The 144,179-nt window shown below is 34.5% G+C and overlaps 7 protein-coding genes and 2 long non-coding RNA genes across 13 annotated transcripts; 7 read left to right on the forward strand and 2 right to left on the reverse strand.

Moving 5' to 3' along the window:
* Positions 1-24,891: 24,891 nt before the first annotated feature.
* Positions 24,892-29,027, forward strand: LOC145006158 (uncharacterized). 3 transcript variants are annotated; one of them, XR_013662820.1, is made up of 6 exons: positions 24,892-25,389; positions 25,504-25,641; positions 25,728-25,807; positions 26,102-26,229; positions 26,324-26,397; positions 28,758-29,027. It is a non-coding gene; the product is annotated as an uncharacterized LOC145006158 (long non-coding RNA). The 3 variants fall into 3 exon arrangements; XR_013662819.1 differs by having other exon boundaries at positions 24,892-25,641; XR_013662821.1 differs by having other exon boundaries at positions 24,892-25,641; positions 25,732-25,807.
* Positions 29,028-32,468: 3,441 nt separating this feature from the next.
* Positions 32,469-34,260, forward strand: LOC145006493 (uncharacterized). Its single transcript, XR_013662915.1, has 3 exons — positions 32,469-32,522; positions 33,581-33,677; positions 34,044-34,260. It is a non-coding gene; the product is annotated as an uncharacterized LOC145006493 (long non-coding RNA).
* Positions 34,261-34,981: 721 nt separating this feature from the next.
* Positions 34,982-40,849, forward strand: LOC145007280 (uncharacterized). The gene is made up of 11 exons (XM_078966246.1): positions 34,982-35,000; positions 35,114-35,194; positions 35,448-35,588; positions 36,632-36,712; positions 36,800-37,012; positions 37,115-37,553; positions 37,657-38,597; positions 38,708-39,326; positions 39,414-39,874; positions 40,202-40,432; positions 40,476-40,849. The coding sequence occupies exons 1-11, from the start codon at positions 34,982-34,984 to the stop codon at positions 40,847-40,849; spliced, it is 3,600 nt and encodes a 1,199-aa protein (XP_078822372.1).
* Positions 40,850-40,981: 132 nt separating this feature from the next.
* Positions 40,982-41,916, forward strand: LOC145007281 (uncharacterized). Its single transcript, XM_078966248.1, has 2 exons — positions 40,982-41,736; positions 41,904-41,916. Exons 1-2 carry the CDS (start codon positions 40,982-40,984, stop codon positions 41,914-41,916), a joined length of 768 nt encoding a protein of 255 aa, XP_078822374.1.
* A 484-nt stretch (positions 41,917-42,400) lies between these two features.
* LOC145004025 (replication protein A 70 kDa DNA-binding subunit A-like) lies at positions 42,401-45,602 on the forward strand. Of its 3 annotated transcripts, none has more exons than XM_078962929.1 (8): positions 42,401-42,781; positions 43,620-43,798; positions 43,908-44,175; positions 44,285-44,384; positions 44,464-44,591; positions 45,027-45,111; positions 45,199-45,337; positions 45,403-45,602. In XM_078962929.1, the coding sequence occupies exons 1-8, from the start codon at positions 42,697-42,699 to the stop codon at positions 45,466-45,468; spliced, it is 1,050 nt and encodes a 349-aa protein (XP_078819055.1). In that variant the 5' UTR covers positions 42,401-42,696; the 3' UTR covers positions 45,469-45,602. The 3 variants fall into 3 exon arrangements, with proteins under 3 accessions (XP_078819055.1, XP_078819057.1, XP_078819056.1); XM_078962931.1 differs by having other exon boundaries at positions 45,244-45,337; XM_078962930.1 differs by having other exon boundaries at positions 43,629-43,798.
* Positions 45,603-60,355: 14,753 nt separating this feature from the next.
* Positions 60,356-63,181, forward strand: LOC145004967 (pyruvate kinase isozyme A, chloroplastic-like). Its single transcript, XM_078964002.1, has 7 exons — positions 60,356-61,176; positions 61,256-61,343; positions 61,434-61,624; positions 61,715-61,830; positions 61,895-62,138; positions 62,225-62,459; positions 62,665-63,181. Exons 1-7 carry the CDS (start codon positions 60,661-60,663, stop codon positions 62,973-62,975), a joined length of 1,701 nt encoding a protein of 566 aa, XP_078820128.1. The 5' UTR covers positions 60,356-60,660; the 3' UTR covers positions 62,976-63,181.
* Positions 63,182-70,031: 6,850 nt separating this feature from the next.
* Positions 70,032-71,474, forward strand: LOC145003865 (uncharacterized). The gene is made up of 4 exons (XM_078962769.1): positions 70,032-70,395; positions 70,641-70,864; positions 70,962-71,069; positions 71,191-71,474. Exons 1-4 carry the CDS (start codon positions 70,203-70,205, stop codon positions 71,311-71,313), a joined length of 648 nt encoding a protein of 215 aa, XP_078818895.1. The 5' UTR covers positions 70,032-70,202; the 3' UTR covers positions 71,314-71,474.
* A 28,619-nt stretch (positions 71,475-100,093) lies between these two features.
* On the reverse strand, positions 100,094-103,347 carry LOC145004905 (amino acid permease 6-like). Its single transcript, XM_078963930.1, has 7 exons — positions 103,240-103,347; positions 102,743-102,976; positions 101,674-101,767; positions 101,369-101,583; positions 101,069-101,211; positions 100,724-100,951; positions 100,094-100,630 (listed from the first exon to the last, which is right to left on the reverse strand). The coding sequence occupies exons 1-7, from the start codon at positions 103,319-103,321 to the stop codon at positions 100,220-100,222; spliced, it is 1,407 nt and encodes a 468-aa protein (XP_078820056.1). The 5' UTR covers positions 103,322-103,347; the 3' UTR covers positions 100,094-100,219.
* Positions 103,348-136,623: 33,276 nt separating this feature from the next.
* On the reverse strand, positions 136,624-140,862 carry LOC145006316 (amino acid permease 6-like). Its single transcript, XM_078965411.1, has 6 exons — positions 140,730-140,862; positions 140,420-140,653; positions 140,091-140,184; positions 139,646-140,003; positions 138,810-139,037; positions 136,624-137,204 (listed from the first exon to the last, which is right to left on the reverse strand). The coding sequence occupies exons 1-6, from the start codon at positions 140,815-140,817 to the stop codon at positions 136,794-136,796; spliced, it is 1,413 nt and encodes a 470-aa protein (XP_078821537.1). The 5' UTR covers positions 140,818-140,862; the 3' UTR covers positions 136,624-136,793.
* Between the last annotated feature and the right edge of the window lie 3,317 nt (positions 140,863-144,179).

Here is a 144,179-nt window from a genome sequence, read left to right on the forward strand (position 1 = left end):
CCAACTTTTTAAGTGCTTAATACTTAATCCCTTACGTCCAAATTACAAATCCAAGCCCCAAATTTTGTCCTTGAACATAAAGTTTCCAACTTTATAGTCTTGCATGGCCATTAATTGCTAAATACTAAAAACCCTAACCTTTTAACCCATTAGTACAACCAAAATCATGCATGGGGAAGAACTAAGAGCAATTATCATATTTTATGCTTCTAGGCCTCTCAAAATGTCTGAAAGGAAAACTTAAGTGGGCTAGAGTATTCCATACACATAAAGGTCAAGACTTGGGAACAAAATGCTCCATGAATCAATAACTAACAAGATCTAAAGAAATGCAAGCCAAGTTCAAAACTTTATACCTCCAAATGATGCCAAAAGATGGTGCTATTCTGGATCTTATGAGTCCTACTCCTCCAAGATGATCTTCTCTTCTTACTCTCTCCTTCAAGATTACAAAAACACACACAATGCTCAAGAAAGCTCCAAATGGATTAGGGTTTGCTTGGGAGACGAAAGTGGGTTAGAGGCTGATGAAGGAATGAGCCTTTGGGAGTTAATGATGCTTATAAAAGGTCCAAACCCTTAAAATTAGGTTTTATTGTTCAGGCGCGTACGCCCAATGTATGTTATATACGCCCAACGTACGTGAACTCGACCCCCAAATTACAAAAATGCCACTATGGGCCATTTTGAACATTTTTCATACACAATGACTTAAATGCAATTAATCTTCATACATAAGGTTAAAATTAAATACATCATCATTAGTATGTTACAAACTGGTTGGTTGTTAACCTTTTAAAATGAGAATTTTACCCTAATGAGCTATTTTTGTAGTTTTTTCTTTTTACGAGACTACAAGGACAATTTCTACATAGCTTTTTATTTTATTTTATTGAAGTATTATATATTAATAAGTAATATTTTTAATATATAATATAATAAATGTTTTTTTATTGGATTATTAATTATTTTTTGTTAAATTTTTAATTTTTTTTATCAATTGTTTATTGGGTTATTATATATTAAACAATATTATTTTATATTATTAATTATTTTAGTTAATTCTTTTTTAATTTCATTTTTGTTAGAATTTTCCTATTAGATTATTATATATCAACATATATTATTTTTAATATATATAATATTTATATCCTAATAAATATTATATTATTGATTATTAATTTCATTTAGTTAATTTTTTAATTCATTTTTCGGATTATTAATTTTTTATTAGATTACTTCTTTTAATTTATTTTTTCTTCATATAATTATATTATTTTATTTGATTATTAATTTGTTTTTATTGTATAATATTAATTCTTTTTAATTTTATTAGTTTCACAACAAAGTCGTTAAAATACACAAAAAGTGCTGCCTCTCGTTATAAAAAATCATCGAGATCACCACTAAATACCTTTATCGGAGGTTTGACCGATACCCTACTAACCAGTTCCTCCCTACATCGATGGTAGCCACCTGCAATAACCTCTTTACAATCCACTGAAATCTTCCATATCTCATATAACGCGCAATAAATCCCTGTAAACATTATAAGCGGTGGTTGTGACCGGGTGATGTTGGTGGTAATGGTGGTGATGTTATCCCTGTGGTTTCTCATTATAAGCTACTTGCAATGAAGGTGTCTGTAGAAGATCCCAATGATTTTGATGATGAGAGGCGATGTTTTTGCGTATTCCGATGACTTGTGGTGCAACTAATAAAATTAAAAAGAAATAATATTATACATTAAAAATAAATTAATAATCCAATAAAATAATATTTATTATATGAAGAAATTAATAAATTAAAATTAATAATCTAATAAACAAATTAATACAAAAAATAACAAAATTAACTCAAAGAAATTAATAATCAAATAATAAAATATTTGTTAGGATATAAATACTATATATTAAAAATAATAACTTTTTATATATAATAATCTAATAAAAAAGAATTACACCAACAAAAAATATAGTAAAAAAAGAAATAACTAAAAATTTTAATAATCCAATAAAAAATATTTATTAATATATAGCAATTTAATAAAAAATCTAATAAAAAGAAATTAAATAATTTAACTAAATGTAATTAGGAATTCAATAAAATATTTGTAATATTTATTAATATATAAATCTTATATATTAGAAATAATATTTATTAATCTAAAATACTTCAATAAATTTAAAAAGATGATGTGCATAATGATTCGTGTAGTTTGGTGAAAATACAAAACTGCAAAAATAGTGGTTGAGGATAAAATTATTATTTTAAAATAATTAACAACCAACCAGTTAAATTTAACGGAAAATGGATCAAAATCATAATATAGCGTCTGAAAAAGGATTAAATCTACAGTTTTTCAAATGTTTGGAACTTTACCAAATAAAATAAAAAAATAAGGAACATTTTTACTATTTTATCTTTAAATAAGTTAAATTGTCATCAATTGAATTGCCGACATTTATTTTTCTTTCTTTCTAGATTCATTCAAAAATGATGTAATTGATGGTACAAATTCAAATTTCTATTTTACACCTTTATGTTTTCATATACTATTAATTGGTGTTTTCACATTAACAAACATTTATTTTAAATGATTGATGCTTTTAGATATATGAGAACTCGACCAGTGTAAAAAGGAATTTGTGATAGACTATTGAAGCTCGAGGATCTGTTCGTCTGTTAAGCTAAGACCATAAGAGTTTATTATTATTTGGGATAAGTTATAAGATGATTTATTATTGTTGGAAAACATCGTTTTTTTTTCTGTTAGTTTAACATATATTGAGTCATATATTGAATAATCAATATAGTTTAATAAGATGAAAACTTATCACCCTCATCTTTAATAATGTTTTAATTTATCTCATTGATTTAGTGTTAATATTCATTAAAGCAATGCATTGTTTTATAATCAAATATTTAAAATTAATATTAAAAGCTATTTATTAAAATATTGAACGTCTAGCAATATATTATTAAAATGTTTTGTATTAAAATTTGACATTTTAAAAAATAATAGTTAAATGAGGGATTTTTATAGAACTTTCATAGAGGAAGATAAATTAGTTAAATTAATAAAAAAAATATTATAAAAGATTTTAAACATTGAAGAACTTATTTAATAAGTTGTCAATATTAATGGGTTGATGATGTAACAATGTTTTTACCCTTTAATATACGCGTATCATTAAAGATGCTCTAAAGGACTAGATATGAAGAAAATTACTTGGAAGAGTAGGGATGATCTATTAACATTCAAGAGTTTACATAAGAATTGAGGTAAATTTTAAATTTCAAATTTACTTTTAAGTTGTTATTGTAGAATTATTTAGGAAAAAAGCAAATTAAAAAGAAAAAAAAAAGCGCAAGTCTATCCAGCGATATTTTATAAAGGCATTTACACCTTATTTCCGAGTTCAATTTAAAAGGGGAAATGACAAAAAAATGGATAGTAGTGAGAAGAAAACTAACAGAAATTGGTGTTTAAAAGAAGGAAGTTGAAGGAAATATAAATATTATTTTCGTTACTATTTTTCTTTTTCCAATTTGTAAAGATTTCGAGAGATATAATTAAAATGTTTAATTTTATTTTAATTTTTTCTTTAACTCGAGAACAAAAAATACAAACTTATTTTACATTCATTTCTTTTCTTTTCTATCATTAGTTTCTTTTCCGTTCTTTTATATTTTAGCTAAAACTCACAAACTAGATGTAAGTAATTTTTTGAGGTGTTGTTAATTTTCCAAATTACAAATAAACACAAAAGAATAATCAACATGGATTATATACCAAAACATGCCTATTCACCGATGTACAAATATGTATATAAAAGGACCACTCAACAAGTCTTTCATCGCATAACCGTCACTTATGACTAAGCTCTCGTCTCTTTTCTTAGATCCTAAAACCACGACAAATAACACGTAATTAAGCTCTTGTTTAAGATTTGAGGGTGTATTCAAATTTCACCTATCATTTTTTTTAGTGTTACATTAGCTTTCATTTTACTCATGTTTCACCCGTCTAAAGGTAGGAAATTGTCATTTTTCATTATTTTTTTTTTTAAATAAAAATAATTCAGAAAATAAATATAATTCCTTAAAATGATTAATAAACACAGCGATTAATTAAACTATAAATATTTTATCACTTAAAATAAAAATTACACAAAAATACCAAGATTAAAAAATCCTAGAAAATAACCAACGTTAAAAAAACCTAAAAAAAAACCATATGCATTTAAAAAACCAAAACGGTCTAGGGGAAATATTTTTTCATGATTTTGTCATTCTTCTTCATAATTAGCTCGAAGGCTAGTCTCGAAAATTTATTGATTTTCCCATCAAGAAATTCATATCATCTATTTCTTGCCTTTCTGCATGCTCCTCCTTTTTTCGGCTTATTTTTTGTTGTCGAATGCCAAGCGTTCAATAAAATTTAGATTGTATCGATCAAATGTTGTTATTTTCCACACTTCTTCTGCGTCCATGTTGAAATCCGATACATTGGAAGACAACCCCTTCCCCATCATTTTTGCTTTGTCCCTACCCATCGGTCGAACAATTTCTTCTAATTCGAGTTTGTCGTCCTCATTTAAATCGAGGCCGACTCGAGCATCAGAAGAAGTTGTGTATCTATTAGAACCTGTTTTTTGTTCTTTTTAATTATGCTCCTAGTACGAAGTCGACTTCATATTTCTTCCACCTTGGACTAAGAATTAACAATTTCCAATGCTCGTTAAACTTGAATGTCTTTCCCGTTTCCTCGCAAAAACAAAATGTAAAGCGTCTTGGAGAATTTTTTCATCTCCTTGACCGCTTTTCCTTTGGGTTTTTAGATTGTTGTTAACCCATTCATTTTTTAAACGACTTTCACTATTTCTCGAAAATTTGACTTTATTTGGTGCTTGGTATGATACTCGTATTCTCTACCCTACTCCATGCGAAATCTTTCAAGAATGCATAGCGAAAAATGTCCATGCGCTTATTTATTTCCTTGTGCTGAATCCTCCAAAATGTCAACCCAAGCTTGTATAACACTAACTCCTCTTGGGAGTCCATGTTTGAGGCTTCTGGTTTTGTCGTCTTTTGCACTTGTTGTTTTCCTTTGCAGTGTGGTGAGGCATGGGGGTAGGGGTTGAGTTCCCCTTATAGTTTCATCGTGCGACTCATCGAAACTTTCGTTTTATGGTTGAGAGTGAAAGCGTGGGGGTTTGGCTTTGGGTTTGAGATTGATAGAGTGTGGTTTGGATTTGTGGTTGATTTGGTGAAAATTTATCAGGAAAAATGTCAAAGTTGTTAGACTAACATTCGATACTTTTATGGGTAGTATTTCCTAACATTTTGGTATTGAAATTGTGGAGGAGATTGAATGGGGGCACTAAGTTGGCGATGATACACCGGTTGGGATGAATCGAAGGTGAAAACTTTTCGAGTTTTACATAAACTCGTAACATTGATTTTTCTTCTATCAGATGTTGGGTTTGGATTTTTGGGATTGTTGGGGTTCATTTTTTAAGAAATAAATATGAATTGATAGAAAAATGTATGATTTTGAAGGTGAAAGTAATGGCCTATTTATATGTGTGTAAAATGGTAACATATACATACATACATACATACATACATACATACATACATACATACATACATACATATATATATATATATATATATAAAATAAAGAAACCCTAAAAATGCATAAAAAAATACCTAGAGATCACAAAACTTTTTTTTGACATTTTTTAAGAAAAAATCGCTGAAAAAAAATTTGAAAAAAAAAAACTTTTTTTTTTAGAAATATATATATATATATATATATATATATATATATATATATATATATATATATATATATATTTATTTATTTATTTATTTTTTTTTCAGCGAATTTTTATAAAAAGCTACGATCTTTTATAAAAAAAAAATTCAAAAAAAAGTCTTGTGACCTCTAAGTATTTTTTTATGCATTTTTATGATTTTTAGGGTTTTTTGTTTTCCATAGAACCTAAACCTATATATATATATATATATATATATATATATATATATATATATATATATATATATATATATATATATATATATATATTCGAATTCTAGTCGTTAAAGTTAAAAAAATTAAATATATCCGTTAAGAGGGGGGATTTTTCAAAAAAAAAAAAGGAAAAAAATTTGCCCAGTGGGATGAAGAGAGAGGAGGCATGGTAGCCTCTCCTCACTCCTAAACCGCACCACCGAAATCGTACCAACGGTGCAGTGTTCCGGCCGCGGATCCGGTTTCCGTGCCCTCCTTCCTGCCCTGCTTGGCCTAACAAGTTCATGTATGTGAGGAAGATTAAATTTAAACAAATTAGACAAAATGACTCTAATTAAGCTTATGTGTTACAATTTCATATAAACTGCAAGTGTGTCACCATAAAACCATATATTTTTCGGAGTTTAATAAAATGATCACAATAATTGCAAAAATATGTGATCAAGCTAGTGGGGAAATGTTTTCTGATACAAAGGACGACTGTTAAACTTTCACATGTTCTATTTATTCCTCACGAAGAATATGTATCATCGATTCAGCGATCCCTACAAATAAGCTCGATAATGATTTGCAAATCGTCATTTCCCGTCGCAAGTAGTTATGTTTTGCTCATTCCCGACATACCATTCAACCACGCAAACATGAATTCATAATGTGTAATTGCTAAAGAGTCGTATGGCTACATATATCGGTCTATTTAAGGGTTTCAAAATTATATCTTTAGATAGTTGTAACATATTTGCAATGTGATTTTTGATGTCATCCAAATTATTAGTCATTTATGTATGCTCTATATTTTATTGTGTTTTCATACCTCAACACGTGAATGTGTCATTCCCAAGTCAATAACGACGGGGTACTCCCCCCTCTAGCTATTACTTTACGTGTTTAAGTTTAAACATAACGTAGAAGAATTAAAACAGATAGCTTATAATTATTTCCGAATGAGAAGGATGAAAATGGAAGAAAGTACAAGGAACAAATGGAGAGAGAGATCCAGGAGGGATGGAACCAAGTTCACCAGAGAAAGAAATTCGGGAGAGAGTTTGACATAAATGGGAAAACTGTAACTTTCTATGTTCAGAACTTCCCTCCAGATTGGAATGAAGTGGCATTATGGCGGATGTTCAGCAGATTTGGGATTGTTGTAGATGTTTGTATTGCCAAGAAACTGATCCGTCTCAAGAAGATCTTTGGGTTTGTTAGATTCATACGGATCCAAGAAATTCTTTCCTTTTGAAAAAAGACTCAATTAAATCTACATTGGAGCCCAAAAGCTTGAAGTCAATGTGGCTCGGTTTGATAGGAAAGAGATAGTGACTCGAAGGAAAAATCCTCAAGACGTGGAAAGCATACTTACACCCTCAGCAAGGAACCCATGCACCCATGCCAGGTCGTTTGTTGATGTTGTCAAGGGGACAAATAAAGATAGAAAAGAGAAAATAGAGGCTAAAGAGACGAAAACTACTGGGAAAAGTATTAAGTTGCTATCCTTTGGTGGGTCAAAAGAAGCCATGCAGAATACTTTGGTGGGGGAGTTAGAAAATTTTCAAGCTCCTATGAATGTGAAAGCTTTCCATGAAGTAAAGGGATGCCCATTGATCCAATTAAGATACTTGGGGGGTTAAACATGCTCCTTGAATTCGAAAGCACAAGTGAGAAGGAAGAGTTTCTAAATAATGGAAAAGAGATTTGGCAACCATGGTTCAAAAATGTCACATCCTGGGAAATTAAACATAATTTCAATGAACGAATCGCGTCTCTAATTATCCAAGGTGTGCCCCAGCATGCATGGTGTGAAGAGGTTTTCAACATCATTGCGAGTAAGTGGGGGTTAGTGGTTATTCCAGAAGAGTGTGATATTGATTCTCCTAATTTGGCATTCGGGAGGGTTGGAATCCTCGCATCTCACCTCGGTAGCATCAGTTCTTTTATTACAATTATGGTGGACGGAACTCCATATATGATAAATGTTATGGAGGACATCTTTGAATCCCTGAAGCTCAGTCCGGTGCTTGGTGCAAATGATTTCTACCAGAAGATGACATGGTGGGATGAAGATAGTATTGGTGAAAATGACAGTCTCAATAGTGAAGTCCCGATTCAACCTGAGCATATGTTAGCGTCACCGGAATCATCCCCGACGAAGTTTCAGCAACCAAGTCACCGGGAAAGGGAAGAGGAACAGTCGTATGGTAATGTCTTAGGCTACGGAACCAAGGAGTCTCCTCGAAACTCCAAATCTGGGGAACCTCAAATGGCAAGCGTTCCGCCTCTGTCGTCGGACTTAGGTACTGCTATGTCTGGAAATACACCCTCCTTGTGCCTTAATAGAAAATGGGCCCATTCCTCCCTTAATACGAATGGACATCATCCCAGTAATTCTTTGGACTTAAACAGAGCCCCGTCTCAATCTATCCCATCCAAATCTTCAGATCCCCACTCTGGTCGTATTAACAGGCCATCCACTCCAGTGCATCCGTGTTTGCATAATGTCCCCTCTCCCATTCAAATAACCCCCTTCACTCTCCCCATCGGTGTTCGCCAAAACTCGCAGGGGGATCTGTCCAGGTCATAAGAAATTCTGATGCCATCAACCTCTCAGACCTATCATGTTGAATCAAACGCCACATCTTTGGAGGTTGCCAAGACAATTGAAGTTGGAGAATCTGTCGGATTCCAGGTTGGGAATCGATTTGACCAACTAAAGTCAATGATTAAGACCCATGGAGTGACTATTATTGACCAATGAATATTTTCTCCAATAATATTTGTGGAGTTGGGTGTGAGGTAAAAAGGAGCTGGCTTAGAGACTGATGTATTAAAAATCACTCTTTCGTTGTAGGTCTGTAGGAGACTAAATATTTGGAGGTTAAACATAAATTGGATAGACAAATATGGGGCTGAGTTAATTGACCCAACGGGGTTTTCTGGAGGAATCGCTTCTCTATGGGATCCCTCCCTCTTCAAGGTCTATGACTCTATAAAAGGTGACAACTTTCTCGTCATTAAAGGTATGTGGCTGAAGTTGAGAAATTTTTTTTGTTTTGTAAATGTGTATGCCCCACAAGAACCATCAAGGAAAAGGGCTCTGTGAAATAAGTTATCTGATCTCATAAACTCTAACCTCGACTCATGTTGGTTCGTATTTGGAGACTTTAATGTCACCCGTCTACCTGAAGAAAGACTTGGCTCCGCTTTCTATAAAAATAGTGCATATCACTTCAATAAATTCATTCATTCTCTCGGATTAGTGGAAATTAAAATGGGGGGGTCGTAGATTTACGTACATGAACTCATCAGGGCATAATCACAGTAAGCTTGATAGATTTCTAGTCTCTCTTAATGCTATTGAGTCTTGGCCAAACCTAAACGTCACAACTTTGCCGAAGGTTCATTTTGATCACTGTGCTATCATCTTATCCGCTTCTCACCTTGATTTTGGTCCAACCCCATTCAAGTTTTATAATTCTTGGCTAAAAGACCCTGGTTTTGAGGATATTTTAAGAAGCGGTTGGCCACCCAATATTAACTCAAAACATCGCCAACTATTATCCCCTCTTTTTCTTGTTGCAGGTAAATTGAGGAATTTAAAAGAGCACATTAAAGCATGGAGGAAGGAAATTTTAGAAAAACCTAGTAAGGAGATGATTGAGCTTACAAAAAAACTAAATGACATTGACTTGTTGGCTGAGATGGATCTGGCTAATGAATGGATAGTCGATAGAATGCGTATCAAAAAATCATGGAAATCGAGTCCAGGCGTATTGAAGATTTAAAAAAAAAAAATCTAGATCTAATTGGGCTCTAGAGGGTGATGAGAATAGTCCGTTCTTCCATGGCTTGATTAATAAACACCGAAGATCTCAAAGGATTAATGGAATCAAGGAGAATGGTTTCTGGATAGTTGATCCTGTTGCAATCAAAGAGATGGTCTCTAAACACTTTGTTGTGGGATTCGTTGAGCCCATTAAATCACGCCCTAAATTTCTAAATCCAAACTTGAAAAAATTACTCCCCCACACGATTATGCATTTAGAATAGCCTTTCTCTGTGACAACTCGAAATTTCCATTATATACAAACAGTATCACTTCAATAGAAGTTATAACAGTCATAGTCGATTTTCAGACTTTTCGTATAAGTTGGAGTAATTTAGGGTTTACACTTCAGTAAACATCAGGAGAGTGGATGCACTACGGTTTTGTGCGACACTGTTATTCCAACACTCGGTAATATTAGAAATCAATTCCGGAATAAAAATATTTTCTGCCAAAATATTTCAGGACTATAAATAGATTTCTGAACTAAATTCATTCATTATTCACATTTCCAACTAGAGAAAAGCCATTTTCTCTCTCACTGATCTTCGGGTTTTCGTCCCAAATCGTGAGTACACTTCTCTAGTTGTTATTTAATGCTTGTTATATGCTTAATAACATTGTTTACATGTCAAATATGTAAGATCCGGGAGTTTACCGCCCAAGAACGTTCTTGGGGACTAAACTCCAAAACAAAGCCTAAAGGCTACCTAGTCCCATTTCCTTGTTAGGTAACTAGTTAAGGACATTATGTATGATCATTTGAGGCTAGAACACAATTAAGAACACCTAGTTTTAGGAGTTTACGGCCCAAGAGTTTCTTGGACCGTAAACACCAATTTCAAGGGCTTAAATGTGCCCTAATCACTCCTAAGGCTTTAAGACATTAACTCTCTATTACTTCTCGCTATTTTGGAGACTTAAACACATCAAAAACACCCCTTAAAGGGAGTTTACGACCAAGGAATAACTCTTGGGCCGTAAACTCCAAGTAAAGGCACCAAAGTGTGCCTAAGGTCCCTTTTAGCCTTAAACAAAAGTCTAGAAATTATCCTTTGTGTGCAAGAGGCTTGAATGAATTAAAACACCCACCCCATAGGAGTTTACGGCCGTAAACTCTAGGGGATATGGTTTTTTGGCCGTAAACTCCTCAAAGGAGCATTCTAAGGCCCTAAACTACCTTAAGGATTAAACCACCCATGCTAGGCTTATTCTAGAAATCATTTAACACTTTAAAACACCCAAAAACCACCAAGACAAGAGTTCATGGCCGTAAACTCAAGGGTTTACGACCGTAAACTCCTTGTGTGGAGTTTATTGGGTAGTAAACTCTTATTCAAGGTCTTTTGGTACATTAAACCCTTTAACCTTGTCCCATAACAACCTAGAAGCAACCCTTAGGACCTATAACACTTATACAAAGTGTTTACATGTTCCTGAGTGTCCCAACTTATTTTATTTAGTTATTATTGGGCTAATTAGTTATATATATGCTCATTATACGATAACTAGGCTTGTGCGTGTGAACAAGTCTCCGTTTGCCACCTAGCACGGTACCCGATACTTCAATCAAATCCACTCACCACAAGTGAGTTCATACCCCTTTAATTAACCTTTGAAATGATTTTAAATGTTTTAAATACTTTATGGGGGGGATACTGATGGGTTTTGGTCATAAGACATCCTATGTGCTCATACAAACCCTAATGCTTGGATCTAGGTTTCTCTATTGTACATGCTTTGAATCCAAGACTATAAACCCTAATTCTAGCATACAAGTAATCATATTAATATGTAATTAGGTTTAAGATCATACCTTGATAATTCCACCTTGGATTGACTTTGGAATGCTTAGAGTCACAAGTGTCACTCCTCTAATGGCTCACAAACACCATAAGCAAATGGAGAAGGTATAAAGAAAGAGGTAAGAGGTTAGAATTCGTATCTAGGACCTCTTGGGAAGGGATACACGAATTCATGACCCTAGGGGTGTTTATATAGGTGTAGAGATAGGGTTTCAGTCATTATCCTTATCTAGTTGATTATCCATTAAGCAACCAATAAGATAATCCTTGAATCCTTATCATACTCGAATTCTAAGGTTTTCCAACCTTAAATTCGTCCACCATATAAATAAGATAATCCTTACCTTATTTTGTAACTATCACATAATTACAAATCAACCCCTCTAGTTTAATTAATTACATTTGATCACAAAATTAATTCCTAATTAATTATTGACCAATATTAATTAAACAAATATGATTTCTCCTTTAATATATTATTCTTATAACATATTAATAAATCATATTATCCTCTCTCTCTTTATTCATTTCTCCAATCAAGTTGCTTTGGTGAAGGCAACCCAAAAGGACCATGCACCATCGGGTCAAGTACATACCAAAATAGTTATGGACTTAGACACTAATCCAACAGTCTCCCACTTGGATAAGTCTAACAACTATTCTACGTATGACTTCAGATCCTGATCTGCAATCGTAGCTTTCCAAAGCCGCTGTCAACTCTGATCATATCAGATACGCGTGTCCTTAGATAAGGGATCATATATTCCTCCATTCTAGATATCGTATGAGATATGATTTCAAATCATTCTCTTTGTACTATATCTCGATTTCCGATTTATGATGACAGACTAACTGAACAAATCAAATTAGCCCTAGCCCGGCCGAGCATTTACGTATGTCATCACTAAACCATCGAGGGGCCCAAAGATATCGCTTTTATCCTACCTTGGATAAAAGGAACGGATAAACTTTTATACAATGATTGCTTGCACTCACTAACCAAATCACACACAACAATATGTTTTATAACACCAAGTTACTAGTGCGTTTACATATTATCAATGTGCAACCGATTAGCAAGATACAACTCACACATCTCGGTTTCAAGAATATAAGATGTTATCGTCTCACTAATCACTCGAGATAGTGATCCAAGTGAGCGTGGGTTTAATCCAATGCTCAAATCATATTCATAAGCACTCATGAACGTTGCAGCAAACATTTGCTTATGTCTAATACTTTTCTAGACAATCCACACACCAATTCATGACAGTCTTCATTCATACCTACTTCCAACATATGAACGACTGTGGCCCGTTCGAATAATTCGATTATTCTTAATAAACTCAATTATTCTGGAAGTCAAAACATGCAAGGTGAAACACAAGAATAATACTAATCCCATATGGCCTCAAACCTTTGAGTATAAACAAAACGCGTTTTATTTATCACCATATCGATTACTCATTATTTGTCGTTTCGGGTAATCAACTTCTTACTTGAATTCCAACACTTGTCCCATGCTCCTAGCATGCACACAATGTTTACCTATGGTTCTTACTTTTGTGAAATAGATAAATTGAACACATTTCCAATCATTCTCATTTTACAACTCCAAATCCATTTTCTTAAGTGTAAGAATATCAAATTCTTGTTACTTATAGAATATACTAGATTCTAACACTTTATGCAACGATCCTTTTGTAATGTCACTGCACCAAAGTCTCAAAGACTATTGCCAATGATATTACAAAGTCCTCTATCGGAGATTGTTACAAGACAATTCCTTAGATACGATGTCTCTCACTCAAAGTACATTCCTTTGAACATCCTTTTGCATAAAAGTTTCTAATCTAGACATAGATTTTCAATATTCAATTCAATATAGATACATTTCCATATTTTCCATATGACAACTAATTTCTTAATAGAATCTTATTTATTCGTAATGATGTCGATATTGTCCATCCAATATGGAAACATTTCCATAATTTCTAATACTATACTTCCAACTACTCACAAGCGACAATCCTCGTCGAACTTTGGATTGTCCTTTGATAGTTGTTTAATTATTTTAGTCAAAACCGATTCTAGTCCCTTTTCCCTCTAAATGTGCTAGACATTTGGAAAATTTTAGAATGGTCAAACATTAAAGCATTTGCAATCGATCCTACACCCGAAGCGTATGGGACACGACGCATAATGTTTTATTTGCTATGTTCTCAAAGTTCGAATTGTGAAGAGGAATGTCGTAATCATAATCGAAACTTTAAGAACACACTATGTACCCTTGACTAAGTTTATTAACATTTCTCAACCTAATCCTTTAGATTTTGAAATGAAGCATAATATTCTCTCCCTTAATTATAGCAAAACAACCTTTCAACCTAATCCTTTAGATTTGCAAAGTATGACTCTTGTTTTCTATAATTAATATTGCCAACTATGCAATACGTGCCTTAATAATCATACAATCATAACATTTATGCTCCCACTATCATGATGATTATTATAAAATATAACACTTATGCTCCCACTGGCTTCGACATGTATTCATAAACATCTTAACTTTCAGAAAAACAATACTTATTGAATTTCTTAAGTTCATGTTTCTAATACTTAGTGCTTTGATAATCTTTTATCAAGACTTCTTGAACTTATACACTTTTGCCTTAGATAGTTCATATGTGTGTCTTAACAATTAAGACTAATTGCCAAACCTCACAATTCAAATTATGGAAAGGGATGCCGTAACCATGATCGAATTCGAGAATGCAATTTTACAATCACTATCTTTTAAAATCTTTCTTAGTGAAAGCATTTTCTCACAATCATTTTCATGAAGGAGGAAATCTTATGACACTTATATTTAAACGGTGTATGTGTTCCTATCCATGTGAATTTGTTAAAACCAAAGTTTACGACAAATTCAAACTCATATGGATCGAACTTCCTTTAATCTTGATTTCTTGCCTTATGGTAGCACAGCTGCCCACCACGTCTTCCAAGTAGTTAAGCATCTTACCTTTTTCCTATCAATGCACCTTTCATTGATCAAGGTCCTTGCCTTTTATGCATTCAAATGAGAACTCATAGGACTCACATGCATAATTAACTCGGTTGGATTGGCACAGAAACAAAATAATGTCTTCACGATAGGTTGTAAACCTCAACTCGTGTGCTAGTGATGATCGATAAGGTTTATTTGATTTGTTCTTGAAACTTTTCGAGACCATTAAGACTCCCACTGACTCCTTGACATATAAGATTCTTTTGTCAATAAACATTTCTTGACAAACAAATTTTCAAGAGTTAGTGTAGCTTGTATCAAAACACTTCATAAATTGGTCATAGTTGGTCTTTGTCTTATCCAAGACATCACAACTTTCCACATTTGATGAATGTTATAAACCTTTAATACTTTTCACTAATTGTCACAATCTTAACTTTAAGACTTGTTATTGGAACGAAGTATGATTGTCTTCTTGATTTGACCATTTCATCAATCTTTGATTCCTCTTCTTGGACATACAATTGTACCAAGACTTACTTAGAGGATCAATTGAGATATGGTTCTTAATCATTAAGGCCTATCATAAAGCATAAAAGCTACTCTCCCTTCTTCTTAGAATGGAGAAACTCTTATCTTTCTGCCTACTTGATTCTTCTTATTCGTTCTGCTATTGATCTAAACCCTTTAATCAATTCAAAATTACACTTAATCTTGTAAGTGTAATCATATTTACTAAGCCTTTAGTAAATCATGACGAATATCTTTGTTACTCTTATGGTGAACTCGATCAACACACAACTTTGTGTACTCGGTCTCCTAGTCCTTCACTTGACACTTTGTCAATGAATTAGTCTAATTTCCAAATATGAAATTTCTCAGTCATCATGCAACCAAGTTGCGTGACTCCAAGTTTCTGTCCAATTGAAAGTTGGGCGATGAGAAACTCTCCCTATTTGGTAAATTCTTGACATTTCCATAAATAACATAACTAATAATCATATCCATTCGTTGTAGAAATATGCAAACATCAATTTTCATAACGATTTCATTTCAAGGAAGTAAACAAATAATTAAGTCAAACAAAATTTATTTTATTTATAAAAGCAGCGGAAAAACATTTGTCCTTACAATGCAAAATCTATTGAAAACTATGTAAAAAGAAAATTTCTAACAACTCTATCATAACTATCTAAGCTCAAAATCCAATCTTCAAGTCCATGCGATCAAGATCCATCTCTTGTGATTAGATTCATCTTGCTCTCTTATCAAGCTTCCTTTCTTTTCACCGATCCTTCAAAATATTCAAATGCAATCTTATCACATCATGTATTAAGAATCAATGAATAGGAACTTAATGGAGTTAGATAGTGGATTCTTACCTAAAGCGTAGTCATACTTTTGACTCTCCCATCTTTTAGATCTCTTAGGTAGATAGGGCAACTTCGTCTCCAATGCCCCTTCTCTTGGCAATAAAAGCAAATTGACTCCTTTGGAACAACACATGGAACTACTTCAGACATCGCCTTTCTATTATGATCAAACTTTTCGATCATTGCATGTCTTTCATTGCCATTGTCTATATCCATAGAGGTCTTGAAGGCAGATTCACCAATCAACTTTGCTTTTCTATTGCGCTAAACCATTGTTGATTCAGCAGCAGTAAGCATGTAGGTGAGATCTATAAGTGTCACGTCGTGGTTCATCATATAGTACTCTCTTACGAACTCACTATACGAGTTAGGAAGTGACTGAAGAACCCAATCAACAGTCATCGCTTCACCGACAACGGATCCCATCATTCTTAGTCTATCAATGTGTGACTTCATCCCTAAGACGTGTGCACACACCGACTTGCCCTCTTTAAGTTCACTTGCCTAAAGGGCTTGAGTGATATTGAACCTTTCAATTTTACAATCTTGTGGGTTAGGGAGAATAATTGGAGGAGGAGGAGGAAGTGAAGCATGATTTCTTGTTCCTCGATCGAATCGTGGAATATCATCTTCATGTGGAATGCTTGTTCCACGGGACTTGAGAAGACCATAGTTGTCGAAATTTAACATCGGGAGAAAAAACGAATTCAAGTTAGTTGATTGATTGAGTCCTTGGTAAATCACCCAAATGAAATTCCAAGGCTAGGACCCAACACAATATCCTACAACTCGGGAGAGTGATGCTGTAACCCAAATTGCAGAACATTTGAAGGTAAGTGAATGACGATTCACTAGTTTCCACCATGAAAAACAAAAAAGAAATTTAAGTTTTAAATCTTATGAAAACTCCTAGATCCTTTGAGATTCATTAAACTTTCAATGGCATGTTTAAATCTCGATATGCCCCTCTTGTTTGTGACTGGGATGCCGAGGATCACAAAGCGGGTGTGAATAACCATGCAAACTACATGGTGCCCTCACATGTTACAATCACCTATTCAATGTGCCGGTAAACCACACACGCTCCACCGAACTATGACAAACATTGAGTCACCCTTTGCTACCTTTGCTTAGAACCATTTAGTGTGCCGGTAAACCACACACGCTCCACTAACGTTTTCGCAAGGGCACAAAGTGTAATTTCATGGAATTGCATCAATTCACTTTTGCCTAAGTAACTAAGATTGGGAATTTGAAAAACATTTAGTTACTTTGTATTTCATTATACTTATAATGGAAGGTTTCGTCCTATCCTACCCGTTCGGCTAACGACCCTCCACTAGTCAAGAGTGCGGTGGGTAAGAGTGGATACCCATTCAATCGCCATTTTATAGGCAATTTCCTTAAACACCCCTTATAGACCAGCTTCGTGAATGAGGCCTACTAACGGTAAGACTGACTTTTACTCATACACATATATAATGTTAGACTTTTAATGTTATATATAGTATAGGGTGTATTTTATACTTTTAAAATACTATATGGTTAACTTTAACAATTACACTTTTAATTCAATTAAAAGGTTAACCTAAACCTTTATGGATTTATTAAATCTCTTTTAATTATACTCCTTAATTAATTAATAAAACCATAAGGGTGTGATTTGAACTTTTCAAAAACATTACTAGGGTTTTAGAATTCAACATTTCTAATTAAACCTTTAATCAACTTTTAAATTCCAAAACTTGAGGGCAAGTTTTGAAACCTTTTTCAAAACATTAGGGTTTTAACTATTTAAATTTTAAAACTCCAAAACTTTTGGGTTCAAATTTAAACTATAAAACCTAAAGGGGAAAATATGAAACCTTTCATAACAACAAGGATCAAATAACAAATAATTTTAAATTAACATTTAATCACATAATTATCCATATTTGATTTATTTAATGATTTCTTGCAAAACAATTTATCAATTTACTCAAAATAATTAATCAATTATCTTATAAGGAAACAATTATCTTGTTAATTGATAATTATCTTTAATTAGATCAAGAATATAGTCATATATATCATAAAATCGGATTTATATTGATCTAACATGATAAGGTAACTATCCATATGCAAAAACAGCAAGAAATCCCGAGATAAGCATTATCTAACGAGTTGACTCGTCGAGTCAGGCATGGACTCGTCGGGTCTGCATGGACTCGGCGAGTTCAGCCTCCACAATCCAAAAAATCGAATTTTTCAGTTATACAATGCATCAATACAATTGAAACCAAGCTAGGATCTGATACCACTGATGGGTTTTGGTCATAAGACATCCTATGTGCTCATACAAACCCTAATGCTTGGATCTAGGTTTCTCTATTGTACATGCTTTGAATCCAAGACTATAAACCCTAATTCTAGCATACAAGTAATCATATTAATATGTAATTAGGTTTAAGATCATACCTTGATAATTCCACCTTGGATTGACTTTGGAATGCTTAGATTCACAAGTGTCACTCCTCTAATGGCTCACAAACACCATAAGCAAATGGAGAAGGTATAAAGAAAGAGGTAAGAGGTTAGAATTCGTATCTAGGACCTCTTGGGAAGGGATACACGAATTCATGACCCTAGGGGTGTTTATATAGGTGTAGAGATAGGGTTTCAGTCATTATCCTTATCTAGTTGATTATCCATTAAGCAACCAATAAGATAATCCTTGAATCCTTATCATACTCGAATTCTAAGGTTTTCCAACCTTAAATTCGTCCACCATATAAATAAGATAATCCTTACCTTATTTTGTGACTATCACATAATTACAAATCAACCCCTCTAGTTTAATTAATTACATTTGATCACAAAATTAATTCCTAATTAATTATTGACCAATATTAATTAAACAAATATGATTTCTCCTTTAATATATTATTCTTATAACATATTAATAAATCATATTATCCTCTCTCTCTTTATTCATTTATCCAATCAAGTTGCTTTGGTGAAGGCAACCCAAAAGGACCATGCACCATCGGGTCAAGTACATACCAAAATAGTTATGGACTTAGACACTAATCCAACAGATACAAGTTAATTACTTATAGTTATTACATCAATCACATGTGATTACATTAATCACATGCGATTAATAACTAGAAAACCAATGATTTTATCACTGTTCAAACTGTTTATCAAACTGTTTTACTTCAAAATGTTTTACAAACTCTTTTACTTATCAAATGCTTTTATTAAACTTTGTTTTACTTCTTATAAATTGCATGTCCATATATGTATGGATATATAAGAAATGTTTAAAGGGCTTAGGAAAACCATCTGCCGTATTTCCTTTTTCTCGATTTGGATGTAGTCTGGTGGGATTTCGGGTAACCGTCCGAAGGTCGTTTCAATATTAATTATATATCAAATATACATGTATAGACATAAAAGTACTTCCATATTCGTAGTTATCAGTACATCATCAGTAAGTTACCATCGGGGTAACATAGGATCATACTACTACAATTTCTAGATAAATGGGTCAGTTCATTCACGAGTTAATACTTATTACTACGAGTACTTATACAACTATACTAGAAAGAGAACATATACAACTATATTAGAAAGAGAACATATACAACTATACTAGACAGAGAACATATACAACTATACTAGAGGAAGAACATATACAACTATACTAGAACAGTTCATTACATTACATATACAAGAATACGTTAACAATTGTGATCCACTGTATCAGAGCATGCCTTAATTGTCATGGCCCGAGTTGTAGCCAGAATTCTCTTGGAGGGAGAGCGTGAGTTTGCGTATAGATCTATACTGGATTGACTATCCTACACCTTGCTACTAGCTACAGCCGGACCTGCAGGTCTGCGGGTGCCAAACGTCATTCCGTTATTACGACCATTCGTATGTCGTTGTTACCAGTCGATAGTATGGTGCAATTTATCACATGATACCTTAATATAAATCCGGTTTAAGGTAGTTAGTACAATAGTAGTTCCTATAATACAACACTACAGTACTACATTAATTTACTCTTTACACAATTAGTGATTTTTTCACTTAAACAATTATGTACAAACTATATTTTGAAAATGATAGTTACACTTGAGTAAATTACACACTTTTACAGTAAACGAACATACAAAGCAGTTAAGCCTTGGTAGAAGGCTACTTTAATAGAAAATATAGGTTTTTCTGAGAGATTCAAACTTTTACAAACACTTACAAACATTTACATACATTCTACAAACTTACACTTAATACATGTTCAAACGTTTTTGGATGACAAATACCGACACTAAAATACTTATGAACTCACCAGCTTAATGCTGATAAACTCTTTCAAAATAACTTGTATTCTCAGGTCATCAGTAGACAGGTACCGAGGCCAGCTTTTGAGAAGATGGAGCGCATCCAAGACTCATCTTATCATTTTGATTTACATTATTTTTGGTGTCTATAACTGTACAGAACACGCTTGTATTAAAATTATATATTTAATGCAATGGAAGATGTTGTTTGCTTATTTACATTTACTGTGTTGTGATACTTTACATGACGTCCTCCGCCCCAGAACGTTTCCGCCGTTCTTGGTTTTGGGGTGTGACATTCTCTCTCGATGAAATCAAATCAGCCATATGGGCATGTGGCTCGGACAGGGATCCTGGCCCTAATGGATTCTCTTTTACTTTCCTAAAACAACACTGGGATGTGATCGGAGGTGATTTTTATCTTGCAGTGAAACACCTTGAAGCTACTGGGCACACTAATAAAGGCTGAAATTCATCTTTTATCTCCCTAATCCTAAAGGTTCAAGATCTGACTGATCTTCGCCCAATTAATCTACTTGGTTGTTTGTTTAAACAATTTCAAAGGTCCTAGCAGAACGATTGAAAAAGGTGGTGCATGTGGTGGTTAGCACAACTCAAACGACATTCATTAAAAACAGACATATTCTTGATGGGCTTCTTATCCTAAATGAAGTGATCAGTGGATAAAGAAGAATAAAAAGAAATCTTTCACTTTTAAGGTAGATTCTGAAAAGGAATTTGATTGCCTTATTTGGGAATGCTTGGACTCTATCATGTAGCAAATGGACTTTGGGGTCAAATGGCGTTCATGGATTCAAGGTTGTTTATCATCAACTAGGGTCTCGGTGATTATCAATGGGTCAGCAATGTCAGAATTTGGTATGGAGCGTGGGGTAAGGCAGGGTGACCCATTGTCCCCGTTCTTATTCATCATTGCAGCTGAGGGACTCCACATTGCAATGGAAACAACAAAAGAAAAGGGCTTATTCGAAGTTATCCAACTGCCACGACATGGCCCATTAATTTCTCATCTTCAATACGCTGACGATGTAATATTTGTGGGTATGTGGTCGAAGGAAGATATAAAAATCCTGATAAGAATTTTAAGGTGTTTCGAGTTGTCATCAAGTCTCAAGATTAATATGTCAAAGTGTAAAATATATGGGTTTGGCATTCAGAACTGTGAGTTGGAATTGGTGGCTCGGAGCTTCAATTGTGCCACCGGGTCTCTTCCGTTTACTTATTTAGGTCTTCTTATTGGTGCTTCTATGTCAAGAGCAAACCATTGGAATCCTATCACAGAAAAATTTCTGGCGAAACTGTCTAGATGGAAAACTTCCACTTTGTCGTTTGGGGCTCGATCGATCCTATGCAAGGCTGTTCTGGATAGTCTTGGGTCTTTCTACTTTTCTTTATATAAGGCATCAGTAAAGGTTATTAAAAAGCCTTGAAAGGATTCGTATGAGGTTTTTTTTTGGGGCGGTAGCTTTGAATCAAAGAAAATGGCTTGGGTTGCTTGGGAAAAGATCCTTGCAGCTAAAGAAAGAGGTGGGCTCGGAATTGGTAGTCTAAAGGCACATAATCTTGCTTTGTTGGGGAAATGGTGGTGGAGATTCAAGAAAAACCCTGATAGTATATGGGCTATGGTAATTAAATCTATTGATGGACCTGATGGTGGCTTTTTCGTCCTTTGGCAGCAAAAAGGAGAAGTGGATGTTGGGGTTCAGTTGTTTGTCTCCCATTATCGTTAGAAAAGGATCAGGTGCCTTTCTTGAATTATTTCCAGCAAGTATCAGATGTGGATGGCTCTCTAAAATGGATATGGTCTCTCGACTCATCTGGGGTACGCATTGTTTCATCTCTTAGAAGTCATATTGACGAGTTGGTTCTCCCAAATAGTGCAGATGCATGGATGTGGAATCCATTGGTCCCGGGTAAGTTAAATATTTTAGCATGGCGAGCCGGTCTTGGAAAATCCCATGTATGGAGAATCTCTCCAATCTAGGCGTTAGCTCTACAAATTTATGTAAGATGTGTAATGAAGCCCCAGAGACGGAAGATCACATCCGATCACATCTTTGTCGGTTGCCCGGTCTCAAGAGAAGTCTGGCTGCAAGTGTGTAATTGGTGGCGGCTCTTGGATCTCTCACCCAGCTCTTGTCGAGAACTGTTAGATAGTAAAAATCGGCTCGGCGGACATCAAAGGTTGAGGGTGTTTCATGAAGCTATAATGCTATGCTTCATGTGGGTAATTTGAAGTTATAGAAACGAAAATGTTCATGCTTTTAACTCAAGACCAAAATCGGTGTTGGCATACGAGGTACAAGTCCTTTCTCATTTATGGATCAACGCTCGAAAACGGAGAGGACAAAATTTGAGGTGGATTGATTGGTGTTGTGACCCAATTCTAGAATGCTATTGTAGGTAGTAATTTTATTTGATTTTCAGTCGTATTGTTTTTGTTCTTCTGTGTTTTTCGACAACATTGTACATTCTAGCCTCTGGCTAGTCTTTTCTTAATATATGTCTGCCGTTCAAAAAAAAAGGACGAAAATAAAAAAATCCTTAATGTTGTGAAAGAACAAAAATGTGAATCGAAGAAACCTCCATGATTGTCATTATCGATGAAAGTTTTGAGAATTTATTTATATCGATATATTAAATGAGAAACAAAATAAATAAAATGATTGTATCCGATGATGGGTCTAGGATTTTAATAGGTTTAAGGCAAAAATTATGAAAATATATATTTTTTTCCGAGTCGCATACAAACATTTTTAATACTAGTAACAAAAATAAATGTTAGCTTAAAAAAATAAAAAAACAACGTTCAATGTTCGTAAAATTAGAAGTTACGTAACTACACAAATTCTCCTTAATAAACGAATATTTTTTTGCCACATGTCAATCTCTCATTAGTTTTGACACTTGTCATTTTGTGGTATTTTTGAAATAAATATTATCCAGTTGTCAATTTTTGATTTGTTTCAATTTTTAAAATTAAAGTCATATATAAGTATATGTAAAATATTAAATATCATATATATGATATTAAATTGCAATAAATAGATTTCTTTATTTAAATCTTATATAAAATTGTACATTAAAAATATTTTATATTTACATTTTAATTTAATATTTAAATTTTTTTTAAATCAACCCGTGTATTAGACGGGTTCCACATCTAGTTACTAATAAAATTAAAGCATCATAAATTATAAACTTATGTTTTATAATATTAAAATACAAAAATTTAAATTCATGTGAAAAACTTTAGTTACAAAAATAAAATAAAATAAAATAAAAATAATAATAAAAATAAATAAATAAAAATTAATTTTTCACTTGTTTTCACTTGCCCAAATCAGAAAATTACCTTGTAAAATAAGAAAACTATGGGGAAGAGACTTGCCCAAATGAGAAAATTACCTTAAGAAAACTCTCGGGAATTGACGCCAACGCCCAAAATTTAATTTGGTTGAAGGCCTCTTTAATTCTCATTAATTTCATTAAAGGCATTTCTTTATGGAAAACAAAATTCCATGAGTTTTTTTTGCCCATTATACGCATAAATAAAATAGTAAATTGATAGATCGTTGGGGTCACAACCCCATTCTCATTGCTTTAGATCGGTCCCTACAGTATTTGATATTGGTTTCATGAAAAGTTTAGATTGAGATCATTTACTTTGATAATCTCTGTATAATTTAGATATAAAGTTGAATAAAAAATTAAATGAATATTGTCAGTGACCAGAGATCATTTACTTGGGAAACGTATCACCGCGGATTTGGAGTCATGCAATCACGGGGTTCGTCATTGTGTAAAAGATTAAAAAAAAAAAAAAAAAAAAAAAGGGTTACGTGTGTTTATGATCTAAAAAAATGAGTAGCTCTAAAAAAACTGAGTTTTTAAATAATACTTATAGTAAATTACATATATAGTCCTTGTGATTTGCATATTGTCAAAGTTTTAGTCGATTTTTTAAAATCATATTTCGTGTTTTTGTCTGTCAATTTTGGCCTCCAACTTACATTCCTCTTTCTATCATTGTAGGTTCCTATATTTTGCTGTCTTTAACTGTTTGGTAATTTTATTTTCCTACCATTGTTGGTTATTGTTAACTTTCTTGGTTATTGTTAAATGAGAAATTAAATTGCCTCCTACCTTTTACTCCTACAATTATTCCTACCCACTAAAATTATAACAAATCACCATTCAATTTAATTGTATTTGATATATTAATAATATAGTCTTAATCATTTAGTTTAAAAAATATGGAAAGATGACACTTGTCATAATTTTATTGGGTAGACATATTTGTAGGCATAAAAAGTAGGAATCAATTTAATTTCTCTTATTAAATTCCCTACTTCGTATTAAATGTTACTGATTTCCACGTGTAGTCTTCTGGTTGTTTTACTTTCCATGTGTTGTCTTCTGGCCGTTTTCCTATTCAATCACATTTCGATTGGTGTAACTGATTTGCAGTCTTTGTTTGACTATCTCATTAACCCACCGCTTCATCTTTTCTCGCTCTGTTTTTTTCTTTTTAATCGTCACCGGTTGAGATCGACTATTCTCCTTCGTCGCCGCTCTCTTGAAGTTGCACTTTCGTCCGTTTTTATGTTATTTGATTTGGGTCGATGTTTGATCCCTCCATGGTTTGAGCCCTAATTTTTTCTTTCTTTTTCATTTTTAGATTTGGAATGGAGATGGTGGAGATGGAGTGTAATACTAGTTGGAACCGAAGAAGATGGAGATGGAGTCGGACACCGTATATGTTGGCGAGTCCACCTCTGCCGTAATAGACATTGACAACTCTACCTCCACCACTGCAAACTTCACATTCTCTCTTCTATTATCTCTCTACACCGGTGGTCCGTCTGCGGTCGTGGCATATCGACATACTGGCGTTCGACGTACCGTTCAAGGTACCCATCGACAACCTTCCTTAACTTCCTACAGAGACCAACCATTGGCGCTCACCATCGGCACCATCATCCATCTGTAAGCCTTAAAAATCATGTCTCTTGGATCATTTATATTTAATCAGTTTGTCGCCTGGCAGCAATGAAGGCCGTGTTTGATAAATATGAGAGAATTTATGTTGGGTTTCTCTAGATATGCTCCATTTACAAAATCGATGATGGGTTTGGGGCAAAACTTGTGAAACAGCCATCTAAATGTGATTGGGTTCGGTTGTGATGGAGACAAGGTGACTTTTTATCGGTTCTCACTTCTAATCTACTTAACCATTTGGTTAGTAAAATAACTGAAATTTTCAATTTGTTTACTTACATTATTAATATGTTAAATTCTTAAATTTATTGCTACTGCAAAACTAGACAGGTACTCTAAAAGAACTATCTAGAAGAAACTTTCCAATTAAGTGGCACATTCAACATCAACCATGGCAGATGCAGACGTAAGCCTATTAACTTATACATTATGATCAATACTTTTGTGTAAAGAGGAAGAAAATATACGAACCCTTAAAGAACAAATAGCAAAAGTATTTGAAATCTCACTAAAAGTCACCATCCCTGAGGAGACAGAAGTGGTGGCTTTAATCGCTACCTGTGCCAAAAAGGAATTTGGTAATTACCAATGATATATAAATATAATTACAATATTTTTGGGAGCATCGTCATCATAAAATCATTATCTTTTTTGCATATTTTTCTTGTATTAATTTACAAATTTCATTTGGTAATAATAGCAACAATTCGATGAGCTTATCGGCTAAAATAAAAGCCAAATCTTCCAGCATCTGACATGATAGAATCATGCTCCATAGCTCGACCTGGTTTTGTAAATGTTAAACTATCAAAGCAATGGATAGCTAAGGTAAATTCATCCTTGAATAGTTTCATTCCAGTTTTCAACCTATTATTAATATTGCTACTTCTTTTTTCTCACTTTTACGGTTTTACCCCTGTAGAGCATTCAAAAGATGTTATTGATACATGGGCACCAAAGCTTGTACTTAAAAGGGCAATTATTGGAGAGCTTTAGGTGAACAAATTTATTTACATATTGCTTTGTATATATATCATATTGATGAGTGTTTTATCATTTAACTCTTTCTTCTTTCGCCTTGCCATCGTCAATTGAAGTTAAACCCACCATCGAAATCATATCACTTTTCTATTTGGAAATTCAAATTTATAAAGCCCCAAATATCCAAGACCATAAACCATAGTTAATTATGAGCCCTCCCCTTCTTAATGAAAACTAGTAAATAGTTTTATTTATTTATTTATTTTGTGTGTGTTAGTGTTATAGGCAGGGTTGTATGTTTACTTATTTTACAAAAACAAGGTAAATTAATGATGATTTTTTTTTGAAATAAAGTCACGAAAACAGAAATTAGGTTATTTTGACATATGCCTATCTAAATAAGTTAATTGCCACTTCTTAATATCTGTTCCGACTTGAATCGAGATTACCTAACTTGAAGAACCCAAAGATCATTGTCATCAAGCACAATGCAACAAAATTTCATCTACAAATCTGCAACATTACCCCAAAATAAAAATTTTGAACACCAATAATTAGGGGTGCAAACGAGCCAAGCTACTCGAGATCGGATCGTTAAAAACTCAACTCGAAATCGAATTTAAACGAGCCCGAGCCGAGCTCGAGCTTAATATTAAGCTCGTTTATTAAACGAGCTCGAGCTCAAGCCTATGTCATTAAGCTTGATTAGGCTCGCGAGCCTAAACGAGCCTTTATATAATATAATTTAATATTATTTATATATATTAAAATAAAAACATATTAGGGGAATTATGGATTTAGGGTATTAGTAAACGAGTTTCTTAACGAGCTCGAGCCAAGCTTAAGCTTATTTAGATACGTCAGATAAAAAACAAGTCGAGCCCGAGCCCGAACCGAACTTGTATAATTGTTTACGAGCTCGAGCCGAGTTCAGCACAAGGAAACTCGAATCGAATCGAGCTCGAGCTCGAGCCTTATATAACTTAAACGAGCTCGAGTCGAGCCTCGCCAGGCTCGAGCTCGGCTCGGCTCGTTTGCACCCCTACCAATAATTAAGAACTATTCAAAGTTTCACAAACTCAGAAGCTTAAAATAGCAAATCTACTTCTTTGGTGTTGTCGTTGATGACATATGGCATAAAGTTAAGCAAAACTATTTCACTTGAGTAAAAACAAAAAATCAATATAAGGAACCCGAAATTCAAAATTCATCTACGCATTATTACTTCAAGGAAACTAAAAAACTTTATAAAATCCTAAGTAGATAACAGTTACAATAAACCAAAGTAATAAGTTTAAGTTTTTTAAAGTATGTATTTTTCCCATCAATCATGTTAAAAATAAAATCTTCCATGAAACCATCAACGCAAGAAAAAACATAAAAAAAAAAAAAAGTAATATAGAAGAGGGTTGTACATGGTTTACTTTTTAGGTTAAAGGATAATGATAATAACTAGAGAAAATGATAAAATAGTCATTTACACTAATGACATTACAAAAATAATCAAAAAAATCAAAATTACAAAATTAGCCAACGATTTCACAGATGAAGATGCCCCATCTGCGAAATGAGCATCTCATCTGCGAATGTACAAGTACCTAAAGCACAATTGTGCTTTAGTTGTGCTTTAGTTGTTTGTACATTCGCAGGTGCTTTTAATTTTTTTTTTTTTTAATTTTTTTCTGTATATATAGGGGTAAAATCGCAGATGGAATAGGTCCATCTGCGATTTACTCTTACTCTATCTGCGAAATTGTGGTTTTTTTTTTGGTTTTTTTTGGTTTTTTTTTTAGTTTGACTACGAAATGAATTGGTTTGACTGAGAAAGTAAAACAATCTACAAAACTTTTTATATAGCAACATGATTTCGTAGTCAAACCAATTCATTTCATAGTCAAACTAAAAAAAATACAAAAAAAAAAAAACAATAATTTCGCAGATAGAGTGAGAGTAAATCGCAGATGGACGTATTCCATCTGCGATTTTACCCCTATATATACAGAAAAAAAAATTAAAAAAAAAAAAATTAAAAGCACCTGCGAATGTACAAGCACCTAAAGCACAGCTATGCTTTAGGTGCTTGTACATTCGCAGATGAGATGCTCATTTCGCAGATGGGACATTTCCATCTGTGAAATCGTTGATTAATTTTGTAATTTCGATTTTTTTTGGCTATTTTTGTAATACCATTAGTGTAAATGGCTATTTTTATCATTTTCTCTAATAACTATCATCATTTGACTAACTTTTATTATAACCTAATCATTTTTAATTTTATTATATAAAAAATTATTTTACTAACTTTATTAATATTATTATAACCTTGCAATTATCGATCTTACACGTTCTCGGTTTAATTTTTGGCGTTATTACAGGTACGATTCTACTATCCTTGCACACCAACTGTTTGATTATATGCTCATGACAGTTTTTGTTCTGGATTTCTTGATAATTGGTCAAATGAAGATTATGTGTTCGACGATATAATTGCTTGCTATGTAATCCCCCAGATGGTTTATGGTTTAGTTTAGTTGAAATAACCCGTTTGGTGTAATTTCCAAGTTTATGAGAATCTTAATAAAGGAGCAGATGATGATTAAAAAATGTCACTTGCATCAAGTTATCCCTGCACACTAACTGTTTGATTATATGCTCATAACAGTTTTTGGTATGTATTTCTCGATAATTGGTCAAAACGAGTATTATGTGTTTGATGATATAACTACTTGCTATGTTACCCCCCCCCCCCCCCCCCCCCCGATGGTTAATGGATTATGTTTGTTGAAATAACCCACTTGGTGTATGTGCCGAGTTCAGCACAAGGAAACTCGAATCGAATCGACCTCGAGCTCGAGCCTTATATAACTTAAACGAGCTCGAGTCGAGCCTCGCCAGGCTCGAGCTCGGCTCGGCTCGTTTGCACCCATACCAATAATTAAGAACTATTCAAAGTTTCACAAACTCAGAAGCTTAAAATAGCAAATCTACTTCTTTGGTGTTGTCGTTGATGACATATGGCATAAAGTTAAGCAAAACTATTTCACTTGAGTAAAAACAAAAAATCAATATAAGGAACCCGAAATTCAAAATTCATCTACGCATTATTACTTCAAGGAAACTAAAAAACTTTATAAAATCCTAAGTAGATAACAGTTACAATAAACCAAAGTAATAAGTTTAAGTTTTTTAAAGTATGTATTTTTCCCATCAATCATGTTAAAAATAAAATCTTCCATGAAACCATCAACGCAAGAAAAAACATAAAAAAAAAAAAAAGTAATATAGAAGAGGGTTGTACATGGTTTACTTTTTAGGTTAAAGGATAATGATAATAACTAGAGAAAATGATAAAAATAGTCATTTACACTACTGACATTACAAAAATAATCAAAAAAATCAAAATTACAAAATTAGCCAACGATTTCACAGATGAAGATGCCCCATCTGCGAAATGAGCATCTCATCTGCGAATGTACAAGTACCTAAAGCACAATTGTGCTTTAGTTGTGCTTTAGTTGTTTGTACATTCGCAGGTGCTTTTAATTTTTTTTTTTTAATTTTTTTCTGTATATATAGGGGTAAAATCGCAGATGGAATAGGTCCATCTGCGATTTACTCTTACTCTATCTGCGAAATTGTGGTTTTTTTTTTGGTTTTTTTTGGTTTTTTTTTTTAGTTTGACTACGAAATGAATTGGTTTGACTGAGAAAGTAAAACAATCTACAAAACTTTTTATATAGCAACATGATTTCGTAGTCAAACCAATTCATTTCATAGTCAAACTAAAAAAAATACAAAAAAAAAAAAACAATAATTTCGCAGATAGAGTGAGAGTAAATCGCAGATGGACGTATTCCATCTGCGATTTTACCCCTATATATACAGAAAAAAAAATTAAAAAAAAAAAAATTAAAAGCACCTGCGAATGTACAAGCACCTAAAGCACAGCTATGCTTTAGGTGCTTGTACATTCGCAGATGAGATGCTCATTTCGCAGATGGGACATTTCCATCTGTGAAATCGTTGATTAATTTTGTAATTTCGATTTTTTTTGGCTATTTTTGTAATACCATTAGTGTAAATGGCTATTTTTATCATTTTCTCTAATAACTATCATCATTTGACTAACTTTTATTATAACCTAATCATTTTTAATTTTATTATATAAAAAATTATTTTACTAACTTTATTAATATTATTATAACCTTGCAATTATCGATCTTACACGTTCTCGGTTTAATTTTTGGCGTTATTACAGGTACGATTCTACTATCCTTGCACACCAACTGTTTGATTATATGCTCATGACAGTTTTTGTTCTGGATTTCTTGATAATTGGTCAAATGAAGATTATGTGTTCGACGATATAATTGCTTGCTATGTAATCCCCCAGATGGTTTATGGTTTAGTTTAGTTGAAATAACCCGTTTGGTGTAATTTCCAAGTTTATGAGAATCTTAATAAAGGAGCAGATGATGATTAAAAAATGTCACTTGCATCAAGTTATCCCTGCACACTAACTGTTTGATTATATGCTCATAACAGTTTTTGGTATGTATTTCTCGATAATTGGTCAAAACGAGTATTATGTGTTTGATGATATAACTACTTGCTATGTTACCCCCCCCCCCCCCCCCCCCCCGATGGTTAATGGATTATGTTTGTTGAAATAACCCACTTGGTGTATGTGCCGAGTTCAGCACAAGGAAACTCGAATCGAATCGACCTCGAGCTCGAGCCTTATATAACTTAAACGAGCTCGAGTCGAGCCTCGCCAGGCTCGAGCTCGGCTCGGCTCGTTTGCACCCATACCAATAATTAAGAACTATTCAAAGTTTCACAAACTCAGAAGCTTAAAATAGCAAATCTACTTCTTTGGTGTTGTCGTTGATGACATATGGCATAAAGTTAAGCAAAACTATTTCACTTGAGTAAAAACAAAAAATCAATATAAGGAACCCGAAATTCAAAATTCATCTACGCATTATTACTTCAAGGAAACTAAAAAACTTTATAAAATCCTAAGTAGATAACAGTTACAATAAACCAAAGTAATAAGTTTAAGTTTTTTAAAGTATGTATTTTTCCCATCAATCATGTTAAAAATAAAATCTTCCATGAAACCATCAACGCAAGAAAAAACATAAAAAAAAAAAAAAGTAATATAGAAGAGGGTTGTACATGGTTTACTTTTTAGGTTAAAGGATAATGATAATAACTAGAGAAAATGATAAAAATAGTCATTTACACTAATGACATTACAAAAATAATCAAAAAAATCAAAATTACAAAATTAGCCAACGATTTCACAGATGAAGATGCCCCATCTGCGAAATGAGCATCTCATCTGCGAATGTACAAGTACCTAAAGCACAATTGTGCTTTAGTTGTGCTTTAGTTGTTTGTACATTCGCAGGTGCTTTTAATTTTTTTTTTTTAATTTTTTTCTGTATATATAGGGGTAAAATCGCAGATGGAATAGGTCCATCTGCGATTTACTCTTACTCTATCTGCGAAATTGTGGTTTTTTTTTTGGTTTTTTTTGGTTTTTTTTTTAGTTTGACTACGAAATGAATTGGTTTGACTGAGAAAGTAAAACAATCTACAAAACTTTTTATATAGCAACATGATTTCGTAGTCAAACCAATTCATTTCATAGTCAAACTAAAAAAAATACAAAAAAAAAAAAAACAATAATTTCGCAGATAGAGTGAGAATAAATCGCAGATGGACGTATTCCATCTGCGATTTTACCCCTATATATACAGAAAAAAAAATTAAAAAAAAAAAATTAAAAGCACCTGCGAATGTACAAGCACCTAAAGCACAGCTATGCTTTAGGTGCTTGTACATTCGCAGATGAGATGCTCATTTCGCAGATGGGACATTTCCATCTGTGAAATCGTTGATTAATTTTGTAATTTCGATTTTTTTTGGCTATTTTTGTAATACCATTAGTGTAAATGGCTATTTTTATCATTTTCTCTAATAACTATCATCATTTGACTAACTTTTATTATAACCTAATCATTTTTAATTTTATTATATAAAAAATTATTTTACTAACTTTATTAATATTATTATAACCTTGCAATTATCGATCTTACACGTTCTCGGTTTAATTTTTGGCGTTATTACAGGTACGATTCTACTATCCTTGCACACCAACTGTTTGATTATATGCTCATGACAGTTTTTGTTCTGGATTTCTTGATAATTGGTCAAATGAAGATTATGTGTTCGACGATATAATTGCTTGCTATGTAATCCCCCAGATGGTTTATGGTTTAGTTTAGTTGAAATAACCCGTTTGGTGTAATTTCCAAGTTTATGAGAATCTTAATAAAGGAGCAGATGATGATTAAAAAATGTCACTTGCATCAAGTTATCCCTGCACACTAACTGTTTGATTATATGCTCATAACAGTTTTTGGTATGTATTTCTCGATAATTGGTCAAAACGAGTATTATGTGTTTGATGATATAACTACTTGCTATGTTACCCCCCCCCCCCCCCCCCCCCCCCCCGATGGTTAATGGATTATGTTTGTTGAAATAACCCACTTGGTGTAATTTGCAAGTTTGTGGGAATCTTAATATACGACTTCAATTAAGATTATAAAATGTCACTTGCATCAAATTATCCCTTCACACATGATCGATTGATTAAAAACAACTCTGCAAAAAAAAAAAAAAAAAAAAAAAAAAAAAAAAAAAAAAAAAAACAACTTTTCTGTTAAAAAAATCATAGATGTGACTGTTTTTTTTTTTTTTTTTTTTTTTTTTTTTTTTTTTTTTTTCATTTTGGTGTACATTCTGTTTTGGCAAATATTAGAAAATGTTAAATTTTGATTATGTATCTTTTTTGTTCATTATAACATAGTATTTTTATTTTGTTGGAATGAGTAAAAAATGTTTCAAAATGTTTATTGTTGGCGTTATTACAGATACGAATAAGTATTGATAACCCCCAAAGTTACACTTGGGTATAAGGGTAGTATTGTCTTTTTAATTAAGAATTTGTTTGTTATCTTTTTTTTTCGTGATAACATAATACTTATATTTTGTTTGAATGAGTAATAATGTTTCATATTGTTAATTGGTGTTTGTTTCTCATAATTGATAACCCCCAAACTTACTTGTGAATATAAGGGTAGTAACGTCTTTTTAATCAAGTATTTGTTTGTTATCTCCACAGGTGGTACAATTGTTATGGGGGACGACTTTATCTATCAAATCGTTGTCTATCTGAATGGTACATCCTTGAGAGTATAAGTGGGTAGGTGGTACTTGAGGTATTATTAACTTTTTAGATGTTCTATATGTGCTGCACAAAACTTCTTTTGTATATCTTTTTCGGTCTTATTTTGCATCCACACTCCATCCACATCTGTATCATGATTTCCTTATTTTGTGTATTTGTTGTAAATTAACATTTTTACCTTCTCAACTAACTACTTTGTGACATGTCGTTTTAATTTATAAAATGTGAGTATACTACAACATTTCTACCACTTTAAACACCAAATTGAAACTACTGTGTTTTATTGTTTGTGTATGTGGACATTTATTTTTCAAAAATGCAACATCCTGCATACATTTTACTGTCATTATTTTATACTAATTTGCTTAGATAAAGTGTACATTTTGTTACCTTGCAGCTTCTACGCAAGGTTGGAATATGCTTCTACACAGCGCTGAAATCAATTATTTTTTTTTAACCGTGTTATGACCGTGTGTTTGTGTGTAATTATGTATGTCGTTTGTATTTGTGTCTTTAATACTGTTTTATGTGTATGAATGGGTTGCAGCCGGAACAACACCCATCGTTGATGTGGGTTTTTTAGTTTCTTGTGGAATTGAGTCTGTTTATGGTTATGTTTGTGGTTATATTCAATGATCATAACGGCATAAACACTGTCATTACAAACAAAACTATATTCAATTGTCTTAAAAATAACAACTTAATTAAAAAAAATTAACACTTTTCGTTACACTATTTATTACAGGAATATAAAAAAACGGTTTCGAACAAGATATGGATTCTACAGACCCTAAAGAAAGACAAAAACATAGAAAATTACATATGGATAATTCTACACACGTTACCCGTTTTGATGAAAATGTTAACCCAACTATAGCATATGGATATCAGCGCACAAGTTTTCAATCTTCTCTCATTGTTAATAGCAAATGTCCATTATATAATGATCCCAAGCTCAATAGAAAACAAAGAAAAATGTATTTGGATAAGAGAAAATGTAATGATATGACCACGACGCCAATAGGTATTCCATATAGTATATCAAATGTATTCCTTTATCCAAATATGTTTGTTTCTTTTGAATTAATTGATATGTATTTGTATTTACTAATGTTTTTATTTTATAGCTAATCGTGGTCGTGCTCAACAAAATTTAGAATCTACTTCCAATTGTAATTTAAGAACTCTGTTATCTAACATATCCAAGGGTACAAATACATTCCATCTAATATTTCTTATTTTATATGTTACTTCTGTCCATCTGCATGCATTATACATGTTTCAATTCATGTTTGTATCTGATTCATTTCTAAATTTAATACTAATGATCGAACAATGCCCACCACGCCGGCACGTATTCCATATATATAATATAATTTTAGATAAATATTTGTTTATCGAGATCAATTTGTTTCTTTTTGAACTAATTAATACATATTTGTAGTTACTAATGTTTTTATCTTACAGCTAATCTTGGTCGTGTTCAACAAACTTCCGAATCTACTTCCGATTTTAATCTAAGAACTCCGTCATCTAACTTTTCAGACGGTACAAATATATTTCTATTAACATTTTTTTATATGTTACTTATGTCGATCTACATGCATCGATAAAAGAAAATCCAATGTTACGTCTACCATGCCAATTGGTAATCGTTTGTATACAGTTGAAATTTTTATATTGTAATTTCAGAGGTTGATATCAATTAACTTATACAAAGTATTGTATTATATCCAATCCACGCTTTATGTTATATAATTAATGTATTTTCTTAATTATTTTTGTTACTTTTTTTTATCAGATGTGGGTTATCGGCAACAACATATAATTTCTTCAGATAATTCTACATATGTTACCCATTTTGATGAAAATGTTAACCCAAATATAGCGTATGGATATCAGAACACAAGTTTCCAATCTTCTCCCATTGTTAATAACAAAGGTTCATTATATAACGATCCCAAAGTCAAAAGACAACAAAGAAAAATGTATTTGGATAAGAGAAAATGTAATGATATGACCTCGCCAATAGGTATTCCATAAAGTATATAAAATATATTCCTTTATCCAAATATGTTTGTTTCTTTTGAAACAATTGATATGTGTTTGTATTTACTAATGTTTTTATTTTATAGCTAATCGTGTTCGTGTTCAACAAAATTTCGAATCTACTTCCAATTGTAATTTAAGAACTCCGTTATCTAACATATCCATTCCCTCTAATAATTCTTATTTTATATGTTACTTATGTCCATCTGCATGCATTATACATGTTTCAATTCATGTTTGTATCCGATTCATTTCTAAATTCAATACTAACAATCAAACAATGCCCACCACGCCGACATGTATTCCATATATATCATCTTTGAAAAATATATGTTTATCCAAATCAATTTGTTTATTTTTCAACAAATTAATACATATCTGTAGTTACTATTGTTTTGATTTTATAGCGAATCTTGGTCGTGTTCAACAAACTTCCAAATCTACTTCCAATTTTAATCTAAGAACTCTGTTATTTGACATTTCAAACGGTACAAACACATTTCTTTTAACATTTTTTATTTTTATATCTAATTAATTTCTAAATTCAATACTAACAATTAAAACATTGTCCTCAGGAAATGGACAGTATTCTGTATTATAGCTAATCGTGGTCGTGTTCAACAAAATTTCGAATCTACTTCCAATTGTAATTTAAGAACTCCGTTATCTAACATATCCAACGGTACAAATACATTCCCTCTAATAATTCTTATTTTATATGTTACTTATGTCCATCTGCATGCATTATACATGTTTCAATTCATGTTTGTATCCGATTCATTTCTAAATTCAATACTAACAATCAAACAATGCCCACCACGCCGACATGTATTCCATATATATAATCTTTGAAAAATATATGTTTATCCAAATCAATTTGTTTATTTTTCAACAAATTAATACATATCTGTAGTTACTATTGTTTTGATTTTATAGCGAATCTTGGTCGTGTTCAACAAACTTCCAAATCTACTTCCAATTTTAATCTAAGAACTCTGTTATTTGACATTTCAAACGGTACAAACACATTTCTTTTAACATTTTTTATTTTTATATCTAATTAATTTCTAAATTCAATACTAACAATTAAAACATTGTCCTCAGGAAATGGACAGTATTCTGTATTATTCAATGATATGAGGTCATCGACTTCATCAGGAATCACTCGAGATTCTTCCATAAATTTATCGTTCAGGAAACAAGCTTTAAAAAGGAAGAATGCAAATATATCTGCTATACCCTTTCTTGACTTGACATCAAATGAAGACTTAAATGATCATCACATTCTTAAAGATGTAATTTCAGGTCTCTCAAATGGTAATGTTCGTTACCTATAACTCCATTTATTTTTAATGAAACTAATTTTTTATTAAACTTTAATTTTTTTCTATCTTTTAACAACTTTTTTATATATATCAGACTACTTGGACCATGGTGATGAGACTCTTGTGTGTGCTATCTGTCATGCAAAATTATGGAAAGATGAAGCCCATCGAGGTAATAAATCTGGGAAGAACACATATTTTTCGATGTGTTGTGGTAAAGGCAAAGTTGAGCTTCCTGAATTAAAAGAAGCGCCTCCAGAATACCTAAATTTGTATCGTCAGCTTGATCCCAAATCCAAATATTTCATGAAAAATATTCGTCGCTTCAATTCGATGTTTTCATTTACTTCGATGGGTGGAAAAATTGACTCTTCCATTAACAAAGGCAATGCTCCGTACACTTTCAGACTTAGCGGTCAAAATTATCATAATATGGGAAGTCTTATACCTTCATATGGATCCAAACCAAAGTTCTCTCAACTTTACATATATGATACTGAAAACGAAATTTCAAATAGACAAAACACTTTCAGGTTTGTCTTCATATTTATTTCCGTGTGCTTTTTTTTTAATTTATTATCTTTATATAATTAATTATTTAATTACTGAATATTTCATACAACCTATGTTTAACAGTAAAGAAAAAGATGGGTGCATATCACCTTCTCATTCACTTGATATCAAGACCATACAGTTCTTGAAGGTTATGTTGGATTCAACAAATGAACTGGTTAAGTGGTATAGAAGGGCAAGAGATTGTTTCTCTGAAAATCCTCATGTGGATTTAAAGTTACGTCTTATAGGAAGAAGGCAAACAGATGGACGAACGTATAACCTACCTACTGCTTCTGAGGTTGCTGCCTTGATTGTTGGTGACATTGGTGATTCAATTGATAATAGAGATATCATTGTAACAACTCAATCAGGACGTCTACAACGTATAAATGAATTACATCCTGCTTACCTTGCTCTTCAATACCCACTACTCTTTCTTTATGGAGATGATGGATATAGAGTTGACATCCCTCATAGAGGTGTTACGCCTTCAACGGATACCAAACGACGCAACTGTACAATGAGAGAGTTCTTTGCTTATAGAATTCAAGACAGGGTGAATATTTTTTCATTAGTTTTGAATTCAAAAAGACTTTTTCAACAATTCCTGGTTGATGCCTACACGATGATGGAAAGTGAGCGGCTATATTACGTACGCAACCAGCAAAAAGTTCTTAGATGTGAATCTTATGAAACTTTGCGTAGCCTACAAAGTCATGGAAATACTGATATTTCCAATATCGGAAAACGTGTGATCTTGCCTTCTTCTTTTACGGGTGGTGCACGGTACATGATGCAGAACTATTTAGATGCCATGTCTCTTTGTAAGTGGTATGGGTACCCAGATTATTTCATAACTATAACATGTAATCCAAAGTGGCCAGAAATTAAAAGGTTTCTTAAGGATACAACGCTTAATCCCGAAGACAGGCCAGATATCCTATCTAGGCTATTTAAAATGAAGCTCGATTCGTTGATTACAGACTTAAAGACAAATGCATTATTGGGTTCGGTCCAAGCAGGTATGTTATATAACCACAAATATAATTTTATATGTTTATATTTATAGCTGTTATTTTTTGTTATATTATCAAAATTTTATAATATGATATTTATTAATATACATATGTAGTTGTTTACACGGTGGAGTTTCAAAAACGCGGCTTGCCTCACGCCCACATATGTCTATTCATGCACTCTGATGACAAGTTGCCTACCGTTGAACATATTGATCGAGTTATTTCTGTTGAAATTCCAAACAAAGATGAGGATCCGGAATTATATGCACTTGTCAGCGAGTTCATGATGCATGGCCCTTGTGGTGGTGATAATCCTAAATGCCCATGCATGATCGAGAACAAGTGTTCAAAAAACTTCCCAAAACCATTCTTCGATCATACTTCTATTGATTCTAATGGTTATCCTATATACAGGAGACGTAATGATGGTTCATTTGTTGAAAAGTCAGGTGTGAAATTAGACAACAGAAGTGTCGTTCCATATCACAAAGTCCTTTTGAAAAGATATCAAGCTCACATTAATGTTGAATGGTGCAATCAGGGTGCTTCCATCAAGTATTTGTTTAAATATATTAACAAGGGTCCTGATAGGGCTACCTTGACAGTTGTCCAAAGCAACAATGCAGATGATACTGAAGATGCAGTTGATGAAATAAAGAAATACTACGATTGTAGATATTTGTCGGCATGTGAAGCCTCGTGGCGGATATTTGGATTTGACGTTCATTACCGGTATTAGCACTAAACAAAATTTGTTTTAGAAAAAGATAAATTTTAAATACTAATTATTTTTCTTAATTAAATAATAATTATTTACAGGTATCCTTCTGTTGTTAGACTTCCTTTCCATCTTCCTGGACAGCAAAATGTTGTGTATGGTGCAGACGACGATATCGACGATGTCCTTGACAAACAATCTGTTTCTTCTTCGATGTTCTTAGCTTGGATGACATGTAACGAACATAATAAAGACGCACAAAAACTTTCATACGTTGAATTTCCTACAAAATTTGTATGGAAATTGAAAGATTGTTGCTGGAAGCCAAGAAAAATAGGAAAATCGATCGGTAGAATTCATGCAGTTTCACCTAATCTCGGTGAAGCGTATTTTTTAAGAATTCTTTTAAATAAAGTCAAAGGTCCGAAATCGTTTGAAGATATCTGCACGGTAAAGGGACACGAATATGCTACTTTTAGAGAGGCATGTTATGCTCTTGGACTTTTAGAAGATGATAGAGAATACATTGATGCCATCGAGGAAGCCAGTCATTCAGGGTCTGGTTATTATTTGCGATCTCTATTTGCAATTATGCTAAAGTCGAATAGTTTGTCTAACCCGTCCTGTGTTTAGGAAAATACATGGAAATATTTATCTGATGGAATTCTATACAATCAACAAAAGCGATTAAATTCTCCAGGTATTATGATATTTTTTAACAATTGTATATATATGCATTAATAATGTACTTATGTTTAATAAGTATTTTTTATTCACAATTACATTTTTTTTTCGTAATATGTTAACATATTATTTTTGGAAACATTATTTCTATATACTTATGATTGTGTATATTTCTTTATAAATAATTAACTTTCAATTTATATAGGTTTATCGCTTACTGAGGATCAACTTAAGAACTTGACCCTTTATGATATTGAAAAAGTTTTACTTCAAAACAACTCAAGCCTCAAAGATTATTATGGGATGCCTTACCCAGATCATGAATCTATATCTTCTTCAAACAATCGTTTGATAACCGAGGAGCTAGATTTTGATAGGACCGTTCTACACAACGAGTTGATTAATTTGTTGGATTCATTAACAGTTGAACAAAGAGGTGTTTTTGACGAAATCATGAACCATGTTCAACAAAAAAAAAGGAGGCGTGTTTTTTGTATATGGCTATGGTGGTACTGGGAAAACTTTTCTTTGGAAGACATTATCTGCAGCCTTAAGATCTGAAGGTGAAATCGTTTTAAATGTTGCTTCAAGTGGTATTGCTTCGTTATTACTTACCGGAGGTAGAACGGCACACTCTCGCTTTATAATTCCTATAAATCTTACTGAGGATTCTTTTTGTTCGTTCGCGCCGGATAGTGATGTTGCCGATTTATTAAGACGAGCATCATTGATTATATGGGACGAGGCACCGATGATTCATAAACATGCATTTGAAGCGTTGGATCGATCTTTGAAGGATATATTGAGTCGTGATCTTCGCAGCAACTCAAAATTGCCATTTGGAGGAAAATAAATTGTTTTTGGAGGCGATTTTAGGCAGATTCTACCTTTTGTTCCAAACGGAAGCAGACAAGACATTGTGAATGCTTCATTAAGTTCCTCCTACATTTGGCCAGATTGCAAAGTCTTAAGATTAACAAAAAACATGAGGTTGAGTGATCGAACAAATGACATTGAGGAAACAAAGGCCTTTGCAAACTGGCTTTTGGATATAGGAGAAGGAAATGTTAGTGGTTTCAATGATGGTGAGGCAATTATTGATATACCAGATGACCTTCTCATTACTGATTCATCTGATCCAATCGGTTCATTAATTGCATTTGTCTATCCTTCTATTATTGAAAATGCCAAGCATCCCAGGTTTTTTCAAGAAAGAGCAATCCTTGCATCGAAAAACGAAGTTGTTCAGGAAATAAATGATCGACTGTTATCACTATTTCCAGGTGATGAAAAAGAATACTTGAGTTCAGACAGTCTTTGTCATTCAGATTTTGTTCATAATGACATTGATGAAAGTTTGTATTCGCCGGATGTTCTAAATGGTCTTAAACCGTCAGGTTTGCCGATCCATAAGTTGGTATTAAAAGTCGGTGTTCCAGTTATGTTATTGAGGAATATTGATCCGAAAAGTGGATTGTGTAATGGAACGAGACTACGAGTTATAACATTGGGTAACCGTGTGATTGAAGCAGAGATAATTTCCGGAAGTAATATAGGAAACCGAACTTTTATTCCAAGAATGACCTTAACTCCTTCAGAAAAAAGAATTCCTTTCACGTTTCAAAGAAGACAATTTCCATTGGCTGTATGTTTTGCAATGACAATAAACAAGATTCAAGGACAATCACTATCGAAAGTCGGTTTATTTTTTAGACAACCAGTGTTCACTCATGGACAATTGTATGTTGCATTGTCGAGAGTTAAAAGCAAAGATGGATTAAAAATATTAGTTTTAGATAGTGATGGCAACCTTAGCAATAAAACGTCAAATGTTGTATTCAAAGAAGTATTTGGAAATTTGTGAGTAATTTTTTAAAATATTTCAATACTTTTTTTTATTAATATAGATTCGGTTATTGAATTATTCATCATTTCGTTTATATTTATTTCTAAAATTCAACTTTATATTACTATACCATGAAAAAATAAATATGAATGTGTAATCATTAATCATTTAATTATAAATTTTTTAGTAATTGTACATTTAAAAAAATGAAAATAATATTCAAGTAGAATTCAATATGGTTGTATCATTGTCAAAATGATTATTTGCCATTAAAATGGTCAAAATAACAACATTTAACAAATAAAATTGATTTATGTTTTAAGAGTTTCATATTAGTGTATTATCATTTTTTGAAGTATGCCAATTTTAAAATAATGAAAATAAATTATTAATATACATTTAAAATATAAGTAAATTGGATATAAACGTCATAATGGTCATTTAGATAAAAAATCTAAGTAAATTGGATATAAAGGCTTTAGGCTTATACCCAACAACTGCCGATATCACATGATTGAAATGACATTTTTAATACAAAAAAAAAAAAAAAAAAAAAAACGGACGAACACTACATTTTCTTAAAAAACACTATTTTCCATTTTCCCTACCAAAACAAGTTTCTCACGCTCACATTCCTGTATCGTATATCTCGTCACCATCATTCGATACAAAATTTTCTGCGTATAATTGGATGTCAATTTTAAATCCCCTAAAAATCAGCAAAAACTGACAGGGAATTGACGTTTTCCTGAAATTATAGGCTACGATAAAGGATTTGATTTTGAGATTCACAGCGTAACATCTCAATATTTTAGGAAACAGAATGGATTCTATAATCAAAACTGTGTATAAATATGTTTGCTATCATCTATCATTCTCGCAATTTCCCATCTGTAGAAGCTGTCATTGTTATTCTTCTTCAACGCAGTCTGCATACAGGTATGTATTTTATTTCCTTCATCTTATACATACCATCATCTGGTAATGTTCAAAGAAGAATCTTATATGATTTGTTGATTGAATGCTTCATTCAGATGGTTAATTTTTTATGTTTGCTAAAATGTTCATATATCGCACTCTATGTGTTTGCTAAAATGCCTCAACCAAATTAAACTATTGGACTATGACTTATATGCTCATAACAGTTTTTGGTATGTATTTCTCGATAATTGTTCAAAATGAGTATTATGTGTTAAATAACCCACTTGGTGTAATTTGCAAGTTTGTAGGAATCTTAATATACGACTTCAATTAAGATTGTAAAATGTCACTTGCATCAAATTATCCCTTCACACGTGATCGATTAACTCTGCAAAAAAAACAAAAAAAACAACAACTTTTCTGTTAAAAAAATCATAAATGTGACTGTTTTTTTTTTCAATTTGGTGTACATTCTGTTTTGGAAAAAATTAGAAAATGTTAAATTTGCCACAATATATTAGATTATGTATCTTTTTTGTTCATTATAACATAATATTTTTATTTTGTTCGAATGAGTAAAAAATGTTTCAAAATGTTTATTGTTGGCGTTATTACAGTTACGAATAAGTATTGATAACCCCCAAAGTTCCACTTGGGTATAAGGGTAGTATCGTCCTTTTAATTAAGAATTTGTTTGTTATCTTTTTTTGTTCGTGATAACATAATACTTATATTTTGTTTGAATGAGTAATAATGTTTCATATTGTTAATTGGTGTTTGTTTCTTATAATTGATAACCCCCAAATTAAACTATTGGACTATGACTTAAGTTTTATTAGCTTTGTCTATAATGTAGCTTCTGTAGGTTGTGCGTCTTACAGATTCATGGCTCCAAAAAACATCACACTACTTGGACAACTTGATTTGTCGCATGAGAAGTTCACTTTGAAAGTTCGAGTCATTCGATTGACTAAACAACTAACTTATGATAAGAAGAAGACTTTTCGTATTGATATAATATTAGTTGATGAAGAGGTATTTATTCAATTTTCAGTTTTTTAGCTCATTTTTTGTTAAGCATACTACTTCTCAATTGTATTCTAATAATTATGTTATTATTCTAAATTATGATTTTTGCATATAGGGTACTAAAATTGAAGCTCAAGTTCCAAGTAGGTGGGTTTTCAGATTTGAAAAGATGCTTGCTGAAAATGAATCTTATTATATCGAGAATCCTCAAGTTGGTGAAAACACTGCGGATAACAAATTTGTGAATAATTCAAACAAATTACATTTCTGTCCAATCACAATGGTTACCAAATCCAATGATTTTGTGGGTCCTCTGTACGGTTTTTCTTTTGAGAACTACCAAACAATCATTGGAAATAATATTCTAGAAAAAACACCAGTCGGTTAGTGCTTAATCTAAATTTAATTATTTAATTTATTATACTTTTATTTCTTACATTACCATTCCTAATACCTATGTTCTACTTTGTGTTATACTTTGATTTTCTCTAGATGTAATTGGTCACGTGCTTTTATATTTTCCAAAGGAGACTTTTATGTCAAAGCATGGCAAGGAAACACGTAGACAGAATGTGCAAATCCAAGATTTAGAGTGAGAACCGGTTATTGTACACAAACAATTTTATTTTACCTGTATAACAATCTCATTTCCCCTTACTTCATTTTTTCAGGGGCCGAAAAGTGAGTGTTACTTTATGGGATGAGTATGCTCAACAATTTGTTGATTATGTGTCAAATAATCCGGAAGAAAGGACTGTTATAATAATTATTCAGTTTGGAAAAGTGTCTGATTATCGAGGTATGTTTCTTACTATAATATTTTTTGTTTGGTTACCATTATTGTCCCTTCACAAATCCAATTTTTTAAATAAAGCTTAAATTAAACAACTAACCTATAGACAATATGCATCATATGCACATTTGTACTCTATAAAATTATTTTTTATAGTTTTTTCATTATAACGTATACTATTATTCTTTTTCATGACTAATTTGCCCCTGAATCTTTATATTATTTTTCCAAAAGTAAAATTTAGTGCAGAACATCAAAAGCAAAAAACAACATTATACTTTAACAAGTAAAAAATTCCTCCCACTTTAAACAACAAAATGATAGTATATTTTATTGGGAACCAATTGTAATGTTTTCACCCTACTCAAATAACTACAACATAAAAATTAATATTTGTTCCATATTTTATACAGAAACCTAAAATATAACTCTTTTTTGCAGGTTGTTTGTCTGTTTCAAATTGGTACTTTGTTACCAAGCTTTACATCAATGCTAACATAGAAGAAATCCTACTATTCAAGAACACGTTAGATAGCTTCCATCTTTTTTTCTTAATATTGTATTGTTTTTATGCATTTTTACATAACAAAGATTAAACTTTATTCATGAACAGTTTGGTTTCCAAAAATTCTTTTGAAAATCTATCTGCTAATTGTAGCAAAGATTCATCATCCCTGTTGTATTATGAGACCGATGAGTTTCTTTTGAAACATGACTTCAAACCCATTACCGAAATCCAAGAAATCACAAAGGTATTTTTTCAAGTTTTACCTAATTTCAATTGATTGTATACTAAAACAACTTCTGTTTTTTATAGGTAAGCCGAGTAATTGTGCTTGGTACAGTTAAGCGTGTGTGCACAGATTTTTCATGGTATTATTAGGGATGTAAATTGTGTCATAAGAAGGTTGATGAAGATATTATGATGAACATTGAGCTAAATGATGGATCAAACGGCAAAAAAATGTTTGTGTGTTCATCCTCAATCTGCAACAATAAAGTTGTAGTATCTGTTCTTCCTAGGTATTGGACACATACTTTAAGCTTTCTTATTGTTATTATTTTTTTACACATTAATGAAATATTTCATTATTGTTTTTTAATATGTTTAGGTTTAAAATCCCAATTAGAGTCCAAGATCCTACAGGAGTAATTTCATTGACTCTTTTTGATGGTGATGCTAATAGGCTTTTAAGAAAAAATGCACAAGAATTGCTGGAAATTTTTAATGAGGTTGGGTCTGTTTTACTATACAACTTAATTGTTCTTCTCATGTTTTATCTTACATGTTATTCAATTCCATTTGTCTTGTAGGATGGTAATACTGCTATTTTCCCAGTTGAAATCACTGATTTGCTTGAGAGGAAATTTGCGTTTCTGATTGAAGTTTCTGAATATAATTTGAAAAATAAAGTACAAGGGTATTCAATACGAAAGTTGACTGCTGACCGTAAAATACATTCTGAACTTGAAAAGAAGTTTACAGTTGACGAGGTATTAATTTTGCACAAATTATTTAATCCCTATACTATTATATTGTTTAATACATTCTTAGTATGTTCTTATTTGTAGCATGTTGATTCCGACTCATTCAACACTGCAACCTTTGAAGTCACATCTCAAGAAACTACCAATTTCAAGGTGCTATTTATTTTAGATTTAAAGTTTAATTTTAATTTAACTTTATTTGCATTACTACTTAACTAACATTTTTTATGTACTTAAAAAAAAGGATGCAATATCATTCACGGGAGATAACATCACTCCAGCCTCTAATGTTGAGAAAAGCACAGCGACGAGTCCGTTGGCCAAATACCGTTTTTCTAAAGTTGTATCTCCCAATGCAGAGCTAAAGCGCAATCTTTCTTAGTATCTTTACAAAAGTTGAAATAGTTTTAAAAGGGAGAATCCACTTAAAATATCCAAAAGTTGATTTTACTGCATTAAAAATGTTTGTTTCAATAATTTAATAGCATTCTACTTTATAGATTGTTTATTTTTAACATTATAGAGTTATATTTGGGTTTAGTTTTATGATTTTGCAGTTCTTAAATAATATTTCCCCTGCTCCTGTTGTTTTTGTTTGTTAATTTGTGTAATAGCATCATAATTTATATTTTGTTTTTACATCATAATAGCATCATACTTGCTTATTATCCATTAGTAGCATCATAATGTATTATCGGATACAAATGAAAGTATGATGCTATCAACGGATAAAAATGCAAAAATTCATTTCTTGAACAAAGAAAAATGTTAAAGACGCCACCTGTAGTTTGAAACCTTTCTCAGAACACGGAGGTGGAAATTGAAGTCGATACACGTGTTGGTTCATGATCATCAATAATTGTGTAACCAACATACAAATTGAAGAAAAGGAATTCAATTATGCATCCAATCTCAACGTACCTACCCAAAAATCAAAAGCTTCAAAATACGAATTATCTGATAGGTTCTGAAGTGCGAATTAAGGCTTCAAAGGTCATGTTTTTCAAACACAATAGCCAAACTTAACATACAATGAAACAAAAATCAAACATGGACCATGTGAAGTAGACAAATTGTGAACAAACGTGCGGCGTACAGACGGAGGGTACGCATTAGGCTACAACATGGGTGGAGCAGACAGGGAACCGACTGTGGAATTAATTGAGGGCAAACAACTTTAACCGAGAACGAAAGGGAAGACAGATGAACAAAGCTAGTGTTAGAAATCGATTGGAAGAAGATGGCGGGTCCATAGGAGAAGACGAATAGTGTTATTATACCAAAAAATCAATCTCCTTACAAAAAAAAAAAAAAAACTCATTTTTTTTGTTTAAATTTTTTTAGGCCACATATTTTATTGAAAAAAAAAACCGAATATACCGTTGTTCACGATTTTTCGTCATCTTTCTATAAAGGTCAATGTTGATATATAAAAAACGAACTTTTTTTTCGAAAAAAAAAAAACTTCATTTTGTTATTTTTTTCAATATTTAAGTTTATTTTTATCTAAAAAAACTAATTATACCAAAAATATTAATTTTTTTGTACTCAATTAATAAACATGAACACTGATTAAAAAAAATAAAAATAAAATAAAAACTCGATCAGTTCAGATTTACATTGTGAATTCATACTGTAAATATTTCAACTTATAACATTCACAATGTGAATTTGACTTAATATTTCAACTCTTTGACATTTGAATTGAAATATATTCCATGTAGTTTTATAATTTTTGAACGTTTTCATTACTTATAAATTAGTTTTGTAAAATCAACAATTGTATTTCTTCACATTGTGAATTCGACTTATTATTATTCATAAGGTGAATATGAGCAGACACACAATGTGAATATGAACACGTTCACAATCTGAATTTTAACTGAAATTTTGAATTTTTTTTTAAATATCAATATGAATCTATGTTTAAGGAGTATTAAAAATATGAATTTTGATATTTATTAATTTTTTTTTATAAAAAAATAGACCTTAAATTTTCAACAAACAAAAAAAATAATAAAGTGAGTTTTTTGAAAAAAAAAATCATTTTTATATATCAATATGAATCTCTATGGAACGAGGACGAAAAATCACGAACAACAATATATTTGATTTTTTTTCGACAAAAAACATGTCCTAAAAAAATTAAAATAAAGAAAAAGAAGTAAGTTTTGTTATAATATGATGCATGTGCGTCCATTGTAAAAATCTGCAACCATTCATTTTGCCGTTGATGGTTTTAAATTTCGACGTTTTGGATTGATTTCTTAGTTCACTGATTAATAATGGTTCTCTATTTGCATATATATATATATATATATATATATATATATATATATATAGAGAGAGAGAGAGAGAGAGAGAGAAAGAGAAAGAGAGAACCTAAAGCCTCATCTTTGTATGTATGGTACCTTCTTGTACTCTCATCATTTCACAAAATGATAAGAAAACACTTGATTTATAGATGTAGAGCAAACTGTAAAATTGATCCTCGTGTATGTAAAAAAATATGGATAGAATCTAAAATCTTTTTGATTTGAATCAATGCTCCGAAACAAATAATTTTGTATGGTTTTGGTCCCTCAAAAAATTGATTTTTATGGATTTAGTCCATATCAAACTTGAAATGACTATTACAAGCATAAATTTAATTTTTATATGTTTTCTCTATTTCTTTTTGTTATATATTTATTAAAAAATAAAAATCATTATCCCAACCATCATCTCTCTCCCCAACTCACTTCCTATCTCTATTTTCTCTCTATAAGATACATCTATAACACAAGCATTACATAGCATATTCATCTTTATCAAATGGGTTTTCCTATCAACAATACATTCCCTCTGAAAATGAAATTGAAGAACACCCATGAACCTATAAACAGAATTGATGTTCATCTGTGAACCCATAAATGAAATTATTGAATACCGATAAGACCATAAATGAAATTGCTTTGTGTGTTTGTGTTCATCTCTATCCTTAACAAAATCCAAAAGACTGTTTTTTATGCTTCTCCAAAAGGGTTTTTTAATTCGGAGGAGGTGATTAAATAAAATTTGTTGCTAAGAACCCATCTATGCCATCTAGTTCTTTTTTCGATTCCTGACTACCGAGATGTAGGTTTGCAGCAAGGTATACTAACGTGACGTTCGACACTGGAATGTGTGTTTATAGACCTGTTTGTGAAATCAAGATTAAAATATGGAAGATCTAAGAAAAACAAACCCATTTGTGTGTGTCATTATGTGTGAAATCCATATTAGTAATATGACGATCTGGTGCAAAAATCATCACAAAACCCTCCTAGATTATGGAGTCGCTGCCTTTCATGTCGGGCATAAGGGTTTCAAAGACCTTTCTTTCTCTCCATCTCTCTTAATGTGGGCTTTCAATGACAAGTCGGGTAACCACATCTCAATATTCATGGTTATTCTTCTGAGTTTACATGTGAAAGAATGATGAAGGTGGTTACGACCCAAAATTTTCACATAAAAATTTTCGTTTATATATTAAAACCCATGTTCATTAATTGTAAATTCCAATCACAAATTATCTACCAAAATCCATTACATCGAATAATTATTCAAAAGACCAGAGTGTCCGTAACAAAATGTTGGAGAGTGCATGTTGCGTCATCACGTCGGTCCCTTGCCCTTTGATCAAGAAGTACCTGAAACAATCAACAAATTGTAAGTTAATGCGTAGTGAGTTCCCCATAACATACCCCACATAAAACCACATTAGTCCAAATAAGACATGCATACAAAAATATAAGGATGCCATGGAACCCTCCAGGGTCTTACTCCGGGTGTCATGAGAACTCCCATGGTCTTAACTAATTGCCATGGGAACCCCCACATGGTCTTGACTAATTGTCATGGGAACCCCCACATGGTCTTCACACACACACACATATATATATATATATATATATATATATATATATATATATATATATATATATATATATATAACACATTGAAATCACATTCGCAAATAACCACTACGACTAAATAACATGGGTTGGCCTTGGTGTCTTCAACCCATTGATAAGGTGAGGAAACTCACTTCAATACGGAACGATAGCTGGCTAGATCTAGACTCCGAATATCGGCTCTACACTAACCCTAAAGTAGGAACAATTCCTTAGATTCAAACCAAAAATGCCCCAAAACCCCTTGCAGGACTAACTTATACAAAGACTAAAGTTCAAAAGTCAAAGTCAACGACTTGAGTTGACCTAACTCGCCGAGTTTTCCTTAAACCCGTCGAGTATCTCCACTGACTTCTCTAATCGGGAAAAATCTTATCAACTCATTGAGTCACTAACAAACTTGCTGAGTTGGCCTGAGATCCAACCTCTTTATGCATTAAGCTGCGTCCATCGACTTCGGGGACTCCCGACCGTAGATCTCTTCCAAAATGATGTCTAGAAGGGTAAAGTTTCCAAATATACCCTTACGAACCATCCATAAAAAGTAAAAAATCTATACCTAGGCTTATTAGAGTGAGTCTTAACCCATTAAGCACTTAAACCCTCACATCACAACCCCAAAACACAAATCCAATGTCCAATGGCTGGAAAATCACGTAAAGTTTCCAACTTTACGTCCATGAAAAATTAGAAATACATTCTAGTTTAATGAGGGACTTATTGCATGAATGGGACCTAGAACCTAATAAATTTGCAACTTTAAGCCAAGAGAATTCATGAAGGGGTTAGATTTCAACATCTTGGACACCCCAACCAAAATCCCAAAATCATGCTAAAACTTCAAACAAAGAGATCTAGATTATAACAAGGCAAGGTGTGGGATTTATACCTCAAAAGACTGCTATTGGTGAAGAGTTTCTGAATCCAATGTCCTCCTTCCAAGCTAGGCACTTCCAACTTCAAAACTCCTTCTAAATAATCACCAAAATCAACTCTCCAAGCTCACCACAAGCTCACACACTCAATCTTGCAAGGTGATACACGAATCTAGGGTTTCTAGATAGGAGAGGCTGGTAAGGAGGCCAGCCAAGGGGTTTAATGTCCTTTAAATAGGGTGCAACACCCTAAAATTAGGGTTTCTTCTCAGTCACCGACTCATCGAGTTGGGATACCCCGACTCACCAAGTTGGGTCATTAAAACCTGCGGCCATAATCCTTCTCAACATGACGAGTTGGAGCTCCCTAACTCGTCGAGTTCCAACAAAGATTTTAAATGTTTAATGAATAATTTATACCTGAACCAAGCGTTACAAATCTCCCCCACTTGAACTATACTTCATCCTCGAAGTCTACTGGGGCAAAAAGATCAGGATAGTGCTTTCTCATCTCGTCCTCCAGCTCCCAGGTCCATTTGGAGCATCTTTGGTGCTGCCAATGCACCTTTACTAACTTCACTTCTTTGTTCCGAAGGGCTTTTGTTTTTCTGTCCAGAACCGCAATGGGCTTCACCATATAATTCAGACTCTCATTAATCTGAATATCATCTAAGGAAATGGCTGCAGCCTCATAAGCAAGAGACTTCCGAAGTTAAGACACATGGAAGGCGTTATGAATCTGACAGAGCTCATCCGGTAGGTCGAAATGATAAGCAACCTTGCTAACTCGGATAGAAATCCTGAACGGACTCATAAATCGGGGCCCCAGCTTGCCCCTATGTAACATCTCAGTAATTATAAGGTTCATATTGCAGGCATCGTCTTAATTTAATTAGGTATGGAGGTTTTTCAAGCCTAGAATTTTTAGTTGCTATCCTGGTGTTGGAGGAAAGGCTCGAATGAGGGGTGTTCATATCTTGAATGCTCAGCGTTCGGTGCATGAAGTTGGATGCGGAGGCCAAGACGTACGCGGGGCGTTCCAGGGAGGAACACAGGGCATTAACTGTCTGCACTCAAAAACCCTAAGTGTGCACTATTTAAACACCTTAAGACCCAAGGCTCTTCATTCTTTCAGCCTGCATTGTACCTTAAGCCTCATTTCCAAACCCTAACCCTAATTGTGAGTGTGTGAGCTTGGAAGACCATATTTGAGTGTGTTTTGGTGATCTTGAAGGAGAGTGATCACATTGGAGTCTCATTGATCAAGGAAGAGCTTTAGATCTAGGTTTTCCAGCTCATTTTCAAGTCTCAGAAGGTATAAAGTTTCTATCATGCTATCTTATAGCATAAGATCTAGATTAGGGCTTGTTTTGTGCTTCTTATGAGCATGTGGATGCTCTTTGGGAGTTTGAGCCACTCCAAAAGCCTCGGATTGCATATCCTCACATTTCTGAGTTGTCTGAGTCATAAAAATGGTAACTTGATGGTTGAGGACCAACCATTCAAAGGTTTTGGGTCTTGATTTATGGATTGGAAGCTTTAATGGATGTTTGGGTCCTTTTGGGTTATGAAAAGGTGCCAAGTTGATGACTTTATGGCTTAAGACACTGATAGGAAGCTATTTTGAAGATTTAAACTTTGGACTTAAAGTATTAAGACATAAATGTAATTTTTGGTCCCTGGTCGGGAATACAGTGCGTTCATCTGGGGAACGTCGTGCGTTCCGATGTCAAGTCACGATCAACGGTCAGGCAACGAACGCCCAATGTTCCACAGGGGGAATGCCCAACGTTCAGTCCAACAGTGGGCTTATTGGGCTTGTTCATGTTGGGCTTCGGACTTGGATTGGAGTTTTTGCATGTTGGGTTATTTGGTCAGAAGGTTCTTAGAGTTATGGACTTTTGTTTGGACATGTCTAGTTGGGCTAAGATTTTGTATTGGGCCTTGGTGGGCCTAATGGTTTTGGACTTTAATGGGCCCAATGGGCTTGGACCTTTGGGCTATCAAAGAATTATTATTAGACCTTGAATTGTTGGGCTTTGGGTAAGGCCCATATGGGTTGGGCCCAATTTGGAAAATTGGGCCATTAGTGGGCTATTATGGATCTTATAGTTTTGGGCCTTTTGATTTTGGGCTTGGGCCTCAGTTTTTGGTTCATTTTGGGTTGGGGGTAAAATGGTGATTTTACCCCAAGTTTGGATTATGGATCATGGTTTGGAATTCAGTTGCTAATTGGATGTTGCTTTGGTAATTGTTAGCTTAGGAAGTCGTCAAGGCAACAGCTAGGGATTTCGTGCAGTGAGCTTTTGCATTCGAGGTGAATCTCTTCACACTATATGCTAATTAGTTTATGTATTGTAGGAAGACCCAAGGATTAGCCCTTGACATTATGTATGAAAGACCAGAAGGCTACTCCCGACACACTATATGCTAATTAGTTAAGTAAAGTGGATTGTATGCTAGTTGTCTTTGTGATGCTTGCTTGGAAGACCCGGAGGTGGTTCCTGACACTTGTCTGTAAGACCGAAGGTTGTGGCCCCCGGCCTGGCAATGAAGACCATGAGGCGACTCATGGCATAACGGCAAGACTGTATGCGACACATAGCACATTTATTGATTATGATATATGAATGATATGTATGGCTCGCGATTATGTATGACTTGTATGGATCGTTGGATATGTATGATATGTGGTATTTGAGGAACTCACTAAACTTTGTGCTTACAGTTTTCAGATTTTGTTTCAAGTACTCCAGTTTTCAATTGAAAGAGCTCAGGACGATTGCAGCGCATACACCCGTGTTTTCCGTAATTTGTGATATTTGGGAATTGGACTATGATAATTGTTTATTTGAAATGCTTTTCAATGTTTTGAACAAAGTTACGATAATGTTTTGAGTATATTAAAAATGAATTTTTTACCTTGGATTTTTGGATCGTTACACCTTCTTCTGAAACCGGATGACACCCTTGCATGGTGACACCTTCAGTAAAACAAAATCTCCCATTTGAAACTCAAGATCTGAACGAATCCGGTCAACATAGCTTTTCTGACGGCTCTGCACGACTCACCTGTCACACACCTTCTTAATCAACTCGGTGGTCTTAAGCACCACCTCGATGCTTCCCATAACTCGGTGCCCGACCTCCCTCCAACAAACTAGAGTCCTACACCTCTGACCATACAACATTTCAAACGGGGGTCGGTCAATATTAGCATGATAACTATTGTTGTATGAGATCTCTGCTAATGGAAGGTAAGTATCCCAACTCCCTCCGAAATCCAAAAGACAAGCCCAAAGCATATCCTCGAGCGTCTGAATCGTCTTTTCACTCTGTCCATCGGTCTGAGGGTGGTAAATAGTGTTGAAATGCAATTGGGTCCCCAATTCCTCATGAAACTTCCTCCAGAACCTGGAGGTGAAATGAACATCACGTCCCGAGACCACAGACACCGGCATACCGTGTCTAACCACCACCTCTCGCACATAAATATCTGCTAATTTCTTGGTGAAGATTGCTTCGGAAATCAGAATAAAGTGTGCACTCTTGGTCACCTTGTCCAAAATAACCCAAATAGAATGCACACCTCGCGTCGTCCTAGGCAACTTCGCAATAAAGTCCATAGTAACATCTTCCCATTTCCACATGGGGATATGTAGCGGTTGAACCTTCCTGTGGAGCCTCTGATGCTCGACTTTGACCTTTCTGCATGTCCATAAAACACAACAAAACAATAATAAAATAATATTTGACGCAACAAATAGTAAAAGGTTCAAATATAAAATAATATTTTGGCACAGAAATAATAAAAAAAATTCAAATACATTCACACTTAATCTTCAATATGTATCCAAGGTGTTTCCGAAGTACGAGACCTAAGTTGACTGTATAAATCAAAACGCAGCCAATACATAGTTTGCCATGTAGATGCATACATACTTTTATGTGCATTCCAATGTGTTGTGGTAGGAGGCACTGAGTAATTTTCTTTCAAAAACACCGACATATAATGATTACCATTTACAAGTCCCCACGTAATGGCACAGTGGGGTTGGAACTCTTCAGGACCTCTCCAAATAGGGAAGCATGTTGTAAATTCTTTGTGGCTTAAACAATGAACGATCACACCAAACTTGTTGCAAATCAAGTAACCAGTGAAAGGCATATGTAACCAATGTCGCCGGAAAGATGCAAGTGACTGAAACCAACACAATGACTGGTATACCTCATTGAACCCGCTAGTAAAAACTCTATGGTATGCGTAATATTGACTAACTATTCAGGACCTCTCCAAAAGAGGGAAGCATGTCGTAGATTGTTTGTGGCATAAACAATGAACGATCACACCAAACTTGTTGGAAATCAGGTAACTAGTAAAAAGCATATGCAACCAATGTCGTCGGAAAGATGCAGGTGACTGAAACCAATACAACGACTGGTATACCTCATTGAACTCATCAGTAAAAACTCTATGGTATGTGTAATATTGACTGTCTAACTCTTCAAGCAATTGTTTTCGAATATAAAGCCGATAGTCTTCATTGTACCCTAAACAAACAGCTACCGCTCGAAACCCATAATTTTCATCATCTTCTATATCATGTATATCATCGATGTAATCATGAAATATATCTGGAATACCATTCATTTAGAATGAATAATGCCTTTGGGTTCATCATTTAAGTCAATCTCATATGAAAACTATGTCTTTTTGGTTCTTTATTTAAATTCACCCCATTAAACTTTGATGTGGTTGAGAAGTTGCATCTACGAGGAGCATGATTTGGAGGATTGGCTTTCTTTTCTGTTGTTTCTTCACACTTGGTCGTCCATGTGTATCTTTTTGAACCGTAGGTCCTCCAACATCAGTTTTATGCGGATCATATATCTCTTCTAGCTTTCTCACATAAAACATTTTCCCGACTTTTGATTGTTTGTTGAAGTTTTCTTTAAAATTTTCCACTGATTATCTAATATAAGATGTAAATTATAATAGGTTAATTGTTGTATTAATGTTAATAGTTGGTGGTTTGTAATTTGACTAATGTTAACATTGTTCTTGGATTACCGTAGATGCATCTTCCAATAATTTGATTTTACTGAAAAAGCTGAAATCTTAAATGTGAAACACTTATATAAAGAACATAGTTTTCTATATATTAAAGATAAAATTTATGTACATGCATTAGCTGAAAAAATTAAAAGTTGTCAGGAAATTGATGGATCATCTAAAAAACAATTACTAAAGGGGTAGAATTATAAAATCTGGGTAGAAATAACATTCCCCCTTGATTCTTAAAGTTATTTTAATATTGATAAGCACTCAAAGATAGCGTTATCTGATCCGTGTGGATGTGGTGTTGGCCAAGATCCCACATTAATGTTAATGAACCTGAAGAACTTAAAGAACTTAAAGAACAATCATTCATCATCAACATATACCCTATGTAATAATATTTTTTCAATATGAAAGTTTAATTAATTTATGTTTAAATCATGTTTATTATTTTTTGAGCTTAATTCAATCTGAAAATCTTGTTTTGTTTTATACCAAAAGTTTCATATTTAGAACAAAATGATTTATCTTTTATATGTAAATACTCATAAAACCTTTTCTTTTATAAATAAACATAAAAGTAAAAACATTACAAATTCAAGAAAAAAACTATAACACTTAAATTGGATATGTTTCCTTTTAGCCCTTTTATATCAAAATATTGCAATTTGGTCCTTTGGGGTTGTACGCGGGGCGTACCACATGGTACAATTAGCGTACTAAGGGGAGGTTTGATTGTGGAGTCAAGCCTCGTATGCTGGGCATACGAGGGTTAGGCTGGGCGTACGAGGGTTTAATGAAACCCTAATTTTACGGTGTTACACCCTATATAAACTCCTTAAGTCCCTAGGGCTGGTCTCTTTACCAACCTCCATACATCCTAAACCCTAAATTTTGACCCTTAGACATCATTTTGTGTATTTTAGCTCTTGAGAAGAAAGTTGGTTCTTATTTGCTCATTTTGAATGGATACAAGATGGTTGAAGGTTCATTGCTTAGTGTGAAGCTTAGAGATCCAAAATCATCACTCCTTTTGCAAATCATTTGAGGTATAAGTATCTTATATAGACAAGTTCTCTTATGGATCTTCTTTTGGACTTGTTTACGGCCATTTTAGTCCCTTGTGGTTGGTCTTGATGAGTTAAGACCGTTTTAGGAGCTTAATCTTGTAGATTTGGATGTTTGGAGGGTTTCTTAAGCTTAAAGGTGCAAACTTTTTGGTGTTTATGGCATCATGCATGCATTAAGTCATTCATTAAGCTCTTTTGAGCTCTAAGAGCCTCATTAAGCCATGCATGCATGTAAAGTTGGCAACTTTACGTGATAAACCACCTCAAGGAAGTCAAATCTAAGTTTTGGAGTGAAGTCTTAACCATTTAAGAGCTGAATGAGAAAGTTGACCAACTAGTCGAGTACGTTGGGCGTACATGTTGGTACGCACAACATACAAGCCCTAAAGCGAGTACGCTTTGCGTACATGATGAGTACACCCCGCGTATTCAGTAGTGGGCTTTGGTGTTATGGGCTTCTCGGTATTGGGATATTGTTGTCTTGGGCTTTGTTGGGCCATTAGAATTCTATTATTGGGCTGCTAGTACTTTAGTAGACTTTTAGCTAAAGGCCCATGAAAGAGATTTGGCTTAATTTGGAAAATTGGGCTTGAAATGATTATTTTAGAACTTGGAGCTTTTGGACAAATTAGATTGGGCTTAGGCTTTAAGCCATTTTGGGCAAAGGGGAAAAAGGTCTTTTACCCTAGTCTGGATTCTTAGTGTGAGTCTGGATCCAACTATTAATTAGATGATGTTCTATGATTATAGCGCTGTGATTTTTATCGGGCCAACTGCTAAAGATTTAGCCGTGAGTTTCAACAGTGCGAGGTAAGTTTCCTCACCATGATTAGTGGGTCTAAGGCACCACTGCCGGCCCATGACCAGTGATGCTAGGATACTAGATGTCTGTGTGACTCTTGTGTGTACATGTGCTTATATGATTTATATGTTGGCTAGGGCCCGTTATGCGAGTCTGGGCGGGGCCCGTTATACTCAATGGGCGGGCCCCGATATGTAAGTTTGGGTGGGGCCCGTTATGCAAGTGTGGGCGGGGCCCCGATACACTCATTGGGTGGGGCCTGTTATGTGTTTATTTATGTATGGTATGTAGTATGTTGGGGGACTCACTGAGCTTTGTGCTTAGGGTTTTCACTTTATGTTTCAGGTACTTCGGGATCCAAAGGGAAGAGTTCGGGCTGATTGTAGGGCACACACCACTCGTTTCCACATATTTGTGATTTACTATGATTTTGATGATATATTGATACATTTGATAATCTTTGTTTTATAACAATGTTCTGGGTTGTTGTGTTATTAATCTAAAAATGAAAAAATTTTGGGTCTTATTTTTAGGACGTTACAAAACCATAGACTACATTACATAATATGTATTAAAGGAGACAATGTATTTTATTATTTAATACTTAAATACCTAACATTTTCAATAATAAATATTAGAGTATCGTTCCTTGTGCAGGTGCCAAAATGCATGTTCAGTCCTTATTTTTAAAAATTATCTCAGACCGTTTTCTCGTTTGTTTAAAACTTGCACACTTCATCCCTTCGGACATAAAAAGACCATTTTGCCATTATTTATTTATTAATTAATTATTACTTTTTAATTCGTTAAAAAAAACTATTTATTAAATATTTATATCTACTTAGTGTGAACTCAAACACCATCCTAGTTCCTCTCTCTTATTGTAGGTTGGATCTTCAACCACATCTACAAAATCGCCGGAGGAAGATGATTTTGCTGGAAAAAGATAACCTCATCCGTCGGTTTACAGAAAAACCAACAAAATCAAAAGGTTTCTTGACGGTCATCGGCGTGTGTCGGAAAAGCAAGTAGATGTTGTTGTTTGTGTGAGGCTGAACGGAGTGGAGATGCTAAGAGACTCGCTACAAACTCGCTAACTAGGAGGAACAACGCCCCCTAGCGCTCGCAAGGGGGCTCACTATGGTCCGATCACTAAGCTGTTAACGAGAGGAGAGAAATGATAAGCTTGCATGTGATTGGTTGTTATGTGTAGATAAAGCTGTGATTGGTTAATTTTTTTCCTAAACAAAAATAACACTAACATTGATGCTACCGCTCCCTACCTTTTTGCTATCACTATATTCATCTATGTGGCTCAAAAAAGTCTTATGTGACATGGTGCTAAGAGTGTTACCACTCCCTTTAGCCTGATAGTTCTAGTGGAGATGTGAGTCTAAAACAAGTAAAGAAATCTAGATTCGATATCAAAAGGAAAAAAGAACACTCAAGAACTTACCTGTCTTGAAAATGCTTGATGGGTTAACAATATCAAAAGAAAAACAGATGGATTTTAGTCTTAATAGATGGAACCAAAACACCCAAAAGCCAAAAACCTTGGGTTTTTTTTCTACTTTCTATCTAAATGATTTGATGCAGGAGGATGGTTGGTTGACTGTGTTATTAGGAATTCGTTTAGGATGTCTTTCTCTGCAACTCGGAACCACCACCATCATATGATAACCTCCTGCAACAATCACCATTCACCAGTCACCTTAGGCACCTGTTGCAACCACCGCCAGTCACCACCCAAACTAAAATGAAATTAGAATCTGAAAGCAATAATCAACACCAAACCATAATCTCAAACCCAAATGAAACACAAATCTGAAATCTAAAATCCATAAAAACCTAAAATCACTCATGAAATTCCCAAATAGAGATCCAGTCTCACATAGACTGTGTTTCCAGATGTAAATACATGGCATATCTACTTAATAAACCCTAGTTGAAAATCAAGGTGCCAAAAGTGAAAGTAGGTGGTTCGATGACAATCCATATCTAATGAAGAGAGAAATAAAATCAATATTTTGAGCGGTGGTGGATGGTCGTTTTCTGGCAGCTTCAAGCGATTGTTTCCAGCAAACATGGTGGCATTAATCTGGAGATGTTGATGGACCTGAGAATAAATGATGGTTTAAGCTTTTAAGGAGATGTGTTATTCACTGTTTTAGGGAAGGTGGAGAATAGATAAATCAGTAAAAGGAATGATGTTTGGGTCGCGATGCAGAGTTGGGTATGATGTGGACCATATTTCTTATTTTTTTCTTTTTTATATTAATAACATTAAATTAATTGGAAATGAAATACATAAAAAACATTGTAGTCATTTTAGATTTGACACAGACTAAAATCACAACAAAACCAGATATGAGGGATAGAGCGTGTAAATTTTAAACAAACAAAGGACGAACCAACTTAATTTTTTGAAACGATTCTTGTAATTTACTCTGTATAAATATTAAATATAAGTGTTTGTATTTAAAAAAAATTAAAGAAATAAAAAATACATTAGTTTACAAGTGTACAAGCCTCCAAGGGTCCCCAAATTCCACCATTTTCAACTGCCCTGCGGCCCCCAATTAAGATCCTGGGGGCTGTCAACCAAACAAAGAAACTTTCCTTCTGCAAAACCCTGCTACAGTTAACGTTTCCTTTGTTTCTTCCATGGAATATTCCCACCTAACACTAAATCCTGCTTCGCTTTGTAAACCCCAAAATCTTCTTTGTGTAAATACAAACCCTTGCGGAGTAATCAATCAACAACCGTATCACTTTTCCCACCATATCAACCTCATAAAAATCCAATCGTAAATCTGACTTGTTTCCCCAGTTTTTCAAGTCAACCCATGGCTTCAATGACTGCCGATTTAGCTTTCGTCTCCAATTACCCAATGGCGAAAGCTTCTTGTATGGATTTAGGGAAAAGAGTATTTGGGGTTCCGGTTTCCCCTCGAATAATTTGGTCAAACAGGAGGAAATTGAAAAGCTTCGCCACGAGGGCTGTTATGCAGGTTGGAAGCATCGTAGAAGAATCGAAAAAGGAGGAGTGTTTGGGTCTTGATGTCGTGACAGAGGCAGAATTGAGAGAAAAAGGGTTTTTGGGGCTGAGAAAGACGAAGCTCGTGTGCACGGTGGGGCCGGCGTGCTGTTCTTATGAAGAATTGGAGAAATTAGCGTCGGCAGGAATGAACGTGGCTAGACTTAACATGTGTCATAACACGAGAATTTGGCATCAAGATGTAATTAAGAAGATCAAGAAGTTAAACCATGAAAAAGGGTTTTGTGTATCTGTGATGATTGATACAGAAGGTAGTCAGATTCATGTCGCTGATCATGGAGGTCCTTCCTCCGTCAAAGCAGAGGTACAATTCAATTTCTTTTTCATTTCTTCGATCGAAAACAACATAAACTTCTAATTTCAACGATGTTATTGTTCATCAGGATGGATCGATATGGTTCTTCACTACTGAAAAATTCGAGGGTTGTCGTTCTTTCACTGTCCAAGCAAGCTACGAAGGTTTTGCAGAAGGTTCGTATAGCTAATCAAGCTTCAAAATTGAAATCCATCGTGATCTAAAATCCCTTTTTTTACTTGATTTCATACCCTTTTCTGTATCAGGAATCAAAGAAGGTGACGAACTCGTGGTTGATGGAGGAATGGCGACTTTTGAAGTCATTGAAAGAATCGGAAACGACTTACGTTGCAAGTGTATCGACCCTGGCCTACTTTTGCCTCGAGCCAAATTGAGCTTTTGGAGAAATGGAAAACTCGTTGAAAAACATCATGAACTCCCAACATTATCAACAAAGGTGATGATCATTCAACTTTTTTTTTTTTTTTCTCTCAACATTAGGATCATATATTTTGGATTAATTTCATTCACGGTGTATAATTAACAGGATTGGTCAGACATCGAGTTTGGAATCTCCGAAGGCGTTGATTTTATTGCCATGTCATTCGTTAGAGATGCCGATGCTGTCAAACATTTAAAAAACTACTTGCTTAACAAAAATAAGTAAGCGCTTAAATAGCAAACAAAAGGACAAAATGAGTAGACTGAAAATTTCTGTTATGTGTAGATCGATTAAGGTTTTAGCGAAGATCGAGAGTTTGGAATCACTACACAATCTTGAAGAGATAGTGGAAGCTTCGGATGGAATAATGGTGGCAAGAGGTGATCTCGGAGTTGAAATACCACTGGAGCAAATTCCAACAGTTCAAGAGAAAATCATCATCCTATGTAGGCAACTCAACAAGCCTGTAATTGTAGCCTCGCAGCTTCTAGAGTCCATGATTGAATATCCTACTCCAACACGAGCCGAGGTAGTTTTTTTTTTTTTTTTTTACTAAAAGAATAGTAATAATATTTAAGAAATAATGATTGTTAGTTTTGATTTGATGCGAGAAAGGTTGCGGATGTTTCGGAGGCAGTTAGACAATATGCGGATGCGTTAATGTTGTCTGGTGAGTCAGCAATTGGATGTTTTGGAGAAAAGGCGGTTTGTGTGTTGAGAATGGCGAGCACACGAATGGAGTTATGGAGTCGTGAAGAGAATCAACAGCCGTCTTTTCCACAACGTGAACTTGGAGTCTCGTTGTCTGATCAAATTGCTGAGCAGATATGCAACTCTGCTAGCCGAATGGGTAAATAAATTAGTTAATTTTTTAAAACATAAAAAAGAATTTTTTAAACATAAACCGAATGGGTAACGGGGAAAAATGTTATTTTGACAAGGTATAATGGTTTAATCGCTAAAAAAAAATATTACATGACAAAATTGATAATTTTGTGAAAGTACGGGGTTCTTTTTTGTACTTATGTAAGACGACTATGTGTTGGTGTACACAGCTAATAATCTTGGAGTGGATGCGGTTTTTGTGTACACGAAACATGGGCAAATGGCGTCACTTTTGTCACGCAATCGGCCGATTCCTCCAATATTTGCGTTCACAAATGAGGAAAGCACACAAATGGCGCTCAATTTGCAATGGGGAGTTATACCGATTTTGTTTGATTTGTCGGATGACATGGATGCCAACATGGCAAAAACGATTGATTTGATTAAAGCCAAAGGGATGTTGAAAGAAGGGGATGCGGTGTTAATAGTTTCAGATGCTATTCCAACCGTTTACCAAACACTCCAAGTCAAAGTTATTTAGTACTTTATGCGGTTTGTTTTGTTTTTTTGGTCAAATATGTTGTTTTGAAAAATGCAATATCACGTGGGTTTATGTTTGTTTTGGAGAATGGAAAAATTTGTTCTTGGTAGCTGGTTTTATGTAGTCAATTGTAGATGTTTTGTTTAATCTGGATCGGAATGAGAAACTTTGATTTTGAGTTCAAAAAGTGAGTAGTTTGACTTTGACTTTTTTTAGTGTTGGGTTGTTATTTATTCATGAGTTGTCATTGACTTTGGAAAGTTGCATTATTGTATTTTGGTTACTTGGCATCTGGTACACGAACAGTCGAACACAGAAGTATAAGATTAGAGTGTTGATTTGAAGTCTAACAAATCGAATATTCACATGTGAGGTCTTTTCAATGTATCTTATATTATTTTGTGTTGATTTTTGTTAGATGCTTTTGTTATACACTTCAAAATTGTAAGGTGACAATTGATGACACGACACCGTAAAATTACATGTCACCAAATGAAATTATGACGAAACTAAAATTCGAATTCGTGTTCGTATCAAGTTTAAAAAGCACGATGTATTATCATGTTCGTGTTCACAATTCGATACGAAATTTGCTTGATTTATGTGTGCTGTGTTTGTCGTGTTTGTTGTGTTATATATGATGAAATATTAATTAAATAAACTAATTGTTATTTTATGTTATCTTTGTCATGTTTGTTGTTTTTAATCGGTTCGTTTTCGTATTAGTTAAAAAAAACACGACATCGTTTCGTATCGTGTTTGTGTTACATAAAACCTTGTTGTGTTACGTCGGACAAAAACACGACATGATTTCTCGATTTGCCAATCCTAGAAAATTATGATCTAAAATTACTTGTTCAATATTAATGATTTTGTTGGAAACGATTCTTTTGTAATGTGATCATTAAGATAAATTTAATACTTTTTCATAAAGTAAAATTAACATAACTGTAAATGATTTTAATTGATCATGTATCCCTTGAACCCGTCTAAGGAACAATATAAAAATCTAGCAGGTTACCTTAGTGGTCGTTGGGTCGTTATGTTTGTACCAGCGCCATCTGACAAGCGACTATGCTCCACACCAACGAACTCTCGCTCCAATCTAGTTGGACTACGCTCCACGGTAGCGGACCCACACACGCTTAGCCCTTTAACAAACATTGTTGGCTTACGACAGAAGGCAACGCTACCAGGCGAAAAGAGTAATGCTCACAGCATTGCATTACCATGTGGGCCAATCGCAAACATTGACCAAAGAGAAGAGCATGATCCTCCAATTATCGTCGTTGTCCCCTGTCAAATATGACGTCCCTGTCCTCCGTGCGAGACCAATCACAGTGCCTTACTATAAAAGGCCTCCATCATGAAACGGTAGAGGGGAAGCTCTCATACCCTAACTCATACAGTCATACAACAACTCTCTTTTCTAGACACTAACTTGACCGTCAGAGCGTTTTCGTGGGAGCCCCTCTCGGAGAACAGCTAACGTGTTTGTCCTTCTTGGTGATATAACAGATCACTGCTATAGCTGATGTCCGACAAGGACCACTCGAAGATTCAATATCACACCATTAACAATAATACCAAATTATTTTTAGAATATTTTAAAATCAACATTTTAAGATCTTTTAAAAATACAAAAAACACACAATGTGATACCTATTTCCTGGTTTAATTTAAAAATGTTCTAAAAAGTACCTTTAGTTTGCCAAAAGAATTTAAAAAAAAGTATATGTAGTTGCCAAAAGAATATCTAAATAAGATTAAGGGGCTGTTTGGTAGCCTCTTAATTGAAAAATAAAGAGGCAACCATTTTTAAGATGTGGGGTGTTTGGTAGGATACCAAAAAAAGGCTCTTAATTCTTCAAATGCCTCTAAAATTTCAGATGTAAAGCTACATCTGAATAAAACAAAAGACGCTTATACCCTAATTAAAACAAAATGCAGTTTTTTTTATTACTCCATCGACGCATTTCCCCTCTCCTTCCCCTAGGGTTGTTCACTATTCGGATAAAACCGAATTATCCAATTGGACAATATGGTTCGGATAGTTTGGATTTTTGGATTGGATTTCACCAAAACCGAATTATTATTTTGGATTGGTTTTGGTTTAAAAGATAAGAACCGAATAGTCCAAAAAAACCGAATAACAATTTATTATTTATTTATTTTTATTATATCTATAATTTTTTATTAATTTTATAAATTTTATAAATTCTTTCTTTCAAACAAGTTCAAAAAGTTTCACCTAATAAAAAAAATAATATCATTTTCTCTCAAAGGTGTTTTATCTATTAAATATTAAATTTTAATATACATTCTTAGTAGTTGTTTATAAATTATAAATTAGAACTAAATAATTTGTTTTTGCTTCTTTTATAAAAACTAGATAATATTATAAGTATATATATTATTAAAATGTTATGCTTTTTGAAAACCGAATTATAAAAACCGATCCAACCGAATTGTAATTGGATTGGATCGGATCGGATTTGATTTTAGTTTGGACAATTCGGATTCATATTTTGAAAATCGAAATCAATTTGGATTTACTTAATTGGATCTGATCGAACCGATCCATCCAAAAGTACACCCCTACCTCCCCCACATCTTCTTCTACCTCTTCAATCTGCAGTCGTCTGCTACCTCCGCCATTGACGATGTCACCGGAAGCTTTGCCACCTCTGCCAATGACGCCGGAGGCCGGTTGCAGTTAAGTTTTGTTCTCCTGATAATCGATGCTGACCTTTGATTGTTCTTCTTTTTTCCCCTAAAAATCGATTCTCAGTAATACATCGATTTGTTCTTTGTTTTTTGCGCCATAACTCGATTACCAATTCATCCGATTTTAATTTATTTAGTCCATGTAGCTAATATGCCATTATTGATCCCTGATTTTGATTTTCTTTGTATTCATTGTTCAGTCCAGTCATTATCTGCCACAATTTTGGCCTCATTTTGATCGAAAATCCTTGAAAAGCCGATCCTTTCTAATCTGAATGTTTATCAATCTTTCATAGGTATGTCTTTATTTTATTGTTTGAAAATTGATTCAAGTTTAAACCATGTTTTGTCCTCTGTTGCAATCTGCAAATACCTTTAGAAAAACCTCTGGAATGTTGAATCATGTTTCTCATTTTTCCAATTTATTACAGGTTATATGCATGCGGATCAATTATAAGATGAGATGGAGTATACGGGTATGATATTGAATTATTGAGAAATAAATGAAAAGTTTAATTTTTTATTCAATAATCGAAGTAAACTTCCTTTGCTTTGTGTTTAGATGTGTGTAGCATTAAATAATATTATAATCATTTGTAATAAAAAGTGCAACATGAGGTAGTAGTTGGATGTGCCTTAGAATCGAACAATTGTGATGTTGAATGTTGATTCCAGTTGCTAGTTGTTAGGTTAGAGATGACGTTAATTATTTTATTAGTAGAAATATTGAATTGAACAAAAAATAACATTCAAGGGTAAAATGGTCATTTTCATAATTCAGCACATTAATTCAGATGTTCCAACCAAACAGTCTATTCAGACTCTCTTTGAAATTCAGAGATCTTAAAAATTCAAATCCTATCAAATAACTCCTAAGATGTTGTTTGCTTTTTGTCTGCAAATCTTCTTGAAATCTTTTGTCTGCATCGCACAGACTACACAAACACATTTGCTTTAATAGATTGTTTGTTTTTTTGAAGACCGTATATCTAAAAAAGTTTGTACGTCCTTTTCTTGGTGAAAATGTGGACAAGAATCTTCTAATATCTTCATAAATCTTTTAGCCTAAAAACACACACACACACACATATATATATATATATATATATATATATATATATATATATATATATATATATATATATATATATATACACATATATATGTGTGTTTTTTTTTAATCTTAAATTTATTTCAACTTTATCCAAGATAAACAACTTGGAATAAATGCAATACTTCAAGAAAAAAGGTTCGGCGGCACAAACATGACATCTATAAGTTTTTAGCTGAAAAACAAAAATGAAATTTTTTGAAAATTTTGAAAATTTTCATTTCAAAATCAAAGTTTATTTCCATCCATTTTTCATGTTAATTCTTTGATCCAAAATTACGATATTTATGTATAACTTTGTGATTAAAGCTTGTTGGTTTTTACCAAATATATACATTAATTCATATTATTTTATTTTCACAATTTATCCAATAATACAAAATTTTGATAAAGATTTGTTAATTATTTATAATAAAGTCATATATGTATTAAAAAACTCACTTAAGTTAAAAAAAACAAGTTTATTTAGATTTTAGTTTATTTTAACAGCATGTAGTTATTAAAAAACAAACAGTCTTTTTCTTTCAGACTCTGAACATTTAGTCCACCTCTTCTACTACAGATGTAATCCGTAGACTGCATAACTTTTGGCCTCAGAAAAAACAAACAATACCTAAATGTTTACAACTTTTCAGTTTTAATTCCAAAATTTTATTTTATTTCAAAAAAACCCTCAAGAGTGGGGTACATTTTAGATTTAGCAATTTTACCAGGATTCTAATTTAACTTTGGGGTACATTTTAATTATTTTATTAGTAGAAATATTGAATTGAACAAAAAATAACATCGAAGGGTAAAATGGTCATTTTCATAATTCAGCACATTAATTCAAATGTTCCAACCAAACAGTCTATTCAGACTCTCTTTGAAATTCAGACATCTTAAAAATTCAAATCCTATCAAATAGCTCCTAAGATGTTGTTTGCTTTTTGTCTGCAAATCTTCTTGAAATCTTTTGTCTGCATCGCGCAGACTACACAAACACATTAGCTTTCATAGACTATTTATTTTTTTGAAGACTGCATATCTAAAAAAGTTTGTACGTCCTTTTCTTGGTGAAAATATGGACAAGAATCTTCAAATATCTTCATACATCTTTTAGCTTAACACACACACACACACACACACACACACATATATATATATATATATATATATATATATATATGTGTGTGTGTGTGTGTGTGTGTGTGTGTGTGTTTAATCTTAAATTTATTCCAACTTTATCCAAGATAAACAACTTGGAATAAATGCAATACTTCAAGAAAAAAGGTTCGATGGCACAAACATGACATCTATCAGTTTTTAGTTGAAAAACAAAAATGAAATTTTTTGAAAATTTTGAAAATTTTCATTTCAAAATTAAAGTTTATTTCCATCCATTTTATATGTTAATTCTTTGATCCAAAATTACGATATTTATGTATAACTTTGTGACTAAAGCTTGTTGGTTTTTACCAAATAGATACATTAATTTATATTATTTTATTTTCACAATTTATCCAATAATACAAAATTTTGATGAAGATTTGTTAATTATTTATAATAAAATCATATATGTATTAAAAAACTCATTTAAGTTAAAAAAAACAAGTTTATTTAGATTTTAGTTTATTTTAACAGCATGCAGATATTAAAAAAACAAACAGTCTTTTTCTTTCAGACTCTGAACATTTAGTCCACCTCTTCTACTACAGATGTAATCCGTAGACTGCATAACTTTTGGCCTCAGAAAAAACAAACAATACCTAAATGTTTACAACTTTTCAGTTTTAGTTCCAAAATTTTATTTTATTTCAAAAAAACCCTCAAGAGTGGGGTACATTTTAGATTTAGCAATTTTACTAGGATTCTAATTTAACTTTGGTTTATTCCCCCCCCCCCAAAAAAAAAAAAAAAAAAAAAGAAAGAAAGAAAAAAAAACTAATCTTTTTTTTTTTTTTCTTAGAATGACAATATTTTGACATTTTTTTTATTTAAACCTAGTTGATATTTTATGCTATTGAATGATGATTTGATGATGAGTTTATTGTGATCATGATTATTATGATGCTTTGCATGCTTAGATTATAAATTTCTATTTTATGAAATTGCATGTTAAATGATGTTTACCAATGTTAAGTTAATTAAATAAATGTTGCATCTTATGTATGAAGTTCATTCTTTAGATGACTTTGAGTGGGCAGATAATTATGATGTTTAAGAGATTATCCCACTTTGTATTTTTTCTAAGCTTGTTTATTCCCTCATGTCCAAGGGTCTCTTTGTGTGGTCCAGACACACTTTACAAAGTTTTTGAGGTTTATCTTGAGAGTTGACTATTCTGGATAAGTTTTCATTAGCAATGTGGTACATTAGAGATGAAACAAAGCCATGGACATGCCAACACCTAGACTTGAAAGGACACGAGACATGAAACATGCACATCATGTGATAACATAATACTCATATCTAAGCATACATTCCAAGTATCTATATACACAAAACTGGATCGTATTGTTACTTAAGGACTTCTTTACCATTATTTACCGCATGCACATACTTCATATTTTTGCATGTCCACAAGCCTATGGAGTGTTCATTTGAATGGATAGGTTCAATCCAATCCGAACGGGTGAATCCAAATCGATATTGATTTTCGAAACATAGATAAAAAAAGTTCAAACTAAATTAAAAATCCAATGCGAATCAATCAAACTATAATTTGTTTTTTAATGTTTAAATCCGAAAATTGATGTCATCTTAATAAACATCAGGATCCATTATTTAAAAAAAAAAAATAATATATAATTTTAATATTAACAAGATATATTTTTAATGATTAAATCCAAAAACTATTCATGTGATGTTATCTTATATTAAATAAGTCTTTTCATTTTGGACATGATTTTGGAAGATGAAGTATATCATTATCAATATCATAATCTAAATGTTTATCCACTCCTAATATTATATTTTAAACTTTTTCCATATTAAAACAATACTATATTTTAAAGATCTATCACTTATAATAGTAAATTTATTTTGTATTTGCATGATATTTATACAACTATTTTTTTTTTTTTTTTTAAATTACAATCTTTAATAAGAAAAATAAATATAACAGAATAAAATAAAAATAATAGCAACTCAATAAAAATATATTATTATCTTTCGAATTTATTGAAGAAGCACGTTTCGTTCAATTTGTACAGGTGGTTTTTGTAGCCACGAAGCTCCACCAATCCACCACATAAATTCAGCGCACAATAGCAATCAACATCCCTTTCTACTCCAGATATAACAGATACTCGCAGGTTGCAGGCTGCTTCATATTTCTCTCTCACTTTCTATCCAAAATTCGATTAAGATCCCCAAATTATATCAGAAAACCGTGAAGAACATTAACAATGGCTTCTCTTAAGATGTTCAAAGCTGATTTATATCCGTTTTTAGCTTCCCAATCGTGTTTCCGACGGAATGAACGACGTGGTTCCACCGGCAATATAAGAATCGTTAAGTTCAGTCCAAAGTTAGTGATGAACAGAAGGTTTAGGATTTCTTGCAGAATTCAAGATGCTGATGATAATACTAAAACAAATGGTACTTTCTAATTCATGCATGATCACTTTCGTGTTGTTTTTTTATCTCTTAATTAGATATCCAATTTCTCTTCGATTTTGCAAAATCAGCATTAGAATTGCTGCGATTTAAGAGTTTATCTTTAGTTTAATTGCTAAGGATACGCTGATAATCATTAATTTGAAGAAATTGAAAGCAATTCCAAATTGGGCGTCGAACGAATCTCAGATAACGAATCATTAATAGATTGAAATTTATAATGTCAGGTGAAGAACCTCCGGAGTCTTTGTTTATGAAGGAACTGAAACGACGAGGGATCACTCCCACTTCATTGCTCGATGAAAGCTGGACTGCTTCCATTAATGATGAGATTAGGTATAACGAAGAAGATGGAAGCTTTTCAACCAGAAAAACTGTGTCAACAGATCTTGATAAAAGCCTTTTCAATCAAAGGGAGCAATCCATGGCATTGAACAGTGAGGGCCTTGAGGTTAATACTTTTCTACTTCGTTAACATTCATATTATGTATTTAAGCCGATTTGAAGGATCTATGACAAATTCTGTCATCTTTTTGCATTGTGTACAGGGTTTGATTCCACGAGCTAAAGTCTTGCTAAGTCTTGGAGGAACATTCTTCTTAGCATTTTGGCCATTGATCCTTTTAACCATTGGATCATTCACTGCTATTTACCTTGTAATCACTCTCTATTATTCATGATGCTATCATGAATTCTTTGTTTCATTTATGAATATGATTCATTGATCTTTTCCTTTTAAGTGATGATCATCTTTGATATATGTTTTCTTTGTTGCAGTATTTTGGACCAAAATTTGTTCATGATGGCACCACAAAACAAATCCAGCTACCACAATATATTGATCCATATGATCTTCTAGAAGATGAACGAATATCCCAAACTTCACCAATGTTAAATTGATGCACATGGGTATTTATAGATTTTAGAGATTAAATGTAAGATTATGTTTGGATAGATTCTGTACTATATGGATAAAGTGGCTGATGAGTAATGATGTGATTGATGTATTCATAATGCTTGCTTATATTTTGGAATGAATAAATCTTTTGGACAAGATTAAATGATTATTTTATCCATACATATAAAACAATTCACATTATTCATCATTTTAGTTGGAGGAGTTGGGAGGAAAAGAAGTATTGATATTAAATACAGTAAATGTTATGTCTAATGTGTTATTATATTAACATGTTACTATATGAATTAAAATGTGTTTGGAAGACTTGTATATCTATTTAAGTAACAAAAGGATAATGACTTGAAAGGGTAACGAACTTTTAATTTTGTTCACATTTAGTCACTAAACTTTTTTTCGTTATCTATTTGCCATTGAACTATTGAAACTGTCCACATTTTACCCTTATGATCGGCTGTTACCGGTCATAAGGGTAAAATGTGAACAGTTTCAATAGTTTAGTGGCAAATAGATAACGAAAAAAAGTTTAGTGACTAAATGTGAACAAAATCGAAAGTTCGTTTCCCTCTAAAAAGTTCAATGATTAAATGTGAACAAACTTCCTATTGTATTATGTTTTAGCAAATTATTTATTTTTGTTTAATTGTAGCAACATTTGTTGATGAAGAAATCTATGAAATAAAAAAACAAAATGTAACATCCGGATTTTCAGGTATCATAATTTAAGTAATTTTCTTTTGTGTTAAGAAGAGCGACTCGACGAGTTGACGCCTCAACTCGTCGAGTAAGGTCGCGACTGATGACTCGGATTAATGAATGGACTCGACGAGTAGGTGAGGCGACTCACCGAGTCCGCGCTGTTGGCAGAAACCCTAAATCTTTGGGTCCAAGCCATATTTAAAGGCACTTATGGCCTTCAATTGCGACTACTTTTCCCATAAGTGAGAACCCTAGCGAGCTTGAGTGTGTAGAGTGAGAGGAAGAGCTATATTGAGCTTTTTGGTGTGATAGATCTGGACCCTTCTAGGTCCAGAGAGCCAAGAATATGAAGCTTTAGTAGAGTAAACCTTGGGGTTCGAAGTTAGGAACCATTTATGGGATTTTTATGGTATATATAGTTACTTTCATCTTACATAGATATGAAGTATTTTATATAAATTACGTGCTATGTGTGCATATTATTTGAATACTTGCTGTCTATTCTGGATGAATGATTTTATACATGTTTTAAAAGATTAAAACGGTATATTTATTTTATATCTACAAATATGTTGCGGATGAAACATGGGTAGATGAAATAGTTGGTGTGTGATGAAATAAAATGATGAGAGATAGGTGATGATAATTAGGTAAATAGACGATGATGAATATGTGATGTAGGATGAAAGGAGATACCATAACCTTAACCGGCAATGTGGTGATGTAGTCATCTACTAGAGTATAGATGGCAACCATGGACTATTCTAGACAATCCAGTGGAAACACCAGCAGACCCATAACCTGTAGGTGATGAATTACGAGTTCAGGCGATGTTGTAACTACGTATTCATGCGATGATACTCTAACTCCTTACTATGAATTACGAGTTCAGACGATGTTGTAACCATATATTCATGGGATGTCACAAATTCCGCATGCCAAACCAATGGTCATAATTCACATCAATGAGAATGGTTCATCTTTTTGTAAAACCAAAATCATATTGGAAATTTTGATTTTTTATTTTGGAAAATATCAAACCATTGGTTTTTTATTTCGGTTTTGGTTTTTTGTTTGTTTTTTTAAATATATTTTCAGGATTTTGTTTTGTTTTGTTTGTTTTGTTTTGTTTTTGTTTTTGTTTTTTTTTTTATTTCATAGATTTCTTCATCAACAAATGTTGCTACAATTTAACAAAAATAATAATTTGCTAAAACATAATACAAGAGGAAGTTTGTTCACATTTAGTCATTGAACTTTTTAGAGGGAAACAAACTTTCGATTTTGTTCATATTTAGTCACTAAACTTTTTTTCGTTATCTATTTGCCACCAAACTACTGAAACCGTTCACATTTTACCCTTATGACCGGTAACAGCCGGTCATAAGGGTAAAATGTGAACAATTTCAATAGTTCAATGGCAAATAGATAACGAAAAAAAGTTTAGTGACTAAATGTGACAAAAGTCGAAAGTTCGTTACCCTTTCACGTCATTATCCCGTAACAAAAAGGATGAAGCCTTTTATATGAGTTGGAAAGAAATAGACAATTAGCCACTTAACTTTTATATGAGTTGGAAGAAATAGACAATTAGCCAAGTATAAGGTACAAGTCATAAAGAACAAAGTAAATGCAATCAAATAAGATGTTTTATATGAGTTGGAAGAAATAGACAATTAGCCAAGTATAAGGTACAAGTCATAAAGAACAAAGTAAATGCAATCAAATAAGATGTACAAACTGAGAATGCAGAAAAAAGAACATAGCATGATGTCTTTAAATATCAAGTAATGGAATGTCTTGGATAAGAGAATGGGAACATTATGAAATGATATGATGTGCATTGAATGAAGTACAAATGGAAGTACAATGCCATATTTAGACTAAATTACCATAACGTACAATAGGTTGTACGATAGAAGTACTAGATTATTTGGTATTTGTCATGTGAGTATGTCATAAAACATCAAAAGAGCCTTGAAACTATTTACAAACACGAGATTTAGGGTTTAATGAAGCATATTTTATCTAGTTTAAACATCACATTGCTAGATTATCCACCGAAGTGAAGGTATAACTTTATTCTTCATTTTATGAACTTAATCGTGTAACACTCTTTTTTCGGAACGGACCGGCTAGAGACTTAAATGGGTCAAAGTTATGTTTTTGGAGAAAACCATATGCGACGACGTGGTGGGTTGATGACCACGACAAGACATGGCAATTTAATGAAAACATGTTTGGCTTGTTTGCTATAATTAAGGGAGAGTAAATTATACTTCATCTCAAATCTAAAAGCTTAGATTAAGGTTTTAATCGTATTTAGTCAAGTATATATATGAATGTTATGTTGGAATGACTCAACATTATTTGCGTTCTATAATTCGATTATGATTAGGACATCCCTTTTCGTAATCTGAATTAGTATAACTTGGAAAATTAAAATGGAAATATTATAGCAAAAGACTGATTTAGTCTTTATGTGAGACATCATGAATCGTGTCCCATATGCTTCGGATATATGATCAATTGCATGTGCTATATTCATCCTTTCTAAAATTTTCCAAATGCCTGGGGCATTAAGAAGGAAAAAGGTCTAAAATTGGATATGACTAAAAGGATTAAACAATTGTCGAGAAAAATCTAAGGTTTACCAAAGATTGGTTGCTCAAGGACAGTTGGAAGTATAGTGATAATTATGGAAGGACCATATTGACATAATCTGTGAGGTGGCAACTCTTGTTCAGAAGTGATAGTCAAAATGGAATATGGAAGTGTTTCAAAGTTAGCAATTATTCAATATGTGTAAGATTAGGAAACTTAATGCAAGAAGGATGTTTCCAATGAGTTGATCTCCTTTGGAATGCTCTGTAATGTTTATTGTCAAGTCTTTTTGACTTTGTGCATAATCATTACAAGAGGATCAATGCATATAAGTTTAGAATCTAATAGATTTCAGTAAATGACATGAATTTGGAATTCTTGCATTTGCAGTAAGGATTTGGGACTATGAAAAAAGGATCATTGGAGTTATATTCAATTGATCTATTTCACAAAGTAAAAATCATAGACAAACATAGTATGCATACTTGGTGTATGGCATGACTAGTGTTTAGAAAACATAGTGTACATGCTTGGAGCATGGGACAACTATTGTTTTAAATTCAAGAATAAAGTTGATAGCTAAAACAGTATACAATAAATAATTTGTAATCATATGGTGATAAATAAAAGGTGTTTTATTTATGTTCAAAGGTTTTGATACCATATTCAATTCAATTATTCTTGTGTTTCATTTTGCATGTTTTGACTTCCAGAATAAACTAGGTCATTGTTCTGGATGACTAAGTTATTCAAACCATCCACAGTTGGTCATATGTTGGAAGTAGATATGAATTAAGACTGTCATGGGTTGGCTTGTAGAGGTCTAAAATGTTGGACAAAGGGCTACAACACTCATGAGTGCTCATAAGTTATGAGTATTGGATTCAACCCGCGCTCATTGGAATCACTTCATGGATTTTATCACGAGTGATCATGAGACGATAATATCTTATATTTTTCAAACCTAGAGATATGAGTTGTTACTATGAGTTGGTTATACATTGATTGCACGAAAACGCATTGGTAACTCGATGTTATAAAACGTGCCTTTGTGTATGATTCAACAAGTAGTAGAACAAGCCATATGAGTCGAAGTTTATCCATTCCTTTTACCTTCGGGATAAAAGCGATATCTGTGGGCCCCTCGATGATTTGGTGATGACAAACGTAAGTGCTCGGACGGGCCTGGACTGATTTGATTTGTTCAATTAGTCAGTCGTAATAAATCGAAAATCGGGAAACAACAAATGGACAGAGTAAATGATTATAATCCATGTCTCAGTGCATATGATATCTAGAATGGAGGAATATATGATCCCTTATCTAATGGACATGTCATTTGATTTGTTCAGAGTTTGACAGCGGCTTTAAGAGCTACGATTGCTAGTCGGGATCTTGGAGTCATACTTCAATGATAGTTTTAGACTTATCCAAGTGGGAGACTGCTGGATTAGGTGTCTAAGCCCATAACTATTATTGGTATGTATTCGAACCGAGAGTAGCATGGTCCATTTGGGTTGCATATCATCAGGACAATTTGTTAGGATGGACTTTTGAGAGAAGGTTATTTCTGGTTTATTAATATATTATAAGTAATAGTATATTAATATGAAATCATATGTTTTAATTAGTATTGATCAAGAATTAATTTGGAATTAATTTAGTGGTCGAAAGAGACTAATTAAATCTATGGGGACTAATTAGATAATTAGTTATATTTATATGTGTTGGTCTTATGATCCATGTTGGACCAAGTTTATGTATGGATACATAAAGAGTTGGGCCACATGAACCATTGATCATAAAACCCATGGGTATGGATTTGTGTTATATCCATAACCCTAGAAATCCCACATATAAATAGATACTTCATTGCCCAAAAACGCCATTTTGTATCTTTTTAGAGTTCTTGGTGTCTTTTTGTGTGCATGGAATTCTCTCTCAATTTCATCCTTTGTCCATGGTGTGTTGTGATTCCATTTGAGGCTTCCACACTATTGGGGCTAAGCTCTTTAAGGCCAAATACACCAAGAATTCAAGCTCCATCAAAAGGTATGTCATGCTAACTAGTATATTATATTTTTATGTTAAATGCATGCTAGTTGTAAGATTAATACCTTGGAAACCATTTGCATGTATAATTAGTGAAAACATAGATCCAAGGTATTTAGGGTTGTATGTACACCATAGGATGTTGTAGTATACCAAAACCCAACAGTTTCTACGAACCATGAAAAGAAATAATGTTTCGTGTCATTCTGATGAATAGCAACAATTATTCAAACTAATCACTAAAGAGTAAACTCCAATCTTGGTGAAAGGCGATGCTTTCCTATTTCCCATGATTAAGTTTATCTTTCGATGCTCCACATCCCTACTTCTTCTTAGACCCTGCAAATCAGAACAAATGTGAAAACCACATCCTGTATCCAAGACCTAAGATATAGCATGTGATGAGTTATTAGAATGCATAGTATCAATACCTGCTAAGGTGGGATTTATCTTCCCATCCTTGATGTCCTGCAGGTACTTCGGGCAGCTTCATTTCAAATGCCCTTTCGCGTGGCAGTAGAAGCACTCTGCATCCTTCGGGTTGGAAGAGGGAGTAGCAGGACCAAATTTGGTTCCATTAGAAGAGGTACCATCGTGAGACTTTCCCTTGTGGCTCTTAGAAGGATCCTTCCTCTTCTTTCCTTTTCCATGCCCCATAGCCAAGACAGAGGCAATAGTAGTAGGAGTAGATGCAATAGTTTTGCCTTTTAGACTACTCTCAACAGTCCTTAGCAGGCCTTAAAGCTTTCTTAGAGTGATCTCCTCCTTGTTTATGTTGGGTTTTACAATACTATAACATCCTATGGTGCACATACAACCCTAAATTCTTTGGATCTATATTTTCTCGAATTATACATGTAATATTGTTTCAAAAGCATTAAGCCTACAACTAGCATACAATTTACATAAAAAAATATTGAATACTAGTTAGGAGTTTACCTCTTTATGTAGTTGTAGAACTTGTTGTACTTGGCCTTTAAGAACTTAGCACCCCAAGTGTGATGCCTCAAACGGTTCACAACACACCTAGGATAAAAGAGAACTTGAGAGAGATGTTGCTAGCTCTAAAATCGGCTCTAATGAACTCCAAGAACTCTAGTGGTTGATTTTGGGTGCTAAGGGAGTCCTTTTATAGTGTGTCAAAGTCTAGGGTTACATCCATGCAAACCCTAATGCCCATGACCTTTCATATTACTTAGGCTCCATGGGTTAAACCTCCATGGACTATCCATGGACTACCATATTGGTTTAGCCTATCCTAAATAACAATTGGACCACACTATAAGAATAACTGATTTACCAAATCAATCCCCATATATTTAATTAGTCTCTTTTGATCACATAATTAATCCAAATTAATTCTTGATCAATACTAATTAAATAATATGATTTCATATCAATATATTAGAACTTATAATATATTAATAAATCATAAGTAACCTCTTACTCAAGTATCCATCCTATCAAATTGTCCTGGTTATATGCAACCCGAAATGGACGATGTTCTCTCGGGTCAAGTACATACCAATTATAGTTATGGGCTTAGACACCTAATCCAACAGTCTCCCACTTGGATAAGTCTAATAACTATTATTGCAAGTACAACTCTAAAATCCCGACTAGCAATTGTAGCTCTTAAAACCCGCTGATGAACTCTAACCTAGTCATTGGCGTGTCTGTTAGATAAGGGATCATATATTCCTCCATTATAGATATCGTATGAACTGAGACATGAATTATAATCATTCTCTCTGTTCATGTGTTGTTTCCCGATTTCCGATTTATGACGACCGACTAATTGAACAAATCAAATCAGTCCATGATTGGCCAAGCACTTAGGTTTGTCATCACTAAATCATCGAGGGGTCCACATATATCTCTTTTATCCCTCTAAGGGAAAAAGGAATGGATAAAATTCAACTCAAATGCTTGCTTGTACTTACTCATCAAATCACACACAACAATATGTTTTATAACACCAAGTTACTGGTGCATTTACATATGTCAATGTGCAACCGACTTGTAAACTACAACTCACATGTATTGGTTTCAAGGATATAAGATATTATCATCTCCCAATCACTCGTGATAAAATGCATGAAGTGATTCATATGAGTGTGGTTTTAATCCAATATTCGAATCTTATTCCAGAAGTACTCATGAACACTGCAACAAACTTGTGCTATGTCTAAATGCCTTTAGACAATCTACAAACCCATTCATGACAGTCTAGCTTCAATACCTACTTCCAAAGTATGATTGACTATGGATAGTTTGAATAACCTAGTTATTCGGGAAGTCAAAACATGCAAAGTAAACAAGAATAATTGAATCCAATATGGTCTCAAAACTTATGAATATAAATAACACACCTTTTATCTAATCACCATATTGATTACACATTATTCATTGTATAATGTTTCGATTAATCAACTTAATACTTGAATTAAAACAATATTTATGCGATGCTCCAAGCATGCACACTATGTTTGTCTATGATCCTTTCTTTGTGAAATAGATCAATGGAAAACATCTTCAATGAAACTCATTTCACAATTCCAAATCCTTACCGTAAATGTAAGAATACCAAATTCTTGCCATTTACTGTAATCTGTTAGATTCTAAACTTATATGCAATGATCCTCTTGTAATGACTATGCAAAAAAGTCACAGGGACTTGGCAACATATATTACAAAGTATTCCAATGGAGAGCAATTCCATGGAAACGAATTCTCACATTCAAAGTACATTCCTTTGAACATCCTTCTTGCATTAAGCTTTCTAATTTTACACAGATTTAATGAATAAATTCCACCTATGGAAACATTTACATATTCCCATTTTGACTATCACTTCTGAACAAGAGTTGCCTCTTTTCAGAATATGTCAATAGTGTCCTTCCAAAATTTACACTATACTTCCAACTATCCATGAGCAATCAATCTTTGGTAAACCTCAAATTGTCCTCGATAACCGCTTAATGATTTTAGTCATATGTAGTCCTTTTCCCTCTTAATGCCCTAGGCATTTGGAAAAATGGACCACTTATATATTATAGCATATGCAATCGATCCTATACTCGAATCATATGAGATATGATTCATAATGTCTCACATAAAGAAGTGATACTTTACCAGTCTCTTGCTACAATATTTCCACATATAGAATTTCCTTATGTTGAACGATTTCAACATAACATCCATATATGTTCTTGACTAAATTTGATAAAAAAATCTCAATCTAAGCTTTTAGATTTGAAATAAAGTATGAAATCATCTCCTTTAATTATAACAAAACAACTTTTCAAACGCTGCAACTTTTCAAATTGAAACTTTGTTTTCTATAATTAACATTGCTAACTCGCAACACTTAACATAGTAATTGTGCTCCCAATAGCATAATAATTACATTCTTATGAGCATAACACATATGCTCCCACTAGCGTTACCCAGAAATATGTTGGACTTCTAGAAGTCAATACTTGTTGACTTTCTTACGAAAGTTCATGAGATGATTCGATAAGACTTTATCTAGGCTTCTCAAACTCATACACCTTTCCTTATATAACTCACATGTGTGTCTAAATTTTTTTTAGAACTTACAACAATAATTCTAAAATGTTTAGACCTTTTTCCATTTCTCATAATTTGAGCTATGAAGAGGGATGCTGTAATCATAATCGAATTTGAGAATGCAAATATCATAATTTCTATCTCCTTAAAACCTACATAGTGAAAATGTTTCCTCACAATCATTTTCATGATTTGGAGAGAAACTTTATGACACTTATATTTTATGGTGTATGTGTTGCTATCCATGTGAATTTGTCAAAACCATGACCACAAGACAAGGTTAGTGACAAATCCAAACTCATACGGACTGAACTTGTTCAATCTTAATTTCTTGTGACTCGACAGCACGAGGGCCTACCACTGCTTCCAAGTTGTTATGCAACCAATTGAGAACTCTAAGAACTGACATGCATAGTTAACTTTAACTGGAATAGGCATAGAAACAAGAATATGTTAACACGATAGGTTACAGACCTCAAGTCGTATGCTAGTGATTAATAACATGTTTATTCTTCATTAGTTCTTGAAACCTTTCATGATCTTTAAGGATCCCACTGACCTCTTGACATATTAGTTTCTCTTTGTCAAGAACATTCATTGACAAACAAATATTCAAGAGTTAGTGCAGTTTCTTATCAAGACAAACACTTCTGACAATCGGTCTTAGTTGATCTTTGTTTTATCCAAAACATCACAACTTACCAATTTCAAATGTACAAGAGTAAGTAACATTTTACTCTACATTTGAGAAGTGTTATAAACCTTTCTTAAGATTATGTCACTCAAGGCACAATCTTAGAGTGCAACGCTAAGACTTGATTTTGGAATGAAGTATGATTCATCTATTTGATTTCTACATTTCTACAATTCACGATTCCTCTTCTTAGCCAAACAAATGCACTAAGATTTCCTTAGAGGATCAATTATGATATGGTTTTCATAATCATTAATATGATCATAAAACGCAATACTCAAGTACTCTCCCTTCTTTTCAGATTGGAGAAACTTTGATCTTTCTACCTAATTTGATTCTTCTTATTTGCTCTGCTATACATTGAAACATTTACAATTATTCAGAATTACATTTAATCTTGTAAGTGTAACCATATTTACTAAACTTTAGTAAATCATGATGAATAGCCTTATTGTTATTTGTGGTGGACTTGACCAGTGCACAACCAAGTGTACCCAATCCCCTAGTCCTTCACTTGACTCACATATACATGTGAACAAGGAATCAGTCTAAATTTCCCAAAGACGAAGGTTCTCATCCATCACACAATACAAGTTGCACGATCCCAAGTTTTTGGATAATTGAAACTTGGGTGATGAGAATATTTACTTATTTGGTAAATTTTGACACTATCACAAACGAAAGAATCAAATCTATTTTCCAATATTGCTATCAATGGAAACATATAATCAACAAATTTTCACAAATGTCATTATAAGGAAATTTAAAATAAGATAAAATTCAAAATTTTTCTTTATTTATAAAAGCACGGAAAACTTGTCCTTACAATGAAAATACAAATGAAAACTATGTTGTTATCTATTCCTAAGTAATCTATCATAACTCTAAAGCAACAACTCAAAATTCTGATCATCAATCCATGCGATCGAAATCCATCTCTCCACGATCAGAATCATCTTACTCTTCCTTTAAGCTTCCTTTCTTTTCTTCGATTCTACAAAACATCAAAATGTAATTACATTACATCATGTATTAAGAATCTCCAAATAGGAACTTAATAGAGTTAGATAGTAGACATACTTGAAGTAGAACCATACAATTTGATTAAAGTTCTCAGGTAGTCAGGGCAGCTTCGCTTCTAATGTCCATTTCCTTAGCAATAGAAACACACAGGCTCATTTGGAATGGCACATGGAACAGTCTCAGAATTGGCCTTTCTCTTATGATCAAAACTTTTGACCATGGCCAATTCCTTTCCTTTAGGAAAAGGAATCATTTATGGGATCTCCATGTCAGCTTGGGATGTACATCTTCGAATCAAATTTGCTTGACCATTGCACCAGATCATTGTTGATTCAACAACAGGTAAGATCAATAAGGTTCATGTCGTGATATGTCACATAGTAGTCTTTAATGAACTCACTATATGACTCGGGAAGTAACTGAAGAACCAAGTCAATAGCCAACTTCCTTGGGAACATGACACCCAACATTCCTAGGCTGTCAATATGCAGCTTCATGTCCAAGAAATGAGCACATATAAACTTTCCATCTTTGTGTTTACTAGCCAATAGGGATTGAGTGATCTTGAACTTTTCAAGTCTTTGAGCATGTGGGTCAGGGAGAATTATTGGAGGAGGTGGAGGAAGTGAAGTATGATTTCGGGGAACATCATCTTCACGAGGAAAGCTTTTTCTAAAGGATTCGGGAAGACCATAGTTGTCAAAACTAGACATCTACAGGGAGAATTTCAAGTTTAGTTGATTTAAGTCCATAATATAACACCCAAAATGAAATATTAAGGCTAGGACCCAACACCATATTCTACAATTCAGAAGAGTGATGTCGTAATCCAATTGCAAAATATTTGAAGGTAGGTAAATGACGATTTAACAATTTCCACCATGAAAAACAAAATTGATTATTAAGTTTTAAATGAATTGAAATTCCTAAATCTTTTGAGATTCATTGAACTTTTCAATGGCATGTTTACATCTCGATTGTGCCCTTCAAGTTTGTGACTGGGATGCCGAGGATCACAAACAAGGTGTGAATAACCATGCAAATTAGCTTGGTACACTTAATGTTACAGATCATCTAATCAATGTGCCACTTAACCACACATGCTCCATTTATCTATGATTAACATCAAGCTACCCGTTGCTACACACTGTCAGTCCCAAATTAGTGTGCCAGTTAACCACACGCGCTCCACTAACGACTTAACAAGGTGAAAAGTCCAATTTATGATGGGTTTTGAGCATTCTAACACTTCCTAAGTGTACATGCAACCCTAATAACCTTGGATCTATGTTTGTCTATTTATCATGCAAACTTGAATTCCAAGGTTATATTCCTATTTAGCATACATGGGGAACATTTTTAACTTGAATGAAAGATAGAATAACTTACCTTGTTGTTGATTATGATCCTTGAAACCTTGTGAGCCTAGCACCCCAAGTGTGATGCCTCAAATGCTTCACACAACACCAAATGCAAAAGAGTAAAATTTTGAGAGAATACACACACCTGAAAAATCGGCCTAGCCCTTACTTGTTCTTGTGTAACCGATTTTGGTGGAGAATGGGTTCCTTATATAGTTTTGACACATCTAGGGTTACACCATGTAAACCCTAATGTGTCATGACTCTTCATTTCCATGACCCATGGGTTTGTAACTCCCATGGAGCATCCAATGGGTTTAACCCAACTTGATAATCCATAGCCCACTATACAAGTTATGGATGATTTACATTATCAACCCATATATTTAATTAGTTATCTTTTGATCACTTAATTAATTCTTGATCAAACTAATTAAATAATACTATTAATATATTAGAACTTATAATATATTAATAAACCACAAGTGTTATTTTTCTCGTTTAGTCTATCCAATTGCATGGTGCCATGCAGCCCAAATGGACCATGTTGGGTCGGTTCAAGTACATACCATAAATAGTTATGGACTTAGACACCTTATCCAACAGTCTCCCACTTGGATAAGACTAATAACTATAACTGCAAGTATGACTTCAGGAACCGATCAGCAATCGTAGCTCTTTCAAGGTTTCTCGGAACTGAGAAGATGATGATACGCCATTTAAGATAAGTGATCATATAATCCTCTATTCGAGATATCAGCCGGACAAATACATGGAACAATGTCTTTCTTATTGTCCAGCAGTTTGTTTCCCGATTTCCGATTTGTTTATCAAAGAACTTAATTGAACACATCAACTTAGTTCTGAACGGGCCCGATACACAGGTCAAAACACAATCATCGAGGGTCCCAGATATCAGCTTCTAATCCAAGAAGGAACAAATAAACTTCGACTCATATGTTTGGTCTACTACTCATTGAATTATACACAAAAGCACGTTTTATAACATCGAGTTACCAATATGTTTTCGTACAATCAATGCATAACCAACTCATAAGTAACAAATCATATCTCTAGGTTTGAAGACTTATATGATATTACCGTCTCACGATCACTCGAGATAAATTCCATGAAGTGATTCCAGTGAGTGTGGGTTGAGTCCAATGCTCAGAACTTATGAGCACGCATGAGTGTTGTAGCCATGTCCAACAACTTAGACCTCTACAACCAATCATGACAATCTTGATTTATACCTACTTCCGACATATGAACGACTATGGAGGTTTGAATAATATGATATACCAACCATAATTATTCTGGAAGTCAAAACATGCAAAAGAAATATAGTAAACGATCGACAAGAGATAACAACACTTTACTCATAAATAAAACACCTTTTATTCCTCATCTAATTTCAATTACACTTTACAAATTTTGAGGTTATCTAACTACTAAATCTAATATCATCCTTCAGTCCTATGCTCTGAGCATGCTGGAGATGCTTAACTCGAGTCAGTCCTGGATTCTCATCCGATGATACCCTCTTTGCCATGAGGAGTCCTTCTTCTATTTGATGTCTGATGAACTGGTATTTTCTGTTGATGTGTCTGGATCTCCCGTGATCCCTTGGTTCCCTGGCTAAGGCAACAACACTTTCACTATCACATAAAATTTCCATTGGCTCCTTAATAGCTGGTACAAGTCCTAGATCTCCAATGAAGTTCTTCAGCCATATCGCCTCCTTTACTGCCTCGCTCGCTGCTATATACTCTGATTCGCAAGTTGAATCAGCCACTGTCTCTTGCTTGGAACTCTTCCAAGAAATTGCTCCTCCGTTTAAGGTAAAGACACAGCCTAACTGAGAGTGGAAATTATCCCTATTAGTTTGGAAGCTAGCATCACTATACCCTACAACTCTCAAGTCATCACTCCCACCGAGGTTAAGAACCAAGTCCTTAGTCCTCCGTAGGTACTTGAGGATATTCTTTACCGCAGTCCAGTGTGCCTTGCCAGGGTTCCCCTGATACCTGCTAACCATGCTCAAGGTAAAGGCTACATCAGGTCGAGTACATGTCATAGCATACACGATCGATCCTACAGCTGAAGCATAAGGTATTCGACTCATTTCTGCTATCTCAGCCTCAATACTAGGGCTTTGTGTCTTACTCAATCTGGCGTTACTCTGGATGGGTAACTCTCCTTTCTTGGAGTCCTGCATGCTGAACCTCTTCAGCACCTTGTCCAAAAAGGTACTCTGACTAAGTCTAATTAGTCTTTTACTCTGGTCTCTCAAGATCCTTATCCCTAAAATATAGGTAGCTTCTCCTAGGTCCTTCATAGAGAAACACTTCCCAAGCCAGGACTTAACTTCCTACAGAGTTGGGATGTCATTTCCTATGAGTAGTATGTCATCCACATACAATACCAAAAAGCTAACTATACTCCCACTAGCTTTGACATACACACAAGATTCATCTTCACTCCTAGAAATGCCAAACTCTTTGACTTTCTCAGCAAAGAAAAGATTCCATCTGCGAGGTGCTTGCTTTAATCCATAAATAGATTTCTCAAGCTTACACACTCTATTAGGGTACTCTGTATTAACAAAACCCTCTGGCTGACTCATGTGAACATCCTCAGCCAACTTTCCATTAAGGAAAGCGGTTTTGACATCCATTTTCCATATTTCATAGTCATGAAATGCAGCTATGGCTAACATAACCCTAATAGACTTAATCTTGGCGACTGGTGAAAAGGTCTCATCATAATCAACTCCTGGTGTTTGTGAGAAACCCTTTGCAACCAGTCGTGCCTTATAAGTGTGTACATTACCATCCATGTCGGTCTTCTTCTTGAAGATCCATTTGCACCCTACAGTCTTACGGCCTGGTACATTCTCAACCAAGTTCCAAACTTGATTGTCATACATGGACTGTATCTCACTGTCCATTGCCTCTTTCCACTTGGCTGACTTAGGGCCTGCCATGGCTTCCGTGTAACTGTTAGGTTCATCCACACCTATCAGTTTCTCATCATTGATAAGTGTATCACCTTCTGCTGTAATATGGAATCCATAGTAATGCTCAGGTGCATTCCTAACCCTTGTGAAACGCCTCAGAGGTACAGACTTGCCAATTGCATCAATAGGAGTTTCCTCCTCAAGTTGAGTGCTAGGGTTTGAAGTTCCTTCACCACTTGACTCTTGAATTTCTTCAAGGTCAACTTGCCTCCCACTGTTTCCTTGGCTTATAAACTCTCTCTCTTGAAAGACAACACTGCTAGCTACAAAGAACACATATTCACTAGGTCTGTAGAAGAGGTAACCAAAGGATTGCTGTGGGTAGCCGATGAAAATACACCTCTCGCTTCGAGGTTCGAGCTTATCATGAGTCTTGCATCTCACGAAATCTTCGCAACCCCAAATCTTGATGTGGTCTAGTTTGGGTACTTTACCAGTCCACATCTCATGAGGAGTTTTGGCAACTTTCTTTGTAGGGGCTAGATTAAGGATATGGGCGGTAGTCGCTAAGGCCTACCCCCAAAATGAGATTGGTAGTGAAGCTCGACTCATCATGGAACGAACCATATCCAATAAGGTTCGATTACGCCTCTCAGCTACACCATTTAACTGCGGTGTCCTGGGAGGTGTCAATTGTGAGACAATCCCACATTCCCTAAGATAGTCGAGGAACTCTGAACTAAGATACTCACCACCTTGATCGGATCAAAGCATCTTAATGTTCCTGCCCAATTGATTCTCGACTTCCTGTTTAAACTCTTTAAACCTTTCAAAAGTCTATGACTTATGCTTGATTAAGTAGACATATCCATATCTACTATAATCGTCAATAACAGTCAAATAATAACGATTAGCATCCCTTGTGGCATGTTTGAAGGGTCCACACACATCCGTGTGTACAAGATCCAACAATCCTTCACCCCTTTCACAAGAACCTGTGAAGGGTGACTTTGTCATTTTTCCAAGTAAGCATGATTCACAACTATCATCTGACTTAAGGTCAAATGACTCCAAGACTCCATCCTTTTGGAGTTAGCCTATATGCTTCTTGCTTATATGTCCAAGACGATAATTCCATAATGATGCTTTATCCAAGTTATTATCATTAATAGAATCAATACACAACACATTATTTCCTAAGTTATCAACCACAGATACAGTTTCATACACACCATCACAAGGTAATGCTTTAAAATAAAGAACATTATTAAAGAAAGCATTAATCAAACCAACTTCATTATCAAATGAAAAGGTAAAACCTTGTTTATATAATGCATGAAAGGAAATAATATTTCTTGCCATTTCTGGCGAATAACAACATTTATTCAAATCTAAACTAAACCCACTACTTAGTGATAAAGAATAAACTCCAATCTTGGTGACAGGTAGAGCTTTCTTATTCCCCATGATTAAGTTTATTCTTCTATGCTCCACATTCTCACTTCTTCTTAGTCCCTGCAAATCAGAACATATATGAATACCACAACCTGGATCATGGACCCAAGAGTTAGAATGAGGTGAGTTATTAGATAAGATAGTGTAAATACCTGCATGGTTGGGTTTAACTTTCCCATCCTTCACATCTTGCTGGTACTTTGGGCAGTTTCGCTTCCAATGAGATTTTTCATGGAAATAGAAGCATTCAGCCTCTTTTGGGTCAGAAGAAGGAGTGACGAAACCTTTCTTGGTTCCATTTAAAGAAGAGCCATCAAGGGTCCTAGCCTTGGTACCCTTCGAAGAGCTCTTTCTCTTCTTCCCTCTACCTTTCCTAATTGCCAAAACAGGGGTGGAGTTTGGAGTAGGAGTGTTAACAACCGAATTACCTTTAAGACCTGTTTCTGCGGTCTTGGGGAGTCCCTGAAGTTTGTTGAGTGTGACCTCTTCCTTATTCATGTGATATGTCATGCGGAATTGATCATAGCACGAAGGTAAGGGGTGCAAAATGATATCTATTGCAAGCTCCTCAGGGAAGTTCACATCAAGCTTCAGCAAACGATCCACATACCTTTGCATTTTCTGCATGTGGCTTGTGACGAACTTTCCATCCTTCGTCATGGTTGTTATCATGGAGCAAATTATTTCATACCTCTCTTTTCGTGCACTTTGATGGTATCTTTCCATCAGATCTTGGTGCATTTCAAAAGGGTAGAAGTCCTCATAGGATTTTTGGAGTTCTGCTGTCATGGTGGCCAACATGATGCATGCCACTTTGGTAGCATCCCTTTCATGTGCCTGGAAATCAGCGATCTCCTGGGGCGTTGCAGTGGTCTCATCAATCTCCTTAAGATCCTTATTGAGGACATATTCTTTGTCCTCGTAGCGGGTAATCATCCTGATGTTTCTGATCCATTCATTAAAGTTGGATCTATCAAAGGTGACTTTACTACACAAGTTCATAAGGGTAAAGGAGCCATTAGGATTAGAGCCAGAAGCAGCATTGTTTGAAGATATCTGAAAGAAGAGAACAAGATTAGTTTAGATATTAAGAGATTCCTTAATAAAACACCCAAATGTAATATTAAGGTTAGGATCCAATCATGATATATTATAACTTAGAAGAGGTATGCCATAATCCAAGCTATAACATATTTGAAAGGTAAGTGAATAACGATTCACGAATTTCCACCATGAAAAACAAAATATTAAATGTTAGGTTTTTAATTGGTTCTTAGAAATTCCTAAATTCTTTTGAGATTCAATGAAGTTTTCAAAGGCATGTTTCAATATCGAGTGTGCCCTCCAAGTTTTGTCACTGGGATACCGAGGATCAAAAAACGAGGTGTGAAGTAACCATGCAAATCACTTGGTACCCGTAAAGTTTATCACTCAATCGATGTGCCGGTAAACCACACACGCTCCACCGATACTATGATAAACCTTAAGTCACCCTTTACCTACCTTGTTAAGTCCAACTTAGTGTGCTGGTTAACCACATACACTCCACCAACGACTTAAACAAAGTGTAAAGTGTAATTTCACGGATTAGCACCTTATTCACACTTTTCCTAAAGTAACTAAGATTGGGAATTTAATAAAACATTTAGTTACTTTATAATATTCATCATACTTTTAATGAGAATTTATAAGTCCGTGTCCTACCCATTCGGCTACAGACCCTCCACCGATCAAGGAAGTGGTGGGTGAGAGTGGACACCCATTAAGTTGTCATTTTATAGGCAACAACCTTATACCCTCCTTATAGACCGACTTCGTGAATGGGGTGTACTAGCAGTAAAACGACTTGATCTTATACATATATAATATATATTATTAACTTATAATATTATAGAGTATAAGGGTTGAATTTTAACTTTTAAAATTCTAAGGGTTGGAACTAAAGTTTTAATCAAGACTTTACTTGTTCCAAAACTTGAGGGAAAGTTTTGTAAAGTTTCAAAACTTTTCATTTCTTATAACTTATGAATTAATTGAGTAATAAAAAATGAAGACTCTTCATTTTTATAACTCTTGTGTTCTTTTAATGGCTTTAACAAAAGTGTGACTTTTGGTTTTCCATAACTTGAGGACAAGTTATGGACTCCATTAAAACTCATTATGATCATGCATTAAACTACCATGAAGGTTACAAGCAATTCCTATGATCATCTAATCTTCATAAGTTCAAGAACATGAATATGAACATTTTAAGAATAAAAAATTGCACTTAAAAAATTTTAATTTTGATAGTTGTGATTGAAATGTTTCTAGTCCATTTAAAAACATTACACCATCTAAAACAAGTTTTAAAACACCAAACCAATTTAGGGTAATGTTTCTAGTCCATTTCCAGCAACAAATGTTGAAATTCTGAAAATTGCAGCCTCTTCTCGTCGAGTGCAAGAACAAATGCGACGAGTATCTTGCATTTGTTCATGGACTCGTCGAGTCCCCCCATGGACTCGGCGAGTTCATACAAACAAAAGACAGAAAATCGATTTTTTCAAGCAGTTTGCACAAAAAATCAACAAACAAGCCTAGGCTCTGATACCACTGATGGGTTTTGAGCATTCTAACACTTCCTAAGTGTACATGCAACCCTAATAACCTTGGATCTATGTTTGTCTATTTATCATGCAAACTTGAATTCCAAGGTTATATTCCTATTTAGCATACATGGGGAACATTTTTAACTTGAATGAAAGATAGAATAACTTACCTTGTTGTTGATTATGATCCTTGAAACCTTGTGAGCCTATCACCCCAAGTGTGATGCCTTTAATGCTTCACACAACACCAAATGCAAAGGAGTAAACTTTTGAGAGAATACACACACTTGAAAAATCGGCCTAGCCCTCACTTGTTCTTGTGTAACCGATTTTGGTGGAGAATGGGTTCCTTATATAGTGTTGACACATCTAGGGTTACACCATGTAAACCCTACTGTGTCATGACTCTTCATTTCCATGATCCATGGGTTTGTAACTCCCATGGAGCATCCAATGGGTTTAACCCAACTTGATAATCCATGGAGCCTCTTAGTCCACTATACAAGTTATGGATGATTTACATAATCAACTCATATATTTAATTAGTTATCTTTTGATCACTTAATTAATTCTAAATTAATTCTTGATCAAACCAATTAAATAATACTATTAATATATTAGAACTTGTAATATTTTAATAAACCACAAGTGTTATTTTCTCGTTTAGTCTATCCAATTGCATGGTGCCATGCAACCCAAATGGACCATGCCGGGTCGGGTCAAGTGCATAGCAGAAATAGTTATGGACTTAGACACCTTATCCAACAATTTCATGGGGTTAGCACCAAATTCACATTTTTCCTAAGTAACTAAGATTGAGAATTTACAAATGTTTAGTTACTTGGTGTTTTCATTATACTTTTAATGAGAATTAATGTCCTATCCGACCCGTTTGGCTAACGACCCTTCACCAGTCAAGGAAGCAGTGGGTGAGAGTGGACAACCATTACACTACCATTTTATAGGTAGTAACCTTATACTTCCCTTATAGACCGGCTTCGTGAATGAGGCCTATTAATGGTAAGACCAACTTTTTAATTATAGATATAATATATTAAACCTTTAATATTATAATAATATAAGGGTGTATTTTAAACTTTTAAAATACTAAGTGGTTTAATCTATTAATTAAACTATACTCTTAACTTAATTAAACTTAAACCATGTCATTATATAATTATTAATTCTCTTTTAATTAAACACTTTAATTAACTATTAATAAAGTCCATAAAGATGTAATATGAATTATTCAAAACATCAAGATGCTAAAAAAATTAAAACTAGTTAATTTATTATTAACTTATGAACCCATGAGTTACACTTTTGAAAACATTTCAAATAACTTTAGTCTTAGAATTCAATGTCTCATAAAAAAACTTTTCAAATTCCAGAACTTGAGGGAAAATTTTATAACTCTTGAAAACTTTTAGAATTCCATAAAAGAGACTTTCAAAGTTCCGTAACTTAAGGGAAAGTTATGAAACTCCTCAAAGACATTTATAACAAATTTTTTAACCTTTGAAGACTCTTGGAATTCATAAGTTAAAGAGTTAATGAATGCAACTTTTCACATCCATAACTTATGGAAGTTTCAAAACTCTTAAGATCATAACTTTTAAAAAAAAACTTTTGAGTTCCAAAATTGATGACAAAATTTGTAACACCATGAAAACATTTCTATCAAACTTAAAAAAAAAATAATCATATCATTCTATCTTTTAATAAATTGACCTAATTTAACTCTTGTAGTAAAATGACTCAAATTTTACAAATAATTAGTTTTTCATAAAATCAAGTAATTATCTTAAAATTTGACAAACTTCATATTTTTTTTTAACTTTGAAAATCAAACATTTACATCAATATAACATAAAACAACCCATGGCTCTGATACCACTGTTGGGTTTTAGTATACTAAAACATCCTATGGTGCACATACAACCCTAAATGCTTTGGATCTATGTTTTCTCTAATTATACATGCAATATTGTTTCCAAAGCATTAAGCCTACAACTAGCATACACTTGACATAAACAATACTGAATACTAGTTATGAGTTTACCTCTTTATGTAGCTTGTAGAACTTGTTGTATTTGGCCATTAAGAACTTAGCACCCCAAGTGTGATGCCTCAAACGGTTTACAACACACCTAGGACAAATGAGAACTTGAGAGAGATGTTCGTAGCTCCAAAATTGGCTATAATGAACTCCAAGAACTCCAGTGGTCGATTTTGGGTGCTAAGGGAGTCCTTTTATAGTGTGGCAAAGTCTAGGGTTACATCCATGCAAACCCTAATGCCCATGACCTTTCATATTACTTAGGCTCCATGGGTTAAACCTCCATGGACTACCATATTGGTTTAGCCCATCCTAAATAACAATTAGCCCACATTATAAGAATCATTGATTTACCAAATCAATCCCCATATATTTAATTAGTCTCTTTTGGATCACATAAATAATTCCAAATTAATTATTGATCAATACTAATTAAATAATATGATTTCATATTAATATATTAGAACTTATAATATATTAATAAATCATAAGTAACCTCTTACTCAAGTATCCATCCTATCAAATTGTCCTGGTGATATGCAACCTGAAATGGACCATGCTACTGTCGGGTCACGTACATACCAATTATAGTTATGGGCTTAGACACCTAATCCTAGAGTTCATGTGGTTGGTCATACGAAACTGGTTGTAACAAGGAGGCGAGGAGTGTAGAATGATATCTATGGCCAGATCCTCGTTGAAGTTGGCATTCAACTTTACCAAGCGGTCCACATATCTCTGCATTTTCTGCAAGTGGGCCATGATGGACTCTCCATCCTTCATTTTGGTAGTGATCATCGCAACGATGATCTCGTACCTTTCGTGCCTAGCACTGGTACCTTTCCATCAAATCTTGCTGCATCTCGAATGGATAGTAGTCCTTGTAGAACTTTTGGAGTTCAACAGTCATTGTTGCGAGCATGATGCAATGAACCTTCGTAGCATCTCTCTCATGAGTTTCATACACAACAATTTCCTAGGGAGTACCAATGTTGGTGTCAATCTCCTTCAGTTCCTTGCTGAGAACATACTGTTTGTCCTCGTAGCAGGTGACCATGCGGATGTTGCGGATCCAATCGTTAAAATTGGACCCATCAAATATCAACCTCCCACACAAGTTCATGAGTGAGAATGAGCCAGAAGGGGTTGAACCATAAGCGTTGTTGTTTTGAGTAGACATCCGAAAAAGAAAAGAGACAAAGTTTAGATTAGATAAAAATCCCCAATTTAACACCCAAATGAGAAATTAGGGCTAGGACCCAACACAAGTATATCCAATTCAGAAAAGGGATGCCGTAATCTAATTGTAAATAATTTGAAGGTAGGTAAATGAAGATTTACCAATTTCCACCATGAAAAATGAAAAAGACAATTAATTTTTAAATAAATTGAAATTCCTATATTCTATTGAGATTCATTGAACTTTTCAATGACATGTTTAAATCTCGATATGCCCTTCAAGTTTGTGACCGTGACATCGAGGATCACAAACAATGTGTGAATAACCATGAAAATGTACTTGGTACTCTTGATGTCATTTACAACCTAATCAATGTGCCGGGTAACCACACACGATCCATTGATCTATGATAAACATCGAGCTACCCTTTTCCATCATTGCTAGTCCCAAATTAGTGTGTTGGTTATCCACACACGCTCTACTAACGACTTGGTAGGGTGCAAAGTGTAATTTCATGGAAAAGCTTCATTTTCACATTTTTCCTAAAGTAACTAAGATTGGGTGTTTATAAAAACATTTAGTTACTTTATAGATCATTATACTTATTAATGAGGAATTAGTTACCCTGTTCTACCCATTCGGCTAACGGCCCTCCACAAGTCAAGAGTGCGGTGGGTAAGAGTGGATACCCAATGACTGTCATTTTATAGGCCACTTCCTTAAACACCCCTTATAGATCAACTTCGTGAATGAGACCTACTAACAGTAAGACTAGCTTATCTTATACATACATACATACATACATACATATATATATATATATATATATATATATATATATATATATATAATTATTAATCTTATAATATTATAATAGTATAAGGGTTGAATTTTAAACTTGTAAAATTCTAGGGTTTAGAATTTAAATGTTTCAAATTAAAACTATTAATCAAAAATTTAAATTCCAAAACTTGAGAGCAAGTTTTGAAACTTTTCAAAACCTTCTAGATCAAATTTCAAATAATTTAATTAATCAAATAATTTGTGATTATCTAAATTTGACCTAATTCGATTTATGGTAAGATAATTCATATTAAATAATATAGATAATCTATTTTATCATATAATGTCACACCCCGAACCAGACGGCGGAAATGCCCGGGGGCTCGTGTAACTAACAATTGAATTATCATCACAATGAATATACATGAAACATAATACATTCATCACCAACATTACATATAACAACCAACATTGTTCACATAAAGTACATTGTTATAAGTTACATAGTTTCAAAGTATTAAAAGTACGATAAGTGATATTACACAAAATAAATCCATACATTCTTGAAAATCCTTCCTGCTTAACGATTACCTAAGAATACAAGTTATTTTGAAAACGATCAACATATATAATGTTGGTGAGTTCATAAGTATGGTTAAATAAAAGTCTTTGTATCTTTCATAAAACCCAGAAAATCTAATATTTTCTGTAAAATGTCTGAAAATGATGTGAAAATCAAGTATAAATGCATGTGTGAAATTTCATAGTTGTAACATATATAAATGTAGTTTAGATTCATTGTATTGTGAGTAAGCGATAATTGTATATGAATATTTCCCCAGAAAATCCGATATTTTCTGTTTTATAACAATGTCGAGGTTCTTGTATCGTTAAATAAGTCGTTTTGCATTGACACAATCGAAGGGTTAATCTTCAAAATGTTAAATTTGGTATTGAATATCTATATGAGCCGTTATAACCATGCATGATAATGACTAAGTTTCCCGTCTTGACTTTTTTTCCAAATGCCGGTATTACTCAAGATTTTGTCACTCTAGACTGGCCTAGTTTAGCTGTAGCGAACAACTATGGTGTGGGGGGTCACCCCGTATAGATCTATACATAAACTCCCGCTTTCCCTCCAGGAAACTTTGATTATAACTACATGCTACGATTGTACACTCAAAGGTGCCAACCGACATGTTTCAGTAGATTCTCAACCTTTCTTGTTCGTTACATTTTTCACCACGTTTAATGTTTACGTGTATGTTACAGATTTTTAATTCCAAAGGTATGTATATGAGTATACGAAGTTCATGAATTATATAAATGTATAATTACGATCTACGAACCTTGTGCATCTTAGTCCAAGCCCAATTAGCATGTAAATGGACCACAAAGGCCCAGTAACATGTAAGAGGGAAATTTGGCCCCAATAGACATGTAAATGGACCATAAAAGTCCAACAAACATGTAACCCATAACTCATGCCCAAATTAACATGTAAATGGGTCGCAAGGCCCAATAATCATGTCATGGAAAATGATTGGGCTCAATATACACTTGAATGAGCCCTTAAGGCCCATTGGCCATGTAAAGTGAATATTAGGCCTAGTAAAATAGTTATCGATGTATTTCATCAATTTGTTATTGTTTTGTTGTTTGTTTTAGCTCGAGGTTTACTAAATTGATGATAAAAGTCCTCTTTTTGTAAAACGCCGTTTTTAGCCAATAATCCTCAAATTTTAAATTAAGGCCCAAAGTTTTGTAAAAATAATACTTTAGTCAATAATTTATAAAAAATTGTAATTTCGTCCCAAATGTTTAGAAGCTCATGGATTTAATCGAAAAATTCATATTTTAACATTTATGGCCTAGTTTTGTAGAAAATTACATTTTTAGCCTCTTGTTTGTAAAAATTGTCACTTTTGGCCCAATTTTGATAAAAGTTACATTTTTGGTTCAATTTAGAAATAAATGTTATTTTCACTGCAAAATTTGGTTTAGTTAAATTTATGATTCAAACCTTGGCGAAATAACATATTTAATCCCAAAACTTCATTTCTTTTCGCAAATTTGGGCCCAAAACCGTGACGCCCAAAGGTTTGGCCCATTAAGCTCAAATTTACAATTATGGACCTTTGGAAAGTATGTTTATCATAAAAATCCCTTTTTATACAAGTAGGACCTATTTGGTCCCAATAAAAACATAAATGTTTCTTTTTGCCCTTATATTTTGTTTTCTTGACAATTTTTGGCCATTAACAAGTTTTTGTTGTAAACTTTTATATCTTAAACATATAATCACCTTTGACTTGTTAATATGACGTGTAAAGTATCTTAGTTCATGGATCTTTGCTCAATGTTACTTAAAATACCGAGATTGTTAAGATCTAGCATATTTTTACAAAATAAACTAAGGTATCACACAAGACATGCATATAACACATAGATCTACACATTTTACTTGCATTTTCCCCCAAAAATCATATGAAAACCAAAAACAAGGGGGTATGAACTCAGCTTTGCTTTGATGTTTCGGTTTTTGAAGAAGAAATGAAGGGATTTTTGGTCCTAGCAACACCTTGAAGTAGATCTCGAGCTTATGGGGGTTTTCTAAGAGTATGATCACCAAAAATGTTAAGGAGAAGTGTTATTAATATAAGAATGAAGTTATATGATTTGGATATGTAGGAACTTACCAAAGAAAGATGATTTTTTGTGGAAATCTCCTTGAACCATCCTAGATCTTCGAAAATTTGGAGAAGAGAGGAGGATTTATAGAGATAGTGTTCTTGAAAGATTTTTGAAAAAGAATGAGGTGGTGAGAGTGAGGTTGGGACGAGAAAAAGAAGAAGAGAGGAGAGAGGGAGTGAGGTGATGTGTATGGAGATCCTCCATGCAATAAAGAGGTGGCAAGCTCTCATAATTCCTTTAATTTCCCTTTATTTTCTTTTCTTTTCCTCAATGGGCCGAGAATTAGGCTTAAGATGGATGAAATTGAATTAGTTTGGCCCACTCTTGGTTTTGCTCGATTTTGTGAAGCCCAAATAAATATGTTTCGGCCCATTGGGCCCTTACGTGTATTCACGGCCCAATTTGACATAAAAGAATGGATTTATAGCCAATTAGGGTTAATTGGATTAGTTATAGCCCAATAAGGCCAATTAGGGTTAGAATGAATCATTCTAGGCCCAAATGGCCCAAAATGTTATAGATTTATGGAAGTGGGTCCAATTAGAATCCAAATATGGTTTCCAAGCCCAAAATAGTTGAATTAAATGCTTATTGGTCCATTAGGCTCAATAAGGAAATCGTAGTCCAATATGGATTCAAATCGGGATTCTTAGGGTTTTCAGACTCTTTGTTGAACATGAAAGGTGAATTTAAATGAGCACTTAGTGATATTTACTTAGAGTATATGTTTTACAATAGTTGAATGATTACACGAGAATAGAATTTCCTAGCTAAAATGCTAGTTGTGACATATAAACAAGTAATTATCTAATTATTTAACAATTATCTTCTAATTAGATGAGGATAATCAACATAATATTGAAAAGTTCGTATTTTATCAATAAAAAACGTTTATGGTAATTATCCCAACCCAATTCTAGTCAAAATCCCGAACAATCTGCTAACAGACGAGTCGACTCGTCAAGTCACAGACTGGACTCGTAGAGTAGCCCCGACTCGTCGAGTTCATCAAGTGACTCGACGAGTTCATCAGTCAGAAGCAGTTTTTTTCGACTTTTTCAGCTTTGAACAAATTAGCTATGCATCAAATACAGTAGAAAAACGACCTAGGCTCTAATACCACTGTTGGGTTATGAGCAAAACAACAATCCTATGGTGCACATGCAAACCCTAAAGCTTTGGATCTAGGTTTTTCTAATTGTACATGCAATAACATCTAAAGCTTGTAAACCCTAAATCTAGCATACCAAAATCGAAATCAACATAAATAACAAGTAAGAATGTTACCTTTCAATTAAAGCTTGAAGATCCTTTCCTTGAGAGCTTAGTATCACAAATATAATATCTCTAATCGATCACAAACACCACAAGCAATTGGAGAATGTTAGAGAGAGAAGAGGAGGGATGATTTCGGCTCTAGGGATCCTTCTAGGGTTTGTTGTAGCCAAAAATAAGATGCCAAGGGCGTCTTTATATAGGTGAGGGATTAAGGTTTCAGTCAAATACCTAATCTGGTTGCTTAAGCTCTAAGCAACCCATAGGAACCTTCCAGAACCCTAGCCTTAGATGAAATCTTTATGGGCTCCTATAAGATTTTTTGCACCTTTTATCCAAGAGGTCCTCAGCCCGTTATTGCAATTATCACATAATTAAAATGTTAGTCCCCTTAATTCAATTAACCTCTTTTGACCATAAAACTAATTCTAAATTAATTTTTGATCAATATTAATTAAATAATATGATTTCTCTTTTAATATATTATTCACATAATATATTAATAAATCACATTTATTTTTTTTCTCCATTATTTTTCCAATCAAGTTGCTAAAGGACCATGCTACAATCAGATCAAGTACATATCATATATAGTTATAGGCTTAGACACCTAATTTAACAATTGCATCTCCATATCACATTCTCTCATGATGATACATTCTTCATGTGCTCAACATATTCTCAAAGGATGGAGCACATTGATCATGCCTAGAGCTCAATCTGATGCCTCCAGTGCATTTAGCTTGGGCAAGAACACATTTGACTTGCTTCATAGGGTGGAGCGCATATGCAGAATACTCCAACCCTAAACCAAGTGCTCCAATGTGTTTCTAAATTTTCTATTGTCTAAATTCTCTATCTTGATTCAAAATGCTCCACCATGATTATAATTGCTTAAGTTACATTTAACAATAATCCTATAATCAAGAAGTTTGTTTAGATTCATATTACCTTTACTAATCAATAAACCTCGTATGTTGAAGGTTGGTGGTTGATGATTAGAGACTAATTTATATTTTGAGAGCTTTTTGTGAGCTTTCAGAAAGAGTTCAAAGAGAGCTTGTGTGTTCATAACTGAGTTTGTTCTCAGTAATCTTTTTGTAATAAGTGTTTTTAAAAGCTTACAAATAAAATAAATTTTTATTTAGTGAATATTTGTGTTACTATTCTGCATTTCTTATTGATTCATTCACAAGTATTCGTATTTTGGGACCATGAGAGGCAAACTCGAAAATCAATCACACAAAAACGAAGCATGATATGATACCACATGCGAATAATACGAACAACCAAGACAAATTAGAACAACTTTTTATTTCTAAAGAAACAGTTCAAGCTACAAAAAAGCTCAACAACAAAATCTCTTGAATGTACACATCAATCATAACGATTAACATTCTAAGCTTAAGAACTTAAGGAAATAAAGACACAAGCTACAGTTTGACGAAGAACGAGAGAGATGTAAGAGAAAAAATATCTCAAATGATCAAATAGAACGTTATATACCAAATTACACAAATACAGGTGATACTTGAACTGTATTAAGCGAAACGGGTCAATACAAGATCCGCGTGTTTTTGACGCAATGTACGTTTGCCAAGCCTCCATGTACAAGTCATGTTAGCACGAATAATCTAATCCTTCCTCACTTCAGTCCTTAAGCCATTCAGTCAATTAATTCATTAAGACAAATTCGGAACACAAACATTTTAAGTTAGAAAATAATAAACCCCTAAAACCATATGCAAGTTTAGGTTGGATTTACTTAATATTCTTCAACAATCAATAAATGCATATTACATGATTCTCCTTTGTGTAACTTCTAGTTAATCAACACTGGAATAATGCATGTTTATATTGAAATGAAACAATTAGGTTTCAGATTCTAGGACACCGAATGGAAAAGCTTGAATGTCTCAACTGATACAATGAGGCCTCGGATAGATCCGGCCGCAGCAACAAGCGATACAATCAAACATGCGAGACTCAATACCTTCATCCAAATCCAGGTGAATGAATTCTTTGGAATCTTTGCTTGTGAAATGTACATCTCTATTGGGAAATACACCGTTAATGGCCAGAAGGTAGTGGCACCAATAAGGCCAAGAAAACTATTAAAAAACGGAAAGATCATGGCCACCAATGTTGCTAACACCACGTATGCTGATCTCCAAGTCAACCTGAAGATGTTAATCCTGAATTTACCTAAGGAGTATTCTCGAACTATGAATTTGTTTCTTGGCCATTTTTCCTTGCTCCAACTCTCCACGAACGCAAAAAACGGCTGGACATACACCTATATTAGTAAATTAAAAAGGTTAATTAAAGTAATATTATCTTGGAATAACTTTCTTAATTCGTCGTATAGTATAAGAATTAAACTATTCACCTGATAGGCTCCTAGAAGATGAATCACAATGCATAAGTTACCAAAATCGATAACCCAAAAAGGTTCGTAAAATCCAAATCCTGTCAAGTAATTCCCAGGTGCATCATTACCGAATGCTGCATATCCAAGTGTCCCACATATAAGGTAGAATAAGGTCGATGCAGAGACTCCCACAGTCGATGCTCTTTTCATAACTTTGTTTTCTGGAGGACTTGACTTCAATGTGTCCTGATGTTGAAGCAGTTTATTAGTTAGCAGTCTTTATATATATACATACACACATATGTGCGTGTGTTTGTGTGTGTTTTTATGTACATGAGAGAGAGGGGAAGGGTCGATGCATGCCTGTATCTCAAGAAGGACTGGACAGAAAGAATAGGCAAAAGCAATATCTCCAATGGCTGAAAAAGTGCTCCACATTTTCTCTACACTTGGCATGTCCTTTCCAACTGGTATTCCAGTTAAACTTGTTCTCGGGTGTCCACCTTCTTTATAAACCAAAAAAAGACACACATGAAAGGAACAAATTTAGCATATCGCAACATTAATTGAGCCCAAATGGGAGAGTTATATTTGCATGGTTGTCTTTTTTGAATGAAACTTAGTATATTTGTTCCAGATTCAGTCGTTTCTAGAGATGCTAACCTGCAATTTTAGCAATGGAGAGAGCAATGCCAATGGTAGCATAGGTAAAAGACATAATCGTTGCAACAATGGAAATGATCGACAGCTTATGGAAGTTAGGTATTTGGCTTAAAACAATTTCAATTACTGCAAAGATTATCAAATACGAATTGTTCAACGTGTGACACCCAGTATGGTGACTGTGTTTATGGAAACAATTTGACCGTTTAATTGCCCTGTGGAGCCAAATCAAACTGAAGTCAAAAGAGGAAAAATTTGTACGTGTGCATGCAGAAAGTTTAAAAGCATTTTATATATGTTCTTACGCCATTGAAATGGCGGAGGTGATAGTATATCCAATGGTTGCTCCGATAAGGATCCCGTACTGGGCTACTCCACAAAATTTGTATTGAAGTCCCCCTGTGGTAGTCGAAGTATGTTAAGCAAGAATTTGAAAAGAATGTAAAATGCATGAAAAGTTGGCTACTTTAATTACCCTTTTTGGAGCATTGATCACTTGGCTTTTGGGTTTTATATTAATTGGTAAAGAAATGAGATGATGTCATGAATTATGGGACCAACTCAACTTTAGGGCCACAAAACTATCGATGGGTCACATGGGGACTGCTAGCTTATTAGCGCACTACAGAACTATACAATAAACTTAGTTATTTGGTGGAAAACTTCGGAAAAAAACAATGAACATTAATTATATGTATAATTCCCACTTCGGTTTACACTTACTTTTTAATTATTTTGTATAAAGTATGTAAAAAGTAAGTGTGACATAAACAACCTTAAGACCCATGTGTTTCACGAAAAGTTCCAAGAAAAAATGAATAACATAACATATATGCAAATGTATGAAACTTATTATCTTGAATGTTTGTTTTATAACAGTATAGAGTAAAGAAAATATAAGGGATATACATCACATTCTTTCTTCTGTGGACATTGCGTTTTTTTACACATCGGATATGGTTTATAGGGCACCAATTGACAACGTCTAATATTTCTTTTAAATGCGTGATAGTTATTAAAATCCTTACCGAAATAACCACTAGTCTTTGGTGTTGAAAAATATTTAGGTACTTAGAAGTTATGATTTCTCATAACGTAACCTTTTAAGTACATACAAAGATAAATGAGAAAATGAGATAAACAGGATCAACTTTATACGTTAAATGATATTTCTAATTTCTAAGAATATGTAATGATTCATCTTTTAAGTACTCAAAATAAATTTCTAAATCAAAATGAGGCAAGCTAGCTAGGGTTCTCTTCTAATTTGTATCCCATCTTTTTCTTCAATTAACATTAGGGATTTTGTAGAAAACAGAACGATTCTTACCACACAAAAAGAAGGAAATTAAATCAAGGAATGAAATTAATTACCAAGATTAGCTTTGACAGCTTGCATGTAATTGTAGTTTCTTGTACCATTAACAGGATCAGGAGACCGGTAACAGTCTGAAAGCAAGAGGCAGGTGAACCAAGTGATGACCGCAAAAATCATAAGAGAAGCAGTCCCAGCAATCCAACCTAACTGACCAAAACACCATGCAAGCGACAACACTCCTGACCCTATAACTGCCGTTATTATATGTGCACTTGCACTCATTAACGTCCCTACAATTAAAAGCCCGATAACAGTTAGCTCTATAACACATGCATTCTCATGGAACAGCTTCTAAAATGATCTAACTTTAGGTTCTTTTTGGTGAATTCAAGTGTCGATACAGGTTGTTATCTTAATATAGTGTCCTTTTTAGCAGAGATTTGAACTCGTAGACAGTTATGAATTTACACAAAATGTGGAAGGAGTTAGCCCATATTTTTTTGTACGTATAGACTTGATAACAAAGAAATTAACACCAGACATGGATATATACCTGTTCTTCTGACTCTTCCGTCGTCATCATACTGTTCATGGGCATCTCCTTTTTCCATGGAAAAGCTTATTTCTTTCTGCATTTCTTTGTGTGGATATGAATTAACAAAGAAAGGCAATGGCAAAGAATATGTGGGTGCGAAGGAAGATATTAATAGGAGAAGAGGAGGAAGTGGGGGTGGCTGATGAAAACACCAACTCAAGGTTTGTGTGTGAGGGTGTTCGTTAGGGTGGGGTTTGTAATAATATTATAAGTAATAACGACACACTTCCTTTGACTTGTTTTTCAAAATCTAAATATAGATGATGGAGATCCTACGTAGGTTTGCACTTCGGATCCCTCCGGTAATGGTACTAAAAAGACACTTGATTTCTATAAGTTGAGATCGGTTTTGAACACGGACCCAGAAAAAACAATGGTTTGAAAAATGGAAATTCATATATATAAAAGGGTTATTAATGTCATAAAAGCTTTCAAATTTACCTAAAATGTTCGGTATGTCCATTGTCTCTTGTCCGTTTTTTGATGTGTTAATGTCAAGGGCGAAGCCAGATTCACTTTAATTCTTAAAAAAAAATCATAAATTTCGATTACAATTCTATTGAACCGTTTCATGACCATTTAAACCCACACACTCTCTCATCTATATTATATTCATATTTATTATATTAAATCCTCATATAACTTCCATTGTAGATGATCTTAGTTGAAACTCAGAAACCCAATGTAGAAGCATAGGAGCATGTGTGTGTGTTTATAACAGAGAAGAAAAATGTGGGCGCCAAATCAGAAGGTAGCTAGAGTCGGAAAGTTTGATTTTTGCTTTTGTTTATTCATTGATGTTCTAGTGATGGAGTAATGATGCTGAAATGATGAGATTTCTTCCTGGTGTGAATCGAAAACGAGCAATTCGGTGCCAAATCAACGTTCCTATAATGCAATAGCGTGCCCTTCATGGTTTTGATCGTAGCACGCAATTGAGCAACATGCTAAAGAATCCTTAGGAATGATTAGATTTACATGTTCAATCATAGGTTTGGGTATGATAACTGATAATTTACATAAGAAAGCATTGCAATCCTTACAATCTTACATGATTTCCATATATTGGCAACTAGGTGTAAAACTCATGTATTACATGAGTTCTTTGAAGAAAAAGATATAAAATTCTAAACATTTAAGAAGTTTGAATTTATAAGAAAAAAAAATAGAAACATGTTGAATTATTAAAATTAAATTGATTGTTTTTTTAATTAAACAAATAATTTAGATAAATAAACAAAGGAAATTAATAAAACTTTAGTTTAGAAAAATTGAAATTAGAAGGAAGTCAATTAATAAATGTGATATGCATTTATTATTACATTTATTATGATTATTACATTTAAATATTACGTGGAAATTAATAAAATGAAAAAAAGCTACAAAATGTCACATGGAAAAAAATTAATTGAAAATAACCATAAAATAACATGTGACAAAATCAATGAGAATATGGCTTATGGTTAAAAGTTCTTTATTTATTAGTGATAGATTTGGAATTTGCATTCTTAATTGGAATATGAAACCTTTAGTTATCCTTATATTTCAGTTTGTTAAAGCATTCAGATTGGAACTTTAATGGATAAACATGCTTCCTTAATGCAATTAATGAAGGTTATTGTGATCAGTTCATGCTTCTTGTGATTGACAATACAATTTATTTTCCCTGTTCATCATGAAGTCTACTTTCCCATGTTCTTTCTACATGTTACTATGTTTATTATAAAAAACAATGCATATTAATTACTCATCGTTACAGACATGTATAAACATTAAACAACCATTAAAGTTTTGGATTTATCAGAGACATCTAATGTTGATTTTTTCTAAATATAGCTATGTGGAAATCAATTTAGCAGATCTTCCCTCAGACCCTGGAATAAGGAATAGGGTTTTAGATTATGATCTAAATGTTCGAGATGAGGTTCGAAGAGCATACATCTTAAAAGGGCATTGCCAACCTAAATTCCATAAGTAAGGGTGATCATGGAAACAGGGTACCTATTTACGGTATCGGAACCAGAACCAACTTAATCGGTTTTGGTTTCGGTTCTAAAGTTGTGAAACTGCCTTAAGCGGTTCCGGTTCTTGTTCTCAATTTTTTGGAACGTTATCCACTGGGTATCCATGGAACCGATTTTTCTATTTCTTTGATTTCCATGATAACAACTTCTCATATCTAGTTTTTACATTCACTCCAAATGATATTTGAATTGTTCATAAACAAAATTCTATTCCAGTGCCATGCAATAGTAGGATATTTTTTTTCCCACAAATTAGTTCTAAGGCATGTGAGTATATAAGGAAGCAAATATTTAATTATTTTTATTTTATCAAAGTATGTAAGCATTAATGGTGTTAAGATGAGTTATTCAGAAATGCTCGTTCAAGTGAACTTAATCGAAACTAGTAAAGAACTCGCGACTACGCTACTTTTTGGATAATATGGGGAAAATCGACAAACTTTAAAAATATGTCATGAAAGTGTAAATCACCACAAATAGGAAATAAAGTCGATAACCCCTAAAATTAGATGTCAAAAGCGTACAACAACCAAAAGAAGGGACACTGGTGGAGAAAATCCAAAAATCTTATGCCAATAATGTGAAAGTTGGCAAAGGTGAGAATATATGGTGGCAAAGGTTAAGTGGAGATTAAGTAGTTTAGTTTTAAAGTATTAACTATAATCGGTACAAAAATGGACATGTAAACTCAATATAAGACGAACTTGAATGGATCTTTTTGTTGTAATTAATTATTAACCAATTACCAAAATGTATAAGTGCCACAAGTTACAGTTATTGTAATTGTTTATTCGATAAATTAGTAATAAATAGTTGATATGAAAGTTTGATTTATAATAAATAATTAAGAACAATGATAATTACAACAAAAAATGAACTAACTTGTAATGAAGTAACAAGTTGGTTTCGAATTTTCTAAATGTTATTTTTGGTGAATTTGGTAGGCACCAGAAAGTCAAGATTGAAATTAATGATGTAAATATTTATGCTTTAGAGGAAGCTGCTTTATAACCAAATATATATATATATATATATATATATATATATATATATATATATATATATATATATATATATATATATATATATATATATATATATATATATATAAAAGTTCTTTGAATATTTACATTTCGAGATACATATGATAAGAATAAAATAATGGAATAAAAACTTACTTTTAAATTTGTTTTTTTTTTTTTTGCATACCAAATATTATTACGGAAGTTCTTTGTATATTTACATTTTGAGATATATATATATATATATATATATATATATATATATATATATATATATATATATATATATATATATATATATATATATAGATATGAACAAAACAATGGAACCTATTGATAAATCTTTAAAATAGGATTTATTAATTGATAAAATCAGGAGTCTATAAAAAATTATGATTATTGTGTATACTACATTAAAATTTCTGACATTATTATTACTGCTTAATAAAATCAATATTTGTAAAAAGGGGAGTGTGAAATTATTTTATGGTAAAAAATTCATTTATTTCAATTATTTTTCAAGAACAAGAAGAAAACAAAGAAAACAGAGGATCTGTTGAATTTCAAGTAGTAAGTTTCACCAATAAGATACGTAAACTTACTTCACATTTGGATATAAACGAAACAAGGCAATAAATGTATGTAGGGTTAACTTGTTTGCCTTCAGAGAATGAGAAAGAAAAAAAAAAGTAGTAAAACTTACGTGAGATTTATTAAGTTGATAGTTCTATCACTTGAAATCAAAAGTATTAAATATTAATACACTTTTCATGTTTGACTTTAATATTTATCTTACCAAAGAAGACATACATGTCACATGTTGAGTTATTAAGGGTAGTAAATTAAATTTAACATTTTCGGTGGTTTTGGACAAATATACCCCTCAAAATAGTTAGAGATGTTAAAAATTACTTTCATATTATGCATGATATCCAGGTGATATCATCTCAGCCTGTTCAACCCACACAATCGATAAGCAGGATCATCAATATCTTAAGTTAACAGGTGAGGGTATGAGTAAACTGTCTTTGGATTAAAGAGAAACTGTTGCCAAAATCTCACCTGAGAATGGTGCAACCATGGGCTTTTTCTCTCTAAGATCATGTCACACTTTATCACCTTATATTATTAGGAAGAAGTGATGAAACTGTATGTTATCTTTGAATATTCAGAAAGAAAGCTTTCATATCCAAATGATTATGTTTCTATCTTTATTTGGTTTTAGGTGGCTATGATTAAAGCATAATTGCTAGCAAACAAAATGTTTTTTTAATTATAGTGAGGTTAGGTTACCTTATTCCCCTTCATGCTCCCCTTACATCCCTACCTTTTGTTATTCCTTTAAATAGAACATTGTTGTTATAGCATATCATTCATTTCCATAAATTGAAAGAAAATCACACATTCTGTTGTAATTCCCCATTCCGTTCCCTCTATGATTACCCCCATACAAAAACACTACCTTAGTGAGTGGCACGTGTATTTTTAAATTATCTTAGTACTTTAATTTGATTTTTATGATGCAAATTATAGGATTTGCATTTGCTGTAGTTTATTTTGGTCTGATGAGGCAAGCAAATGCGTGAAAGCTTGATCTGGCTATTCCTTCATTGCTATCTGCAGTGGAATTCAATCTTCGAATGCAGATTACTACTTTGTTTTATTCATGTCTAAGTACATACCCTTTTCCTGCAGTTTCTATCTTTTTTTTTTGTTTCAACATTTGATAATTAATAGCAAATGGGATCATAATCATTTTAATATTAACCACCAAAATACTCTCCCATGTGGTTGCTAGGGTGCATGTCTTCTTTCAAACAAAGTTCATCAATCTCTCTCAACATTTGTGTTTTCATCTGTTAATAGGACTTATGTCAACACATGATCTGTTGGCATAGAAGTTATCAACAGAGGATGCTCTCAGGTATCTTTACTCTCAATAATTGCAATCTACTTTCTTTCTTTCCAATAATAGCAATCTACTTATATATTATGAATATAATACATTGCTATATATATGTAAAGAAAATGTAAGTATGTTGGTATTATGGGCAAAAGCTTACTACTTTGTTGCAAACTTTTTTCAGGTTCATTTTCTGGAAGTGGATCCATGGGTTGTATCCGATGTTCTACGCCCTAAATTAGAATGTATTGGATTTCTTGATAATTCAGTTATACACACAGTTCATGTGGAAACTTTCTTTGAGCGCATTAAAGAATCTTTAGGTGATACATATAGGGCATTTTTTTATAAAAGAAATTTATTTATTTATTTATGAAATATGAGTACATGAAAAAGGTATTTTGTTGGTAGGAAAAGATGGACCATTTGATTACATAAGTGCGACACCTCCATACATGGAAGTGGATTATGTGATTTTAATGAAGCAGATTTCAGAATCATCTGTCATTAGGGATGATTCTTTTATAGTGAGTTTTATGTTTTTTAGGGAAAATTATAAAAGAAAAAAAACCTTATATTTAGAGTGATTTTTCGTTTTAACCACTAATACGTTATATGTTCCAAAATGGATAAACTGCAAATTTTGCCAAAGTATAATGTTTTTTTTCCTGTAATTTTAAATCAAAATTTATATTCCTTTAGTATATTATATTTAATTATCATTCCATAGGTTGTGGAGTATCCATTCAGAACCAACATGCTGGAAACATGTGGGGGTCTTGTTAAAGTACTTCCTATAATTATTAATATGTACTTTATATTAAATTGTAATATCTACTCCATATATATTTTAAATTTATCATATATGCATTGAATGATCGAATATAAACTTATGGTTTTATAAATAGCTGCAAATTGTAGTTAGCTAATCGTCATTTTGGAAGGACACACCTAACAATATACGGGTCCACACGGGCTAAGAAGAATAGAAGATCACAAGCTTCAAGAACGTCTTCACATTTCAGGTTTTATAAAATTCTTAGCACTTTAAAAATATAATCCTTCCCTCTCGGGTCATGTCTTCACAATTCGACGAAAAGAACTAGGGCTTGAACAACATCTCAATAAATTGTTTAGAGAGATCTAACAACTCCTCTCACTCAAAACACCGATGATTGAAGGTTATGTGACTCCTTACTCTCCTCAGTCTCTCCTCGTTGTTTTCGTGTGCCACCCTCCCCACTATCTGCTTCTATCATTTCCCTTTTACTTCTCCCATAAACATTCTTAAAAGTAAGAATATAGGTATTAGGTTTAGCGTTTTGATTTTGATTCTTCATGTGAATCTATTCCTATCAAAATCTGATGCATATTTCAAATTCGATGTGGAAAACCTTCTTGTAAGAGTTCTATCTTATTTGGAGTTTATATATTTTCCTCTACCAGCAGGCTCCACAAGAATGAAATCATTTCCAGGTGTACTTAGTTCATATCATTATCTCTATTTACATTCTCTCTATTTACTCTTGGTTATGAATTTCTCATGTTTGAATTTCGTTTGAGCAGAAAGTCAAAATACATGGTTGGTGGAAACAGAACTTGTGAAATTTATGACATGAGGTTTGGTGATGTTTTGTATTTCATTTAGTAGGTAGCGACTAGTGACTAGTGAGTAAACTTTCTTACTCTTAAGGACCTTTTTGTCTTCTCAAATTATCACATTATCTATCCCTAGGACATTGTCAATTCCTGAGAGGTAACTTATATTCTATATTAGAAACTTGAATCATATTCTTCTTTCTTACATAACTTTTGTTAAGAACAGGTATGCAAGTTTATGGGCCTTCAAATTTATCCATTTGTCTAGAGTATGGCTCTAAGATAAAATTTAATATTATACAGTTATGGGTTGTATTGAATTGTTGCAATGACAATTGGGAAAATGTATTTTACTATTTCACTCTTTAATATAAACTTTAATAATCAACATGTGTATAAAATTTTAATATTTTTTATAGGTATGGACTGTATTGAAGCATGGATTCTTGCCAAAAGGTATTTTACTACATGTGTATTAAATTTTAATATTTTATAACATAGATTGATGATTCTTGAAGCCTTTTTGAATACTAATGTGTTGACGATGAAAACAGGTATCATGTGGAAACGGAAGCATAACAATAAGAAGTAGAAACAAGAAGGTGTCCCTTAATAGCAATGTAGTATTAGGTTATATAGTTAGGGAAAACCTCTTAATAACAATGTACAATCAGACCCCCTTAATACCAATGTATTATAATTTTTTGACATGATGTTATTGGATGATTGATTGTTTTGGTATATATTTGTTTCCATATTTGTGTATTATTCGTAAATGAGTATTGTAAAGATGCGTTGTAAATGTAACTCGCAAATGGTTGCTGAAGTTTATAACACGCAAATGCGAGGCATCTTCATTTATGACAGGGGCTTTAATGATACACAATGCGTGTCCGAAACGGTGTAATAAGGTTACGACATGCAAATGCATGCCATCTTCCTTTATGATAGGGCCTTCCTTGACTTGTAATGTGTGTCGTAAATGCGCTTTGTAAATGCATGTCGTAATTGTGTGTCATAAATGCATTTCGTAAATAGACGACACACAAAAGTGTGCCGTCTTTCGTTATGACAGGGCCTTCCTTGGCACGCATTTGCGTGTCGTCTGAGCGTTTTACGACACACATTGCATGTCGTAAAAGGTTGTTTTGTAGTGGTGAACACTCCATCCTTTTTGATTTGGGTGATGCATTTCTGTTAATAAATCCAAGATGACAATTCAACAAGCATGTTTTGTCTACAACATTAGACAAATCAATATGGAATACACTATTGCATAAGCTATCAAAACAAATCACAGTTTCATACACACTATTACAAGATAAAGCTTCAAACATAAAAACACCACTTTTTAAAGCTAAAATCAAACCATTCATATCATTAAAAAATATCGAAACCCTTTTTTGAACAATGCATGGAAAGAAATAATGTTTCACATCATTGGTAACGAATAACAACAATCTATCAAATCTATCTGAACATCACCACCGAGCACAAGACCATAAGTTCCAATCTTGTTAATAGGAGAATATCGCCTATTCCACATGATCATATTTATTCTTTCATGCTCCACCTCCTTACTTTTTATTAGCCCCTACATATAAGAAGAAATATGAAATCCACATCCTGTATCAAGGAACCAAGAACAAGTAAGTTGTGAGTTATTGACTTGAATAGTGTATATACTTGCCAACGATGGATTAATATTGCCATACTTGATTTCTTGCATGTATTAGGGTAGCTTATGTTCTAATGGCCCTTTTCGTTAAAGTAGTAACAAGTGGTCTCTTTGGGCTATTAACAATAAGTATGTCTGAACTGGGCTTTTCCTTCAACCTACTGCTAGAAGATCCAACTTGGGCCTTTTCCTTCTAGTTCGATTTAGGATTAGCCTTCCTCTTCTTTCCTCTGCTTTCCCGAATGGCAAGGATGGGAGCACTTGTAGCAGAAGGGACTTCATTCTTCTTTATCCCTGATTCAGTTGTCTGCAACAAGTTGTTGATTTGGGCCAATGTGGTTTTTGTGTTGTTCAAATGATTCGCGAAGATGAACTGATCATAACAAGGTGGCATGGAGTTATGGACCATGTTAATGGCCAACTCCTCGTCAAAAGTCACATTGAGCCTTTCAAGATGCTCCACGTATTTCTGCACTCTCTGAACATGATTATAGATAAACTCTCCCTCCTTCAACTTGAATGCCATTAACACTTTGACAATCTGATACTTTGACGACCTGATACTTCCAAGCCCATCTCGTACGAATAATAGTCCGCATAGAACTTTTGCAACTCAAGTACCATAGTTGCAAACATGATGGAAGCAAGCTTTGTTGTATCGTCATAGTGTTTCTTGTAGGTGGCAAACTCTTCTAGAGTAGTAGTCGACTCATCGACTTCGACTAGAGGTTTTTCGGGAACACATTCTTTGTCCTCGTATCGAAGAGTCATTTTAAGATTTCGCATCCAATCCATGTAGTTTGGACCAACTAATTTCTCCTTATAGAGGATCGATAGTAGAGAGAATTAGTTGTTATCGGAAGATGGAGCAACAAAAAACACACACCCATACACACCATATTTCACACACAAAGCCACCAACACACGGTAGCTGGTGGTGGCAGAAAAAGCATTAAGGGTGGTAGCCACCATGGCTGGTTGCCATGGTGGTTCTTCTCGACTTCCGACCAACCAAAATACACACACGCCTCACATAGTCGCAACCACAACACATACATATACACGTAATAAAAACAGGACCATAACCACATTTTCGTTGGCAAACGATTTCTCGGGTAAGGGTTTAGGGAGAATATGAGATGAGCAGAAAGGAGCATCTCTAGTAGTAAACATTTATTAAACAGAGACACTTTTAGTTAATTGATATAAATCCTTTATAAATTAACCCGTAATAAATTCAAGGCTAGGATCCAATATAACAATTCACAACTAAGAAGATGGATGCCGTAATCTTATTGCAAATTTAAGAAGGTAAGTAGAACAGTTCACCAATTTCAATCTATGAAATTTCGAGATCTTTTGAGATTCATTGAATCTTATCAATGAAATGTTTAATATTAGATTATGCTATTATATTTATGAATAAGATGTGAGGATCACAAACAAGATGTGAATAATCATTCAAACACACTTAGCAAATTCGATGTCAATTATCATCTCTAATTAATGTGTCGGTTAACCACATACGCTCCATTAAAAATGATAATTTTTGAGGTGCCCATCATTTCTCGTTAAAGTCCCTATTAGTGTGTCAGTTAACCACACACACTCCACTAACAATATGTTAAGGTATGTTGAGCATTTTCATGGATTAGCATACTTTTCACATTTTTTCTAAAGTTACTAGAGTGGGATTTTAAAAAGAAAGTTCTAGTACTTTTATATCATAATACTTTAAATGAGATTATGTTCTATCAAATCCATTCGCCTAACGATCATCTACCATACAAAGGAGTGGTGGGTGAGAGTGGACACCCAATGACGGTCATTTTATAGGCCGCTTCGTTATACCCCCTTATAGAGTTACTTCATAAATGAGGCATACTAATGATTTGACTGACTTGTCTAATACATATAATATATTATATTTTTAATAGTATATATATATATATACACACACACACACACACACATCTTCCCTAATAAATAAAGAATTTTTTACCACATATCATTTTCTCCTTCATTTGGACACAAACATTTTTTAGAATTTTAGAATTTTCTATTTTCCAGTTGTCATTTTATTGTATTTTTCATTTTATTAAATTAAAATTCCACATTTAATATGTAAAGTAATATATATATATATATATATATATATATATATATATATATATATATATATATATATATATATATATATGTAATGTATTTATTAGAAAGGGTTTATATATGTAATGTATTCATTACATTAAAGCCTCATTAATTTTAATAATTCAAAAAATTTCTAATTTTTCTTATAAATTCAAACTTTTTAAATTGTTAAAATTTCATATATATATAAATAAACCCATGTAATATATGGGTCTCACAGCTAGTATGTGTGTGTGTATATATATATATATATATATATATATAATATATATATATATATATATATATATATATATATATATATATATATATATATATATATATATTAAAGCTTTTCAAAATACAAGTTTTAAATAATAATTATTTAAATTAAATCTTTTAATTAACTTATATTAAACCTGTTATGATTTATCTTTACCTTTTAATTAAAAAGTTACTTAAATTAATTAAATCCTCTATGGATTAAATAATTATTTAAATTAAACAATTAATAAAATAATTAAAATTTAATCCTAATCCAAACCCTCTGATTTTTTAAAATAAGGTTAAGTGTTATAAGGTTTTAATTATTCCAAATTTAAGGTTTTTTAAATAATAGTTAAGGAAACAAGATAAAATCCTAAAAAGGCTCTCCTATTCTCGAAAATAGGGTTAGGGAGACTAGGGTTTCTTAGTCGAAAACCATGACCATTAGTGTTTAATTTCCACAAACCTTAATTTTGATATCTTCATTATTATGCACAATCAAATAGAAAAACAATGTCTCTGACTGAAAGGTTTTATAGGTTATAACTAAATCATGTGGAAGAAAAACATAACCCTTAAGGTCTCATGCAACCTATTTAGACCTAAGTTTTCTCTATTGATAACTATAATCTAAGAACATAAAATAACCCTACGAAAACCCTAATATAATCGAAATTCACAAAGGGATTAGGGTTTATACTTTTTTGATTTTTTTTTTTGTAAATAATCAATCAAATCCTTCTTGAACAAGCTCTAGAAAGCAAACACCAGAAATATCGTGTCTCTGATGGTCTGTACCCAAATCCTAGCACTTAGAACACTTAAGGAGATAAGGGAGGGGAGATGATTTTTGGCAATCCTTCTAAGATATCAAGTGGCCTAAAATTATAAGAATAAGGCCCCTATTTATGGCTGATAGGAAACCCTTATGTAACTGATAGTCTTCCTTGTGCAACTCTTTCCCGAACTAAGTGAAAATCAACTTCTACATGCTTTGTTCATGCATGAAAGATAGGGTTGATAGAAAAATGCGTGGCTCCCAAGTTATCGTACCATAGAGTTGTCACAGTTTTTAATGGAACATGAAGTTCTCGTAATAGAGTCTAAATGCAAGTTAATTCATCAACTATATCTGCTAATGCTTTGTACTCCGATTCTGTAGATGACCGAGGTACAATATTTTGTTTTCTAGCAGACCACGAAACAAGATTAGATCCAAGATATATTGCATATCCTCCCATGGATCGATGGTCATCAGGGCATCCAGACCAATCTGCTTCAGAAAAGGTACTCAAGGCGTTGAATGCAGCATCAGTATAGCCATGCAACAACGATGATGATGATTGAGAGATTAAGAGACCATGACTCATTGTACCATGTAGATAGCGCAAGATATGTTTGACCATAGACCAATGATTTGTAGTGGTGGGTGCATGAATTAACATACTTTATTAACCACAAAAGTAATGTTAGGGTGTGAAAATGTAATATATTGTAAGGCACCCACCAATTTTCTATCTTTCACTTGATCATCAAAAGGTTCATTGTCACCCAAAGAGAGATTTGCGCTCATGGTGCACGACAAAAGAATTGGTTTTGAGTGAAAGAGGTTTGCCCTTGCTAACAACTCATTTATATATTTTCGTTGTGAAAGAATAATATCGGAAGCTTTATGGACAACCTTAATTCCCAAGAAATATGATAGAGGCCCCATGTCTTGCACTGCAAATGACTTAATCAAGCTATAAACAATGTGATCTGTAGCTTTATTGTTGTTTCCGGTCAAAATAATTTCTTCAACATATACAAGCATATACATAATCGTACCATATGCCGAGTAGATAAATAATGATGGATCAGTTTTGGAACCCCGAAAGCCAAGAGAAATCAAGGCTGAAGAGAGTCGTTGGGACCAAGCTCTCGGTGCCTATTTAAGACTGTATATGGACTTGTGAAGAAGACACACATGGTTCGGCTTATGTGGGTCAACGAAGCCTTGGGGTTGTTGTAAATAAACAATTTCCTTTAGACCTCCATGTAAAAAGGCATTCTGGATATCAAGTTGTCTTAGGGACCATTTTCTGGTAACCGCGAGTGATAGAACAACCCGGATAGAAGGTCTATGTATAGTCAACGCCTAGTTGTTGGTTAAAACCTTTAGCATCTAGGCACACTTTATAGTGCTGGATCTCCCCATGTTGATCCCTATTAATTTTATAGAACCATTTGCAATTGACTACATTGGCATTAGGAACACGGGGAACCAGAGTCCAAGTTCCACTGCAAATTAGCATCGAATATTCATCTTCCGTGGCTTTACGGAAATGCTGATCTTTTTTGGCAACGGTAAATGTAGTGGGTTCTTGAACGGAAATATTGGTGGATGTGTGAAAAGCTGAGGGGTCATATGGTATTTTCTTTTTCGGAGGTGAGCTGGTCTCGAGTGTTGTGAGGTAGGGCTAGTAGTGGAGGTAGTGGAATGATGTTATTAGTGGGTGGTTGAGTGCTTGTATATCGATAAAAGGTGGAGGTTGTGGAGTTAGATTTTTTTGTGGAGGTGCGATGAGAGTATGTATGGGTTGGGGTTGAAAAGGGGATTTGGTGAAGAAGATGGTGGTATGATAGCAGGATAAGAGGAGCAATAGGGGCTATGAAGAGTAGGTATAATCGAACGTGATGGGAATGTAAATGCGTTGAGTGTCAGGGTCAGAACACCGATATACATGGTGTGCAGTGCTATAGCCAAGAAAGATACAAGAAGTATATTATAGATCCATCTTATTTTGATTATATGTGTGGATATGAGGGTAGCATTGACATCCAAAACGCGTAAAAAGGAGAAGTCGGTTTTCTGTTTAAAAAGAAGTTCAAATGGAGAAACGGTGGAGTTTGTTTGTGAGGGAATTCGGTTTATAAGGTAAACTATAGTTTCAAAGGCAAAGTGCCAGAAAATGTTGATGGACGTGAGATTGTGCCATGAGTGTAAGTCCGGTTTCAACAACATGACGATGCCGTCTCTCGACAACACCATTTTGTTCACTGGTATGCGGGGAAAAGATACATTGAATGATGCCAATAGAGGAGAAAAATTGGGTTAACTTCTTGAATATCCCCTCCCCCCAATCGGTTTGAACAATTTTAAGTTTGGTTGAAAATTATCGTTTAACCACAGTGACAAACCGTTTGAATACATCAAACACATCAGATTTGCGTTTTAAAGGAAACAACCACATAAATTTTGAATAATGATCGACATATAGGAGAAAATAGGTATGACCATCAAATAAAGCTATAAGTGTCGGGCCCCAAACATCACAAAAAATTAAATCTAGAATCTGAGTACTTTTATAAGTAGAAGACAATAAATTTAGTTTGGAAGATTTTCCAATAGAACAGGAATTGAAGTGAAAATCAAATGTCTTAGTTGAAATAGGTAAACGATATTTGGAAAGCATAGTCTGAAACAATTAGGAATGTGGGTGTCCCAATCGTTGATGTCATGTGGTTGTGGTAGCTTAGGTTGCTGAGAAGCCGAATTTTGTAAGAGATTGATTTATTGGCAGGTTGATTGAGTAGAGTCCACCGTCACTTGGACCCATGAGGAAGGTATTGTGAGTAGATTTTTCCTTAACAAAAAAAAAAGAGGTGTAAAATTCAAAATAGACATGATTATCGTGACAAAACTTTTGAACGGAAAGGAGATGTTTCTTAATTCCAAGAACATGAAGGATATTGTTTAGGTAAAAGGTTTCGTTTGGTGAATAAAGTTTGGAAGAACCAATAAGGAGGATAGGGAGGGCCTTATTGTTGCCAACATGTAAATTGTCATCTCGTTAGTAGTATTCAGCTGAATTGAAACCTGTCATATCAGGTGCAACATGGTTGTTTGAGCCTGTATTCGGGAGACAAGAAGTTGATGCTTGTAAGCGAAAATCTACATAATTAGCAGATGGTTGTCTTGTTCTAAAAGCAGATGGGTCGCGATTTGGACATTGTGATACAACATGACCAATTCCATACATGTTACATGTGCCGTAAACTGTGTTTTGGTTAGAAGCCCAACTAAACTGACCTTGGTTTCGATTTCCAGCTCCTTGATTTCGATTAAATTTGTTGTTGGCATTGTTACCACGACCTCCACAACCATGAGAGTTTGAGCCTCCTTGATTACGATTGCTTTTAGGAGGACCGGATCTGTTTGTATAAAAGGCTTGAGAAGTGGGTGTTATTGATGTGTTTGAAGTTGGTTGTAGTTGGGAACCAAGGTGCAAAACAAGTTGTTGCAAGGCCTGAAGAGTATCAGTTTGAAGAGAAGAACATGTTGCTATTGTAGCTGTGAATACTTGAAACGGGGTAACATCTTGAATAGGTTTGTGAATCAAGAACTCGTGATCAGCCAATAGTCCAAGGATTTCTAAAAAAACAGCTGTGAATTGTCCAACAAGAAGGCTCTGTTTAACCCCATTGTATTCCTCTCGAAGACCTGCAACAACAAACATAACAATGTCTTTTTCTGACATAGGTTACCCAATAGTAGCAAGAGCATTGGCATACTCCTGTGCTCTAGTGAGATAGACTGCATAGGTCTTGTCTCCCTTCATTTGAATTTTTAGCAACTGAGTTTTTAATATGAATTATCTTGATGCAGTATGAGGTGCATAGGCACATTCAAGAGCCAATAAAATATCGTGATAAGTAGTATCTTGAACATGTTGAAACGACACTTCTGAGATGGTTGAAAAGGGCAACATACAAATATAAGCATCATTTGCTATCCAGATTGCATGATTGGGGTTTGGTGTAGAGGTAGCTGCTTCACCTTCTTTTCTAGATGATGCAGTGATCAACACTACAGGGCAGTGGATGGTGCCATCAACGAATCCAAATAAGTTGTTTGTAGTTAGGAACGGTTGAATCATAGCCTTCTAACATCCCTAGTTTGTAGGGGACAATTTAAAACCGAACTTGTAAGAGTTATGTGTAGTTTTATCGACAGAAGAAAAGGCTACGAGAGGGACTATCATTAGGGTGAATGTTGTTGTTTGTTTGGAGGGAAAAGAAAAGAATAATAATAATAATAATAATAAGAAGAAGTTGTGATTGTGAGTCATGCATGTATGAGAGGTGGCGGCAGATTTGAGACTAGGGTTTTCCTAGCTCTGACACCATATTAAATCTTAACAAAAAGGGTATCTTGTATTCCATAATCGACATAATACATCTGAATATATAGTTGAGATATTTACATAACACACCCTCTAATAACATAAATATAAGGTATTTGTCTAATAGTAAGGAGTTATAATTATATCCCCTAAACTTATCTTACATTTAAACTCCAAAATCTAAACACCAATTCTAACAATTTGAAGAATAGCCTTGACTTTATTTTCACCTTAAAGAAATTTATTTAACCTATTTCATTTTATACCATTAGAATCAAAATAACTTTATAATCACCGATATCCATATAACGAAAAACTGACATCATTTACAAAAGAATTTTTTGGATCGTTACACCATATTCTATCATTTAGTAGACCATAAGAAAAGGTTGTGACCCAAAAACACATAATATCCAAATGTGGAACATCCAAACCAGATGTTGTTAGCATCTGAATAAGCAACCAAATCACAAGATGGTGAGCTATATATATGTAGAACATGATTTGAAGCTCCACGAATGTATTAGGGAATGCTTTTAAGAGCCATAAAGTTAGGCTCTTGTGGATCTTGCATGTATAAACATATATTTGGAACAATATATGTGATGTTTGGTTTGGTAAATGTAAGGAAGTGTAATGCATTGGCTAGACTATGATACTAAGTAGGGTCGACAACTGGGGGCCTTATGTTGTCAAATTTGTCATATAGATTAGCATGAGTCTAATCACTTTACAAATTGGCATGGAAGCACGCTCAAGGTTATAGTAGACATATTGTTTTTTGAGATTAGAACATGCCATCTATGGTTCTTGTGAAAACTATACCAAGAAAGTAGTGAATATCACCAAGTTCTATCATGGAAAACTCTAAGACTAGCTAATGTAATGTGCATCAAAAGCTGACGTTGAGACCGTATAGAGATCCTTGAAGAAGATATACATGATTGAAGAAGTTGAACTAGGCAAACAAAACTCAAATCCGATTAACAACTTCAGTTTGTCTTGAAGTTTAGCTTGGTTACATAGTTGAAACAACTTTCTGGTAATCAGATTTTATGCATGGTTGAAGTAGTTGAATTAGTCTTCCATGGATACCTAAATAGATTAACAAAGCATTATATTGGGATTCAAAATTTGGATTTGGATTTAAAATGTATTGAAACAGCTACAACAGAAGCTGAAAACACTAACTACTTTCCCCACATTGACAATATTGATGTGTTCATCAAGTATTTTAAGAGAGAGAGAGAGAGAGAGAGAGAGAGAGAGAAAGAGAGAGAGAAGGAGAGAGAGAGAGCGAGAGCGAGAGAGGAATATAAATGTATAGAGTGCTAAGAAGGTAACAAAGATTCTAAACAGAATGAAATGTGTTGAACATACATAAATAACATAAAGTAGTTTCATGTCTACATGGTAAATGCTCTTATTGACAAAAAGGGATAAATATCCTTTCCTAATTTAAGTTGACTTTATTTCCTTTTGTATATTCATTGTAATTGTATTTATACCATTGTAATTCTTTGTATAATGCATAACAAGAGTCGGTTATACCTCTCATATGGTATCAGCCTAGCAGATCCTATTTTTTCTCTCAAACCTACCCACGCCTCCTTTCTTCTTGTTCTTCATCCTGATCTCGATTTCCATGGCTACCAAATCAAGTATCTCTATGACCACTCTTCTTCATATTCTCACAATCAAATTATCATCTTCCAATTATATCCTATGGAAGAATCAAGTTTATCCACTCCTTTCTCATCAATAACTTCTATCTCATATCGACGGTTCTTCTTCTTCCCCCTCTCACACTGTCACTGTCGAAGGAAATGAGTCTTCTAATCCTGCTTCTACCTCTTGGCTTGAAAAGACCAAATTTTCATGCTTCTCCTCAAACCCTCTTTAAGGAGGAATCCATGGCCAATGTCATCAGATTTCAAACCTCTTGAGACCTTTGGAAAACTCTCGAACGAGTGTACAACCATCACTCCGTCGAACGCACCCAGAATTTGTGTGATTCTTTGCGTCAACTGAATAAAGGTAACTTATTTGTATCAGATTATGCCTAAAAATTTAAATCTCTTTTGTCATTTGCAAGCAATTGGCTATCCTGTTGATCTTGTGGGCAAACCTACTACTTCCTATGTGGTCTTGGTCCCGCTTTTGAAACATTCTACACTGTGCAGTGTGTTGTTCACCTGTCGCCTTCCTTTATCGATCTTGTTTCTAGGGCCAAAGGGCATGAGATATTCTTGGTTTCTATTCATGGATCTACACCACCTATTGTTGCCTTTAATGCTCAATAACAGTCCTCTACAGGATGTGGATCTAGTTCTAAAGGTCGACATGGTCGAGGTTTCTCCGGTGGACAAGGACGTGGTCGCCATCCTCCTCACTGCCATTTATGAAGAATCGACGGCCATTATGCATCTTCCTGTCCCAAAATTTCCATATTTCAACAACATGCTTCCTCACAAGTCGATGTTAATCTTTTCTGGGCCTTCAAATCCACCTGCAATATTTCTGATCAGTCTCTCGATTGGTATGTTGAATCTAGAGCTATGGCTCATATGGTTCCCTCAGCATCTCATTTAAATCATGCACAACCATATACAGACCATGACATGTTCGTTTTTGGTAATGGTAATGTTCTCCATATTTCTTATATTGAAACTACTCATATTTCTCCTAATATTCCCTTGAAAAATATTCTTGTGGTTCCACAAATTTCCAAGAAAATTCTTTTTGTTAGTCAACTAACAAATGATTACCCAATTGATGTCTTGTTCTCTCGCAACTTATTTAATCTTCAGGAACGAATGACAAAGAAGCACTCGGCCATGGAAGACGAGCATGGGCTTTACATTCTCAGACCAACATTTCAAGCACTTTTTACTACTACTTCCAAGGTACAAACATCTTTTGAAATATGGCATATTAGACTACGTTATGCAAATTATGATACTATTTATGTTTTGAATAAAACTGGATGTTTATTAGTCAATTCTATTTTTCCTAAACCGGGTATTTGTTCTTCTTGTCAAGTTTCTAAACATCTCTTACCTTTTGTGTTGAATGCAAAATGGGCTTCACATGTTTTAGATATGGTTCATTATGATTTACGGGGACCTGCACCAGTTTTATCTAATGATGGTTATCGATAATAATCTATATTTATTAATGACTTCTCACGTTTTACTTGGTTTTATCCTCTTAAAGCTAAAAGTGATTTTTTTGCAAGTTCTAAAATCCTTTTTGGCATCTGTCCAAACTCAATTTTCCACCAAACTCAAATTTTTTCAAAGCGATGGTGGTGACGAATTTCTCAGTCATCAAGTTCAAGCCTTATTTACTGAGAATGGTACTCTTCAACTAATTTATGGTCCTTACACACCTCAGTAAAACGGTTATGCTAAAAGAAGGCACTGAAACGTTAACGAAACAGGCCTTGCTATGTTATTTGGTTCTCATACTCATGCATCTTTTTGGGTTGAGGCTTTTGCTTCTGCAACCTATGTTATTAATCGCTTACCATCTCGGGTCCTCAACAACAAATCTCCTTTTGAGCTACTTTATTAAGTTCTTCCAAACAATAATAATTTAATGGATTTTAGGTGTTTAGTTAATCCTTATTTGAGAGATTATTTCGATCATAAACTTGCACCAAGAAGTATTCTGTGTGTCTTTCTTGGCTATGATACATGTTGCAAAGGATATCAATGCATGGATCCTATAATTCCATGTATCTTTATTACCCGCAATGAAACTTTTAATGAGGCTTGTTTTCCTTACTCATCCATCATTACCTCTTTGGCACTTGACCAACTTTCAACAATTATCTCTACTGAAGTTTTACCATTCATGTCTTCCGCTCATCCTGTCAACTCGTCAATCTTGCAATTCCCTACTAATTCGCCATGTTTTGTTTGTGTTGACTCTCTGCTTCCTTAGTCTCTATTTCTTGACCCATCATCCCATCCTGAGGAATCCCATAACGAAGAAGCTCATCCTGATGATGAACCTCCAATCGCACCTCAACATCAACCCGAGGAGGCCCACATCCTCGAGGCCATTATACCCGATGCTAATATTTTACCTACACATTCCATTCAAACCCGTTCCAAATCTAGGACTTTTCATCCCAAATATCGCGCAGACATCTCCATAATCAATACATCTAATTTGCATCATGCTCTTTTCATAGGAAAAGAACCCAGTGGTTTTAAAACATCCTTCAAAAATCCCTCGTGGTTTCAAGAAATGCATGATGAAATTCAATCACTTCATAATCAACAAACTTGGGATCTAGTCCCACGACCATTATCCTCTAATGTTGTCGGTTCAAAATGGGTTTTTCATTCCAAGTATAAAGCCAATGGAACAGTTCATCGTTTAAAAGCATGTCTTGTTGCTCACCGTTTTAACCAAATACTGGGGTTTGATTTTTCTTATTCATTTAGTCCGGTGGTAAAGCCTCCACTGTACTCATTTTCTTATATATTACGGTTACACACAAATGGCATCTTTATCAACTTGATGTTAAAAATGTTTTCTTAAATAGGCTCATAAATGAAATTGTCTATATATGGAGAAACCTCCGGGTTTTACAAATTCGACATTTCCCAATGATGTTGGTCGTCGTAAAAAATCTTTATAAGGTTTATAACAAGCACCTTATGCTTGGTTTCAAACATTAAGCACATTTCTTCTACAACAAGGATTTCACTGCAGCCAATCTGATACATCACTTTTTTTTGTTTCACAAAAACTCATGTATCTCATACTTGGTTGTTTATGCAGATGATATCATTCTCACTAGTAATGATGAGTCATCTATTGGGAAATTTATTGCTCATTTACATGCCGAATTCTCCCTTATAGTGAAACTGGTTTATTTCTTAACCAATCTAAGTATGTTCCTAATATCCTCATATGTGCTAGCTTGTTAGACTCTAGACATGTAGCCACTCCATTGAGCATGAATAATGTCTTTGTTTCTACTGACACTCCTTATCTGGGTCCCACTCAGTATCACTCTTTAGTTGGTGCTTTGCAGTATTTAACAATTACACATTCTCGTCTTTCATATGTTGTAAATAAAGCCAATCATTTTTTGCATGCTCCAACTATTAATCAATTTCAGATGGGGAAACATATTTTGCATTATGTCAAGGGTACTCTTACTTATGGTCTTACCTTTTCAAACGTACCCATGAGATCCTTAATTGGCTATTCAGATGCGGATTGGGCTAAATGTATTGAAACACGACATTCTATGTATGGTAATTTAATTTTTCTGGGAGGTAATCTTGTTTCATGGAGTATTAAGAAACAACTAAAGGTTTTTCGATCAACTTGTGAATCCGAATATCATGCTATGGCCAACACTACTGTTGAGCTCATTTGGGTCACTCATCTTCTTTGTGATTTGCATGCTTTACCATCAAGACATCCTACCTTATTATGTGATAACCTAACTGCTGTCTTTTTAAACCAAAACCCTGTTTCTCACAAACGAGCAAAACATATTGATATTGACTATCATTTTGTTCGTGAATTAGTTTTTTCTGGAAAACTTCATACAAAATTTGTTCCTACCAAGCTCCAGGTGGCTGACATCTTCACTAAACCGCTACCATGACATCTATTTCAAGAATTTTGAGATATGTTGCATGTTTCATCTCCACCGGTTTGCTTTAGGGTGTATTGACAAAAAGGGGTGAATATCCTTTCCTAATTTAAGTTGATTTTATTTCCTTTTGTATATTCATTGTGATTGTATGTATACCATTGTAATTCTTTGTATAATGCATAACAAGAATCGGTTTATACCTCTTATAGCTCTTTCATGCTAAAATCACAAAAAAATATCATATCATATAGGAAAGGAGGGAGGTCGAGCTTGATCTACAAAAAGCACCTTCCATATGGCATCTTAAGCGAGAATAAAAAGTCAAGTGAAGATATCATTAAAAATTTCAGAGAGGTTAGAAGACCAGCTTGATCAATTAGTTGAGGTGCTAAATCAACTTGACATCGAGATAAGGGTAATTTGGTGATCAAGTGTCTTCTTTTTAATCTTGCTTCTATTGGTGTAAATCAAATTCACTCAATAGGGATAGTAATGGTAATCCGTTTTTATAGAGGGGTAGTTTTGGTAATTTGTTGGATTGTTCACCCAACAAAAGTTGGTATATTTCTCTTTCTAAATCGTTATTAATCATTTAATCTAATTATGGTTGAGTATGAGTATGTCTCAAAAGATGTGGGAAGAGTTGTAGGTTGAGATGGCTAAACTATTTGCAACTTAATATCATGAGACTCAATATTAGACATGGTGAATTCTCAGATGAATAAGATAGGATTATATGTAGTTTGTATGCCAACATCGGTAACAAGTTTGCATTTGGACCTTTTCCTTCTTACCAACTTTGTACTTGTAAATTAATGATCACTCTCACTAATATACATATATGTAACGAACCAGTTTTTACGTCCAAAAATTTCGTTTTTAAAACATTACTTTAGAGATAAAAACATTGTTTGACCAGACTACATCACAACATAACCATGTTCAAAAGTCAAGTCATACATCCAATCAAAACATCAGAGTATAAATCCCAAGGAAATCTAATAAATGCGGAACCCAATGTGTGTGCATGATGTGCCGCTATCGAGCCATCTCCTTCCCCTTCGATGAAGAGGTACCTGAAACCAAAACTGTAAACTGTAAGCACAAAGCTTAGTGAGTTCCCCCATTGTACCACAAACCATACAATCACATAACATACATAAATTGTCAGGCATATCTGGGTGCCCGACCTACCCCTTCGGCCTTCTGGACCGGATACTGCCTAACATATCTGGGTGCTGGCCTCCCCTTCGGTCCTCTCGACCGGATACTGCCTAGCATATCTGGGTGTTGGCCCCCCTTCGGTCCTCTCGACCGGGTACCGGTGACTATTTCACCCCCTACTACTACCACATAGTACATACATCACATATCATACAACCACATAAACATAACATAGGTAGTAGCAACCCTAGATGAATATCACAGAGACAATCATCTAATCATACATCTCCTACTGGTGGGCCGACATTGTGGTCTTAGACCCACCGTTACTGGAAGGTAACTCACCTCGGAGTAGCTGCTGATCTTCGTGGGAATAGTCTGACTGCTGCTGCTGCTGCTGTTCCGGAAATCCTCCGACTGTATTCCCACCAATCACTTAGTCAAAAACTGCTACCTGACCTTTGGGTAAAATGACCATTTTACCCCTAATCATGCCCTAAGTCAAAGTCAGAGTCAACTTCCAGTTGACCCGACTCCCCGAGTTCATGTCCAAACGACTGATCTGAATTCTGTTTTTACTCGTCGAGTTAGGTGTCTATTCGACGAGTTCTCCTTCCAAACTGATGTTCAAGTCCTTCATCCCACTCGCCGAGTTGTATGAACAACTCGCCAAGTTGTATGAACAACTCGCCGAGTCTGATCTTGATCTAAGGAGATTGCCTTGAACTCGCCGAGTCTGGGCATCGACTCACCGAGTTCCACTATGGGTGAGTTTTGGCTTCCAACTCACCGAGTCCCTCCTGGACTCACCACACGACTCAACATAACAAACAGGGGACAAACTTGGAGACTCGCGACTGGACTCGCCGAGTCAGATGAGCGACTTGCCGTGTCCGCTCCATGCAAGAGCTAAAAATGCGATTTTGCTCGAATCCAATCCATGTCATTTGTAGATCTGGGCTCCTAGAGCATGAATAACACGTAAAGTTTCCAACTTTACGTGTAGATATCCATCTATGGGGTTTTTAGGGTTCAAAATGCACCAAAAGAGTAGATCTAAGGTTTATATGAAATATGGGCTCATAAAGGTAGTGGATCTGAGCTCCTGGAGCTCAACTATGCTTGGATCTAGGGACCAATCAACTGATTTCGAAATATTATGCACATACAAGCTTGGAAATGAGCCATGATGGACTTTAATGGGGCCATAAGCATGGAGACAAGGGGGAAAACAAGCCATACCTTAGATATCACTTAGAAATTGCTCCCAAGTGCTTGACCTCCTCTTCTTCTTCTTGATCTCCTTCCCTACACACTCCAATCTCCAAGAGGACACACCAAATGGCTTGAAATCCACAAAACAAAGCTTAGAACGAGGTATATGGCTCTTAGGGTGAATGGGGGTTGGCTTGGGGCGAAAAGGGGGATTAAATACGGTGCAAACCCCTGAAACTTAGGGTTTCGTCCAACAGCGGTGACTCGCCGATTCGCCAACTTAAACGTGTCCCGGGGGTCCCGTCCCTACTCGGCGAGTCGGACCTATGACTCGCCGAGTCCAAGGCTTAAAAAAAGGAAAATACTCAATTAAGATTTACATACCAGAAACCAGGTGCTACAAATCTCCCCCACTTATTTTAGACTTCGTCCTCGAAGTCTGCTGCTCAATCTTGGAACAACTGGGGGTAATGCTCCATCATCTCATCCACCGGCTCCCAAGTCCACTCCGAACCCTTGCGGTGCTGCCATTGCACCTTCACTAACTCCACCCTTTTGTTTCTCAAATCCTTCGACTTCCTGTCGAGGATTGCAACTGGGCGCTCAATGTAATTCAGCCGGTCGTCAACCTAAATATCCTCTAACGGCACTACTGTTGAATCATCCACTAAGCACTTCCGCAGCTGAGAGACATGGAAAGTGCTGTGGATCTGGCTGAGCTCGTCCGGCAGATCCAACGTATACGCCACCTTGCCCACTCGGGCTACAACCCTGAACGGTCCGATAAATCTCGGGCCCAATTTGCCCCGCTTCCTGAATCGAATGACGCCTTTCCATGGCGACACCTTCAGGAGAACCATATCCCCGACTTGGAACTCCAAGTCGGATCGACGCTTGTCGACGTAACTTTTCTGCCGACTCTGAGCAGTCTGAAGCCTGCTCCGAACCTACTGGATCCTCTCGGTCATCTCGAGCACCACCTCGGTGCTCCCCATGACCCTCTGGCCAACTTCACCACATCATATCGTTGTCCTGCACCTCCGTCCGTACAACATCTTGAATGGGGGACGGTCGATACTCGTGTGGTAGCTGTTGTTGTATGAGAACTCAGCCAAGGGAAGGTAGGTATCCCAGCTACCACTGAAATCTAACACGCATGCCCGCAACATATCCTCCAAAGTCTGGATGGTCTGCTCGCTCTGACCATCCGTCTGCGGGTGAAAGGCGGTGCTAAAATGCAAACGAGTGCCCAACTCGTGATGAAACTTCTTCCAAAACCTGGAAGTGAATCGCACATCTCGGTCTGATATCACTGACACTAGCACCCCGTCCCGCGCTACTATCTCCCTGATGTAGATATCGGCCAACTTCTCGGCCGAGATGCTCTCCTGGATCGGAATAAAATGGGCGCTCTTGGTCAATCGATCCACGATGACCTAAATCGAATCTACTCCGCGCGTAGTCCTGGGAAGCTTTGTGATAAAATCCATCGTGATGTCTTCCCACTTCCGCAATGGGATGTCCAATGGTTGCATCTTCCCATGCGGTCTTTGATGTTCGGCCCTGACCTTCTTGCAGGTCAAGCACCGCTCGACGTACCATGCCACATCCCGCTTCATTCAAGGTCACCAATAATTTAGACGAAGATCCCTATACATCTTCGTCGCCCCGGGATGAATAGAGAATCGGGACTTGTGCGCCTCCTACATCAAGATCTGGCGCACACCTCCGTGATACGGCACCAACACCCTGCGGTGTAGTGTCAATAGTCCTCGATTATCATAATCGAAGGAGGAAACCTGACCCACCACACGTTCGCTCTTCCGATGTTCCTCCTTGATAGCCTCCTGTTGAGCCTCCCGAATCTGCTCCAATAGGGGAGTCACCACAGTCATCCTCATGCAAATATCCCTGATCGGCGCCGCCTTGCGGCTAAGCGCATCGGCCACCACGTTGGCCTTTACCGGGTGGTAAAGGATCTCACAATCATAATCCTTCACCACGTCCAACCATCGACGTTGCCTCATGTTCAGATTGGGCTGATCCATGAGGTACCTCAAACTCTTGTGGTCCATGTAAATGGTACACCGAACCCCGTAGAGGTAATGCCGCCAAATCTTGAGGGCGAAAACTACCGTCCCCAACTCCAAATCATGCGTCGGGTAGTTCGCCTCGTGAGGCTTGAGCTGCCTCGAAGCGTAGGCAATGACATGCCCTCTCTGCATCAATACCACGCCCAACTCTGAAATAGACGCGTCACAATAAACCACAAAATCCTCTACGCCCTCTGGCAGGGCTAAGATCTTGCCTCGCACAATCTCTGTCTCAGTGTCTCAAATGCTGCCTGCTGCTCGGGTCCCCACCGAAAGACCACGAATTTCTTCGTCAACCGAGTCAGGGGTATAGCTATCTTGGAGAAATCCTCAATGAACCTCCGATAATAGCCTGCTAATCCTAGGAAACTCCGAATCTCAGATGGAGACTTCAGAACCTCCCATCTCATCACGGCCTCGACCTTGGCCGGATCGACCAGAATCCCGTTCTGGTTGACGAGGTGTCCGAGAAATTGCACCTCGCGCAACCAAAACTCACACTTGGAAAACTTAGCATACAAGCTCTCCCTCCTCAGGGTCTCCAAAACCTCTCTCAGATGCTCCTCATGATCCTCCTGCGTTTTCCGTTTCCAGATGTGCTCCAAATCTATCTCCCTCTCCCTTGCCCTAGCAATCATGGAGTCCAAGGTGGGGCAAGCTGAAAAACTAACATGCTCTCGGATGTCAGCCCAAAGCATATCATGATAACGGGTCCTCCTCATATACTCGTCACCTACATACTGGGACACCAACAAAGCCCTCTCCCGGAATTTGGCGGTGATTTCCGCCACAGTCTCAGTCGTCTGCCTCATATCCAAAAACTCCCTGGCCAGCTGCTGAAGCTCGACAGCCGGTGCAAACTCTGCCCTAAACCTGGTCACAAAGTCCGACCAGGTCATAGCCTCAATAGCTGAGGCTCCCAAAGAATCACCCACTGACTCCCACCAATCTCGAGCTCGATCTCGTAAACACCCTGCTGCATACCTCACCTTCGAACCCTCAGGGCAGAAGCTAGTCAACTGCGCAGACTCGATGTCTACAATCCACCGCCTGGAAACAATGGGGTCCTTCACCCCGTGGAAGTCCGGCGCACCGCTGCCCCTAAAGTCCTTAAAGGACAACGTGCAAGATCCCGACTGGCCAGATGCCATGTCGCTCCTGAACGCCCTGAGGCGATCCTCCATCATCTCGATGATCCCTTCCTTGATCGACCCGAAGATAATAGGGGTCGACTCAAGGATACCTATAGTGATCTCTGACGCGATGAACTCGCGTAGCCTCTCATCTACTGGCTCGGAACCTGATCCCGAACCCGATCCCTCTCCTGAACTGCCAACTGCTGGTCTCAGGCGTAGTACCACCATTCTGAAATACAATGAAATAACAACTGTTAGCGATACTGATACCCCTGGAGGGATCCCACCCACTACTAGTTCCCTAGTCTTATCTTAGCCTTCCTTGGTTCGGGTACGTATCCTTTGCTTTCAGTAGTACGGGCCCATACTACCTTCCACATCTATCCGTACCTTCTCCAAAGGCTGCCTCAACTCGACCAGGTCCCTTCCCCTACTGCTGATCACCGCTACTCATTATCCTAGGCTTACCCTAGGAAACCTCTAACTCCACCCATCCCAGCCCTCAGCTGCTGAAGGCCTCTTGGTGATGCCAATTAACTATTACCTGAATACAATCACATGCGCTGAGGCTCGGATAATCCTTCGAGTGGGGGACTCATCTCTACAATGATTAAGACTCAAACAAGAGCTACGCAATAGAGTCAAATCCAACACTCTGAGATTATTCAACCCTGATCACATGTGACTTAAACGTATTCACCTAATAGTTAACTCCCATCACTTCAAGGCCCACATAGCACAAAGCAAGCAACATTTGGACATAAGAAAACGACCTTAAGCAACTCTATCCTCGAAGAGAGAACTGAACTAGCATACAATGCTAAACTCGTACTATCAGGAATAACCTAAACAGGCTACCCTACTACTGTCTACTCAGCTTTAGCATGCAGCTCTATCATATACAGAAGCACATAAAGCAGGCACATAAGACATCACTCCTAGATCCTTAGTCCTATTCTAGCATGCTGTTCTACGGAAACTGATAAACATAAATAACTTGTATGGGTACATTGGGGAATACTTACTTGAGCTTGGCCGGTTGCACACATCACACACATTATTCTTTCTTAAAACCCTTTTTGAAAACATTTTCTCTTTCCAAAATCTTTTAATCCCTCGATTTGAGTTCGAGCACCCCCGAAGGTGTGTCCGAATCCCTCAAACCAGGGCTCTGATACCAACTTGTAACGACCCAATTTTTACGTCCAAAAATTTCATTTTTAAAACATTACTTTAGAAAATGTTAATAGATAAGAACATTGTTTGACCAGACTACATTACAACATAACCATGTTCAAAATTCAAGTCATACATCCAATCGAAACATCAAAGTATAAATCCCAAGGAAATCTAATAAATGCGGAACCCAATGTGTGTGCATGATGTGTCGCTACCGAGCCAGCTCCCTCCCCTTCGATGAAGAGGTACCTGAAACCAAAACTGTAAAATGTAAGCACAAAGCTTAGTGAGTTCCCCCATTGTACCACAAACCATACAATTACATAACATACATAAATTGTTAGGCATATCTAGGTGCCCGACCTACCCCTTCGGTCGTCTCGACCGAATACTGCCTAACATATCTGGGTGCTGGCCTCCCCTTCGGTCCTCTCGACCGGATACCGCCTAGCATATCTGGGTGCTGGCCCCCCTTCAGTCCTCTCGACCGGGTACCGGGGACTATTTCACCCCCTACTACTACCACATAGCACATACATCACATATCATACAACCACATAAACATAACACAGGTAGTAGCAACCCTAGATGAATATCACAGAGACAATCATCTAATCATACATCTCCTACTGGTAGGCCGACATTGTGGCCTTAGACCCACCGCTACTGGAAGGTAACTCACATCGGAGTAGCTGCTGATCTTCGTGGGAATAGTCTGACTGCTGCTGCTGCTGTTCCGGAAATCCTCCGGTTGTATTCCCACTAATCACTTAGTCAAAAACTGCTAACTGACCTTTGGGTAAAATGACCATTTTACCCCTAATCATGCCCTAAGTCAAAGTCAGAGTCAACTTCAAGTTGACCCGACTCGCCGAGTTGGCTCGCCAACTCGACGAGTCTATGTCCAAACGACTGACCTGAATTCTGTTTTTACTCGTCGAGTTAGGCGTCTACTCGACGAGTTCTCCTTCCAAAATGATGTTCAAGTCCTTCATCCCACTCTCCGAGTTGTATGAACAACTCGCCGAGTTCATCTTCATCCGATGAACAAGTTATACTGTGACTCGCCGAGTCTGATCTTGATCTAAGGAGATTGCCTTGAACTCGCCGAGTCTGGGCATCGACTCGCCGAGTTCCACTATGGGTGAGTTTTGGCTTCCAACTCACCGAGTCCCTCTTGGACTCACCACACGACTCGACATAACAAAAAGGGGACAAACCCGGAGACTCGCGACTGGACTCACCGAGTCCGCTCCATGCAAGAGCTAAAAATGCAATTTTACTCGAATCCAATCCATGTCATTCGTAGATCTGGGCTCCTAGAGCATGAATAACACGTAAAGTTTCCAACTTTACGTGTAGATATCCATCTATGGGGTTTTTAGGGTTCAAAATGCACCAAAAGAGTAGATCTAAGGTTTATATGCAATATGGGCTCATAAAGGTAGTAGATCTGAGCTCCTGGAGCTCAACTATGCTTGGATCTAGGGACCAATCAACTGATTTCGAAATATTATGCACATACAAGCGTGGAAATGAGCCATGATGGACTTTAATGGGGCCATAAGCATGGAGACAAGGGGGGAAAACGAGCCATACCTTAGATATCACTCAGAAATTGCTCCCAAGTGCTTGACCTCCTCTTCTTCTTCTTGATCTCCTTCCCTACACACTCCAATCTCCAAGAGGACACACCAAATAGCTTCAAATCCACAAAATAAAGCTTAGAACGAGGTATATGGCTCTTAGGGTGAATGGGGGCTGGCTTGGGGGTGGAAAGGGGGATTAAATACGGTGCAAACCCCTGAAACTTAAGGTTTCATCCAACAGCGGTGACTCGCCGAGTCCAGGATATGGACTCACCGAGTCGCCAACTTAAACGTGTCCCGGGGGTCCCGTCCTGTAGCACCTGGTTCCTGGTATGTAAATCTTATTTGAGTATTTCCCCATTTTAGCCTTGGACTCGGCGAGTCATAGGTCCGACTCGCCGAGTAGGGACGAGACTCAGGACACGTTTAAGTTGGCGACTCGGCGAGTCCATATCCTGGACTCGGCGAGTCACCGCTGCTGGATGTAACCCTAAATTTCAAGGGTTTGCACCCTATTTAAACCCTCATTTCCGCCCCAAACTCGACCCCATTCACCCCCAGAGCTCCCAACATCGTTTATACCCTTATTTCCTTGAGAGATTGAAGTGTTTTGGTGTGTTCTTGAAGATTTTGAGGAGAAAGAAGAGTAGATCAAGAAGAGGAGAAGGCGGCCAGGCATCTTTGTGTCATCTCAACGTTTTCCTCGAGGTATAGCTCATTTCCCCTCTGTTTTCAAGCTTGTAATCTCTTTTAGCTTCGTAGAAGTCCTTCTTGAGCTTTTCCCCAAGCTTGTTTGTGCTTTGTGGGTTGTAATAAGTTGTTAGCCTTTAGATCTAGGCATGATTTAGTCCCTGGAGCTTGGATCTAATGCCTTTATGGGGTCATATTGCATGAAAGCCCTAGATCTACCTCTTTTGGTGCACTTTGAGCCCTAAAATCCATATTGGTGAATATCTACACGTAAAGTTGGAAACTTTACGTGTGATGTGTGTCCTAGAAGCTCAGATCTGTGAATATCATGGACTGGAATCAAGCAAATCGGTGTATTTGATGGATGCATGGCGGCGACTCGGCGAGTCTGGTTGCGAGTCACCGAATTGGTCCCTTTATGATGTATCGAGTTTGAGCCGTGAGTCACAGGGGGTGACTAGGTGAGTTAGAAGCTAAACTCACCCATGTTAGGACTCGGCGAGTCAATGCCCTGACTCGGCGAGTCCAAGGCAATCTTCATAGATTAAGAACAGAATCAGCGAGTTGTTCATACAACTCGGCGAGTCTTAGCATAAGTGTTCTTCGGATGAAGATGAACTCGACGAGTTGTTCATACAACTCGGCGAGTAGGATGAAGGGTTGAATGTCAGTTTAGAAGATGAACTCGTCGAGTCATAGCCTAACTCGACGAGTAGAAACAGGGACTCAGGACAATCGTCTGATAGGGACTCGACGAGTTGGAGAGCCAACTCGGCGAGTCGGGTCAACTGAAAGTTGACTCTGACTTTGACTTAGAGCTAGACCAGGGGTAAAATGGTCATTTTACCCAAAGGACAGTTAGCAGTGTTTGATTGACTATGTTGTGGGAATTGCAGCCGGAGGATTTCCAGAGCAACTGCAGTCAGTTAGTTTCCGATCAGTTCAGCAGCTACTTTGAGGTGAGTTACCTTCCAGTAGCGGTGGGTCTAAGGCCACAATGCCGGCCCACCAGTAGGAGATGTGTGATTAGATGATTATCTTTGTGATATTCATCTAGGGTTGCTAGACTATGTGATATATGTGTTATGTGGTAGTAGTAGGGGGTGAAATAGTCCCCAGTATCTGGTCGAAAGGATCGAAGGGGAGGCCAGCACCTAGATATGCTAGGCAGTATCCGGTTGAAAGGACCGAAGGGGAGGCCAGCACCCAGATATGCTAGGCAGTATCCGGTCGAAAGGACCGAAGGGGAGGCCAGCACCCAGATATGCTAGGCAGTATCCGGTCGAAAGGACCGAAGGGGAGGCCAGCACCCAGATATGCTAGGCAGTATCCGGTCGAGAGGACCGAAGGGGTAGGTCGGGCACCCAGATATGCCTGACAAATTTATGTATGATATGTGATTATGTGGTATGTGGTACAGTGGGGGGAACTCACTAAGCTTTGTGCTTACGTTTTACAGTTTTGTTTTCAGGTACCTCTTCACCGAAGGGGAAGGAGCCGGCGCGGTAGCGACACATCATGCACACACTTTGGTTTCCGTATTTACGAGATTCATTGGGATTTGTACTCTGATATTTTGATGGGATGTTTGGTTGACTTTTAAAACATGGTTTACGTTGTGTTATGGTGTGATCAAACAATGTTTTTAATTATTAATGTTTTCTAAAGTGATATTTTAAATCGAAATTTTCGGACGTGAAAATTGGGTCGTTACACGTCCCTACTCGGCGAGTCGGACCTATGACTCGCCGAGTCCAAGGCTTAAAAAAAGGAAAATACTCAATTAGAAACCAAGTGCTACAAATATAAAACTGATGTACTTAGATCTCTTCCATCCTATTGCATAGATACTCAAATAGAATGGCAAATCTTCTTGTTAGCAACAAAGAAATCTAGTAAAGCCAAAACTAATAGAGACTAACGATTATGAAGGACAAAATGGTCACAAAAATATTGAAGGAAGTCTTCAGTCAATGATTCTTAATGATGATGGCAATGGTATTTTTCCTTTACTAGATAGAAACTTATCATTCTACCTAAATTTAACTCGTTGCTAGATTCATAAGAATAAGAATTACCCACCAAACTGTTTCACAACTTCAGAGAATATTTCTTGTAAGAATTGGATTGTTACATGGTTCTTTTTATAATCATTTAATGACATCAATTTCTTTTGGAACTCATTTAATACAAAAAAGCACAAAATAATCTTCACCATTTTACTGATTTCACTACTTAAATATTTTACATGATGAATAAACTATTTGTGCTTTTTTGTATTTTTTCCCCCGACATCAGGTAAGCAGAAAAATGTTATCAGTTAACCACATGTTGCATGTGTTCTGGAATTTTGCCTCAGAGGTTAGGAATCAATAGCAGATTAAAGATGATCGATATCCCAAAGAACGGATTCACAAATATTTTATAGAAAATACACATGGATTTGTTAGAAAATAGGATGGGTATTATGGGTATTCTATATTTTCTTATAACTATAATTGTATTAAATTACATTAATTGGTTATAATTTATTAAAAGATGTTAAAAGTAAAATTTCGATAAATGAACTTCGGATTTTTTAGAGAATAAATTTCGATATTAGGAGAAGATCCACCAAATAGCAAAATACTTTCACATCTTTTCATATTATAGCAACATGCTTTCATTTTTTTGACTTATTGTTTTTTCTAATAGTCGTAAAATTACATAAAATTTGATTTTTTTTTTTAGGGTTTTCAATAATAGTTGCCCTAAGGAGACTACTAATTTGTGAAATTGGAGTATGAGCTAACCCCTAGTTTTAATTAAACCAATCATGTTAAATGTTAAATATTTGTGTTCTTTATTTTTCTTTACATCTTTATTGTCATGTTTGTGCATGTTTGTTAAAGTTGTTAATCTTAACACATACATGTTACATAAACTCGCCCATATCAAAAAGATTTTTTATATAAATAACTCTTCACCATTACTTCATGTTTTTGAGTAATCATTACTATAACATTCTTGAAAACAAACACAAACAACAACTATGACACAGACCCAAGCGGCTTAAAGATTTTAAGAGAAGCAATGAGCCCTCGAGTTGATCCAGCCCCAGCTAAGAGCGATACCAATAAGCACCCTAGACTCAATAGCTGCATGAAGATCCACGTGAAGGATAACTTGCGAATCTTTGTTTGCGAAATGTACATCTCTATGGGGAAATAAACAGATAGAGGCCAGAATGTGCATGCACCAAGCAAACCCATGAACTCATTGAAGAAAGGGAATATCATGGCTATTGTTGTCATCACTGTAACGTAAGTAGATCTTAAAATTAATCTGAATAGATTAATCTTCACATTCCCCAAAGTGTAGTGCTTCGTTATGAGGGCACTTTGTGGCCATCTTTTTCGGCTCCAATCTTCCAGAAGCCTGAAAATTGGTTGTGCTAAGACCTGCACAAAGAAATTATCGTGATCATTTCGTGATCGATGAACACAATTTCTAAAATCTTGGTTTTAAATACGATTTTCTGGATGGCTTAATGATCGATATTATCCGACATCCTTGAAAGGACATTTTCTAGAGCATCACTTCTTTTATACCAAATGCATATATATCTTCAAATCATCCCCTTTGTTTTACATTAAACTTTCTACTAGAGCCCTTTTTAATTTTATATAAATATGTACATATAGTAAATAGTAAATATTTGATTTACTTAATCACACCTTTACAAAGCTAATCAGTACGATCAAAATATGTTTTGACAAAAAAATTAATATAATTTTATTTTTAATTGTATTGAAAACTAAATATTCAATATGTAATATCAAAATACATAATGAAAATTAAAAAGGATATTTTTTTTGTATTATGTATTTATGTTAATTTTTTTGATTAGGAAATAAAACATTTAAAACAGACTACTGTTTTTTTTAATTGATTTGTAATTCTTCTTAGTTTAAATCATGTTACATGAGAGAACTAAGAAGGTGTTTGGCAAAAGCTTATTTGAAAGAACTTACTTTTTTACTTGTAATTTATTTAGTAAAATAAATAGTTTTTTTTTTTTAATAAGTTAAAGATTACCAACAAGTATAAGTTGTTTTTTACCCAAATATATTTATATTTTTTTACTTATACCGGTATCAAACCGGTAAAAAAAAAAAAAAAAAAAAAAAAAAAAAAAACTCATTTTTTATGCTTTGCCAAACACCCCTTAAGCATACTAAAGTTAATATTTATTTTGTTATAGAAAGAGTAGCATATTGCATATTAAAGTGGTTAAAATTGATCGGTTTTTTCAAACTGCAAATTTGTTTACCAAATCCCCGAATACTTTAAGATTTTAACTGAAAACCTCAATCTTATTAATCCATTCTAGTGATATGATTGAGGGAGGATGTTGAGATAACATTTTTAAAATTTATCATTGAAATTTTGTAAATCTAATATATTTTCTAATTGGAACTCGGAAAGTTGTCTATGCAAGGAAAATAGGAAATGCATGTGAAGTACAATATTGTGGTCGTGGATGTACGTTTTGGAATGTCGGCGGTGTAGCTGGAAAAGATGACAAAGCTCAAGGACTATTGTGAGAATATTGATGACGGAAGGGGTATAACAGAAATAATGTTTATAAAAACAATTGTGTCCCATATATATAAAGTATTATATATTTAGCTACATGTATGTACTCTATATCAACTCATTTACGTAGTTGTTAAAGAGAGTAACAGATATTTTCGATTCTCATGTAATTTTGCTCTGCTTAACTATGTGAATGAGAATAGATTAGGAGATTTGAAGTGAGTGCTCACTTCTATTTGTTTCACTTAATAAAAGTTGGTTTTACTTTTTCTATTCACCAAGGAAAATATTGAGATCGTTTTGTGATCCCGGAACACATTTTCGTATATCTGCGTTTTAAAATAAGCTTAATTTTCTCGATAATTTGAAGTCGCTAACTTTTTTTCAAAATCACGTTTAAATAGGAAAAAATACGTTTTAGATAGGCAAATTCACTTTTGTGGCTAATATGAGGTATGCGATGTTACCTGATAAGCACCTATAAGATGAATAACGAGGCATAAATTAGCTAGGTCAACAAGCCAAAAGGGATCGAAAAAGCCAAATCCAGTTAAGAAATTCCCGGGTGCATTATTTCCAAATGCCGCATATCCAAGTGCACCACACATCATGTAAAATATGGTGGATGCCAAGATTCCGACTGTAGTTGCCTTCTTCATAGATTTGTTCTCCGGAGGACTTGATTTCAATGTATCCTGCAAAAAAAATTGACTCAAATTAATTTCCATACGTTCTACAACACAAAACATCACAATTCTTTCTAATTTTAGTGTCATCAATCTTTTTACTATAGGCATAGTGGAAATTTTTTGAACTTTTTCACGTGTAGCGTAATTTTTTCAGCATGTTGCCCCTAAAATTTACGTGCTACCACTTATAAGTTATAACATTTTATTTCTAGTTTTAGCTATAATACAAGTTTGGAGGTGCAAAATACATGCTCAAATAAACCAAGTGAGCTTGAGAATACCCAAAGATAAACATGAAAATTGCATTGTTACTCTGCCGATTTATTATCTCAAAGAGCACGACATGAAGCAAAGGTATTCGGTGTTTTAGCAATCTTGGATATACCTAAAATCCAAGTTAATTCTTGGATTATCACAAGTCTAAATTTGTCAAACCCCGGGCAATAGAGTCGAATTACACATTCGTGAAAGTGTTTCTAACACGATCTTGTATTTATATAACTATATTCAATGCATGTTTTTCGAAAACAATTGCCATATATATACTAAAATTTGTTCACAATAGAAGATCATAAACGACAAAGAGCAACCCATTTTCACATAAAAAGATTTACCTGAATCTCGAGGAGGACAAAACTGAACGAAAAAGCAACAGCAACATCGCCAAGAGCCAAAAACATTTTCCACATTTTTTCCTCGCCGGTGATGTCTTTGCCAACAGGTATTCCGGTCAAACTTGTCTTCGCCATCCCTTCTCTAATAAGTTTACTAATGGAAAGACCAATGCCGATGGTGCAATACATAAAGGACATGATAGCAGCGACGATGGACACCGGCGCCAGTTTTTGGAAGTTGGGCACTTGGCTTAAAATGATCTGAATAATTGCAAAAGTCACCATGAATGGATTGTTGCCAACGTGGCAATCCGCATGGTGCCCATGCTTATGGAAACAATTTGATTTTTTTATTGCCCTGATAAACACAAGTAGCTATATAATATTATATTGATGTTTATGAAGTAGAGAATAAATGGTATAAGACTATAAGTAGTAAACTTACGCCATGCTGATAGCCGTTGTGGTCGTGTAAGCTATGGTGACTCCGATAAGAACACCATATTGAGCAATCCCACAAATCTTGAATTGAAGCATTCCTGTGTACACATAAAGATCGTAAAAATTGCTACAAGAGTATGGAAAACTTTAGTTGACAACAATCTATGTTACAAAATTTTGATCAATCTTTTTTCATGGTTGTTTCCGATTACACGAAAATGAACTTGATTTATAACTAAATCTACCATATACGATATTGTTTACCTAAAAAGTAAAAACCCGTCACTTGGTTACATTTGGACATTTGAAATGATTACATTTAAAAGAAATTACCAAGGTTGGCTTTAACGGCGTTCATGTATGTGTAGTTTCTGGTTCCATTAACAGGATCTGGTGATCGGTAACAATCCACTAAAAGAAATGAAGTGAATAACATGATGATGCCGAAGAGTATGAGAGTGATGATCCCAGCGATCCAACCCAACTGGGCAAAACACCAAGAGAGTGATAGCACCCCCGATCCAACTATGGTTGTTATTATATGGGCAGTTGCACTCTGCCATGTTCCTTAATTCAGATGAAAAGAAACACTAGTAAATATAAGGAAATTGTAAGGAAATTGGATACATGAAAAGTAAGATACCAGTCCGTTTAATTCGACCATCATCGTCAAACTTTTCATCAGGAAGAAACTCATTTGACACGATAGAGATGCTGGATGCATTGTGCATTGGTGAGGGTTAATGGAGGTAAGGACTCAAAAGGGGGTAGAGAGTGAAGATGTTAATATATATATATATATATATATATATATATATACACATTGTGGGTTTAAATACAAAGTTTCTAAAATTAAAATTCAAAGCGCACATGTTTCGTCAAGTTTCCTTGCTTTAATTTTTTCTTAATTATTTGCACTTTTGTTGTTTTTATTTTTTCTAGACTAGATTACATTATTGGCCCTTGTGCTTATAGTAATACTAAATTTATACCCGTAGTTCCACAAAGAAAAACAAAATTATGTACAATAATAATAATAATAATAATAATAATAATAATAATAATAATAATAATAATAATAATAATAAAAATAAAAGAAAGAAAGAAAAAGTGTAATTAGATAACACCAAACATGAGAAATATAAATATTTTTAGAAGCTTGGCTTAGGTGTACAGATTCAAAGCAAATTGTCTGTTTACTTATCTTCCTAAAGCACATTGCTAAATATGATTTATTAATAGAGTTTTTTCAAGTATGAAAAAGAGAAATGAGGATCATGAGTAGAAACATGAATTGCATAGGACCTTTGGTTTACTATTATTATCTTGTTTTGTTACCTAACCATCTTCGAACAATAAGAGCATCATGGAGAAGAATAGATCAATATCACACTTACCTAGCCTAGTTAAAAGGAAATAATGGCTAAAGAAAACTAAGTTCTTGTTATCTAAACTAAAAATGGTTTTTAAGTAGTGAAAGAAAATATACAAAACATTTCATATAAAAATAAGTCTAGAAATCTTAAAGTAATAGGATTAGAAATTTTATTATACCAATTTGCAGATAAAAATAGGATTAGAATTTTTTTTCTTACACCAAAGTTTTGATCCATCAAAATCCATAAAAGGACTGAAATACCCTTTTATAATTTAATTGCTAAAATGAGATCATTTCTTCCTATTCTTGCTACAACCATGGTCATCGTTTTTGCCACGGATATCAAAAACCTTATAAAATCTACATATCCCAAAAGGATCATTTTGACCTTTAATCTTATTTCTGCACCAGATCATCTAATCTCGTTTTGAATTGTTCACCATAGAAAGACTTTATGCCCTTTGGTTCTCCTTTTAACTTTCTTTTTACAGCAAGAAACTCAACTACATACATACACGAGCGTGCATCCAATTTTACTTTTAATAAAAATGTATTTGTACCCTTTAATATATTAATCACACCAGGCAATGCCATCATTGATTGTTCGACATTCCTTTCCTCTTCGTCTTCAATTAAATAACCAGAAGCACCGGTAAATCCTAAAAATAACAAAAATATGGAAATCTTGACAATCAATTAAAAAAAAAACCTTCCCTTTTTCAATGAGAATTCCTCATTTTCTTCATCAAACCCCAAAACTCAACTTTAAGCCCAATCAACTTAAGTCGAATATCTTTAAAAATGTTTAAAACCACTTAAAACAATAAAAGTATGTCTTGTTAAAAACAATTATTTATAAGTCGGAATATATGTTAATACATATTGTCTGATAAAATTCATTATTTGATATTAAATACAATTAAAAAAAAATCAATTAATTAGATGAAACAAGGAATACATACTTCCTAACGATATGATTGATCTGATTTAACTAAAACCATTGTCTCATAAATGCTGGTGTCACTAAAATTACCTTGTAAGCATTCTAAATAACCAAAGATCATGGTTTCATTTTGATGACAACCAACCGTTGATTTCCATATAGTTAGACTCTAACGATTTTCTTGTGGTAAAAAGATTAGAATAAAAACAACCATCACTACTAACACGATATATACAAAAACAATGTCATACGTAAATTTTAAGTACAATAAGGAAGTATAAAAGACCAATCAACAAAAATAGCAGTAGGGTTAGTTCCTAATCAATGATTTACTTCCAAAATCGCATCAGTATATTATGAGTTCATGGGTTGAAATGTTTTTTTTGCTTCTGATTGGACATAAACATAAATTTACTTCATATTCTTGGTTTGATGCAAAAGTTGATGACAGTAAAGTTGTATGCCAAAATCTATAACAGTAAATCGAGTTGTATGACAAAATACAAACTTAATGGAGCTGTGTGCCAAAATCGCTTGTAACATCATGTTTCGGATCGCCTGTCATTTAGGGTTCGTGGGCTACAACCCTGGCATGAGAAAACCTTGAGGCTGCGACGAGTTACTAGAAGTGTAGGGCTTCTCGCCATCTTTCCGTAGACATGAGGATTCATTGGAAACAGACTTAAAACAAAGAAACTATGATAGTTTGAAGTTTTGGCAAGTTTAGTCCTAATTAAGAAAAAGGTGGTAGTTGAGTACGTTGGGTGTACGCGTGTGTACACTCAGCATACTCATGAGCATGATTTGGATGCAACGGCCACCTAGTACGTTGGGCGTACCAAAGGGTACGTTGGGTGTACTAGGCTCAGAGTGAAAACTCTATTTGTGGGGGGGTGTGTCCCTATTTAAGTAACATAATGGCCTCATTTCTGGCCACCATTTCTAGCCTACAACCCTCTCAAAACCCTAATTTCTGTTGTTTGAGCTTGAGTGACCATTTGTGAGCTTCTAAGTGTCCTTGTAGTATCCTTGGAGTGAAGAAGGAGCATTGAAAAGAATAGATTTAGAGTCCTGGCTTTGGATCTGAACTTTTTTGTGGTTAGAGCGTTATTTAAAGGTATAAAGCTCAAAGCATTCTCATCCATTTTGATTTGTGCATAATAAGGTCTATTTTAGGGTTTTTGGCCCCAAAGCTTGAAGCTTTATGAGTTTTTGAACTCCAGAGCCTAATATCTGTCCCTTTGAGTGTTTTTAATGGAGTGGATTCATAAAAATGGAGTCTTGGACACCAAAACCACTCCATGCATGAGATTTTTTGGGTTTGGGACTTTCTCAGCCATGCAAACGCTTAAAATCACAAACTTTATGGAGTATGAGCCTTTAGGGAGTCTAGATCTGAGAGTATAGCTATGGTCATAATAGGTTAAGACCAACAGAGTTGGAAAAGCAAGTATGGACGTACACCAAGCGTAATCCTAGTACACCCCATGTACTGATCTGGTGTCCCTAATCAAGATTCGTGTGTATGTTGAGCGTACTGGTGGTTGTCGAGGCCAACACAAATAATAACCCTAAATATTACACACTAAAATAGTGTATAGTGGTAAAGGGATCGAATCAACGGAGATTGGTTCAATTTGATAACTCTATGAAAAATCTCTTTGTAAAAATACTTGGAATATGACAATAAATTAAAAATGGGGGTTTTGATGTTTTGAAATACTTAAAACAAACTAGAATTAACTATAATTTAAATAGACAATTGCAACAAA

Source organism: Lactuca saligna, chromosome 7, assembly GCF_052625555.1.
Source record: "Lactuca saligna cultivar CGN05327 chromosome 7, ASM5262555v1, whole genome shotgun sequence".
Classification (NCBI taxonomy): Eukaryota; Viridiplantae; Streptophyta; class Magnoliopsida; order Asterales; family Asteraceae; genus Lactuca; species Lactuca saligna.

What these genes read in the sequence shown, in the direction of transcription:
- LOC145006316 (XM_078965411.1), bottom strand. Translation starts at nt 140,817, where the DNA reads ATGCACAATGCATCCAGCATCTCTATCGTGTCAAATGAGTTTCTTCCT. An exon ending in TGGTCGAATTAAACGGACTG is followed by an intron (nt 140,654 to 140,729) that starts GTATCTTACTTT and finishes ATCTGAATTAAG; the next exon opens with GAACATGGCAGAGTGCAACT. An exon ending in CGCCGTTAAAGCCAACCTTG is followed by an intron (nt 140,185 to 140,419) that starts GTAATTTCTTTT and finishes ATGTGTACACAG; the next exon opens with GAATGCTTCAATTCAAGATT.
- LOC145004025 (XM_078962929.1), top strand. Translation starts at nt 42,697, where the DNA reads ATGTTTGCTATCATCTATCATTCTCGCAATTTCCCATCTGTAGAAGCT. An exon ending in TAATATTAGTTGATGAAGAG is followed by an intron (nt 43,799 to 43,907) that starts GTATTTATTCAA and finishes TTTTGCATATAG; the next exon opens with GGTACTAAAATTGAAGCTCA. An exon ending in AAATCCAAGAAATCACAAAG is followed by an intron (nt 45,338 to 45,402) that starts GTATTTTTTCAA and finishes TGTTTTTTATAG; the next exon opens with GTAAGCCGAGTAATTGTGCT.
- LOC145007281 (XM_078966248.1), top strand. Translation starts at nt 40,982, where the DNA reads ATGAGGTTGAGTGATCGAACAAATGACATTGAGGAAACAAAGGCCTTT.
- LOC145007280 (XM_078966246.1), top strand. An exon ending in GGATTTGACGTTCATTACCG is followed by an intron (nt 39,327 to 39,413) that starts GTATTAGCACTA and finishes AATTATTTACAG; the next exon opens with GTATCCTTCTGTTGTTAGAC. An exon ending in ATTAACAGTTGAACAAAGAG is followed by an intron (nt 40,433 to 40,475) that starts GTGTTTTTGACG and finishes ACAAAAAAAAAG; the next exon opens with GAGGCGTGTTTTTTGTATAT.
- LOC145004905 (XM_078963930.1), bottom strand. Translation starts at nt 103,321, where the DNA reads ATGCAGAAAGAAATAAGCTTTTCCATGGAAAAAGGAGATGCCCATGAA. An exon ending in CGGAAGAGTCAGAAGAACAG is followed by an intron (nt 102,977 to 103,239) that starts GTATATATCCAT and finishes TTTTAATTGTAG; the next exon opens with GGACGTTAATGAGTGCAAGT. An exon ending in CAGTCCTTCTTGAGATACAG is followed by an intron (nt 100,952 to 101,068) that starts GCATGCATCGAC and finishes CTTCAACATCAG; the next exon opens with GACACATTGAAGTCAAGTCC.
- LOC145003865 (XM_078962769.1), top strand. Translation starts at nt 70,203, where the DNA reads ATGGCTTCTCTTAAGATGTTCAAAGCTGATTTATATCCGTTTTTAGCT. An exon ending in TGATAATACTAAAACAAATG is followed by an intron (nt 70,396 to 70,640) that starts GTACTTTCTAAT and finishes TTATAATGTCAG; the next exon opens with GTGAAGAACCTCCGGAGTCT. An exon ending in TGAACAGTGAGGGCCTTGAG is followed by an intron (nt 70,865 to 70,961) that starts GTTAATACTTTT and finishes CATTGTGTACAG; the next exon opens with GGTTTGATTCCACGAGCTAA.
- LOC145004967 (XM_078964002.1), top strand. Translation starts at nt 60,661, where the DNA reads ATGGCTTCAATGACTGCCGATTTAGCTTTCGTCTCCAATTACCCAATG. An exon ending in CTTCCTCCGTCAAAGCAGAG is followed by an intron (nt 61,177 to 61,255) that starts GTACAATTCAAT and finishes ATTGTTCATCAG; the next exon opens with GATGGATCGATATGGTTCTT. An exon ending in CTACTCCAACACGAGCCGAG is followed by an intron (nt 62,139 to 62,224) that starts GTAGTTTTTTTT and finishes GATGCGAGAAAG; the next exon opens with GTTGCGGATGTTTCGGAGGC.